The following is a 144,179-nucleotide window of genomic DNA, read 5'->3' as shown; positions in this document are numbered from 1 at the left end:
ACAGTAAAACGGACATAGGAATGGCTTACAGAATATATCTGTTCGCTTAAAAACCGGACGTGCCAACTCGACACGTGGGTGAAGTATAATGCGTTTGAACAGGCATTGCTTGAAAGTTACATATGCGTGTCTATGTTCACGAGAAACCCTCTGAAGAGAAACCTGCTGAAGTGACATCTATGTAACAGTCGCCTAATGTACGATGTTTGGTGAATAGTTCTTAAAACACACCCGTGCAGGTGCGCGATGGATTGGCACCGCTAGTGTAGGGGGACAATAAAGCAGTGTAATACGTTTCATGAAACATGTTGCAGCTGGTCACGATGGGTACGTGGTTAATGTGATTCCGACAGTGTAACTAAATCCTTAAAAAATATCGTCTATACAATGCGGCCATTGCTATTGTGTACCGGGGAATAGTTGTAAGAGCTAATAAGATCTACTGACTACACCCCAATGGCCTAAATGACCTAATATGCAGGCTTTTTTGGCGCAGTCATACTACTGCGAATCATGTTTTAACGAGTACAATACACTGTCTGTGCATAGATGCAATGTGATATATAGTATGTGTTACAGTAGAAACTGTCAGGCCACACCTGTAAATTGCGATGTGGGTAACATACGCTTCTGTTGTGAAGCGTGTTATGAGAAGCACTTGGAACGTAAAAAATATGTTATGAAGAAAGAATGTAATTCAATATGCGACACTTACTGGTCTTGTACTCAGTGTCGCCGGCTTCTCCCGCGCGACATTAGACCACCTGGAAAGCATAGTTGTAATGAGAAATATTGTACCACGTGTTTAGTGTATCATATGGGTGAACATAGGTGTTACATGAAGCCATTAGTGGTGAAAGAAAGCAAGAGTTTGTACATCTTCTGTAATTTTGAAACAACAGTAGAATCTGATGTACATGTGCCGAATTTCTGCGTGGATGCATTGACATGGATGACGTATACCAGACTTGTGTTAGATGTAAAGGGCATGAGGTTGTTTTTAGTGGTGCAAATACAGCCAATGATTTTGGTGAGTGACTGTTTAATGAGCGTCACTATGGCTTTACCGTGATCGCCCAGAACATGAAGGGTTTTGACGGGGTATTTCATGTTACGGTACCTAATATAACAGACTGTAAAACCTAATGCCATGTACAGCGGTGGCAGAATCATGTATATGCATATAGAACATCTTAAAATGAGAATCATTGACAGTCTGAATTTGATCTCCACACTCCTAGCTAACTTTCCGAAGACAGTCAACATTCCTGGGAAAAAAGGTGATTTCCCACACCTGTTAAATCTCGAGAAAAATCAATCTTATGTAGGTCCATTGCCAGACATGCATTACTACGACATTGACAATATGTCTAAAAGTGACCTAGTACAGTTCGTGAGCTGGCACAACGAACTTAAGCAAATTAATTACGTGTTTGATATCCAAAAAAGAAATGTTAAACTATTGCCGTTCTGGCGTGACCCCTGATTAAGGGTATCACCACCCCAGAGACCACTGCCATTAAAAAGCATTACTATTGCGGGTCTTTGCTTTGAGATTTTCAAAGCCCGCTTTCTAAAACCGGGGGAGGTGGCATAAGTAACCGCAGAGGGCATTGTTGAGAGAGACCAGTTCTCACGCCAGTCCATTCAATGGCTGGAATGGCTAATGCACAAGGATTGGCAGAATGGGGGATAGTTAGACATCCAGCATGCATTCCATACGAGTGAGCATTGGATAGGGAAAATCAAACTTGATGGCTACCATTCTAAAACTGATGCAGCCTATGAATTTTTGGATGTGTAGTGCATTCTTGTGTTCATTGTACGGATAAGGACGGCATGAGTGTGTATGATGAGACAATGGATGGCATTCGTAAGCTGGAAGAACTCAGTCTCATCTGTATCTACATTTGGGAACACGAGTTTAGAGTGGAAATGGAATCTAATGATGAGCTCGAGGAATTTGTAGCGTCTCTAGATGTGGTGAGTAGGTGAGATCCTAGAGATGCATTCTTCAGTGGTCGGACAAACTGTACAAAGTTATTTTATGAAGCAAAGGTCGACACGAGTGTTAATTACGTGGATTTTCACGTCACTGTCCGTATATTAACACATACGCTGAATATCATGTCGGCTATCCTACCATCATCACGCGTGACTTTGGTGATATACACAAGTATGTGGGTTTCATTAATTGCAAGGTTATCCCGTCGAGAAACCTCTACCACTCCGTTCTCGCCTACCGCAGCTATTGTTCCCCCTGTGTAAGACATGCTATGAGAATCTTATCCAGACTTGTAAACATACCGATGAACAACGTGCTATCACGGGTACGTGGGTGTCATTTGAAGTATAAAGGCCTAAGTATAAGGCCTTGCAGAAGGGCTACATGTTAGCCAATGTATATGCGGTTTATCACTTTTCTAGAAGTAATAAATATAACGGTAAGAATGGCACATACAGGGTTGTTCACCGGTTATATTAACACATTTTTGAAAATTAAGCAGGAATCATTGGGGTGGCCTGCATGGGTTAAATCAGAGGCGGATAAGCACGCTTATGTCGAGCGGTATGAGGCCCACGAATGCATAAGGCTGGTTAAAAACAAACTCCAGAAAAAATGTAGGCCTGAGATCAGTGGCGAAGCTAGCCTTGAAATCTCTATAGGGAAAACTTTGGACAGTGCAACAGTCTGAACCAAAACAGTTTTATTAGCACACCGGCAGAGTTTTACATGTATTAGCCGTTTGAAGTTACATAAAGTGCTGGAAAAGCTAAATTCTCGTTGCGCATATCATGATACCGATAGCCGATATGGTCTCGGGAGATTCCATCAAATTTTTTGATACCGGCGGACCTAAAAACTACAGGTACAAGGCTAGGCTGGGTGAGACAGTGACGAAGGTACGTTGTTTTACCCTCAATGCCTAAAACTCCAGAATGATCATTTTTGATACTGTATGCGACATGGTAAAGAATATGATGACGCAATGTCCTTGCGCTGAAACAGCTGTAGATTGGGAATTATATAGAAAGACAGTGTTTAATGAGTAGAAAATCACGCGTGACAAAACACGTGTCAGAATTCTTAACAAGCCTGAGAAAAAGGGCTATAGAATCCACTATGTTAAGTGCGTTTGACACAGTCCCAAACGGGTATTAAGTGCAAGGCAGCCCCCTCTTGTATGACATGGCTGACATATACATTTCGTGTGACTATTGTCATATACGTGATGTGCAGCCATGGGTTCGAAACCCAGAGTGATCATTTTTTACAGAACTAGCCATTGCGGTAATTAAGACACCATGATCTACATTGTATTTAGATGTATATGAATATTTATATATGAATATACTGATAAATCTATATATGTATATAGTGTTTATGGGTTATACTGCGTAAACGATATATTTTACTGTACACATATATATATATATATATATATATATATATATATATATATATATATATATATATATATATATATAATATCGAGTGATGGACACGAATAAAATACATAATTGACTGTTTAGAATCATCTGACTTTTTGAAACAAGGAGCTATGATCATAAATAGGCATTTAAGTGTTTACCAAACGACTATAAACTTAACTAGAAAGCCGATGTGGGATTTTAAACATGATATTTATTAACTGAAGTATACACAGACATATTCGTATAGCACCATTTACCACCCGATCGTCAGATCTGCTGAAATCTGTCTGGCGTTGTATTCAACGGATTTGAGTCACAGGGCTCTGACGGTAGGCTTTATGCGAGGTAATTCGTCCTTTACAAAACTAAATAGTACAGGGGAAGTGGTAAATGTTGTATTTATCGGCGAAGTAATCAAATATCTGAACGTCATTATCGTTACATTCTCCATCAGATTTAACTACCATGGTTTCCATGGGCTTTCTTCTAAGGGACTGTAAGATAAAGTAAACGCAGTACTGACCACACACTGTGGAGTGAGAGCCTTGTACACGTTTAACATTAAATACCCACGATCTGGTGTTGTCATTCATAAAATCGTGAAACTCATGGTGCATTGGGAAAATGCGTGTGACCCGCATGAACTGACGTCACGCGCATGCAGGTGCGCGGACTCAACGACACACTCCAATACGACACGTTTGCAACATTCTGTACTACCGTTCCTCACAATTCCTTTCTTCTGGTGAACATCAGGAAAGAAGGTGATGTGAGGTTAGCGTTCCTCCATACCATCAGTATGGCACATAAACCCCACCATAGTTTTCAAGCATTAGAATGAGTTTCAACACTCTCAAAAAAATCTGAAAAAAATGAAAGCATTTCAGTTTTCAGTTGTCTTTATGATGAGCCTTACTACCTATTTTAGCATTGTTTTACATTAAAATTGCCCCGTTTAAGACAAAAATCTTGCAACTATACAGTCGTCACATGTGAAAGTAAAAATATTTAGTCTAGACGACATATTATGATATATCGTAGTTTTGTATCGTGTATTGCAAATTAAATCAAAACTGAAAACATAAAATAAATGATATAGACACATATGATGTAGATATAAAACATCTGAATGTTAAGATACAGGTCGCTGCTGTGTATAAATAAAATGAAAAAAGGAAAAAAATGAACACTTATTACTATACGTGAAAAATAAAACAATTCAGTAATGAACAAGACCCTGTAGTGATTAGCAGGACAATTTGTTATTTAACAAGACAGTTTCGTTCATGACCAAAACACTTTTGTATTCAAGAAAAAAAAATATTTTATTCACACAAACTACCGAGAACGGTCTTGGGGAGAGAGTAATGCGGATATCCGAATAGCAGAATGAAAATCACCAAAGCCAATTCAATAATTGACCCGATTGTTAAAAAGTGTGTTAGCCACAAAACCGGGGTTCAGGCACTCAACAGTGGGTGAACTCTTTCCTGGGAGTGATTTTATTTTATTCAAAGCGGTGTTAAATTTAAACCAGGGTTTAACACATCGATGAAGATGAAAAACTGACTTAGGTTTCCCTTTCTTTTTTCATATCTCTCTCACCAATGCGGTCGCTGTGAGTTCAAGTCCAGCTCATGCTGGCTTCCTCTCCGGCCGTACGTGGGAAGGCCTTGCAGCAACCTGCGGATGGTCGTGGGTTTCCCCCGGGCTGTGCCCGATTTTCCCTCATCATCATGCTGGCCGCCGTCGTATAAGTGAAATATTCTGGAGTACGGAGTAAAACACCAATCAAATAAATAAATAAATAAATATTTTTTTCACATTTAACAAATGTAAACCAATTGGCTATTTCTGTATATAAATGCCACCGAATGTCTGCCAGTTAAATCAGTTTTATTACACCCACATGTTCTATTTTATCGACATATAACCTTTGCTACATACATGAACATAAGGTTTACGGTATAAAGAACATCAAAAGAAAAGCCCCTGCCGTGGTAATGTAGTTCAGCAACTGTTGTCATTTTCATTTTCCACCAAGAGCTTATTGTCCAAGGGCTAGTCCTTAAGCGTCTGAAGATTAACTCCCCAACTTGTGGCTGAACACGCCTGGGGCTAAACACACCAGCAGACTGGTCAAAGACTCAAGAAACTAACTTGTGGCTGCACACAGAATACACCCCTGAGGCTGAACACACCAACTTGTAGCTGAACACAGTCTAGACGCCTGCGGCTAAACACACCAGCAGACTGGTTAAACGCTAGAGGTCTAAGCCGAACACACCGACTTGTGGCTGAACACAGTCTAGACGCCTGCGGATAAACACACCTGCAAACTGGTCAAAAGCTAGAGGTCTAGGCCGAACACACCAACTTGTGGTTGAACACAGTCTAGACGTCTGCGGCTAAACACATCAGCTGGATGGTCAAAGGCTAGAGGTCCTGGCCAAAAACACCAACTTGTGGCTGAACAAAGTCTAGACCGCCTGCGGCTAAACACATCAGCTGGGTGGTCAAATACTCAAGAAACTAGCTTGTGGCTGAACACAGGGGGAGGTTGAACACACCAACTTGTGGCTGAACACAGTTTAGACGCCTGCGGCTAAACACACCAGTAGACTGGTCAAACGCTAGAAGTCTAGGCCGAACACACCAACTTGTGGCTGAACACAGTCTAGACGCCTGCGGCTAATGTTACGACTCAAACTGTCTGCATTATAAATAGATGGCTTGTTCGAAATACACGACAGTTTAGCCGCACAAAAAAGTAACCAAAACCAGCAGATTTTATTTTACAACAATTTATTAGCCTTAACAAGAACAGATAATAAGACTTTTGCAAATATTAAAGTACTTAAGTCTAACAAGGAAGGATAGCAATATCTATACAAATACTAAAGTACTTACGGTGTCAAGTCCAAACGGACGCATATATTACACAATATATACCACACAGACATAAATGCTCAGAGGCAAATTCACAAGAGGGAAAATCCACAGTATAACTGAGTGTATGACGAAATATACACAAAATTCCACAGACAGGGTCCGTGTACTAATAAACACTGTGTACACAAGAGCACGAATCAAATATACAAGCTCGGACTGAACAAGTGCTCGGTGGAGATGTAACAAAGCCAGAGGCTATAAAGACACCAAAATTCAGCACAAAAGGCCTACTAAAGTAATACACGGCGAAAGCACCCAAAACTCTCAATAATTCTCCGTTCTCTGTCTCCCTTTTTGACCTGCTTTCATAGGTGTCATTTAGGCTATTTGCTCTTACAACAAAGGGACGTGATAAAGCTAAAACTCTCTAGATAAGGTGTCTTTGCGCGTGCAGAAAGCTCGTGAGATGACATAAATGAAACCGGCGAGTCTATTTGCAGAGCAGTATGTGGCTATTGTTGAAACGTACTGGATAATTGATGAACATCAGGTGTTTCACTACCACATGTCGTGACAGCGTTACTCCTCATTCCATTTTCAGTAAAAGCAATGATATTCGCTGGGCTTAAACGCATACAAGTACTAAAGAAACAAAAAAAAAACCGCTTCCACTTTTGTTCACCCTAAAGTAACATTTAGACACTTTTCGCAAGATCATTATTTCTTAAATACAGGAATGTACTAGATATTCGACATTAACGACAATAAAACGTATTCGTGTCAAAAACAGATGGAAGGATGTGTTTGCAAGTAATAATACAAAGCTTTAAAAATTTGTTAAACCAACAAAACGAAATATCATAGAGTCAAAGCTAAAAGGATTCACGTTGACTGGCTTTGATGTGTTATACATTCCTTCAGTGGTAGACTATTTACTATTAAAAGTGGAAAGTGTGTGTGTGTAACAGCAGTTGTTGGAGGGGGTTGTCAGGGCCTCAGCCATTGAGGTCAGGGTCCAGGGTTACATTGACTCAAACTCAGAGCTTTCAGATTTGGGTGGGGTGAGGGTGTGAAGAGGAGCGAGGACAAAATCATAGACGTATAAAGACATGGGGAACGACAGCCTCAGTTAATCACATAGCGTAGGCTAGACGCCTGCGGCTGAAAACATCAGCTGACTGGTCAAACGCTATACGCCTGTGGCTGAACACACAAGCTGGCTGGTCAAAGGCTAAAAGTCAAGGTCTCAACACACCGTCTGTCTGATCAAAGGTTAGCCATATGATGTTCACACCAGGGAGAAGATATTTAGATTGCTTTTGTATTTTGTATCCAATTTATCAATGATACCTGTAGACTGGTACATTTGGTGTTTGTATATTGTTATTTTATAACTCAACTACAGTATATGTCCAGGACGGCATTGATAAAATAGGTCAAAGTGATATCAAATGTACGTTCAATAAATACTTGAAATTAAAGGGATTTTCCGCATCTCCTAATTCGCTCTGAAATTATATCAAACTCTGAAGGTATATAACAAGAACGTTTTCAGTCTGGGTAAATAAATCGTGTATGTAGACTCATGCAAGCTACAAGAATGGCATATGAAAGAAGTCGTGATATTCGAGAAATCTAATTGTGCAATGCAGGTCCTGTTTGTACCTGAACGCGACTTAGTTGTCAAAGTGCAAACCAACTCCCGTTTTCTTGCGTAAGTTACAAGGCAGCCATCGGTTAACACAAACAACGAGTCAATGCAATCTCATTGCTCTCATTGAGACGCGTGCTGTATGTGTTGATACAACTGATCTATTTGCTCTCCTAGTTTTCAAGGCAATCCCCCTATTTTCCCTCTCTGTTCGGTTGGACAGACAAAGCGTTCTTCCCACGAGGACAGCGCGATTATCTATTCTATATTTAAAGTAAACAGCAAATATTAGAATTTCGAAGTACAGTTTTTTATAGTTAAAAGCTGCTGGTATACAAGCAATTAAAGATCGTAAAACTGCGATATGACAGAAGTGAAGGCGATTAAATCATCACCTGTACATTTTGCCTTTATACAGTAATTTTATTTATTTGGTTTTTTTTTTATTGGTGTCTTACGCCGTACTCAAAAATATTTGTCTTATACGACGGAGGCCAGCATTATGGTAAATGGAAACCGGGCAGAGCCCGGGGGAAACCCACGACCATCGGCAGGTAGCTGACAGAACTTCCCACGTACGGCCGGAGAGGAAGCCAGTATGAGCTGGACTTGAACTCATAGCGACCGCATTGGTGAGAGACTGATGGGTCATTACGCTGCGCTAGTGCGCTATCCAACTGAGCCACAGAGGCTCCTTATTCATTTGACTTGTTTTGCTTTATTGGCGTTTCGCGCTGCACTCAGGAAAAGTTTCAGTTATACAACAGGGACCAGCGTTATGATCGGACAAATTCGAGCAGATCTCAGGCCATTTACCGAGCTCTGTTCCTCGGAGTTCCCCTTGAACAGTAGCCCCCCTCGTACAGTACTCCCCCTTGTACAGTAGTGCCACTAGTAGTATACAGAGTATAGGTTCTGGCGCCCGGCCCCCTCCCCTTGGGGCCATCCCCAAAACAAATAGAGGCCCCGAGCCCCTTCTTGGGTTCTATTAGACATACCAATTGCACCAGGTATGCTTCTACACCAAGCATGTATACAACATGCGAGAGGGTTACAATAATTGCCGGTGGCTTCTCATCGGCTACACGGAGCACTGTGGTAAGAGTTGTCTGGGGGAGTACTGCGGGGGCCACCTATACCGTCTGCGGCAGGGTCTTGGCACCCAGCCATGTATTAGCTGTGGTCGGGGCGTTAAAAACCGATTTCGGCTTTGCATGGCTTGCGGATATAATAATGTCCAGACGTGTGAAAGGCAGCGGAGACGCAAGGCTTTCTTGGACGAGTTCAAACGGCTGGTGGCTATCGAAATTTCCTATTAGAGAATCACTGTCAATATGTATAACGATAATGTTGGTATAACAGCGCGTACAATGAAACATCATCAAAAAGCACGAGCACTACGGGAGGAGTTTGAGACGCTCCTAGGTGTGCGGACATAATTGGGTCCAGACGCATGAAAGGAAGTGGAGGCGCAAGGCTTTCTTGGACGAGTTTAAACGGTTGGCGGCTATCGAAATTTACAATTAGAGAGTCGTGTGCATAGTTACATCGACTCGTACAATGACGCACCATCAAAAAGCGCGAGCACTACGGGAGGAGTTTGAGACGCTCCTAGGTGTGCGGCCCAAGTACCCACGGTCCCGCAATGCCTTGGAAGAATTGCAGGGGATCCTCGACAGGTATAAAACGGATGTGGGTGAGTGGAAGCGGCTGCAAGAGAGCAAGAACTCCCGAAGAAACGAGGAGTTGAAGCAAGACGTCAAGAACCTCCTCAGTAACGAGGAGTTGGATAAATTGCTAGCCGAAAAGAAACTAGAATTCATTAACACCGGCAGGGTTATAAGGAATCTCGTCCGGGTCTGGCAGATGTGCGCACCCGAAGGTGTTTGGACGGACGCAGTAGCCTTCTTAGAAGAAATTCGAGTCATTATTCGCCAGAAGCTGGAAGAAGAGATCCTGGCACTCAACGGGGTTAAGTTCCAACTAGGCCTCAGGGTTTAGCTGCGAAAGGCCCACGCCGATGGCAGTCAAGAGTATACCAGCCCAGTACTCCACAGCAAACAGGAGGCCCTCTTAGAGGTTGGTGACATTGACGGGGCTCTAGATAAGGCCTTCCCCACCATCCAGGAGGCGCTAGAAAAATGGACGCAGCGAGGGTCAGGGTAAGCTGTAAATGGCGTGCAAACACTCTGGCTTGACATTGCAAGGTATCAGCCGCTGAGAAGTGGGTCCTACATCACCCTACCTGCAGCCGTGAGTAACAAGAAAGCAGTCATCAACGTGAAGAACAAAGACGACGACTGCCTCCGATGGGCACTCCGGTCTGCCTTATTTCCAGCCGCCCGGGACCCTCACAGACCAACAAAGTATCCCACCAAGGATTGTCTTGACTTTTGGGGGGGGGGGGGGGGGCGACGCCCCCACACCCACCTCTCAGATCCCTAAAGTGGAGGAAAAGAACGACCTCGCCATCAACGTGTTCGGGTGGGACAAGGGCGTGATTGTGCACCGCCTCAGCAAGCAGTCCGGCGACACGCCCAGAATCAATCTGCTGCTGATTGAGAAGGCAGGCAAATTCCATTATACGTGGATAAAAAACCTTAATCGGCTCCTATACCAAGAAAGTTAGGCGCCAAATCGCAAACACTTCTGCGAGCGCTGTCTACACGGCTACAAAATGGAGGAACTGCTCGAGGCGCATAAGCCGGAATGCCGAGGGATTGGCCAGAGGGCGGTGAGGGTGGAAATGCCCCAGGAGGGGGAAAACAAGTTCTCTTTCCAGAACCACCACAAACAGCTACCGGCGCCGTTCATCATATATGCCGACTTCGAGGCTCTGACCAGAAAGGTTGAAGGCCCGCCGCCGTCACCTACAGAGAGCAGCACTCAAAAGACTCAGCACCACGAGTCCTGCAGTTACTGGTATGTTGTGGTGCGTTGTGACGGCCACACAAAACGCCCCGTGGAATACAGAGGCCCTAACGCGACGGAACACTTCCTCAGAGCTCTCCAACAGGAGGAGCGGGAAATCAAAAATGTTCTAGCCAACCCTATAGCCATGAGGATGACTCCCCATAACTGGCAGGCCCACAACAACACCACAGCCTATCACGTGTGTGAGAAGCCTCTAGGCGCCGATTCTGTGCGCGACCACTGCCATATCACAGGCAAGTACAGATGCGCGGCCCATAACGTATGCAACCTAAAGTTGCGGCTGGGTCTCTAGACAGCCATACCAGTAGTCTTCCACAACCTACGGGGCTACGACGGGCACCTCCTGATGCAAGCCATAAGTAAGGTGGAGGGCCGCATCTCCTGCATCCCCAACAACACGGAAAAGTAAATCTTCTCGCTGAGGCAGCTCCGCTTCATCGACATTGTTCAATTCTTACCGACTTCCCTTGACAATCTGGTAGAGGCCAACAAACCTGAGGCTTTCCACATCACAGCCCGGTATGAGCCCGACGAAGAAAAACGAAAGCTACTCCTGCGCAAGGGTGTCTACCCCTATGAGTATATGGACTCCTGGGAGCGCTTCGACGAGTCCAGCCTCCCACCCAAAGAGGCTTTCTACAGTAAGCTCAAAGTCGGAGGCATTAGCGATGAGGACTACATCCACGCTCAACAGGTATGGAAGGTATTTGACTGCACCAATCTGGGAGACTACACAGACCTGTTTGAGGCCTTCTGGAAGACTTGTTTACGGCAGTATGGATTGGACCCTGCTCACTACTTTACGAGCCCAGGTCTCTTCTGGGATGCGCTGTTCAAGAAGACCGGGGTAGAGCTGGAGCTGTTGACCGACTATGACCAACATCTCTTCATTGAGAAGGGGTTGCGGGGAAGAATCTCCATGCTAAGTAAGCGATACGCCAAATCCAATAATCCGCAGGTGGAGGGATACAACCCCGAAAGTCCAAACAGCTATATCCAATACCTAGAAGCCAATAATCAATATGGCTTTGCTATGAGTCAGTTTCTTCCGACGGGCTGCTTTCAGTGGGTAGATGACGCACAGCGTCTCGTTGAAACGATTGCTACCCATCCCCACCACAGTCCTTCTGGTTACATCCTCGAGGTCGACCTGGAGTATCCGGCCGACCTACATAACGCACATAACGGCTACCCAAGTAGTATACAGAGAATAGGTTCTGGGCCACCCTCCATTTGGCAAACGGAGGCCTGCAGCCCCTTCTCGTGAAAAGATATAATCATAGGGAAGGAGGGTTCTGGCACACCCTCCCCTTGGCAAATAGAGGTCCCCAGCCCCATCTGGAGTTGTATTAGACATACCCATCGCACCAGGTATACTCCAATAAATACAACAACATGCCAAAGGGTCGCAATAATTGCCAGTGGCTTCTCATCGGTCCCACGGAGCTCTGTGGTAAGAGTTGTCTGGGGGAGTACTGCGGGGTTCACCTAGCCCGTCTGCCAAAGAGTCCTGGCACCCAGCCATGTATTAGCTGTAGGCCGGGTGTTAAAAACCGATTTTCGCTTTGCGTGGCCTGCGGATATAATAATGTCCAGACGTGTGAAAGGCAGCGGAGGCGCAAGGCTTTCTTGGACGAGTTCAAACGGCTGGTGGCTATCGAAATTTCCTATTAGAGAATCACTGTCAATATGTATAACGATGATGTTGGTATAACAGCGCGTACAATGAAACATCATCAAAAAGCACGAGCACTACGGGAGGAGTTTGAGACGCTCCTAGGTGTGCGGCCCAAGTACCCACGGTCCCGCAATGCCTTGGAAGGATTGCAGCGGATCCTCGACAGGTATAGAACGGCTGTGGGTGAGTGGAAGCGGCTGCAAGACAGCAAGAACTCCCGAAGAAACGAGGAGTTGAAGCAAGACGTCAAGAACCCCCTCAGTAACGAGGTGTTGAAGCAAGACGTCAAGAACCTCCTCAGTAACGAGGAGTTGGATGAATTGCTAGCCGAAAAGAAACTAGAATTCATTAACATCGGCAGGGTTATAAGGAATCTCCTCCGTGTCTGGCAGATGAACGTGCCCGAAGGTGTTTGGACGGACGCAGTAGCCTTCGAGCCATTATTCGCCAGTAGTTAGAAGAAGAGATCCTGGCACTCAACGGGGTTAAGTTCCAACTAGGCCTCAGGGTTCAGTTGCGAAAGGGCAACGCCGATGGCAGTGAAGAGTATACCAGCCCAGTACTCCACAGCAAACAGGAGGCCCTCTTAGAGGTTGGTGACATTGACGGGGCTCTAGATAAGGCCTTCCCCACCATCCATGAGGTGCTGGAAAAAATGGACACAGCGATGGTCAGGGTGGGGTTGTCAATAGCGTGCAAACACTCTAGTTTAACATTGCAAGGTGTCAACCGCTGAGAGGTGGGTCCTACATCCCCCTACCTGCAGCTGTGAATAACAAGAAAGCAGTCATCAACGTGAAGAACAAAGACGACGACTGCCTCCAATGGGCACTCCGGTCTGCCTTATTTCCAGCCGCCCGGGGCCCTCACAGACCAACAAAGTATCCCACCAATGATGGTTATGACTTTGGGGGGATCGACGGCCCCACGCACAATTCTCAGATCCTAAAGTGGAGGAAAAGAACGACCTCGGTGTTCGGGTGGGACAAGGGTGTGATCGTGTATCGTCTCAGCAAGCAGCCCGGCGACACGCCCCGAAATAAATCTGCTGCTGATTGGGAAGGCAGGCAAATTCCATTATACGTGGATAAAAGATCTCAACCGTCTCCTGTTCCAAGAAATTAAGGCGCCAAATCGCAAACACTTCTGCGAGCGCTGTCTACATGGTTACAAAAGGGAGGACCTGCTCGAGGCGCATAAACCGGAATGCCGAGGGATTGACAAGACGGTGGTGAGGGTGGAAATGCCCCAGAGGGGGAAAATAAGTTAACATTTCAAACCACCACAAACAGCTACCGGTTCCGTTCATCATATATGCCGACTTCGAGGCTCTGACCAGAAGGTTGAAGGCCCGCCGCCGTCGCCTACAGATATGGAAGGACTGCACCAATCTGGGAGACTACACAGACCTGTTACTGCCGCCACAGACGTGCTCCTGATGGCTGATGTGTTTGAGGCCTTCTGGAAGGACTTGTTTATGGCAGTATGGATTGGACCCTGCTCACTACTTTACGAGCCCAGGTCTCTCGTAGGATGCGCTGTTCAAGAAGACCGGGGTAGAGCTGGAGCTGTTGACCGACTATGACCAACATCTCTTCATTGAGAAGGGGTTGCGAGGAGGAATCTCAATGCTAGGTAAGCGACACGCCAAAACCAATAATCCGCAGGTGGAGGGATACAACCCCGAAAGTCCAAACAGCTATATCCAATACCTAGAAGCCAATAATCTATATGGCTGGGCTATGAGTCAGTTTCTTCCAACGGGCGGCTTCCAGTGGGTAGATGACGCGCGGCGTCTCGTTGAAACGATTGCCACCCACCCCCACGGCAGTCCTCCCGGTTACATCCTCGAGGTCGACCTGGAGTATCCGGCCGGCCTACATAACGCACATAACAGCTACCCATTAGCCCCGGAGCCTCTGGTGGTCCAGAAGGAGTGGATGTCAGGCTATCAGCACGGCCTTCTCGGCAGGTCTACCGAGGTCGAAAAGCTGGTCCCCAACCTCCGTAACAAGGAACGGTACGTCCTGCACTACCCGAACCTACAGCTGTATCTATCTCTGGGAATGCGTCTGACAAAGGTTTATCGGGCCCTGAGATTCGCCCAGAGCCCTTGGATGGAAACCTATGTCAGGATGAACACTGAGCTCTGTAAAACGGCCGCGAGTAAATTTGAGAAGGACCTGTACAAGCTATTGAACAACTCGGTCTTCGGAAAAACTATGGAGAACCTTCGGAAGCGTGTGGACGTCAAGCTGGTACGCTCTGGAGAAGACGACAAGCTCCGACGCTTGATAGCCAGCCCGAGCTTCGCACGGGCTAACATATTTGATGATAACTTCGCAGCGATTCAGATGCACAAGACCCGTCTAGTCCTAAACCGACCTATCTACGTGGGCATGAGCATTCTAGATCTCTCAAAGCACCTGATGTACGACTTCTACTACAACCACATGAAGGCCCAGTACGGAGAGCGCTGCCAGCTCCTCTACACTGACACGGTTAGTCTGCTACTCGAGATTCAGACTGAGGATGTTTATAGGGACATAGCTGAGAATGCAACCCTGTACGACATCTCAGATTACCCACAAGACCACCCCCTGCACAGCGTAGCAAATATGAAGGTCTTGGGGAAATTGAAGGACGAGTGCGCGGGGCGGCAGATCGCCGAATACATTGGTCTGCGCTCCAAGATGTATTCCATTCTGGAGGCAGGTGGAGCTAACATTTAGAAGGCCAAGGGCATGAAAAAGGGAGTTGTGGAAAAGCGCATCCGCCATAAGCAGTACAAAGAGGCCCTCTTCGAGAAAAAGATCTTCCGAAACGGTATGGACGTGCTGCGATCAGAGCGCCACCATATCTACGGACATCACCTGAATAAGGTTTCACTGTCCCTTTTCGATAGTAAGCGCTGGATCGCCGAAGATGGTGTCGACACCTTGGCTTATGGCCATGCGGCTCCTCGATGGGACATTGAGGAACTACCGTAGAACCCCATCCGGGGGAAGCTGAGTATCGGGAGGCACTATAAGCAACTCCTCACGAACGAATCCCCTTCGCGGGCCAACCGACGTATCGTATAGATAGTACAGCACGGGTTCAATAGGCTTTGTGACGGAGCGCCCAAACCGATATATCTCTAGAGACCAGACAGGATCAGTCGCGCGACGGCGACCGCCCTCCAGCTCTCCAGCTCTCCAGGCTGATAGAGATAACGAACGCCAACACCCTCGGGGATCTTCCGCTCATTAAGTCCAACGGGACGACCTGGAACCGCCGAGGAAGGCCTATGAGGCACCCCTTTTGCCTTGATGGCGTCTTTCGGCTTTTTACCGATCAGTCTCGTTGTCTCGTTATTCAGAGCGGCCACAACAGAGGGCAGCCGAGCCACCCATTTAGTAGACCGATGTTCGGGGGGGGGAGGGGGGGGAGGCGCATCTCCTGGGCGTACTGATGTCCAAAGAGCCGCTCAGCCAGAGTACGGTTAAAACGCTCCACTATGCCTTGGTCTCGGTGGATATCCACGCGGCCTCGGCGGACTGTGACATCGTGTTTGGCCAGCAGGTGGCTCACTGCACCCATGAACTCGCGCCCAGGGTCAACTTGGAGAAGTTTCGGCCATTGAAGGAGTCCCCGCTTGATCAGGCGAGGAGAGATCGTGCCAGGCAAGGAGCTCGATGGTGACTCCGGCACAGTCAGTTCGGATTACTTGGTGAGTTTTGCGATTCCGTAACTTAAACCTCCAACCACACACATTCCCAGGATGACAAAGGTCATCTCGCGGTGTTTTTGATCTTCACTAGGCACATAGAAATCGGAGAGCTGTGGCTCTGAGCCCAGCAGTGCGTCGCGTGCGTCGCGTGTAAGAGTTTTGCCCGTGACCCTAGAATACTCGCGGATTGCAGCGTCGACATCCCGGAACGTATGGATAGCGTGTCCCTAGCGGCGGAGTTCATCGTTGATCCAGTCCAAGCGCTCAGTGTGCTTTTGTGCCCATTTTTCCTGGGCGGCTTGGAGCTGCTCTACAGCGCGATCATGGCGCCTCCTCTCTTCGTCAACACCGGAACTCCTCAGCATCGAAAACATATAGCTGCTCCCGCTGAAGGCCAAAGCGTTTACGAGGGCGCCGCCCAACATCATTGCGATGGAGGCCATTACTACTTTATTATATTGGGAGAAAGGAGCCCTTGCTTAATTAGCAGGTCCTTCGAAAACATGGAAAGGCCTACTTCTGCAATGACCATGCCGACGTCACGGGGTGTTAAGTCCAGCTTCGGGAGGGCTCCTTTCAGGAACATCTGACCGAGACGAGCGTACCCAGTAGCCAGGAGAGAGACCACAGCGGTGTGGTAGACCGCGTTGACTAGCACTTTTCCGTCACTGGGTGGAGTAGACATGCTGCTCTATATAGAAAGGATCGCGACGTATATTCAAATGGAGATTCTTTTCTTGCGGTGCTGCATGCGGCGTAATATCTCCACCTCGTGCTGTATAGCGGCTGCGCCACACGCGTAGCAACACTAGCACTGTATGGCTGCCAGCGCCTAATAACGCCTGGGGCGCCCTCCAGTCGGGTGCCTTCGTAGAATCCGGTTCCTTCGGCTGTTTCTTCGTAGAATCCGGCTGTTTCTTGGTGGAATCGCCAATCAAAGCAGCCTTTGCCTCGCGAAGCTCGTCCTTGAGCTTTTTAGCCTTGGCCTTTATCGCTGCAGCACCCGCTCTACCCGCAGCGACTTTTTGGGGATTCTTCGCAGGGCTGTCATTCGTAGGATCCACTGTCACCCTCTTCACTTCCTTCGGGCCTTCCGGATTCGTTGTACTCATGTTCCTCTGGATCATCATTTCTAGGACAGCAGTGGTGTTCAAATGAGCAGTGCTCAGTAGTGGTCAGCGACATGGTTAACGGTGCCAAGTACTTACCATAGCAGTAGTATAGCTAGCAGCTAGCACTGCTAAGCGCCTGTTCAACAAATGGGTCGATGGCGAGCTGTTCCATGAGCCTTGGTCGATTCTTGGGTGGGATTGGTGGGAGCCAGCTGGCCGCCCTTACATATGATCTCAAGAATATACCTCCGAGACCGTTAACCACCCGCGCACCGAGCTTTGCCTCGTACCGGGAGTGCAGCCTTTCAACGTCTTCGTCGCTCATGGCGTCGATCTCAGCGGCTGTTACGTCTTTTCCCAGATATCGCTTGACCTGCCCACCCACCGCAAGTGCCGCCAGCCTATCCCTGAGCTGCCGTGCATGTTGGCTGGGATCGGGCTGTTGGCTGGGCTGTTGGCTGGGGCCGGGCTCCTCCTCTGCGCCCAGAATCTCGTCTATAAGCTCGTCGGTATCCATTATTAATACGTAGGGGCGTCTACGTCTAATATATAATCTTAGATGTGGCGGGCGTGTCAGTCATTAGCAGGAGCTTAGAATGCGGATTGTTCTTAAGCTTCTGTCGAACCTCTGCCTTGTCGCTCTCGCCCTCGAAGATGTGGTTCTCCTCCAGGCATTTGTTGAGCTAGTGCTGATGTTTGCAGTAGAATAAAGCCACCCACCTTGTCTGCTCGCGAAAGTCTTTCAGGACGGCGTTGTATTTCTGAGTGAGGACCCAGACGGCTTGCTTTGCATGACGGCCCAAGAAAGCCATGAATGACAGCATTTTTTTGTTTCTTCTTCATCGCGTCCGACGCGCTACAATCATCGATGATGTATAGGGTGGGCTCCCCCTCGAACAATCTGTAGAAAGCTCTCAGGCAGTCGTTTAGCCGCTCGCCGGGGTCAAAACAATAGATTTTAGGGTCAGACAGTATCCATCGCCGCCGGTACGCCTCGTTATGCTTAACAGTGGGGCACAGGATCACAATGTGATGAAAGAAACCGAGGAAAGGGCCCTCAAGGAGGTCCAGCACAAAGACTGGTTTGCCGCAGTTTGTCTGCCCACAGATGATCGCGCAGTGGGCGTGATCAATAAAGCGCGCTAACGAATCTACCATTCTGGATGTGCAGCTTTGCGTCCATGATCACATAGTGATATACGTTCAACACCCCGGGAGCTTCTCTCTCTCTTGTCACCTGTATCGTAATCCCCTCGCTGGCGTTCAGAACGCGCCTCCCACTGGCATGCAGCTCGTCATCGTCGCTTGGCCGAAGGTCAAGCCAGAAGGCGTGCTTGGACGTCAAGAACTCTTCCAGGGAGACGTCTGCCAGGCCTAAGTCTTTTACGACCCTGTCCACCTCAGGGTCCCGCTTTCGTAGGGGTGAGCTGGCGAAGAACCTCTGGACCTCGTCCCATTGCTGGTACGCCCGCATGCCCTGGCTGTACAGCTGATTGGGGACAACTTCTATTGGGACTTCTACTTTGGTGATCTTCGGGTTGTAGAAGTATTTCGTCTTCCTCTCCCACGGGGTTCCTTTAGCCTCGAACAGCATGAAGATGCCCTTTATTGCTCTCGCGGGCGTGTTCAGGTTTATGTTCCAGAGAGTATCAGACTTGTCCTTCACAAACTTTCGGTGGCGGAGGACGCGATCATACAGAATGGAGACGCCCCCGGCAAACTGGGTGCGGACCTGTCTAGCGAGCTCCTCATCGGTGACCATATCGAACTCCAGGCTAATGTTGTAGATGGTGTAAGTCGCGTCGCCATCGCCTGTTTTCTGGATGACCCGACTGTAATCGTTGAACGTCAGCTCGTACTCCAGTCGGTCGGCCAAGGCACTCTGGTAGAATGGCATGTGGATATCTTGAAGCTCAAAGTCTAGCGGGATGTGGAACCGGTTGCCAAAGGCGCGAGCGATGGCATTTTCTCCAGCATCTTCTTTACTTGCGTCCTCCGCTTCGTCTCGAAGTTTAAGCATGTTTTCGCTGCCGATGCCTTGGTAGGCCGCATTCTGCAGTTCGTTTTGGTCAGCCATAAGTCGCCGTAGCAATGAAACACATCAGAGTCGTCGATGGACATTACTTCATTCCCGCTGATTCTGATCGTGGTTTTCTTGACTACTGCGCGTCCGAGCTTCCCGACCACTGTGGCGTTCGAGTCTCCTGAATTGATCGTGATCGAGAAGGCCAAGCGCACGGTACCAGGCGCAATGACGTCATTTGGGCCGAGGTTAAGGAAGCGGACCAAGAGTTGTTGATTCTGGTCGATCGTACTCGGGTTATTGGTGACGACCAAGGACTGCCGTACACCTTGTACCCTGAGAGACTTACGGAGTGTTCTGAAGGGGTTTAGCCTGCGTCCGTATGCATACATTGTGTATTGAAGGCATACCTTGTGTATTCAAGGTATACCTTGAATGTTCAATACGAGGATTATGGCAGACTTAAACTTTGGTAATCCGGCGTTCGACGACGCCCAAAAGGACTACAACAATGCCCATGACGACGACGTCGAACAGACCTCTCTCTTTACAGGTGACGTTGTTCCCAAGACACCAATATTGGGTACGATCTACGAAGACCAAAAACCAAGGGTAATACAGAACGCCGTGAAGTCTTATTTCAAAATCATGGCGAAGGATGATTGGTATCCTAACCTTACCCCACTCCGTTTAAACGAAGAAAATAAGTTTATGCTTGTCGATGAGCGTCTGAGACTTGTGAACTACCCAAAACTGGAACTCACCAACGAACAAACTGGCAAACCGCTAGCCCTCAAAACAATCGCCAAGAATGGAGGGAGAAGGGTTTTTAAGGATGCGGAGGGGATGGACTTTGTAGACTGGAAAGGAGAAGGCAGAATGAAAAACAGAAAACAGAAATCACTGCCTCCGGCAAAAGTCGCAGCCCTGGAGACAGCGAGTTCAGAACTCGATGCCGCGGCCGCTGATGTAGATACCATAAAGCTGAAGGATTTAAGCCAACCAGCGAAAAAGGCCGCTGATGCTGTCCACATAATGGAAACAAGCTTGACCGATAGTGAGGTCAAGAGGGCTCCTGAAGCGATAAACGACCCTCCTCATCCCATGCGTGAACTTCTGGGGCTTGACAAGGCACTGCACACCTCGAAAGGCGAACACGCGAATAACCTCGCCAAGCTGTCAAGTCTCGATAAGGACATCGCAAAACAAAAACAGAAGTTGGAGGAGGCCATTGATGAATTCCCCCAGGCGCCGGTTCGCAGACCGAATAAGGAATCTCGAGGACGAGAGGGTGGCCCGGCTGGAAGCAGCCTCTTTAACGGCCGAAGCCCTGCGCACGCAAATACACCGCATCAAGCAGACGATCGATCGCATCCTACACAAGGATACCACTCTGGCTGAGCGCGTCCGTACACTCTTCCGGGAGCAGGGAATAACCGTGGTCTCCATTCTCACGGCAATTGGGATGGCCATCTCGACACTGGGGCTAGTGATAAAGTTGGCGCTGGCTGGCGGGCCCGGCGGGGCATCCAGCCAGCGCCACCTCCATCCGACGGGCGTGGTCTAAAAGGATGGGTCAAAAAGCATCTCCAGTCCCTGGCGCGCGCTCTTGGCAAGCTGGCTGGGAAGGCTGCCGCTGCGATTCCGGGTATTATTGGCAGTATCGTGTCCTGGCTATTGAACCTTCTCGGGAAAGCGGCTGGGTGGCTGGCCGATAATGTCTGGGCTCTAGTCGTCGCAGTAGGTGGCCTAATGCTCGTGGCTGTTCGCAAGTATTTAACGCATAGTCAACAGCAGCAGTAAGCTGATACCAACCCCAGCGACGACGATGGCTGTCTTCTCCGCATCGTGATTCTTTTGCTTTGGAAATAGGGGTTCTTGTTTGCCTCCGGCGGCTGCAACATGCTGAACGCGCGCGGTGGGTGGTGGGACGCTTTCTTGTGGCTCAACGATCCCGTGGGAAGGTGCGCGCTTGTGCAAAGTGGGCGGCACTTTAGCGTTCACACCCTCATTGGCGCCTAGCTTCTGGTCCTCTGTGGCCACGACGATTTTGTTGTTGTAGTTCGCCACATGGCCGATCTGCAGAAGCATGTCGCTGGGGGCCATATATAGGCCTATGCCATACACAGTCTACAGCGCTCCCGGCATACCGTAGCACGTCCTGGTAGTTTTTGATAGCAGACGGAAGGTGGATTGGAGAGGAAATAGCGTATTCAACGTTCGCGGCAAACTGTTTTTGCGCGTCGAAGGCTGTGCCCGTGCCTAGAATACGCGCCCTTATTTGCGCTTAGGCGCCTAGAATAGCCCACACGTATGTCCGGATGGAATTGTTTAGGCGCTCTACGCCCGGCTGCGTGAATCCTTGGGATGTGTCGACAATGAACGACGCCCAAGCCTCCTCGGCGTCCTGCTCGATGTAGTCGACGTGGAGCGCTGTAGGCTTTCTAGAGAACGACATCCTGCTCGGATCGAAGGTCTCATCGCCAATGGGGCTGTAGCCCGTTCTCGTGACATAGTAATATGCCATTCCGAGGCCGTGATTCACCCCCCTGCGCCTCCAGTCTGTGTGCTTATCTACGCGGAACTCCCTACAAATCCTCTCATAGGCTCTCTTGTCGTAGGAGTTTTTGAATGTCGCCCACGGTCTGTCTTGCGGTAGGGGGCCTGGATCTCTTCCAAGATCCGCCTATCTTTGTAATACACATGGAACGTGTACAGGGCCCTTATTCGTTGGTCGGGGGAGAGAAGATAGTCTTTTGCAGAGACGCCACAGCCCGTGGTTGCGCACCAGACCGCGAAGTTCACTTGGTTCTGCCAGAATTGCATAGGATTGGTGTTCCAGACCCGAACAATGTCATTGCTGGTTATCTTTGGCAGCCGGTACTTGGCCAATACATCTGTGAACTGGACTGGTAAGGATTTCTTTTCATCGATGTAGATGTCAAATCGCGTGAGCTGCTCTGCGTGGGTTTGGATACTATGAAATGCCCCGGCCTTGTAAGTGGCCTCTCTATTGAACCTGTAAGCCTCGCTGTTCATCGTGGCTAAGATGTTCATCACATTGACTGACACTGTAAATGGGGCACAGCACACGCTGCCTCATGCCCTTAACAACCTCGACGGCCGCCTTAAAACCGCCCTTCGTGAGATAACATTCTACCCGGCCTGGGTGAATATCCCCTCCGGAGTGGGCTTCTTGCTTGAGGGCAAACGTGTTGAAGTGCCGTAGGGCTACTACAATGTCTGTACGCTGGACAAGGACATATTGAATGGGATTGAATGAAGTCACGGGCCGCTTAGTCCTTACCGTTCCTAGAAATACCTTCATAATACTCCAAGAGCGTGCCCCCATCTTAGGGTTATCCGACGGGATGACTCCCATAGGGGGGACTGTGGAGGGTGAAAAGCTGCTTAACTGGGTCTCACACAAAGAAGTCTTCGTGCATTTACATGAACTGAGCACCTCAGAAAACGTGAGAATAACCTCAGATTTCAGTGGCGGTTCCACACTACTTAAAGCCGTCGCCGTGATTGGTGAAGGAATAATCTGCGGGAAGACGGTTTCATTTCCCAACCCACAGTACTAAAGCTTGCGCGCCGGCTATATAACGCACTTGACGGTGGCACTTTTAGACAAAGACGGGAAGTATATTAATATAGGGTACCTCAGTGCTACCCTAGAAATACAATGAGTATGGTTGACGCAGCCGGTCCCAGGTCTGCGTGCCTGTCTTTAAGCAACTTGGCAGATGTGTCGGAGTTCGAACTTCAAGGCCAGGAAGGTAAAATCTACGCCTTCGAGTTTCAAAGTGGCAAGTACAACCGCAAAAATATTGCGGTGGGGCAAGCAGAATCTGCCACATTTGCTTCCCTTGAAGATGTCGCATCCTCTGTAGAGCAAGAGCGCAGGTCGCCGTCTGAGGTGATTGAAGAACAAAAACTCTCATTAATTCGCCTTGAAGACCGCTTTGTTCTTACCAGAGCTCGCGACCTCGATTGGTTTGTAGATGTGAAGGTGACCCCGATGACGGCCCAGACCACCGAGGCCCGGGTGAAAAAAGTTTTCAACTCCGGAACCTCTTTCGTGTCGTGGGTACCAACCAGCGACTGTCATATAGCTTTGGGTGGAGGAGGTTACTTCACACTAACTGCGGCGCCAGGTGTAGAGACCGTGCGTCTTAGCTCGCAATCCATATCTACAGCCATGCTACGAATAAACCGTGGATCTATACTTATCTTCAACATCATGCTTGGCGCGGCCTCTCAGCGCCGTTCCTCCATGATTACCGGGGTGAGATTAAAGTGGCCTGCAGAGCACGATGGAAAGGAGCTCAGACTTATGATTAAATTACCGGCCCAGGGCGACCCAGTCATCCGGAGCTCTCTCGAGGATATACGGGTCTTTGCAGGGGGCGTTGTCAATCTCAATGACATCTATTTAGAGTCCGGTATAAGACTTCGCAGCTTTCGTGTTAGTAGTCCCGATGACGATTTAGAGTTTACCGACGTTATTGATTCGTAGGACGGACAATATGGGACGACTGTACGCGGCGATCACGGATGAAAACCCCTTGCCGCCGGTGGGCGCGGCGCCGACGATTACGGATGACCATCCCTTGGCCCCGACCGCGCCGACGATTATGATTGAAAACCCCTTGGCCCCGACCGCGCCGCCGGAGAACGTGGCGCACGCCCATCGTCTGCAGTATATCAGCGAAATACAGAATCAGCTTGAATCTTAGCGAGAACTCCGTCGGTCCTTGTACAAAAAGTACCGGCGCGGTGTCTTAGCAGCCGAGGCCCTTGATTCGGCCATGCTCACTGCCGGTTTGGGACTAGGGGTTGCAGGCGTGGCACTACTCACAACAATAAATGCAGCCCCTGCTGTCTTGGCTATGGAAGCTGCGGCCCTGGCTTGCGGTGTCTTAAATATCGTCGGAAAATTCGTTAGCCGCCGACTTCACGCAAAGGCCAAGAAACATAACGATATACGGCTGTTGGCTGAGGCCAAACTTAACAGCATCCGCGCGCAGGTATCTACGGCACTATCTGATGGTGTTATTTCGGACGTAGAGTTCAAGCAAGTCGTTCAGGAGCTCAAGAACTACTGTCATCTGAAGCAGAAGATACGGGCTAAGTCTTGTAAGGCATTCAACGCCGTAGAGATCGATGAAAGCACGAAAAAAACAGCTTATAGATCGCGGCTTAAAAACGCTCTTTCCGAATGATGTTCTGGGGAGGTGCCCAGGGCAACCCGCATGCTATGTCTCGAGAGCCTCGGGGGCAGGGCATTAGCCAGGATCTGACAATAGGGCGTCCAGGGGGTTTGTGGGTCGCCGTAAATAAGCAGGGGGTCTGCCGCCGGAGACATTTTATCGCCACTGTATCATTGAAAATCAAGACCTTTTAATAGCTTTAATTGCCATTATATCACTGGAAATAATGTATTACTATTGGACCCCAGAAATTGACTGTTTTAGGGGCGCCCAATATATCACACTTATCCCACCAATGACTGACACTGAGTGCGAATCACTAAAAAGAGTACATAAATTTTATATTAAACTATGTAAGGTTACAATCTGTTATGCTTTGGACAACCAAGTGTGAAACAGGAGGTAGGAAAACAAATTGAACTGTAAAATACACAATTCAATACAGATGCAAGGAAAACAGTGGCAATTTGGCGCAGCAGTTCTGACAGTTCAAGTGTGAATGCTGTGAATCAGGAGGTAGAAATAAATAAACTGTGAACAATAAAATACACAAAAATACATATAAAAGGAAAACAATCAAAATGCATGGTAATTTGGCACAGCAGGTGCATGTCACTCACAGTTACACTACTTCACATGCAACGGAACCAAATCAGAATACAGTATACATAGCTGTTACAACTGAGACTGAGAACAGGGAAAATTATCACCACTGAATCTGTGACTGTCACTCACTAAAAAGAGTAGTGACACCATACGATTTGAGCAGCTAAGTCACAGTAGGTAGAAATAAACTTTGTAAAATACAAATACAAGAAACAATTTAAATACATGTACTATCAGTCACATATCTATGTCGAGAAATTAACTCTGGGCACAGTAATGCATGTCAAACATCATTTCTGTCATCTGAATACATATATGAATACACTTTGAAAACTTACATCTTAGAAAAATATTCACAATCTAGTATACATACATATAATGTTAATACACTTTGAAACAGTGTACTGGTCTGTGGGCTGGGACTCGCCGTAAAAAAATGTTTATTCAAAATTTTGCCCGTCAAAAATACCCCTTTTGGCTGGATTGCCCGTCGAGTTGGACGGGTGGACGGGTGTCTGGCTAGCCTGGTGCCCGGGGGTAAAAAAAATATCTGCCCAGTGTGGGGTTCGAACCCATGGTCCAAAAAAGCAAAAGGCCTGGTTTATAGCTCAGCCTGTTACCAATTAATCACCACCCTAACGGCGGGCTCCGGATTTTTTACGCTAGCGACCCACCGTTAGGGGGGTTAATTGGCGCTGACACATCCCACTACCTTTGGGCCATCTACAACACCCCTTGGTAAGTTCTCTGCCTCCGAAACTGTCGAAAGTTGCAGAGATTCCTTAGAAGTGCGTAGAGCCCGGCGCCATATGCAGGTAATGTATTCATATACTACATATACAGGAGACCAAATCCGGATTTGAGCTAGCATGCACGCCTTGGCTGGGGAGGCGCCTAAATGGGGGGGGGGGGGGGGGGTAATGGGGGAAGCAGGGATAGGGGGGTGGAAGCCTCTATTTGTTATGGGGAGGGCCCCAAGGGGAGGGTGTGCCAGAACCTATAGTGATATTGGTTGATACAAAATGGTAATATTGAGTTAATTAAGCGTGAATTAATTATGGAAAGGTTTGAGTTAGAAACAGAAGAAATAGAAAAAGAAAGAGATGAAAGGGAGTGCGAAGAAAGAGAGTTTGAGAAAAAAAAGTTGAAATTAGAAAAGGAAGGGACACAGAAACAGTTCGAGTTAGAACAAGAGTGGAATTTGTCAGAGGTAAAAAGAACGCTGTGTGTTAGCTATTACATGGCTCTGAAGTTAGATAATCCTTTTGAAGAGATAAGAGTGGTCGTTCTCTCGGGGTGGGGGGGATTTAACACAGTGTTTCTAATGAGGATAGGGTTTATTTAGGTGAACAGAAGGTCAATGACGTTAAGACCACAGCCAGTTGGCTGATGAATATGATTTAAATCATAAGAATGAATGAATGAATGATTATGGCTTAACGCCACATCGGCAATATTTCAGCCATATCGTGGCGAGAACAAGGTGAAAACGCGAGACGGTTAAGGTTTTCGATATGATAATATGAACACCAAAAGTAAAACAAAAAGTACAGACATGTTTAAAATCGTATAAAAGAAAAATAAGAGTTAAAACTCGAAAACCAGGGTTATAGTACATGTATAAATATATATGTATATAACTGTTTATCTATAGATATTTATGACAATTAAAATTTATATTTTTTGATATAGGCCAATGGCCTTCAAATAATTTATGACAACATCGCCAGCGATGCTGTCAAATAAATCATATATAGAGGTGACCGTGTAGAACCTTTGCCGAACATGAGCAAAGTCTACATAGTCAACCAAGATATGTCTGATGCCGTATTGAGCAGCACATCCAACACACTCGGGAGCACTGCTCCCATCTAAGATGAAATTGTGTGTCAGATGAGAATGCCCAATACACTTTGTTAAAACTACTTGGTCTCTGCGAGACATTTGACAAGTATTGGCAAAATGATAGGATGAATGGCATGCAGTTTATTAGGGATCTGCAAGTCCCATTCACCCTGCCAAAGGCGACGAATATATTTAAGAATATTAGACTTCACGTCAGTATAAGGGAATTTAACCCGAGATACAGGTTTATATAGGGCAACATTCGCTTCCCTGTCCACGACTGTGTTTCCATGGATACCAGTGTGACTTGGTATCCAACAGAATATAACATCTTTACCTCTTTTAATTAATTTTCGGTGTTTGGCTATTATCTCAAGTATCAATGGATTTTTATATTTATTATTCTGAATCGCCAAAAGGCAAGACAGCGAGTCGCTGCATATCACTGCCCTCTAGACATGCCCAGAGGAAACATATGATAAGGCCAGGAGTATAGCCCTGGCCTCTGCAGAAAAGATAGAAGTTTAAGGTGGCAGAGGAAGAGAAGTGACCCGCTGCTCTAAGACAGCGGCAGCCGCAACCCTGTCCCATCCTTTGACCCGTCAGTGTATATAAATTTATAATCCATATAATCAGCCTTGATTTCAGCAAAACCTTGCTGAATTATAAGAGGATTTGTATTGGATTTATTATATTTACGTAGATCAAATATTAGTTTAGTTTGTGGAAGAAGCCATGGAGGAGACTCTGGAAAAGACACCGGAGCTATATCCTCCAGCTTGATGTTAGCTCCCACAATATGGTCCCGTATGCGAAGACCGAACGAAGGGATCTTGTTAGGACATTTAATATATTTGTCTACATATAATGGATTGAAAACACAGTCGCAGGCAGGGTTTGTTGGATGAGCCTTAAGCTTACTAGCGTATTGAAGGCTAAGTTTTATACGTCGGTTATATAAAGAAGGCTCATTTGCCTCCACGTATAAACTTTCTACAGGTGAGGTTCTAAAAGCACCAAGGCTAAGCCTCAAACCTTCGTGATGGACAGGATCCGACATTTTAATGTACGACTTCCTAGCGGAACCGTAAATGATGAATCCAGAGTCCAATTTAGACCTCACCAGAGAACGATATAAATTAAGTAAAACTGATCGGTCAGCACCCCAGTCGGTGCCAGACACGACCTTAACTATATCAACAGCCTTTGTACATTTAGCTTTAAGCATTTAAATATGAGGTATAAAAGACAGTTTACTATCAAATATTATACCTAAAAATTTTGTTTCTCCAACAATTTTAACCTGTTCACCACAAAAATTAAGCTCAGGGTCAAGATGAAGTTTCCGTTTATTACAAAAATGTATACCGACGGTTTTAGACGTTGAAAATCTAAAACGGTTTTCAGTTGCCCATTTCTCGATCTTATTGAGACAAAGCTGCAACTGACGTTTGATATTATTCATATTCTTAGCTCGGTAGCATATAAGGAAATCATCCACGTATAAAGAACCCTCTGTGCCCGATGTTAATGTTTTTGCTAGGCTATTTATTTTTATGCTAAACAGAGTTGGTGATAGAATGCTGCCCTGGGGTACACCCATTTCCTGCTCATAAGAGTCAGAAAGAGTGGACCCCCACCCGTACTTTAAACTGAGGATCTGATAAAAATTCGGATATAAATATAGGTAAGCGACCTTTACGACCCATATTCGCGAGATCTTTTAAAATACCATATTTCCATGTGGTGTCGTAGGCCTTTTCAAGGTCAAAAAATATGGACACCACATGTTCGTTATTCATGAAGCCATTGCGAATAAAGGTTTCGAATCGAACAAGGTGATCCATAGTGGATCTACCTTGACGAAAACCACATTGAATATTAGAAAGTAACTTGTTGGTTTCAAGAAACCAAACAAGTCTATCATTAATCATCCGTTCCATGGTCTTACATACACAGCTGGTAAGAGCTATGGGACGGTAATTATTTGGATCAGTATGATCCTTACCCGGTTTAGGGACCGGGATAATACACGCCTCCCTCCATGACGGTGGAAAATTACCAGTTATCCAAATATCATTAAGCAAGTCCAAGAGAGTCTCCAGTGGCTCAGGTGGTAAATGGTTCAGAAACTTATAATATACGTTATCGGGACCACAGGCAGTATCGTGGGCCTTTTATAATGCAGTTTTAAGTTCCTCGATATTAAAAGGACAATTATAATCTTCTAAATTTTTAGAAGAAAAGGGCAATTTAGTTTTCTCCTTCTGGTTTTTAATATGTTGGAATTTTTTAGTATAGTTCTCAGAAGAAGATTTCTTGGAAATTGTCTCAGCTAATTTATTTGCTATATCGGATGGAGAGGTTAATATATTATCTCCACCTTTCAAATGCTGGACTTTGGCTTTATTATTTTTGCCCTTAAGTTTCTGAACCATGTTCCAGACCTTACGCATGGGTGTTTTTGACGTAATGCCCGAAACAAAGCTCTGCCAACAAGATCGTCTCCTGGACTTGAGTAATCGACGAGCCTTAGCTCTAAAATTGCGAACCTGGTTTAAGTTATTATCAGTAGGACAGTGATTAAATCTGCGTTCAGCCTTTTTACGGTCCTTTATGGCTTTACGACAGTCATTGTCGTACCAGGGTTTACTTTTGGATTTTGGATTTGTCGAGGTCTTAGGTATAGTTCTATCGGCAGCTCGTAATACAAGCTCGTTAAATTTTAACACAGGATCATCTGCTTCTTTGAGGATCTCTGGAGCGATATCAGCCTCACAGGACATCTCAAATGCGATCCAATCTGCTTTATCGAATTTCCACCTAGCTACACGTTCTAAAAAATTAGAAGTGATATGTTCTAGGATTATAGGAAAATGGTCACTACCACAAAGATCGTCATGCACCTTCCAAGAAAAATCAAGGAGAAGTGATGGATCTGTGATAGTGAGATCGATAGCAGAATAAGTGTCATTGCCCGGATGTAAATAGGTATTAGAACCATCATTGAAATAACACAGTTCATCCTTCGATAAGAAGTCTTCGACTATCTTGCCGTTATTATTTATGTTATTACTGCCCCATAGGGGGTTGTGGGAATTAAAATCTCCCATAAGTATAAAAGGTTTTGGCAACTGTTAAAATTCTGTTAAATTATGTAACTGCAAAGCTGACAAAGAAATGTTAGGAGGAATATAAACGGAACATAATGTGATTGTTTCAGACAACGAAACACGGACGGCCACAGCCTGAAGCTCTGTATCCAGAGAAACAGGGCTGTGGATAATGCTGTTATTTATGAATATTGAGGAGCCGCCTGCAGCTCGCTCTTTTTCATTTTAATAAGTACTATATAAAGAATAATTTTTAAGAGTTATTTTATCTTTGTCAGATGTCTTCAGGTGAGTTTCCTGAAGACAAAGGGCAATAGGATTTAGTAATTGAACTAGCTGTGTTATTTCAATAAAATTTATTTTAAGACCTCGACAATTCCACTGTATAATTTTATCATATATCGCCACTATGGAGGGAGACGTATAGGAGATTTATCTTTGTGTTTGGACCGCGGGCGACCCTTTCGTGGAGATCGGCTGTTAGATCTCCCTGGTGCGGATGGTGTATCCATCACCTCCGCATCTGAGGTTGAAGGACCAACGTCCTCCAACGATCCAAACTTATTAAAAGTCTGGACAGGGTCCCTAGTGGCCTTATAGGGACGCTCTGTTGGGCCACTAGGTTTATTAGATTTATTGTTATTATTTGGAGGGTTATTTTCGGACATATTTTTGTTTCTACGTTGATTAAGTTTGGGGTGATTGGGTCGATCAGTATTATTCGCTGGTTGTATTTGTTGAATTAAGGTAGTTTGGGTTGAGGAAGTATTGAAAGCAGGTCGAACAGTAGGTTCAACAGAAACAGGAGAAGGTTTCAGGTTTGCAATGGGCCAAGTCATTGATGTTTGAGTAGCAGGAGATGCTACTCGCTTGACCGCATTCGCAAATGAAGTCTGCAGTGAAGTATTAAGAGGCGAGACAAGTTTCCGGGCCTCCTGATGCGATATATTGTTTTTAGTTTTTATAGTGATTATTTCTTTTTCTTTTATGAAAAGTGGACAGTCCCTAGAGGAGGCCATGTGATCTCCACCGCAATTGCAACACTTAACTGTGTTGCTGCAGTCGAAACCCTCATGACCTTCACTGCCACATCGAAAACAAACAAGTTTATTTTTACATTGGCCCTTGCCATGACCAAATTTCTGGCACGTGAAACAACGTGTTGGGTTAGGGATGTATAAGTCTACACTAACCCTATACGGGCCAATGTAAATGTATGATGGAATAGAAGTAGAAATAAAAGTTAACAGGTATGTATTTAGTTTCAGGATATTACCGGATTTCTTCATAGTGAAGCGCTTTACTCTGGTAACACCCTGCGACTTCAGTTCAGTGCAGATTTCCTCTTCCGAAAGTTCCAAAATATCTTGATCCCGGTCACGAATTATTCCCTGACTGCTGTTCAGGGAATTGTGAGGGGATGTAAACACAGGTATGTCCGAAATTTTTTTCAACGACAGTAAATTGAAGGATTGTTGTTGGCGGAGACATTCAATGAGAATGTCTCCGGACCTTAGCTTTTTTCACATTTTTTAACGTTCCAGCGACTCCCTGGAGAGCCCTTTGCAACAGAAAGGGATGGATTTTGGAGGCCGGCTTCTGTTCATTCTTAGTTGAAAGAACAATAAAAGCCGGTCAGCTGTCCGACACATTACATTTATCAAGCAAGTCCGACAAAAACTCCAACTTCCTCTTTTTGTCGGTACTCGAAGTCATTCCAGCAGAAGCCCTAACAGATCTTTTGGATACGTTTTGCGACAAATTAAAAGAAGACATAATATATATCATAAAGATTCACCTCATGTGTTCCCCACCCACCACGGAGTGCCAACAAGGGCGATGCCTGGACCTGGGGATACCCAGCAGGACACACACCAAGGACTCCACATGAGGTATACTCGAATAGATGACCCTAATGAGCAAACCCCATTAGGTAAATAAGGTCACACAACAGACACATACTACTCGATTGACCCATGATCCACCGCCCTAAAACGTAGTCCCGCAAACGAAATTTCAGAAATAACATTTATTCTTTATTAAGTGGTGTTAAGGAGAAGTTCTAGGACAACGCTGAGGCAAGACATGACCAAGCCGATTGATCGGACCGGGCCCATCCGACCTCCCGTCTCTCTCCAAGTAAGGGCCAAAGTGACGTGTTGGGTGTGAGGATCTCGCAAGTCCAACCCGTCCTCAGCCACCAGGATCCCGTCCTCGTAGATTACGGGTCGCAACCCACGGCAAACAGGTCGCTCCCCGGTTGCCTCTCACACAACCGAGAAGATGTGAGCCTATTATATTCACTGGGCTCACACAGGAGAGCTCTAGGTTAGTCGTCTTTTACGACAAGCTTGCCTAGAGGGCTGAGGTCCTATTCTTATCACCCCGGAAACCCCACGGGGGTAAATCATAAGATTAGTGGATAAAAATGTCAGCCTAAATTTCAAAAGAAGTGGAATTCTGATAAGAAGGCTTCCGATTTTACTACTGACAAGGAGACCGGTGAGAAGCCTAAATCAACCATGGCTTTTTCTTCTGACAATAAGACCTTCCAGTCCAAAACTCAAGATGTAAATCCACCTTTTTGCAGTTATTGTAAAGTTTCAGAGCGCCTACTATCCACGTGCCTAGTCCTGAGGAGGAAAGAGGCAGTGAAAGTCACTAGTTTTTGTTAACTCTAGTTGTAACCCAGAGAGGCCACTGTTGGAGATAAGTAGTGTTGGTCCAATCGTTAAACCACAGGTTAAGGAGGTAGGGGATTCATGTCGAACAGTGTGGTTACTTGTAACGAGGTTACCTCCCCTCTTTCTATAGGTAAGGATACTGGGGCTAGTCAGTGTTTGATGTTGGCCGATGTGATTCCAGCACAATCTGATGAGGCCAGCGGTCATGTTTTGATCCAGGGTAATAATGTAAAGTTTACGTCTGTTCCATTACTGGAGGTTACCCTTACTTTTGATTTGGTTGCTGTAGCTGTTGTCAATTCTTAGCCTGTGTCGGGCCTCCGTGGCTCAGTTGGTTAGCGCGCTAGCACAGCGTAATGACCCATCAGTCTCTCACCAATGCGGTCGCTGTGAGTTCACGTCGAGCTCATGTTGGCTTTCTCTCCGGCCGTATGTGGGAAGATCTGTCAGCAACCTTCGGGTGCTCGTGGGTTTCCACCACAATGCTGACCTCCGTCGTATAAGTGACATATTCTTGAGTACGACGTAGAACACCAATCCAAATAAAATAAATAAACTTACCCTGTGAAATGTATTTACTTTTTGCTAGTAATGACTTAGCAGGGGGTAAAGTTAAGGTGTGTCCTCATGCCTGTAGTGTTTCGGTTTTGGACGGAAATACAGAAGACTTACAGGAGGAGTTTCCAGGTATATTTTCCTTTTCTGTGGTTACCAGGTCACAGAAAAGAGATTCGGAGAAAGAAGACAACTGTTCTTTTTGCACTGTGGATTCAGCTGGTAATCGTAACTTGGCCGAGACGTTCTTTCATGATATTGATGGTGCAGAGGAAGGTCTGAGGTTAGACAGACCAGTGTCCTCTCGATCTGATGTGGTCAAAGAACAACGGTCAGAGCCCAAATTAAGGGAAACAAAAAAACCTGCTTTATCCGTGGAGCGAATAGCTGATGTACCTGTTGGTTATTACATTGGTGATGGGCTGTTGAGCAGATAGTATAGATCCTATCATGTATCAGCTATTGGTGAATGGGCAATTTTTTAATGAAGTTGTCGTATCTCCAATTTATAGACAGGCAGTATTTAGGACGGGTCATGAGATTCCAATAGGTGGACATTTAGGCATTAAAAATACAGACAGCAAAATCACTCGCCAGTTTTATTGGCCTAAGATTCACAAGGGTGTGGTAAATTTCTGTAAGGCATGTCACGCCTGTCAGCTGGTAGGAAAGCCCCAATATAGTGTAAATTCTGCACCATTAATTCCAAATCTTGATATTGGTGAACTTTTTTAGCAAAGGTACTCATTGATTTAGTAGGTCCATTACCTACAATTAAGTCAGGATACGCTTTTTGACTATTATTCATACAGCTACTAGATTTCGGGAAGCTATCCAACTGAAAACAGATAGCTGCTCCTCAGAGAATTAATAGTCTCTTACAGTTTTCGCCAGGCATGGTTTACCTAAGGAAATACCATCTGACCAGGGCTCAACTTTTATGTCAGACTTATTTCAGGACGTTATGTGTCAGGTGGAGATTAAGCGGCTTAAATCAACAGTTTATCATAAATATGTGTCATAAAATATGTACCGGTTTGAAAACATGTTTGCGATCAAACCGTCCAGAATTTTTCTTCCGTTAGCATTTAAATATGAGCAACAGAGTTGTGGAGATCGCAGTCAGTTACTCAAGTCCACTTGAGAGCAGTCGTATTTACTGTGATTCACTGTGAAGGATTTTGCTGGGTTGGGAGACATCGACTATCACGCCACTTGACTTTCGTCACTTGTGTTCCATTTTCTGTGCAGGGCACTTTGTGAGCTTGTGTTTCGCAACTTGCTATATTAGGAGGCGTTAACTATCACACGTGAGTAACTTCAGACCGTAAGATTTATGTATTTATTTGATTGCTCTTTTACGCCGTACTCAAGAATATTTCACTTAAACGACTGCGGCCAGCATTATGGTGGGTGGAAACCGGGCACAGCCCGGGAAGGTGGGGGGGACGCACGACCATCCGCAGGTTGCTGGGAGACCAATTTTTCTGTCAATTTATATGATGTGGGAAATTTAAACTTGGATCATGATCTTATCTTCACACCAAGGTTGTATTTAATATATATATATATATATATATATATATATATATATATATGTGTGTGTGTGTGTGTGTGTGTGTGTGTGTGTGTGTGTGTGTAAAATGTACTAGAATTACTCCAGTGCCCTGGAATTACGACCCCATATGGTGCTTGCTGTCATGTCCGCCATTATCCCATGTGACAGTGTACATTTGTTTTTTCCACACTGGTTGAAGGTGAAAATCAGTTTACATAAGTCAACATGGTTTGTATTGTGGTTTGGGGCCATATATGGCGATGTATAGGCCTCCCGTTTCATAACTCATTCTTGTTTTTCTCACTATCATTTGCACCGATCATGTCGGTATTGTGGCATATAAATGGCTAATAAATGTCTTGAGGAAAAACCTGCCAGACTTCACCTTTGTCTGATCTCTGACATTGTGTGGGATGAATAACAGTGGTCTCCATCTTATCTGCAATGTGAAACTAACGACGACAGGTGTTTACATGCTACGTCCTTCACGAGTACGAACGGAAATTACCGAGAGCAAACCGGGTTTTGGGGTAGAGCCAGTAACACGTTCAAAAACACACACCTCACATTCATTTTGTATGACATCTAACTTCGCAGGAGCAGGACATTAAATTTCACTGTCCTTGCCAAAGGTCCCATAAAATGGTTGTGATAAGATGCCAAACACTGGTCGCTTATTTGTCTTCAAAATATCGACATATGTTTTATATTTCAACTGAATATAATTTAATTTTTCAGAAAATACTATAGTTGTTGAACAGTCATACACGCACGAAACGGCGTCATTTTGGACAGACACAAAACGCCTCCGAGTGTAGATGTACATCAGGATTTTGACAGTGTATTGTTTAGAACATTTCTAATATACATTGACAAATATATAATTGTTTATTCACTTCAAGTTGGATTACGATAATAGGTTATGAGAAACAGATGGCGGGGAACTATGCCACAAACAGGTACATTAACATTCGAACTCGAGACGTATTGCAAAGGTTCATAAAGTTTCCTACAGCCGAGTTTACATGCAGTACAGCTGTAGTCTCCTTATTAAGTACTAAAGCCGTAGTCTACTTATTAAGTACTAAACCGTCACAGCTGACTGAACCTTCCCGCCCTTGAGTCTTGGCTTACATTTGTTACCAAATGCAATTTGTGTAAAATTGTTCCAGTGGCTGAACACCGGCGTGCTACTATGGGGCTGGGTCTTTCTTCTGTGGGAACCCCCGTGTCGAGTTACGGAACCCAGTGTATACATCTAACCCACTGTGTAATGCTGTAGTATAAACGCCATGGAGCTGATTGCCTGACCTGAATAGTCAGTTGTACCTTGTAGCTTTGTGACAGGTTGCACTTGTTTGGAGTTTTGTTTTTTCTACCTGCATTTAAAAAAATCGTAGTTCGGAGCGGTCATTGTTGGACATGCTTAGTACCTCAGATAATCCGAACGGTAGAAGCTCCAATGATTCGTCTCTAGCAGTTGTACAACCCCTGTAATGGTTTGCCTGCCAGGACGTGAAAGCAAAAACCGGCAGGTCAAGTGACTTGGTGAAGACGAATGACAGGGGATTAAAAAGGAGGGTCCGGGTGTGTGTAGAAGTGCTTCCAGTGGGGGGCCTGGCGGTACGCTGTGTATATCGTGATGTTACTGGCATATAAGCATCGGACTATGACGACAGGCTCATCCTTCCCTCTTTGACGACGGCTATACTACGTGAACAAGTGGTAAACTTGTATCGACCTATATTACAAAAAATTAGTCAGAAAAAGTCGAGTCACGGGCCCAATTCCGGAGTCACGATTTTCTATGAATCATAAAGCAAAGCAGAACTACCATGATATGTATGAAAGGGGAAGAAACTGTTCCATTATCACAGCCTTTTGCAAAGACTTTCATTTCGCATCCCTGGTTATAACTGCATTTTAAAGAATTGAACAATTCTAACTTTCTGAGAGCAGTATGTGGTTCCGCGTGAGTTTGTCGCACCTGGTGTGGATTAGTCTGCTTATTGAAAGCACGCTGGGGATGTTAACCCTACCCGACACCTTCAAAGAAGGAAACACTGTAACAGGTAAGCTCAGTAAACTTATATATTTATATAACCTTTATAAAGATTCGTCTCAGAAATGAAAAGAAACAGTGATGGTAGTGTTTTAGAGAATAACTTTTGAAACGGTATGGCGTTAGACTTCAGCGGTATTGAATATTATCTTCCTTAGCGGTACTGAAGTAAAGTGAGGTTTTGATAGGCCGTACGTGGGAATGGTCTGCCAGTAACCTGCGGATGGTTGTGGGTTTCCAACGGGCTTTGCGCGGATTCCTCCCATTATAATGCTGGCCGTCGTCGTATAAGTGAAATATTCTTGAGTAAGGCGTAAAACACCAATCAAATAAATATATAAATTAAAAGGCAGGGCTGTCACCTTTGAGTATATTTGTAGCGAAGATAAAGGTACAGCTGTGTTGTATCATTACTTATAACCTACAGACCTAATGCCAACTTGTTTCCATACAGTTAAAACTGAAAACTACACTCTTGTAAGCAGACTTGCTGATCAAAACTGGCTAGTTTCCTTAGCAGGTGTATCGCACATCCGGAATGGCGTACAATCTGACAGCCACACTCTTGTTTCTACGTGATATGTTCGCCTTAATATAAACATGCTCGAGAACATACATTTCATGGCAATGAATTTGATCTTGGTACTTAGTTTCAAATAAATTACGGTAAGACATCTGAGCTATATTTAGCTCACGATGAGGACACAACTTTCTGGTGCGATCAAACTACTTATCCATGTTTCAAAAATAGCTGTAAAAAGGCGAAGTGTCATCGTTTATAAAATGCAGTAAAACATATCGTCTCCAAATCTCTTCAAAATGAACCTAAGAATGCTTGGGGTTTAACGTCGTGCTTAATGTTTCACTCATAGGACGAAGAGGATGAATATGAAATTACTTTAGAAGAGTCTTGCGTTAGATTTTATACCAAAGTCATTAATATGCCAAACCGACATAATAAAGTTTTACTTTTTTCTGTTTAAGTACTTAAAGCAAGACATTATTACAAACGTTTCGCATATTGGTTGAATAGCATGTCGGCAGTACCGATCCCTCAGTATCACAGCTTATTTGTAGCAATGTACCACACTGTACGGTAGAAAAAATTATATGGCTTTGCCTATCCCACCCAAAGGTTTATCTACGTTATATTATACGGCTGTGCTTATTCCACCCAAATGCTTATCTACGTTATACCATACGGCTGTGTTTATCCCACCCTAAGGTTTATCGACGTTATATTACATGGCTGTGCTTATCCCACCCAAACGTTTATATACGTTATATTATATGGCTGTGCTTATCCCACCCAAATGTTTATCTGTGTTATATCACACGGCTGTGCTTATCCCACCCAAACGTTTATCTACGTTATATTATACGGTACATTCCATTTACGTTACGTGTTCTGGATTATTTGTGAATTCATATCTCTGTTGTCACTATTTCGTCATTATCTTTTGGCTGTTATTCGAGATATCTTTCTTTATAAGATAAAAGGTATCACCTTTTGCTGGTGTCAGAACACACTGCGCGGAGGAGACAGAGGAAGTTGAATAAGACGCGTGGCGTCATTCACAGTGACAAATTCCTGCCTTCAGAAATACTGTCCGTGTTATCGAGATCCCACAAGCTATAGGTGTATCGATGCTGTGTAAAAAATAGTCTTAAGCGGTCGAAGTGACATGGGTAACAACAAAGATGACCCCTCCCATGTGTTTGTGGGGCAGTGAACAATGGCTAGCGGGGACAACGGAAGAATGACCATTGTCAGCTACAACACCGTTACTTACTGGGTAACGGACGGCATGTCTTAGTAAAGAGCTTTGTAAATATATAGATACAAAGAAGTCCAGGTGTTAATCAAAAAGCTGCCCATAGTTCCAGCCTGAGTGTATGATGTGACGTACGATATAAAAGTACAAAAGAAAGTTTCTCAGCTTTCTCATTGGAGCAAAAGCATGTTTTTAAAGTACAGCTTTCCTCAGACCCCGGCAGTCTGTCCTGAAATTAAGTAGCCTGCTGTGGTCATGGTCATGACATCAACAGTGATAACTATCAAAACAACTTTGTTGGGGCTAGAGCCCGACTTCAGGGCCCTGCGTTGGTCTGGTGTTTTCAGGATGTTTATATTTCCAAGCATTGACGGAAAATGTACATTTAGCAGAGTGATTAATAAGGAATATAAATATGTTACAAAAATAAAAACATTCATCTAACTTTTTCGGCGTTATCTGTCGTCATTTTCCTTTAAACCATGCTCTTCGTTTTGCGTAGCCCTACGCTCAACATACAGAGCGATGACATCCGTCTAAACCATTTTTTCACAATCCTATAATCACACACGTCTGAGAAATTCGTAGTCATTTTCTTTTGTCAGACAGGACCAGGATATGACACTGCAGATTTAACGTGTGAAACTCAAGACGACGGTGACGGAAGTCAGGACGCCGCTATAACACGCGCCTATGACACAACAGCAGATATTATCAACCAACCTCGTGTATCGTAAAACTGATCGCGCATTGTGGAGTATAAGCTCTTAGAAACCATGCGAATTTCGTAAATAAGCTGGATGGCCTAATTTGTATGTATATATACGCTTGGAGTTTTACATTTATTTGTAAGTACCTGTGGTACTTAGCAATTGTTTAGTCATGTGATTTGTTTAGTGTGTAAGAGTGTTCGATAGAGATCTAGGGCATTCTCCACACTGGTGTTTTTCTCCACTGAAATTTTCCGTTATGGACTCTTCTACATTAAATCAAAGTATCACATATGAATTTCATAAACAATAATAAGCGCTCTTTGAGGAAAACTGAATAATTGATATGAACAGAGAAAAAACATGGGGAACTGTTTACTTATAAAACTGTTCATTTGTAAAACAGTACTACCCATCTGTAAAACAGTACTACCCATTTGTAAAACAGTACTACCCATTTGTAAAATTCAAAGAACATTTTTCTGTCAACATAAAGTGTCCAGTTTTCTTTTCATAAGAGAAGCATTTGCTTCGTTCTGAAACAATGCCTAATAAACTGCTGATAAACTAGCCGAAGTGTGTATTTCTACCTAACCCGGATTAAGCTGTGTTGCTACTGATTGTGTAAGTTCTTTAAGCATTTTGACGTGAACACTTGCTTTAGATTCTAACGGAGGTAAATTGTCAATTTGTCGGATTTTACCGTTTACATCTGACCAATTGCCTGCCATCACACTGTCACCGCTGCTTAGTCTCCATTCTGTTGTGTGTTTCTTTGTAGTACTCCATTAAGTTGACACGGATCGAACAGTGCAATAGTAATTGATTCCCCTGATTGGTGCTTTACGATTGAAATAGAATATTTCAGTTATACCAGGGCGGCCAGCATTAAGGTGGGAGGAAACTATACAGATTCCGATAGAAACGCACAGCCATCCGTAGGCTGCTGCAAGACCTTCTCACGCATGACCCGCCTTCCCACGAAGAGGAAAACCGCATGTCTTTGAACTCACCGCGACTGTATTGGTGAGAGGCTTGCCTTTACGCATCGCGCCGCGCTGGCGTTCTTAGCACACGGCTATTGATGTGTGCGTGCGTTAATGTAAGTGTGTGTACACAACAGGCAAATTGAGAGCTTACGTAAGCTCACATTTCACTGCAATTATCTGTGCTTCTATGGGCTTTTCATGTCCCCTGATGTATTACAATGTCAAGTTTAATGTCATGGAGATTTTTTTTTTTTTTTTGCAGACTCAGATATATCTCATATATATTGGTCTTGACTGTTTTACATGTCATGGAGGCCTGTTGGCTTTATCATTATTTCACTTGCATAGCTATTGCGTTTTCGTTATACATCTGTAGCGGGGGCATCCTTGGCCGAGGTTGGTGGCGCTTTAGTACGGCGCGTTGACCAATGCGGACGCTGTGAGTTCAAATCCAGCTCATGCTGGCTTCCACTCCTTTCGTACGTGGGATTATGTGGCATCAACCTGCGGATGGTCGTGAGTTTTCCGCGGGCTCTGCTGCTGACCGCCGTTGCATAAGTGAAACATTATTGAGCGCGACATAAAGCAATTATCAAACAAATAGATACATACTCAACTAACAGGCTTGTCAAAGTGTCCGCATTCAACAACATGGGCGCTCACTGTCCGAATACAGCGCTGGCCAGATCGTCCCCTCTTCATAAAGAAAAGCACAAAAAAAACCCCCTAAATTCTTACACGTAACAGCCACCCAGCAATGGAGTGAACTGGTATATTTTCCCGACCCACAAGGGCTCGCGTTTCGAATCACCTATTAAAGTTACGCGTAGGTGATTCAAGATAAAGACTGTAATGCTCAGTGGTAAAAGAGTAGCTTAACCGACATGTTTAACTAAACAGCTATCTTGGTACTCTGTGCCTGTGAGAGTTCACCTCATGATGGCTTCACCTGATAAACCCAAGCAGGTAGCTAAATATAATCCTTGACGCAAGCCGCACATTGTTTCATGTTTGTGGTGATCCACATCTTAATTATAATCAGAGAATTTTTTCAGTCGACATTTCAACATTGGCATTTACCTGCCCAGCATGTTTTTTTCCAAACCTCTGAGAACTTTCCAATTTTCCATAATTGTTTTAGTTTTACACACCTTTTTATATATGCTTTTATTAAAGTAAAAGGTTTCTCAACTTGTGTGTTCTGTCTGCACGTCCCAATGCGTTTTATTGGCTGTTCCTTTAAAAGAACTAAAACCTCTAATCTGCATGCCGAATACGAGGGTGTAGCGAGTAAAGAAAATTGTTTTCTGGTAAAATATACCAAGAAAGACCCCTGCACCCCCCCCCCCCCCAAAAAAAAATGAGAATTACATTGTTGAGTCAAATTTTACTGAACATCGTGATTTTAGCATTTATGTGTATGGATCTCAGCTCGTATTTCTACAAAATCATCTTTAACATTTTTATTTCTTGTTGCACAGAACTTGTGTCGCTGAGAATTCTCGATGCACACAGCCAGGGCGACCGATTAAGACGCGACGTTACCAGCACCTTTCCTGATTACATATCATGTGAGCTGAGAGTTTCCGAAGAGCCAATCAAACTTGACCTACAGCGTAACAGAAATATTGACGTCACCAAGTCGGTGTATGTCATGCGCAATGGGGGGATATTGCTGGAGGCAATCAGCACACTGAAGGTAATATTCATTGAGGACAGCAAAATACATCCACTTTGTATTGGCGTTTGATGTCAAAAGTATGCATTTAGAACTGAAAATACGTGAACACCCGTCATGGACAGAGTCGATATTTTCCCAGTTCTGGATGGCAAGTCTCGGAATGGCTTCCACAAAGTTTGTGCATTAGTTACGGGAAATATGACGTACGAGTTTTTGTTACAGTGGTTCAGGTATCCTGGTGTCTGAGTTATCTACCTTTATGTATCACGTGTAGGAGATACGTATACTACAGATTACTCAGGATTCCCTCACCATTGCGATGGCTGTGAGTTCAAGTTCAGCTCGCGCTAGCTTCCACTCGGGCCGTACGTGTGAAAGTCTGACAAGCAGCCAGCGGCTGATTGTAGATTTCCCCCCTTTGCTTTGCCCGTTTTCCTCCCACCATAATGGTGGTCGCCGTCGTATTTGTGAAATATTTTTGAGTAAATCGCCAAACAAATATAGTTGACTTTTTCTCTACAGGATGTGGGGTACTTTCAAGATAGAGAGAACAAAGCCGCCTTCGCCGTTGTATGCGAACCTAGGAGGGACGGATCCTGTGCTTATCGTGTGGTAGGTGTCAGACATTTCGTGCAGCAAGGAGATAAATTAAACTTTCCCTTGAATGAAAACAAAAAACTTTCCAACCATGTCACTGTTTCATTCTACAATATTGTTTATCGATTTATTGTTTGATGTGATTGATTTATTAAATAAAAAATTAATACCTTGTATTATGTCAAGCATCCGGATTGCTCACAGTACTAGAGGCAGGTATGTTTGGGACAGAACCAATCCTAATGACTTTGGGTATGCAATTCAGTACGGATCATATAAAGAGCGGTTTTTTCGTGACACTTTTAGGTAGTAGGGGCGTAAAATCCACGAAAGACGAAATATCGAACGACTTCTTTGTGAGACCCTCAACTACTTTGGGCGTAAAATTATTGAAAAAGATATATTGAGCAACTTCCTCGTGAGACATTTAGCCAGTTTGGCGTGATAATCAAGAAAGGCGAAATATCGAGCGACTTATTTGTGGGATCATTAGCTTGTTCGTGCGTGAAATTCATGAAAGGTGAAATGTCAGCTGAGGTCAGATAGACTCGTTCTTGTGTTGAGAAGCGGGTTTCATATTTCGTGAAATGCACCTCCTGTTTGGCTATGAGAGGTTGGTAAGTCGTCGAGGTACCGGGTGAGGGAATTGACATAGACACGACATCTGTAGGTCTATTTTACTTCGCCACTTTGTCTTGTACTGAAAACGCTTACGTAGATAGGTGACATAAGACAGTATATTGCCTTGCAAAGACTGACGTAAAACTCTAGACTTACATTGTGTTTTTGTTCCCCATGGCCTTTTGCCGGGGAGTTGATGTCCACGTTGTACCATTTGAAGTTTTACGCTGTATATGTGTGTAGTGTTTGCAGATAATATTGCTGCTAGATGGCTTTTTTCTGCCGCGAGTACTTGCAGTTTTAACCTCGAGGCTTGTCGTAGATTTTTCGGTTCATACAGTAATACAGAACCCCGAGTTTGCTATGTTGGTCGCTACTAGTCGCCAGTTGTGAAACATGCTGCCATCTTGGTTTTTATTTCCATCTGCCATAGGAAGGCATCGTCGCAAAGGCAGGGGAAATACTTCTTGTTTATCCCAAGGAAGAAGAAGAAGAAGAAGAAGAACAACAACAAAATCAAGAGCAGAAATACAGAGAAGGAGAAACCCACTATGTGGCGGAAAAAATAAACCCAGCTGCAATAAACTTCGGCGATTATATCATTTTGGGTTGGTATACTAGTTCTGTCTCTTTATCAGCCCTGAGTGACAAAACAAATGTTTCTAGGTTCTGAATTTTGAGCGTTTTTTATACAAAGTATACACAGTTTCGCTTGTTTATTTTTGTTTATTTATTTATTTTATTGCTTTTTTACGCCGCACTCAAAAATATTTCACTTATACCTCAGCGGTCAGCATTATAATGATAAGAAACCAGGCTGAGCCCGGGGAGACCAACGACAATTCACAGGTCGCGGACAGACCAACATTATTCACCAGTCGATACCAAGAACTTCATGCCGTTTGTCAACGCCGCTCAACGCACGCTACATATGAAACAGTTTGCCAATCTATACAAGACTATAATCTTTCGTAGATGTACATATTACCGCCTTTTGGGTATAGAGGAGTATTACTTGCTTGTAGTTTGTGCCCGGATGTTGTGAAAACATACATTTAGATGATACAGGCAGATATTAAAACTTGTACAAAGTGCACATAGATTAAACTAACAAAGGCATACACGGACATGGTCAAAAAGGTCATCCATTTGCTTGCTTAATAGAAACAAATGTACACGGTGTCATATTGTGATAAAACCTTGGTTCACTTCATGTCTCTATAATGAAGAACGTGCACTTTGTTATGTAGCTAACCGTATGAATGAACGGTTGATTACGGCTTAACGTCACGTGAACATAATTCCAGCCATACCGTGGCGAAACCTCATTTAATCCTCGAGTAAGAACTCGGAAATCGAAAATTCTTTTAAAATATATAGTGTGGAAAATCTTATATACATATTTGTATATACTGAATAACTATATTTTATGTAACTGAACGATACGTTAATGCTGGTAAGCTGTAATAGTCGCATATAGCTGTAGACGGGCCACACAAAGAGTAAAACCTGAGCAGCGACGACAGTGCGATAGCTGGCAAATGGTCACATCTGTGAAACACTGTCTCCTGTCATTTTACCCCAGTTATGGTTTTATTCTAACTCTCCATATACATGCCTAAATAGTAGGAAATTACACAGTCACCATGGCTTAAACAAAATTATGTAAAAATGCAGTAATGTTAATTTTTTAACATAGGCAATTGGTTTTTTACTTACAAGATTGCAATACAAAGTTACATCTTATTTCAGACTCCATTCCCCGTAGTGTACCCGAAACCCTCAGACGCGTACGGCGACAGGCCACAAAAATCAACTACAACGTTGAGCTGATGATGGTCACTGATTCTTCTGTTTTCAGTTTGTAAGCTGTGTTTCTTTGGAAAGCTAACGAGACTATAACATATGGTTTTTAACCTAGGTTCGGTGTGGAAAGTTTCTCTGTTGCATATTTCAAGAATAAGCAAGCGTTAAACGATGTAGGCTCTTAAAAAGCGGATTTTTTTTTTCAAGTCTGTTGATACTGACATTATGTGTGTGTATGTGTCGTGAGCTGTATTATACGTAAGGAGACATGTTCAGAATAAAATTGAGAGATCAGTGGAATTACATCCAGTCCTGTTAACACATCGGTAACTTTATGCCAAACATGGAATCCTGTCTTTTCCAGCTGGTATGAAAGAACAGAAGCCTCCACCCCGACTGAGCGACGAACCTTGACCTTATCCAGGATTACACAGTACTACGCTTTCATCCTGAATGCAGTGAGTTTCTTGTCTTTCCTACATGCGCACCAGGGGTTTCCGTGGCTCAGTTGGTTAGCGCGCTAGCGCAGCGTAATGACCCAGGAGTCTCTCACCAATGCGGCCGTTGACTTCCAGTCCAGCTCATGCTGGCTTCCTCTCCGGCAATACGTGGGAAGGTCTGCCAGCAAGCTGCCGATGGTCGTGGGTTTCCCCAGGGCTCTGCCCGTTTTCCGTCCACCATAATGCTGGCCGCCGTCGTATAAGTGAAATATTCTTAAATACAGCGTAAAACACCAATCAAATAAATAAATAAATAAATAAATAAATAAATAAATATATGCGTACAGGTTGTCCAAAAACCTTGGAAACAACAGCAGAAAGCCAGTTAATTATTCAGTCATCGCCTTTGCTCCTCTATTGCTGCCTCCCAAAATGGAGATGTATTTGTACAACTGTAGTTCGATGAAAAAGCAAGACTGACCTACAAGTCAAGTTCATCAGACAAACAACTGCAAATTATGCGTAGAAATACTTTCAATTATTTTATCAGATGTTTTAAAGAGGGTTTTGCGAGCTATATTGACAGTATCTAGGAACTCTGACGTCACATCACCTTTTTTACCTAATGTTGACCAGAAGGCAGGAATTTTGGAGAACATTATTTCAGTAATTTTTTACTCACGTGTAAAAAGAGTTATTCCAGCATTTAGTGTCGAGATTACAGTCGGAAAAAAAATCCTCTGCCGTCAGAGTTCCTAAACTGTAATAGTATGGTCCATAGAGGCCACCATAGAATTCCAAAGTTTGTTATCCTTTGAATCTCTTCACAAAAAATGTAAGAAAAATAAAAGAAAGGATATTTTTGCAAAGATTTAAATGGTATATTAGGTGATGTTTACTTCGATTTAAGAGTTCCTTTCCCTTAAAGTCACGGTGTGACGGCGAAAACGAGGTTGATGTAACAGACGTATGTGCTTGTAGACGTGTATGTCCTAAAAAAAAACCTGTTAGATTTACAAGAAAACTATTACTGGTTATGTTACAATTCCCCCCGCCCACCATACACGCGGGAATAGAATGATAAGACACAATTTACGCAACCACATTATCTCTGTCCGATATCAGCGCAGTGGCTGTTGATGACTGACGAACATAAGGCGGGACACTGTTTACAGAGGACATACCTCTTACTATTGGGGTCACCTGGTTGAGTATCCCTCTGTCGGTGTCGTTTTGGCTCTTTGTCAGGAGTCTGTCTGCTGTCCTGATTCTTTTCACCGAGATCTTCCTGTTTCTTGAACTGCAAATATTATTTGCTTCTGGCGGTGTAAAATCTTATTGACGTGAATAGTTATCTTTCTTTCTTGATGGGCGTTTTACGCTGTAATGAAGAATATTTCACTTATACGACGACGGTTAGCATTATGGCGGGGGGAAACCGGGCAGAGCCCGGCGGAAACTCACCGCCATCTGCACGTTGCTGGTATACCACGTTGCAGGATGAGCTAGTCTTGAACTCACAGCGAGCGCATTTGTGAGACTTATCTGGATCATTGCGCCGCGATGGTCCACGGAGGCCCTTGAAATGAATAAAAAATTGGATCTGAACAAATGTCGCCCACGATAATGGAAAAGAAATGACGGCTCTCCAGATGCTACTTCTTTCTTTGAGCAGATCAAGCATTTGTTTTGTTTCAGATTGACTTGCGCTATAAGAACATAAACGAGACTGACCTGGCGTTGAACGTTCTGTACAGTGGCCTGCTGATTGTGGAGGTGAGCTTTGATATGAGCGATTGGGATTTTACACCTTTTAATGAGAACATTTGAAATGAAAAGTGTATGACCTATGTCAACTGTGTATTGATGATCATTTATACATCATACTGCTTTTCACAGTGTCCAAGGGCAGTTTGCAAGCGTAGCGCGGCATTCATGTAACGGTCGTTTTGCGTGATTTGAGCTTCCAACAATAATAATTCGCAGAGTTTTTTCCCAATCATTTAGGCATACGGAGGTTATAGTGGGGATTTTGGACCAAAAATCGACCAGTGTGGACCGAAAAAACATTTTGGTTACTTTTTCAGGCAGAAAAAAACGTAAATAAACACGTCTCATAAAATACCATCCTCGCCTGTACATGTTTTAGTATAAAAAATCGGCAATAAATATTCCTAAAATTTATTAATTTTAACTTTAGTATTATTTCATCAGCAGTATTAATAGTACAAGTACTAGTGTAATAATTACCAAATGGCGTTCTTCTAGGAAAACACAAAAAAATATGATTTGATTAGCGAATATGGATTTTTTTGTCAAAACTTTTCGGAAAAGTTGTGCCTCTTAAAGTAATTGTAGCATAACATAGCTAATGAATCCATACGTAAGACTTATCATGACAATGCGAATACAGATTTTTTTTTTTTAATTTGCAAAATATAGGAATAACCTTCACTGCTTGAATTCATTTCCGCTTAATTTTGTAGGATCCTGCTGTATCCAATTGGACAGCCGGAATATCGACAAATAACCCGGATGACGCCAGTCGACCATTGGTAGACGCGGATCAGGCGTTGACGTCATTCACAACATGGGTACAAGGTCGCACGGATTTGCCTCAATCAGACCACGTGATGCTTTTCACCGCGTGAGTCTTTAGGGTGGCCATTTGTCAACAGAACATGCTCGAATTTCAGAGCTTTCCTTTGAACTGTCAACGACGCAATCTTCCTATCTGAATAAATTTGGTGTAGGGGATTCGATCATTAACATTAATGTAACATAATGATTTGAAACGTGTTCCTTTGAGAGTCAGGTAAAATCGAAAACTCATGGAAAATGAACACCGTTTAATATTAAAGTACAATACCAACAACGCTTGACTGAGTTTCATTTGTTTCTAGATGCTTTTTTAGATATGTATAATCCTTGTCCGCTTTAGTCAGTTTTATTATAAACGATTAGTGAACTGATTTCTACACCGGAAGTGAGGCATGTGATGTATGTAGACGGTGTAACACCGTTATGATACTAACCTCAGCATACACTCGTGATGTGTCAAAGACAATCACATATTAAAACTGATTTAAATGGGCGGGGGTCATAGTTTTATGACAAAGGGTCTAGGAACAACTGAAACTTAATCAAATTTCGTTGGTCTTGGCTTTTAAACACTGAGCCAACATGTAATCAGAAGTTGCGGGGACTGATCATTAAACTTTGTCTGTGTACAAAATTTATACGTGGAAAGGTCTTCCAGCAGCCTGCGGACTGTCGTGTCTTTCCCCCGACTTCTGTGGGATGTTCTCCTACCCTAATGCTGTTCGACGTCGTATAAGTGAAATATTCTCGAGTACAGCGTAGAACGCCAATCAAATAAATAAATGCATAAATATGCAGAATTACCAATAGTACTCCCCGTTTGTTCTCATATCATGCTAGTTTGGAATATTCTGTCTTTTGTGAATATTGTAATCCATTAACAACGTAGCACTTTCTTTTTTCAGTTTTGACCTTTTTTATCAAGGAAGCACCGCAAATGCAGGTAACTTATATCCGTTTTTAACTTAAATATGTTTATTCCACCCAATAAATAGGTGTAGATATACATCCTTGGAGTTTTATGGCGTACTTAACAATATTTCAGTTATGTGACGACGAAGTAACAGTTTGTCCCCAGGGCGACAACTCCATGCAAAAAAAAAATGTACACTAAGATGTGAGCGAGAACCAACCCCATTTTCGTGTGCGTTGTTTACCATAGCCCATTTGACTTCACGCTATAGCTATATGCATAACTTGTGTGAATGACTACAAGCTTCTGTGTTATATACTTATTCAGTAATTTATTTGTTTGATGCTTTACTGCACACTCAAGAATATTTCACTGATACGACGGCGGCCAACATTATGTTGAAAGGAAACCCAACAGACACAGGAGGAAACATGTTGCTGGCAGACCTTCCCAAGTACACCTGGAGAGGGTGCCAGTGCAGACTGAACTTTAACTCACAGCGAACGCCTCGGTGAGAGGCTCCTGTTTGATCAGCTCTACATGTGCACATCGTTGTTACTCGTTTTTAATTATATTATAAAAAATTCTATATATTTGCTCCTCTTTGTTTTTCCTAGGTTTAGCTTTCGTAGGTGCCATATGTGGTCAGGCGAGCACATCGATTTCTGAGAACCGGTTTGATTTCAACGGTGCAACGGTAGCAGCTCATGAACTGGGTCACAGGTGAGTGGCTTTTGAAAGTGAGAAGAATTACACGTCACATATATATATATATATATATATATATATATATATATATATATATATATATATATATATATATATATGAACTTATGCTATTATTTAAGAATAGCCCAATGGCAATATCATCCTCATCTTTGCACATTTACTGATTTAAAATCGGCAATAAAGGTTGTATAATTTGCATTGTGGTGCACTTCACGTTTTTCACACTTCACTGCCATTTTAGCTCTGAAAATATTGCTGGCACAACTCTGATATTTTCTAAAAATCCAATAATATGGGCTATTATTGGTACATACAGAAAGCTTTATTTGGTTAGTACGTTTGAATTTTATAACGTTTTTAATGAACAAAACAAACGAGATGAAATGAAAACTCATATTGCTTACTCCGTCTTCCCTTAATGCGTTATGTTTTGTCCAACTTTAGCCTCGGAGCTGTTCACGACGGAGACAACAACGCGTGCCAGGCTACTGACAGCTTTATAATGGCACCTTCTTCCGGCCTGTCAACGGACGCGACTGCGCAGAACCCCTGGTATTTCTCTCCTTGTTCCGTTTCAGACTTCCGGAAGCAGATTGACAGCCTCGACAAGTATGTAAATATTGGATGTATTAATCTCCTATACTAGTCCTTATAAATTAATGATTTTGTGCTGGTCCCTTTGGATGTTTTATCTTTTAGTGTTACTAGAAATCCCATTAGTAAGTATTTATTATAATTCGGGGTTATTTCCTGAAGGGGAGCAAAGCATTTACGCATGCTGCGAAACAAGATAAATATTCAGCACATTTTCCATAATCTCTGTTTCTATACCGAGGGATTTCCACAGTTTTATAACTGATACAAGTTTAGTATATTGAGGTTATATAAGTATATTTGGCAGACCTTCCCAGGTACGAGCGTACAAGGAAGCCAGAACGATCGACGATTAGCGGCTCTCACACCAGCATGCTAACCAGATGCTGGATATTGATCTCAGCACCAACACAATAATTTAACAGTAACCAGTCTACTTTCAATGACCAAAATACTAAGAAAACGATCAAATTTGCATGTACGATCGGATCGACATGTTCCACTGGACACAAACTGTACGGGTGATAGTCATCGCTTGGAAATTGTCACCCGACGTAGAGGGTCAGATTTGATTTGATTTCGAGCTTTCTTAGATATCATATTTGCGGAGAAAGATTTAGAATAAACAAGACATCGAGGCGCGATTAATGTTTATGAAGTGACAAGAAGTTATTAGCAAAGAGAGCATTTCAATCTCTTTGCATACATTTATGTATTCCGGAAACAAGTTACATGTAATGATTTCTTGTCTGACTGATGCTAGATCGTCACTGTGGTGAAGTCATGATATGTTACATTACACCACGAAGATCATAAATACCTCTATCATAACTATGTCCACGGGATTACAGCTAACACTCAGCTCGACGAGAAATCCGTTATTTGTTACATAGAAAAAAAAAACAAAACAAAAAAACAAAAAACTCTGTTTCATATTATACGTATAGACAAAAAAGAAACCTTTTTGGTTAACTCCTTGTTCACACAATGAATATCTGTTTATTACCTTTTTCAGTGATGCGAACAACTGTCTGCTGGTCGAGAGCCCTTCTCTGGACCCAACGGCCTTGACCCCTCACCTTCAAGTCCCCCCTGGTCAACAGTACAGCATTGACACTCAGTGCGCCTATTACTTAGGAACCGGTTCTACGTTTTGCAGGGTGTGTGTTTTGCCTGTATTAGTAATCAAAATACCAATTTAAATTCTCAAATGTGATCAAAAATAGTTGCCTAACGTTTTTGACGGGCCACATGATACAGTTTCGAGTTATAAAGCCACTCACATAGTACAACAAACAGATTTCTTTTATTTATCAATTGCCTGAAAGAATTAATATTGTTCCTATATATATATATATATATATGAATTGTTCTATTTCTGCTCGCCAGAGCTTTTATAACGAGACGTCATACCCAGAAATATGTGGTGGCCTATTCTGTTCCATTCCGGGAACTAATGGGTGTAGGAAGACCGTGCCGGCTCGTGGGACGTCTTGTGGGCCGAATAAGGTAGGATAGTTTCCTTAAATTTCACTCCTCTTTTCAGCTTTTCGTGTCTAAATGTATAGAAATTATCCCGTCTCTTACTGTGAGTGTTTGTTTTTTTTTTGTCCGACGTTCCCTTAGCTGTCTTGATGTACATCATGGTTTATCCATTCCTGCCTTCAGATATCTATTAATTTTATTATTTGATTGGTGTTTTACGACGTACTCAAGGATATTTCTCCTATACGACGGCGGCCAACATTATGGTGGGGAAAATCCGGGCAAAGCCTGAGGGAAACCCAAACGATGCGCAGGTTGCTGACAGACCTCCCCACGTAAGGCCGGAGAGGAAGCCAGCATGTGCTGGACTTGAACTCCCAGCGACCGCATCCCTCATATAAGTAAACAGTTCAAGGGTGTGACGTTAATCTACAACGGATAAATAAATAAAAGCCTATAAATAAAAGTTAGAAAATGATGAAAATAAATCTTTTTTCCAGGTCTCTGGAGGACACTTACGAATATTTTCTTTAAGCCTGAGATTAAGATAAACATCTGTCCTAATCCCAGATTCACCCTACAATGCTCTGCTTTGCTTGAGCTGTACTGTGTCTGAGGTAAGACCTCACAGCGTCCTGCGAACGGTCGTCGGCTTCCCCCGGGCTGTGTCTGGTTTCCTCCCACCATAATGCTAGCTGTCGTCGTATAAGTGAAATACTCCTGGGTACGGCTTAAAACACCATTCAGATAAATAGCTAAATAATTTGTGTTCCACGGTCACATACGCGAGCAAATTTTGAGAACGGTGTCAAACTCTGTTCTCCGTCACCCGAGGCAATGAGTTCTTGCTGTCACAAGTAAAGAAAAGTAGTTTTTGTTTTGCCGCCAAAACGCACTATTTACTTATTTATTTATTTATTTATAATTTTTCGTTCCATGTGTGCCTGAGTCAGCATTCATTTTTATTTCAGTGGTGTGACAGTGGCGCATGCGTGTACAGTGCTGACGCCCCGGATGTACCAGGTATAACACAGGAGATAAAATAAAATTCGCTGATCAAGGTTTTATGATACTAGGTGGCCTTCGTCGCTCAGTTGGTTAACGCGCTAGCTCAGCGCGCTAGTTCAGCGTAATGGCTCAGGAGTCGCTCACCAATGTGAGTTCAAGTCCAGCTCGTGAGTTCTTCGCCGTCAAAACTGAGCTTATGGGGTTTAACATTATGAATTAAAAAGAGTGTCCTAACTTTTTTTCGTTGAAAGAATATGAATATTCAACAGAGCCATATGCAGAGCATGTAGTGTTACGTGTCACCGACTAGTTTATTTATTTATTTGATTGGTGTTTTACGCCGTACTCAAGAATATTTCACTTATATCATGGCGGCCAGCATTATGGTGGAAGGAAAGCGGACAGAGCCGGGGTAAACCCACGACCATCCACAGGTTGCTGGCAGACCTTCCCACTTACGGCCGGAGAGGAAACCTGCATGAGCTGGACTTGAACTCATAGCGGCCGCATTGGTGAGAGACTCCTGGGTCATTACGCTGCGCTAGCGAGCTAACCGACTGAGCCACGGAGGCCCCCGTGTCACCGACTAAAGGCAATTTTGGTATCGAAGATGACAGATTTTGCAGAGAGCTGAATAAATGCGACTGGCTATTAAAAGAAACAGACAAAAATTCATGAATACACCCATTACATGTCTCCGCACGATTTCATATCACCTGTCATTACCTGGTTTTTATGCATTAACACATCAGCCAAATGTGCTTATCATTTACTTGAAATATTCCTCAATTTTAGTTTTTAATTCTGAATTCATTGAAACGTCGACTACATTTCCAAGTGTGACATTCCTAATTTAGAAAAACGAGGAGTACACCTAATTTGAACTAGCTATACCAAATTCTCACAGTGGTGCATTTTAATCTTTAATTTTATGACTAAAGTTAATATTCTGCAATCAATATTTTGAGATTTTATTCATTAGACGTCCGATTCACGTGACTGCATGAGTAAGTGGTTGCATATTGAGCTGAAGGCATGTGTGACACCATGAGCATTTGGTAAGAGTAAAGCAAACATTTGTGTATTTGGACCGGAATGTGCGATTAATGTGAAGGCAGCATTGCTGTTCCATTCCTGTATTATGCGGGAAACGCTGGAAAACCAAATGACATTGGCAGCGCTGTTGTGCCTGGAGAGTGATAATTTATCCGGAGCTTGATGTGTTGGCTGAAGCTTGGTGTTTTAGCTGGAGCTTCGTGTTTTGGCCGAAGCGTGGAGTTCTGGCTGGAAATTGGTGTTTTGATTGGCGATTGGTGTTTTGGCTAGGGCGTGGGGTTTTAACAGGGGCTTGACGTTTTGGCTGGAGTTTGGTTTTTTGGTTGGAACTTGACGTTTTGGCTGCAGCTTGGTGTTTTGGCTGCGGCTGATGTTTTAACTGGAACTTTTTGTTTTGAAACTTTTTTTTAGCTTTAGCTTGGTGTTTTGCGTGGAGCTTGATGTTTTAGTTAGAACTTGATATTTTGGCTGGACCTTGATGTTTTGGCTGGAATTTGGTGTTTTGGCGGGAGCTTGGTGTTTTAGTTAGGGCTTGATGTTTTGTCTGGACCTTGATGCTTTGTCTGGAGCTTGGTGTTTTGGCTCATTGATGTTTTAGCCGCGTGGGCCGAGTGGCTGAATTCAACTGCTTTATGTGTCTTTCTTGAAGTTTAAAGTTGGTTTCTGGATATAAATTAAAAAAAAAAAGAAAAAAAAAAGAAAAGAAAAACGACACCGCACACGTGTACTGTGATTGGGTGGGATGTCGTATATAACAAGCATGTCATTCCAGTGAGGCAGCACCACAAAACGTCCACGTGGTTAGCAGAGTTCTGGCAAGGGGAAAACCGAAATAAAGTTAAAATGTGGATATAAAACCTTAACAAACAAACAAACAAACACGCTTTATAAATAGCACATTAATTTTATATCCAAAGCCTTTTGTCCGCTTGGAGAATATCCGGGAATCATCAGCGGGCTGAACTTGACATGCGCACAGATGATTCAGTCTCGAGGTGACGTTTGCTATCAAGAAAGTCATAACCAAAGGTGCTGCGAATCTTGTCCCACCATACAAACAGGCATCACCAGTAAGTATATAAATTTATTGTAAGAAATTTTTAATTCTGTTTAATTCCATAAAAAAAGAGTTCTTAATCTATCCGAGGGAAAATTCAGTTATCAATCCATTTAGAAAATTAAATTCATTCTATAGTATGTTTTCATACCAAAGGCTGTAATGAAAAAAAAAAACACAAAATGTCAGGTTGAGGCCCAGATTTAATAGAACGTCTCACGTGAGGGAGTCGGGGTGGGGTGGAAGGGGGCAGGGGGTTGGTATACTCCAGTTCTTTAAAAATGGTTTCTCCCCTTCATTTAGTAGAGGTTTTTTTTTTTTTTGTATGTGTTGATGGTGTTTCTTAGAATATCATTAATAATCTAAAAATATTGAGTACAAAATACAAGAGAAGATAACTCTTTCTGGGTGACAGGTACACTTCGAGGGTTTATGTACTCGTTGAGATTTTACCTCAGCTTTAGTCCGATCTCCACGGGGAATTGACATATGAACGACGATTTGTGAGATTTTTCTTTCCGACGGGTTCTAACATGTGTAAAACAACTTTACAACAATATGGCTTTCTATAAAGGCAAACGTTTTGCTCATCGTGTCCATCTGGAGTATACAGATGTGTTAGCGTGTTTTAGAAAACAAAAAAACATTTCATGCAATAATTTGTTTTCTGGTTCTCATTAACAGACTGTCAGTTTGGAGACAAGTCCCCAAGTTGCAGTGCTATAACACCTGGACAATGTTATTTTCCTGACAACGAGGAGCTTTGCTGCGGAACTTGCGCCGGATTCAAGAGAGTCCATCTTCCGGGTATTTATACACGTTACTGATTTGATTTATTTATTTATTTATTTCAATGATATTTTACGCCGTACTCAAGAACATTTCACTTACACGACGGCGGTTAGCTTTATTGTGGGAGGAAACCGTGCAAGTTGCTGACAGACCTTTCAATGTACGGCTTGAGAGAAAGCCAGCATGAGCTGGACTTGAACTCACAGCGACCGCATTGAGAGGCTCACGGTTCACTGCGCCGTGCTGGCGTGCTAACTCCTTCGGCCACGTTAATGATGTTCAGTTTGAGATAATGTTAGTGGCGTGTGGATACACATAAAACATAGCATCATTTTGATTCATGTGAGTGGATGAGGTGGATGAGGTGGAGAGTGCGTGTGTGCGTGTGTGCGTGTTTGTGTGCGTGTGTTGTCTGCATATTGCACCGAGATCGCAAAATAAATCAATGCCACACCGACCATTATCAGGCCTGTGAATACTGATGTCGTGTGGTCGAATTTAGCTGTCTCCATTTCTGTTTCGGTTTTATGTCAGGAAATTTGTAATGTGACTGATAATGGTTGGTGATATACTTCGCTTGCGTTCATCGGAAATCCAGATCTTTTTCTCCTGAGTGAAAACTTCTCACGCGCCGTTTTAAACACCAATCAAATGAATAAATAAAATTACATTTGACCATTGGCCAGCTGTCACACTGTCGTCGTTGTTGTGGCTTTCCTCTCTATGCTGTGACGTATTCACGGGTTAAGTGTGATCATTCCCCCGCTGTCACACTGTCGTCGCTGATGTGGCTTTACTCCCTATGTTTTAGGCGTATTTCACAGGCTACATTTGACCATTTGCCAGCTGTCATACTGTTGTCGCTGTTGTGGCTTTCCTCTCTATGCTGTGACGTATTCACGGGTTAAGTGTGACCATTTCCCCCGCTGTCACACTGTCGTCGCTGTTGTGGCTTTACTCCCTATGTTGTAGCCGTATTTCACAGGCTACGTTTGACCAATTGTCAGCTATCATATTGTCGTCGTTGTTGTGGCTTTCCTCTCTATGCTGTGACGTATTCACGGGTTAAGTGTGATCATTCCCCCGCTGTCACACTGTCGTCGCTGATGTGGCTTTACTCCCTATGTTTTAGGCGTATTTCACAGGCTACATTTGACCATTTGCCAGCTGTCATACTGTTGTCGCTGTTGTGGCTTTCCTCTCTATGATGTGACGTATTCACGGGTTACGTGTGACCATTTCCCCCGCTGTCACACTGTCGTCGCTGTTGTGGCTTTACTCCCTATGTTGTAGCCGTATTTCACAGGCTACATTTGACCATTTGCCAGCTGTCATACTGTTGTCGCTGTTGTGGCTTTCCTCTCTATGCTGTGACATATTCACGGGTTAAGTGTGATCATTTCCCCCGCTGTCACACTGTCGTCGCTGATGTGGCTTTACTCCCTATGTTGTAGCCGTATTTCACAGGCTACGTTTGACCATTTGCCAGCTGTCATACTGTCGTCGTTGTTGTGGCTTTCCTCTCTATGCTGTGACGTATTCACGTGTTAAGTGTGATCATTTGCCAGCTGTCATACTGTCGTCGCTGTTGTGACTTTACTCCCTATGTTGTAGCCGTATTTCACAGGCTACGTTTGACCATTGGCCAGCTGTCACACTGTCGTCGCTGTTGTGGCTTTCCTCTCTTTGCTGTGACGTATTCACGGGTTACCTGTGATCATTTCCCCGCTGTCACACTGTCGTCGCTGATGTGGCTTTACTCCCTATGTTGTAGCCGTATTTCACAGGCTATGTTTGAAATTTGCCAGCTGTCACACTGTCGTCGCTGTTCTGGCCTTAACCTCTATACTGTGGCTGCATTTAACGGGCTACGTTTGACCATTTGTCAACTATCATACTGTCGTTGCTGTTTTGGCTATACTAACCACACCGTACGTCTTTAATTGTATTATCACCATGTTATTACCCGGGAACATACACTGTGTCATGGTGATTAGGTACACCGGCTGACTATGTTGACAGTGGCGCAAGAAAATAAACTGAAGCAATTACTTTGAAATGATTGAAATAATAATAAATGAACAAATGACTGCAGTCTGACTGGTTCTCACTGTTCATCTTGGTAGCTGACTGTGAATACGGTGACAGAGCCTCGAACTGTGCTGGCATTACAGCAGCAAGCTGTTACAACAACCAAATTGCTAATCTGTGCTGCGAAACATGTTACAACTTCGTAACCAACATACCCGGTAAGTTTTTTTTGTCCACTAAACAAAGTAATATATGCGTTGTGCTATGCGTTGGTGTTAGTATTTAGAAAAATTTCTGATCTTATTTACCTTTTTGTGTACTTAACAGATAAAACAAAAACGTAGTGCGTCATCGCGTATTTTTTTGTATACATAACCGATAATAAAAAAATGTAGTGCGTCATAGTGTTTTTTTTGTATACTAAACCGATAAAAAACAAAACGCGTGTTTATCGTGTTTAACCCATCAAGCGACGACCGTGCCTACAACTACAAGTACAACTCCACCAGCGACGACCGTGCCTACAACTACAACTACAACAAGTACAACTCCACTAGCGACGACCGTGCCTACACCTACAACAAGTACAATTCCACCAGCGACGACCGTGCCTACAACTACAAGTACAACTCCACCAGCGACGACCGTGCCTACAACTGCAACTACAACAAGTACAACTCCACTAGCGACGACCGTGCCTACAACTACATCAAGTGCAACTCCACCGGCGACCACCATGCCTACAACTGCAACAAGTACAACTCCACCAGCTACGACCGTGCCAACAGCTACAACAAGTACAACTCCACCAGCGACGGCCGTGCCTACAACTACAACTACAACAAGTACAACTCCACTAGCGACGACCGTGCCTACAACTACAACAAGTGCAACTCCACCAGCGACCACCATGCCTACAACTGCAACAAGTACAACTCCACCAGCTACGACCGTGCCTGCAACTACAACAAGTACAACTCCACCAGCGACGGCCGTGCCTACAACTACATATACAACAAGTACAACTCCACTAGCGACGACCGTGCATACAACTACAACAAGAACAATTCCACCAGCGACGACCGTGCATACAACTACAACAAGAACAATTCCACCAGCGACGACCGTGCCTACAACTACAACAAGTGCAACTCAACCTGCGATGACAGTGCCTACAAGTACAACTGGCACAACTCCACCAGAGATGTCCGGGCCTACAACTTCAACAAGTACAACTGAACCAGTGACGACCTTGCTAACATCTACAACAAGTGCAACTCAACCTGCGACGACAGTGCCTGCAAGTACAACTGGCACAACTCCACCATCAGTAGCAGGTACAGATAAATCAGCCAGCACACCATCAACAATCAAGTCCATTGTACCAACAACAGCTACAAACTCCCGTTCGACTTCAACAGATGAAGAAACAACTACAATAGGAATTGCAACAACAACTGAACCACCGAGTACATCTACTGTGCATACAAGTAAACCACGTGAACCAGGTACAACGCAAACGATCCCTACAACCACATCGATAAAGCCAACTTCATACAGAGTACGTAACGACACAGTCACAGTTACCATGACAACAGACGAAGTCACCACTGGTATGAACATCACGGTCAACACGGGCGTGAACACAACTGATCCGGCGCCACCTACATCTGTGTGGGAAGGTAATATGCAAATAATATATTTCACTCGCTACAGTTGAGGATTATGCTGAAACAATGAAATTACCGATTAAAAGTGCATTTTGAGCATGCTATGTCATTTGCCCAGTAAATTCGTTAATGGTTAATGAGTTTAATTAATGCTTAAATATCGTGTGCCACTGTACACATAACGTACTTCTACCCTCTCTCAGGGGTCTGCTCTTCATAGTGGTCGTAACATTAGGCTAGTCGCAAATGCCAAGGAGGCGCTTACCGTCAGTGTGTGTGCGACGTCACGGTTAATAGGCAGGCGTAACGTTACGGCCAATTTGAAAACAGTGATCTGAGACTCACAAAGTGGTAGTGATTTGCGCCTGGCGTAATTTCCCTGACAAGATATTGCAGAAGCATATGCTATCCTAGTAACTATGTTTGATGGAACGTTATGAGTTATAAAATAGGCCCTTAAAGATGTTTGTACTACAGCTCTAAGCCCGTTGGTTTGACTCGTACCTTGACCATGTCGGTTTACTCCCCAGGTATAAACGTTATCGCAGTCATGCGAAGAAAAATGCTGTAGCATGGCGTGAGCAGACACTCATCAGTCAGTGGGTTAGTTCTCCGAACAAAACCACTCTTCACTTTGATCGTTTCTTCGCTTTGACGAAACCTTCTGATATATACCACACTCTATGGCTGTGATTGCATGCCTGACTTGAAAAAAATTCCTTCCGTAAAGGTTCTATTCAAGAGTAACTTGCCAAATAACCGGAACTTACAATACAACGGTGTGTTGACACCCTAAAACCCATTGCGCACTGGCAACATTTTTCATTAAAGGATTTTATGTTATCTGCAACAAAAATTCCTCAAACATTACCCCTGCACGAGTAACCACAACAGATAATCTTTATCCAATAACTTAATCCATTAATTTATCCAGTAATTTAATCGCGTTAAATTTTTGGCAAGAAAAATCCAGAAACAAATTAGTCAGGCACAGATTTCGCCCGTGTTGTGGCTATCTGAACCTTGTGAGATGGTTGCCGTGTACATAAACAATCATTTTCGACTAAATTTGAACTAATATGGCAGCATATTGGCGGTAACTTGACGGTGTTTAGTTGTGCGCCAATAAACAATATTCCAAATAAAATGACACCCTGATCTGAAAATCCTATTTCAGTAACAAATAATGTTCTTTAATCTGCGAAAACCGCGTTTACTTCTTTTTACATAGCATGTTTTTAGAGAGCTGGTGCGAACTTTGTTTGTATTTTGCTTTATTTTGTCTTCCCACAGAATGGGCTGGTATCCTAGCGGGGATGTCGGCAGGATTTGGGTTGCTCGTCCTAGCCCCGTCTCTTGTCTGTTGTCTATTGAAATGCCGAAGGCAACCTAAGGATCCAATGGATGAAACTTCGGTAATAATTAATGTCAAGCAATTAGGAACATGTTTATCCAGTAGGTATGTGTGGGAAGGTCTATCGCGGGTTTCCCCGGGCTCTGTCAGGTTTCCTTCCATCATAACGCTGGCCGTAGTTGTCAATATTCTTGAGTAAGGCGTAAAACACCAATCAAATAAATAAATAAATCAATCAAGACGGTCTAAAGAACTGAGGTTTACATTAGGGTATTGTCTTTGAACAGCGTGTCTTATGACCCGTACTGCTGTTTAGTATGGATCAGTCTTTTGGCTTGCGAATTTTTCAAGACTATAGCTAGGGCACTTGCGCACAGCACGTGCTTGCAGCGACTGTCAAGCCCTTAAAACCAATGAGGTCAAGTGTTCGAATCGAGATCCCGGTGTTTCGGATGCCGCTTTAAGTCAGAAATTCAGCCAGGTTTATGTACTGGACAGATGGCGACTGCTTCTTTCACCCATAAACCTGGCCGCTGTCACAGAGGCGAAAACCTCCTAAGCCTGGCGTTAAACGTCAGTTGACGCGAAATTGGTTTCCCAACTGTACATTTTAAATTAATGGGTTCTTTGTTTGAATATCTAATTGATTTATTTATTTTATTTAGTTGATTGGTGTTTTATGCCGTACTCAAGAATATTTAACTTATACGACGGCGGGCAGCATTATGATGGGAGGAAACCGGCCAGAGCCCGGGGGGAAACCCACGACCATCCGCAGTTTGATGACATACCTTCCCACTACGAATATCTCATTGAGGTTTGATGTCAGTTGCTGTATTATTTCGATCATATCACCATATTCACCCTCTGTTGGAGGCTTAAAACTGATACTTGATCTTAGGACGGAAATATTACCTGTTTTTTTTTCCTTAATATTTTTAAATGTCTTTTATTATCTTATGTTCTCTCTTTATCAAAGGAAACTGGATATGTTGAAATTACTCCTCTGGGTTCAGTGGCCGGATATACAGATCGTAACTGGCAGCCGGGGTATGTATGGACAGGCCAGCTTAACAGAGGCTACACCGAAAACGGAAGGCCTCAAAAAACACGGCAACAGAAAGAGAATGTGGCAAACCATAGCCTCGCTCGTGTCGGCACCGAAACAAAAAGTAGGACCACAGAGAAGGATGGTAAGAATCAGCACCATAGCGAGAAACACGGCTTCCAACATGGTTCCAAGGGCACAAGCTTGGGATTTCATCATGCTAATAGTGAGGCCGAGGGGTTTTTGAATAAGGCGTTCCTCAGCGACGACTCCGGCGTTTCCAGCGTTTCCGGCACCAACGGTAACGCCCGAATGAAGATGCATGAAGTGAACGAGAGGTTTTTTAAAAATTCAGGATTTTCTTACGGAATGTAATAACAGCGGTTTGCACGTCATATTGGGCTCCGATTTCGTGAGCATGTAATTGAACTGAGGTCGTTGATCCAGTAACAGTGCATATGTTTATGCACTCAGCTATCATGAATTCACGTGAAAGCCACCATATCTGGATAAAGATTTTCTAAATATTTGTTTGTTCAACCTTGGTGATCGCTGAAAAGAAAGACAAATAAAATGTATTGGACAAACGATATATTTTTGGCTGTGCAGTACACTGAGTTCTGATATCAGGCATTACTAAAATCCAATATCTTTTGGATATGTACCAATTTGAACAGGCGTAATCTGATGCCATGCATGCAATACAAAGGTTATGTGCTTCAGGCACACGCTGATGGACGCTATTATGTGCTGGGACACTGCTTGACATAGTGTCCATGTGACTTGTGGACGAACGTTTTCTATACCCTGATGTGGGAAAGGTCTGTTGACAATCTGCGGATGATCGTGGGTTTCCCCCGGGCTCTACCGGGTTTCGTCCGACCATATTACTGGCTGCCATCGTACAAGTGGAATATTTTAGAGTTCGGCGAAAACACACCAATCACACAAATCTATACCCTGAAATAGCATAGACTACATACTAAGTTTTTGACAAGAACTCCTATTCACGAGTGAGATGGACACACGAATGATTTGAACAGATTCTACTGTTTGAAGTCACCCCTTACCTAAAACATAGACATTGTTCACGATAGCTATGCCCGCAATCATTTATACATGGAGCATTGTAACTCGGAGATAATGTAAAAGTGCCTTCAAATTGTATTTATTTTATATCACATGTTTTTCTTTACTACTCTGGAACAATGAAATACCAAGGTTCAAGAAGACAAATATGAAATATATTTACTGTACATGTCAATCAAACCGGTGACAGGTGAATTATTTATCCATTGATTGAAATCCACGTAAATAAAGTTCTCTACACATATATCTATTTGCATATTTATTGAAATGAGATCGTTAGCACATGTGACAGTTTATTGAGACATACAAGTTATTTAATACGGCATTTTACAATAATTGCTGTGAAAATCCTTCTGGGCCCTGCTGTTCAAACCTGGTTTAAGACTATTTTTACCAGGTTTCACTTTAAGCCAAGTATAAAGTATTGTACCCAGCCTAAAAAGTATTTACTACAATATTAGATATGAATTAAGACTGCTGGTGTTATACTTTGACTTTGGAAAACTTCATTGACTGCTGAATTTGGCTAAAATTTAAATATTCTAAAGATAGCTTAGTCCCAGAATTAGCCTATACGTTTTCGAACAGCTGGGCCCCGAAGTGCACACTGTGTTCAGTCCAAAATGTTAGAGATTTCCCCGAGGGAATTACACCAAATTACTAACTGTGGTTGATTGCAACATAAAACGTGTTAGAAACATGCATTACATTAACACATGTCCCTCATGTTAGGCGACCGGGCTTTGTAACTGGGCCTACCATTTGGAGGAATCATGGAAAGTTCTTCCAACAACCTGCGTATGGTCGTGGTTCCCCCCTCGGCTCTGCCCGTTTTCCTCCCACCACCGTATGAGTGAAATGTTTTTGAGTTAAAAAAATTAAAACGGCATAAAATACTAACGAAATGAATAAATAAGTAAATAAATAATGCCATTTGCAAAGGAGCTTGTCACAGACTTACAACACATGAATTTTACATTTGTAATCAGTGTCACTAAAAACGTTTGATCCAAAGTCTAGATTTTGAATGTCTACACGATTCCACTTATTAAACAAAGAGGCAGCAAGAAATATGCTTACAAACACACCCCACCCCCCACCCCGAAAATTTAAATCTGCTGATGGCAAAACATTTTTTTTCTTTATTTATACTATGTGGACAATTTTAATTTATTGTGTCTGCTCAGACTATAATTATTCTCACTAAAATTGTGGAGAATTTTTTGAGAAATTGGCTCATCAGACATTTGTGAAACATTGGTAAACTTACGTTTTGCAAACTGAGACTGCAGTTACACAAAGCCTAGAAGTGGCTAGCCTGTTTATGAGGAGGTTGTAGGTTAAACTTTATATAAGCTCGCTATCAGGTAAAAATGCCATGTGACCCCAAAAAAATAAAAAAACAGCTTTGAATTTTGTTATTCTAAACATTTCGCCTGGCACAGTTTGACGTCCTGATTACAAATCCGGTCTCATTTATGTCCGTCAGTGCATACTTTTACCGCAAATTGCGATCAAATTGCGAAAAACTTGAATTTCCTCCATATTTGCAAGTTACGTGACACAGGTGTAATGCTGAAAATTGCTGAGTAAAAAGGCCTATAAAATTACTGTATAAAATACTGATAATCGTTTACCTGTGTTAAAAAAAACACACACACACAGGATTTTTCGCCCTTCAAAAATGTCCAAATGCCGATTCACTACCTTTTTTTTTGACACACACAAAGTACTGCTAGCTAGAAAGAAAGGACTTTTTTTAAATTCAGTCGTTTATACCGCAAAGCACGAAGGCACGAAGTTATGCAGATAGGGCGAAAATTCCGACTTGAACCCCGACATCAGCAGCTTTAGCAGCTGTATTATATTTTATTATATTTTGTATTATATTTTTAAATGCGAGTCTACGGTGCTTTCTATCAGGTCCGTCGTTGTCCGATGAGAAAAATGGCTACTCTTCCATATGCTTCGTCAGTATATATTTCTTTTTAGAGGGACTGAAAGTAATGATTGCATTAACGAAAATAGTTTCTATGGTGATTTGGGGCATGTACAGCCACATGTAGGTCTATCGATGGCAAACGCATTTATGCTATACTGTAATTATAATTGTGGCGATTTTGCTAGAGACAGTAATTAATTTCATATAATTGCATGGGAGGTTAGGGGTTAATTTTCTGCCTTGTCCATAACGTAGACACAGGTTTTTACCTGTAGAATGTAAATTTTTATGGGTTAGAGATATCCTTAAATTAAATTAGAATTTTTGTGGAATATTTTGAAATATATATATTTTTTTGTAACAATTAGAGACAGGATATTTTGTGGACTCATGAGAGCAAGTTGTTTTTGGCGCCTTAATATAACTTTTGAAGGACACAGTTTCCGTGGACCCCTGTCCATTTCCAACGTAAGAATTTTAATACTTGATGATTTAATTAGAACACCATATTTTACGTATAATACATTTGACATGTTGACGGAGTTTCTCTCCAAGCTTGGTGATCGGATATTGTTTGGCTAGGTTGCTGAACAACATTTTTTTTTTTAGCGACCTTAAGTTTGGCGAAACATCCGCCATTGTTAATATTTTGAAGTGACAATTTCGAGTAGAGTTTCCATTACTTTTGGACATATTCTTGCTGTAACAAACCACGTACGGCATCTTTCCAATTAAAAACAACATTAGTACTCACTGACTGTGGAATGATTTTGGCATAAAACGTCCTTTATACCAAGTTTAAGACACTAAATCATTTTGTGGTTGTTGTTGTTGCTTCGCCGCGCACGATCGTCGTTCACGGTGAACTGCCGCTAGACGAAGTTGTCTACTTTACGACATCCTTTAGTGTTAAACTCATATTGAAGAGTTTCAAAGGGGCATTAACTTGTATTTGCGAAAGTAAATAGTTTCACTCCACAGGCTCATCTCCTTTCTACCTACAAGTTATTGTTCATCTTTCCATTATTAAGAAAAAGAAAAAAATGTGCCATGACATTAGATACGCATGTACATGTATAGTATTTCTATACACAGATGTTGTTACTTTGGTATTAGCCAATCAGTGCTCTGAGTACCATCCTTGGTACTCGTGAATATTTATGAGCGTAGACTATAAATACTGGGCAAATTCCCACTTTTAGTCCCAGATGATCTCGGACCACCGTCGTGTTAACATCTAAATTTCCACCTAGTTAGCTTTCTAAGGCAGGTATTTTTACATGTATATAAGCAGTGTGAAGCGGTAGCTAGATAAGTTTGTCAGCACTGAAGTGGGATTTCAGCTTTAGAGCATACCTAGAGACAGTGGGACTGCTAGTTCCAAATTGTAACACAAGTGTTCCCAGGCTGTGGACTGACTTTCCCAGGCTGTGAGACTGATATCCCCAACCATGATTGAGACAGTATATCTCAATAGTTTTGTAGCTGGGATTTTCTGGACCAAAATTTTATAATTCCCAAGTATGAGCTGAAACATTTATACTGGGAGAATTTGTGCATAAGTGCCCCTGAGCAATAGTGGGACTGGGATTCCCAGTTTCGGCACAGTGAGACGCCGAGTCCCAGAATTTGGAACTCGTTTTCCCAAGTTATTACTGGACCAATTCTGGAACTGTTACTCCCAGAGAAGACCTGAAAGTATTATTTACTGATAATGTCCCCACACATGGCTGACATATTGTCTATATAACACCAGTAGGACATACCACTATCACAGCAGCACTAGGTTTAATACCTCCCTGAGATATCCCTAACACAGTTATCTGAACCATCTGAAGTACAGATGTTGTGCTTGTACACAGTACTGGCACTTTTACATATATATATATATATATATATATATATATATATATATATATATATATATATATATATATATATATATATATATATATATATATATATATATATATTAACATACTCCTGTCACTCTATTTTAATAAAACTGTTGCTGCTGTTTGTTGAACCTTAAAAATCGGATTTTTCTTGGTTATTCGCAGTTCAGAGCTAACTAGTGGTTTTCCCAAACATACTACTGAATGTCCCGGACTGACCAAGCGGACATTTAAAAGAATCCATAGTAGCGAACGTCTCCAGCAGTATACAGATATTGTTCCAGAGTTCGACACTGGGTGCTTCACGCTACCAATATTGTGCTTTCCCCTGTAGTAAATGGTGTGATTTGGAACTGGGATATCTGTATCGTTAAGAAGATATATATATATATATATATATATATATATATATATATATATATATATATATATATATATATAAACAAATCGCTACAATATTCATACGTACCATAGATGTACATTTGGATAATATGCTATATATCACTTTTCCAAAACGTAAGTTTCCCGCCCTTGATGAGCAGCTTTCGCGTGAGCAGGTACAGAGATCACACTTCCGGCAACCTATTCGCACGAAGATATGTGGCCACAGATCCCTATTAATGTACCATAAGCGACACTGTTAACGTTTAGCACTGTGGCTCAGCCACAAACATTTCGTGGCCAACAAGCTTTGGTGCATACCTGGCCCAGCTTGTGAAAAATAAGAAGCAAAAGAATCTTGACATAGGTTGACCGTGTTGATCTGGACCTTTCTATGCCGGCACCTGGGAGGGTGCTCAGCAACGCCAAGGGGACGTCACTAGTGTTGTCATCACTGCCTCTCGGTCGCTGTGAGTTCAAATCCAGCTCATGCTGGCTTCCTCTCCGGCCGTAAGTGGGAGGTCTGCCGGCAAACTGCGGATGGTCGTGGGTTTCCCCCGGGCTCTGCCCGGTTTCCTCCCACCATAATGCTGGCCGCCGTCGTATAGGTGAAATATTCTTGAGTACGGCGTAAAACACCAATCAAATAAATAAATAAATAAATAAATCATCACTACCTGTCTCCTTGTGTCCTCTCGCACAGAATTTTAAAACTTTCATCATTAAAACTCATACCTTCCCAAACCTTTTTGATATAAGCGTCAAGTCCGACATTCCTATACCATTCGTAGTCCTTAAAGGGCGTTCCAAGTCGATAATCGCAAGATCCATTTCCACAACAACGTTTAACACTAACTCCCGAAGACAAAGGTATGTAAGAAATTATACAAATAAGAAATAAAGCCGGTAACACACAAGAGAGAAGCGGTCATCAGTTTTCAATGATGCTGGGCAGACAATGAATATTCCAGGCATGAATTCCATATCAAAGTTCAAATTCGTAGTCCGTGAATGAGTTCCATGTCAAATAACAGCTAAACATGTATCTTAGTCGCGCTTTAATTGCAACTGTTCATAAAGGCATCATGCCGATGTAATTAGCATTGCTACCTTTACGGTCCCTAGCCCCAGGTTAAGCGGTATTAGATACAGTTTGAAAATGACGAGCGTTACAGACACCAACCGATCAGATTATGATTCAAAAGTAACGGACGATTACGTCTTTCCCGTTAATATGTAAAGATCTCATGCTACAAGAGGCGCCATCTATGATGTTACACATGACATACTAGATAGACGCTTACACTGGGCAACCAGCGCCATCGATGTTGTTAAATACCATGTACGTGATAGATATGTACATAGGGATAACAGCGCCGTCTATGTGGTTGATCACAATGCAGATCGCCAGAGATTCTGAACGCTCTGTCCATACCTGCCAACGAGAGTTTTATACTCATTGTAAAATTTGAGAAACTTAGAATGAAGGCGTTTGATGGAGTATCCTTGAGAAACTAGTTTTTGAACTAGCAACTTGTGACGCAGATTAAAGTCATCACAATTAACGCAAGATCTGACAAATGCTACAAGACGAGATATGTATAGGGCCTACACCATATGCAGGACCCTTCGGTATATTGCTATCTAAGTAAGGATTATTTACAATATCAAAATTGAAATTATCCCTTTTGTCGTAAAAGCGGCGTGAAAGGAGACCTTGTCCGTCTTTGTACAGATATAGATCCACATATGATGTACCATCAGGACTATCTGTTGTCTCCTTTAAATCCAATGAAGGCGGATAGATTTCCTTCACCGCTTCAGCAATATGGGTATTATTTAACGCTAGTAGATCATCAATGTACCGCTTGGTAAATGAAAAGGATCAAGCTTTAAAGATATTACTTTTAAGTAATTTCTGCATATAGTCGTATTCATGTGAAAACAAGTATAGGTCTGCCAAAAGAGGCGCACAATTGGTACCCATTGGAATACGTATGCACTGTTTATAAATAGTATTTCCGAATTTCACATAGATGTTATTAATGAGATATTCAAGTAATTCAATAAATAATGTAATATCCCATGAGTGGTAACCTTTATAAAGAGTAGAACTAAAGAAAGCCTTATTGCTTCTGACATTAATTTAACGGTGGCCTGTTTTAGTGAATACCGAGACAATTAACGACGATATTCTTTCAATAAGATCTCTGTGAGGAATCGTAGTATAGAGAGTAGAGAAATCCCATGTGGATACGTCTTTGTACGGTATATGCATATGAGCATCGAGTTCTTCTGTAAGACGTTTGGAGTTGTTAAGAATCCACATGCAGTTAACACCTGAATTTTTTGTTATGGCACAACAATACTTATTCCAAAATGACTTTACTTCCTGTAACTCTCTCGTAAGTAGGGTTGACAAGAGTTTGGTGGTACAGCTTCTTGAACCTGCAATAAATCAAGCCTTGTATGGGGATTTGTGCATTTTAGGAATCCAGTAAAGTTGTGGTATTTCTGTCTGACGGGTAGGTATATTTATGCGTCTTTCTTTAAGAAAGGTTTTGTGTTTGTTAAATAGTTCCTGGAGAGTACATGTAGTAGCAGAGTACGTGGATGTCGTTGTAGATGCACATAGCTCTTGAAAAAGAATTTGATAATAATAATTCTTGCAAATAAAGATGACATTATTAGGAGCCTTGTCTGCTACAGTGATGACAAATTTACTATGAAGGTCAGCGAGTGTTTCTTGCACAGTGGGATCCTTCAGAACCTGTTTAACTTTAGGTAGAGCACCAATGTCTAGGCGGTGTATAGTTAAACTAACTTTCTTTTTGACAATCTCAAGCCAATCGTTAAGTACCGAAGAATCCACTTTCTCCCGTTTTGACCATTTTTTAACATACTCCTCAAGTGCCGAGATGATATATTTTTGTTTGATCGAATGTTGACATTACTCTTTTCTCTATATTTAGGACCCCTCACAAAGAGATACCTTAGATCATGATTCTTAATAATATTAAGGTCACCAGTCAGGACATGTTTACATTTGTCGTAGGTAAAAACTGAGGATTCACAACCACAGTTATAGCCGCCAGAAGTATACTTCGCCAAATCGAACTCCTTGATGGCCTGGGAATAATTGAAAATTTTGGAAGCGATAGGTTTTGTATACTCATAGGATTTGCAAGGTGGCTCTTGGATATTAAAATAATTAGGCACAGCACTACGAACATCAGGTTCATTAAAGATGCGTGGTAGGTTAATTAAATCAAGGCCACTGTTTAAATACTTTATCTTCAGAAAGAGTCGATCGTGTTGAGTTTCAGTTGTAGTTACAGGGCGATACAATCGAAAATACGATATGTCTTGACACAGATGTACAAGGTGAGGCGGAACATTAAAATTGTGTATGTTATTGGATACGTCTTGAACGACCTGTTTTAGCAAGTTCAATGGCAGTGCATACAATACTGTGCGTAGAGCATGCATGCTATTGGTGTCATACGACAATCCTACTAAATAGCCAACTGCAACGTGTTTGTGAATCATGTTTCTGTTGAACTTCCTCCTACCATGACTGCGAGGTCTACGTTTATGGTATTTGAATAAATTTGTTACGATGGAGTCATGTGGTTGGCTAGATGTTACATTGCCGATTCCCATAACGTTATCATTCAACCCATATGGGAAGACTGAACCAATCTCTAGCATCCAGAAAAGCTCACGATACCAAGCATGCACCTGTACACCAAAAACTGGAAGCAAAAAAAAAAAGACTTTACACCCTAAAATGCACAGAATTACATCCCGAAAAAAGGAAGTTGTAATGGGGGTCTGTGTCCATGCCAATTAAAACGCAGCCATGCTGCTGTTGCATTCGCACTAATTACGCCCAAAAAAAAAAGCATCGAGGGAGCTGAAGTAACAATGCACATGTCTTTTTTAAGATGAAAGGAGGCCAAAAATTTGAATACAGAGATCTTGTCTGATAAGACTCTGCACGAATGTGTGGGCAAAACTTCCAGAGTTGCAGAGGTCACATAAATATCAGGTTCATTAAAATTCGAAAACGAGACATATGACCTATCTGTTGTACAACCCAGTTTAAGTGTAGTGTTAATAGCTGTAGATCTATTTATTAAGTAGAAAGCCGTCACAACTGAATGAACTTCTACGCCTTTCAGTGTTGGCTTACATTTATCACAAAACGCACTTGTTAAAGTTTGTTCTGGAGGCTGAACACATGCTTCCTATACGGCTGAGTCTGTATCTCTTTTTGTGAACCCACGTGTCTACTTACAGAGTACAGTCTGTAGATTGGGTTACAAACGTAATAAAGTTAAAAGATGTACCTGCAGGTCCATATGTACTTTTAGGGCTTGAAACGGAAAGGCGCGAGTGAAGAAGTGTTTCCTGTGAAGATCCGGCGGTACAAGTGCATGTGTCAGCATCAGACTAACGCGACTGGTTTTTGTTACGACACAACCGCCGCTAAAAACCGGTAAGCTTATGACGACCTATATTACAAGAGTTCAGGTGAGCACAACATACACGCGAACAAATGACTCGGTTTGAAATGTATGAAAGAATACCAGCAGAATTGCGGTGAGTAAAACCTCTGAAGGCGTTGGATTTCATGAGTGTTGATTGGTATGCGGTTACTATGTCAACCGCGGAAATGTGAGTCGGAATATATCATTATGTCTCTATCTGTTTATCCACCAAAAATTAAAACTACACGTGGAAAACAATTCTAGTTATAGCCTATACACGAAATCATATGTATTGGATAAGATACTGTCCTCTTTTTATGCAGCCACTGACAGAAGATTTCAGCCGCACATACCTGAATACAACTGTATTTCAACGAATTGAACAATTCTAACCATTTAAGTTGGAAAATGTGGCTCGGCATGAGTTTGTTGTGCCTGGCGTGGATTAGTCTGCTTATTGATAGGACCCTGGGGATATTAACCCTACCCGACACCTTCAAAGAAGGAAACACTGTAACAGGTAAGCTTAGTTAAGTTATCCACTTATATAACCTTAACTAAGTTTCGTTTTAAAAAAGAGAATCAACGATGGTAGCAGGCCTATTCTAGAGGCTGGGTTTGCAGTAGAACAAGCTTGTGAATGATGGTAGCGCATGTCAGCTTCGTTAATTGCAGTGAACCGGAAGGAGTTTTCAGTGAATCCATAGGCAGGGCAAAATGGTGTGATTGAGTCTCTAAGGGGCTAACATCAGTTGCGTTTGTTGTTGTTGCTAAAAGATAGGCCACGGCGAAAGAATAGAGAGAATAGCTCTGTGTAAATGATACGCGCGTACCCCTGTAATGGGGTGGCTAAGGTGAGCTCATATTTCACTGCAATTCCCAGTCCTTTCCAGGCATGTGTCTCTTGATGTATAACTAGGTCATCTTGCATGGCATATCGTTCATCTACATGCATGTTTTTTTTTTGTTTTTTTTTTTTAAGACGCAGATATATCCCATACAATTCGGCTAAGATCTTATAAGATACATATCATGCTGACCCGTTTATTTACACTGGATTTAAAACGTTGTTTTCAACTTTGATAGTTTTCCTTGTGAAAGAGTTCGCATTCACCAAACAGAACCAGAACATTTCATCCTCATCAAGTCAAAAAGTTAGGAGATTTTTTTTTTAAGTTTTACAGACCACAGTCACCCAAGTTAGGAACTGAGCCAGAAGACTTCCCGATCGACAAACGCTCACAAACCTAATGTCCGATCTGGATTACGTGCAGGCGGATCGCGAGAAGCCACATCTCTCTCATTGGTATATTAGTAAAGAAGCAGCAGAAACTCTGTAGCATGTCCATGTATATTGTAGCCGAACTGCGACAAGATGGGGCAATATTTTGTTCAGGCCGGTATTCTGCACATGCGTCTTATGCGTAATGCATGAAAAACAACCTCACATATTTCAGAAATATATCTACGCACAAAATGACGCCAATGGAGCTGCACCTGTTGCCCGAGTAGAGTGATGCGCCCCTGGTTACTTTTCAAGTGCATACATAGAATGCTCTTCAAGCTCTACTTACCACATCGTGTGAAAGCGCAACAATGTCACTGTTATTGAGCTGCTCTCTTAGCCCTGGGCTTAAATATATCACGCTATTGCGTAAAAGGGGCGTCTTCTTTGCTCGCGGCACACGTGACCTGGGTGATATTGTGGCTGTACATGTACAATATACGTGCAAATGCACGTATATTCAGCCACCAATTATGTTTTGTCTTTATACATGTCTGTCTGTCTGTCTGCCTGGCTTTATATGCATGTCTGTTTATTTCTCTGCCTGCCTGTCTATCTGCTGTCTGTCTGTCGGACTGTATGCTGACTGTTTGTCCATTACATCTTGATCCGAATCAAAGAATTCTTGAAACGATTCTTCAACATTACTATCTGTTTGTCCGACAGAGTTCTGCCAGTACATTTTATATTCAAAAATATACACAATAGGCAATGTACTATCCTTCGTCAGCTTGCTACGTCGCCTTTTGATAATACAAGATAAAGTAGCAAAGCGAAATAGACCTAATGGCATCATGTCTATTTCAGTTCCAATGCACATACATATACCCCATCCAATCTAATTATGAATTGCACTCTTGAAATAGCTAAAGGTCTTACGAAAAAAAGTTGCTAGATATTTAACGTTGGACGTAGCTCGGTCTCAAGGAGAAGTTGCTCCATATTTTGTTTTTCGTGTCATACCCGAAATTCAAATATATTGTATTGGAATAAAAACTTTAGCCTTTCTCGGCTTTTCATCTCTGTATTCCGTGTGTACGTTCGAAGGTAGGGTTTTTATTAGCTGGTCCTCGATTAAAACTACACGTTCGAATCTGCACGCCGAATACGCAGATGTAGAAAGTAGAGAACGGCTCGCTGTTTTCCTTCTACTCTTTCTTCACATAAGAACACTTCTACTCTTATACCTAAAATTTAACGGTCAGTACATCCGCTGTTGGTGTAATACTTAACATCAAAGAGAGACGTTGTCCATCGCCATTTACGTCTCCCCCGTTTCCCCAGACCCAAAGCAGAGAAAAGGCAAAAGCAAGCAACACACTCAGAAAGACAACAAATGGTTAAACAAAGTTATTTTAATTAGTTTTATAACACTATGCCTCTTAGCGTTTTGTGCATGTATGCCTACGTACACTTACATTTCTATGTAATCACCTATAACAAATTTATGTTTTATTTCTTCAGAATTTGGATCCCTTAGAATTCTCGACTCACACAACCATGACGAGCGATTTAGGCGTGACGTCATCAGCAACTTTCCTGATTACATATCATGTGAGCTGTACGTTGCCGGAGCGCCAATCAAACTTGACTTGCAGCGTAACAGAAATATTGACGTCACCAAGTCGGTGTTTGTCATGCGCAATGGGGGAATAGTAAAGGAGGCAATCAGCGCGCTAAAGGTTAATATAGATAGACATCATTATACGTTTACTTTGCATTGACCTTTGAGTTCTAGTGTATGTGTGTCGGCACGCAAGTACATGTAGGCCTACATATATCATGGAACCTAGGGTGGACAGTGTCGTTTTTTCTCTCATTCTGCATGGCATCTTAAAGAATCCCTTTCACAAAATTTACGAAACTACGTCAATAAGGCATACAAGAAAAACCGAACTAGGCACTAATGTTTAGATGATCTATCGTTATATATACACATTTAATCTTATAATTATGGATAATACAATTTGACATTTTCTCTGCAGGATGTGGGGTACTTCAAGATAGAGAGAACGAAGCCGCCTTAGCCGTTGTATGCGAACCTAGGAGGGACAGATCTTGTGCTTATCTTGTGGTAAGCCCCAGGAATGCATGCCTTAAGGAAATGAATTTAAACTTGTTTTAAATTTAAAAAAAATCTTTTTTATGAACCTACGTGTCGAGTTACAGACCACAAATAATCTGTACATATAATCCTCTCCAACGGTGTAAAACACCAAATCAAATAGTTCAGTCTACATTGCTTTGACTTATCAACTTAGTGATTTACTGATTTCTTTATTGAATAGAAAATAATATCTTCTACACGTATTCTGCATGTTACGCGGATTTTCCAACGCTGTGTTACAGGTACTTGTGTTAATGACAGAACAAGTCCTAATGACGTTATTTAAACCATTGTCAGTCCAAGCGACTTCTTTCCAATCCTTTACTTACTTTACACGTGAAATACGCGAAAGGCGAACTATAGAGTGATTTCTTCGCGAGATCTTTAGCTACTTCAGACGTAAAATACACGCAAGGCGAAACATCCGGGCATGACATCAACGAAAAAACGAACTATGGAGGAACTTCTCATTGAGATCTAGCTACTTCCAACGCGAAATATCTGGCAACGTTTTTCGTAAGACCTTTAACTACTTCAAGCGTGCAATTCATAATTAGATTGAATGGGGTAAATATACGTGCATTGGAACTGAAATACACATGATGCCAGTAGTTCTATTTCGGTTTGCTACTTTGTCTTGTATTATAAAGAGGTGGCGGAGCGAGCTGACGAAGGATAGTATATTGCACCCCCCCCCCCCCCACACACACACACACACACACCAGTGTTACATTTACAGTCTGTTTTTGTTTCCGATGATCTTTGTCTGGAATGAATGTTCAGGTTGTACCAGTTGTGAAGAACGTGAACATGTTTGATTGATACACTTTATTAGGACTTATATTACTGTACTGGACAATTGCTTTCTGTGGTCGCTGAAATTTTTATGAATGTAGTAAATAGCTCTTAATGAGTATGTTACAGTACTAATTTCATTACTAGTGCCGTTGTAAATTCTTTAGTTCATAATACAATTAATGGACCCCACGGTATTTATTTGTGTTGCTTCTAGTCACCGTGATGAAAGATGCTGCGAGCTGATAGTGGTAGTTTGTACTTCCTCTCACAGGAAGGTGTCGTGGCTAAGGCAGGGGATATGCTTTTCATATATCCCATGGAAGAACAACAACAACATCGCCACGTGCAGGGAAACAGAGAAGACGAACGGGGAAATAGAGAAGACGAAAGGCCATATGTGGTGGAGAAGATAAACCCAACTGCAATAAACTTCAGCGATTACATTGTTTCGGGTGGGTATACTAATTATACCTGTCATTTGTCAGATCTTCTTGACAAGAGGAACGTTTAAACATATTTTTTTATTCAGTACAAATTATTTCTGCATAGCGTTGCGATACGTCAGCAGCTGACCCCAATACAGACAGTTTCCTCTATTTATTTGTTTGATTTTTTTTTCTACGCCGCACACACGTATATTTCATTTATACGACAGGTGCAAACATTACGTTAAAAGGAAACAGGGCTGAGTTCAGGGGAAACCCACGTTTGCACAAAATGCACATTTTGCAGCTTGATAGAATAAAGCAGAATTTATTGCCTAAAGTTTTTGTCCATGAATGACTAAAAAGGCAAATCATAGATTAAACATACAAAGGCGTAGGTAAATGTATACAATACATTTCAAAGTATCAATTTGCATGTTTAACTCAAGTAAACATGGAGTCTGGAGATAAATTAAATGTGCATGGTATCAAAGTATATGATAAAACATTGATCCTGTAAAGGAGAAGGTTTAATCTACTGATTTCGGGGAATATGGGATTTTCCAGATTTTCATTTTATTATGTTACAAATACAAGCAGAGCTTAATTAAACATACTAAGCAATAGCACAATCCTCGCTATGAGACTTGGCTGTTCAGTTCTGACTTGAACTCCCGAATGAGGTGCAGTTTAATACGAACACGTTTTGCATTATCCTCAGAAACTAATTTTAAAACAGGGCAATATTGGGGATCTACTCATATTGTCATGGGCACATGCGCAAATGTGTTTACTGACAATGTCGTAAGGAATCAGTGTTGATTTTATTGTCGAAGGTCCCTGCTTCTGCTGTGTATCTCTGGTTTTAGCTTTATAATATTTTTGACATCCATCAAAGACTAGGACGTAAGTGAAATCCTTGGACAGTTCACACATATATTTTATTAAGGGCTTTTCAACATATCTGAACTGAAATTTGTTCTCAACTTTTACAAGATCACAACATTTATATCGTTTATCATGGCATTTGCTGACAGAAAAAGACTCCGTAGTGTTCGAAATGAATAGCCTTGTTTAATAGTTGTTTGATTGTCTGTTTGCTTTTAGCAATTTTGTTCCCTCAAATGCAGTACGAAATCTTTCCTTTGGCTGGACGAGAACTTGGTTGGCTTGGATAGTGGGATATACGATGTCATTTTCGGGGTTTTTTTTATTTATTTATTTGATTGGTGTTTTACGCCGTACTCAAGAATATTTCATTTATACGACGGCGACCAGCATTATGGTGGGAGGAAACCGGGCAGAGCCGGTGGGAAACCAACGACCATCCGCAGGTTGCTGACAGACATTCTCACGTATGGCCGGAGAGGAAGGCAGCATGCGCTGGACTTGAACTCACAGCGACCGTTTTGGTGAGAAGTCTCTAGGTAATTACGCTGCAGTAGTGCGCAAACCAGCTGGGCCACAGAGTCCTCCAATTTTGGAGTTAAATGTAGATATAAAGGCTAGGGGGTGGGGGTCAGATGAATAGGCCAAGGGTGTTCGTGTAGCTCAAGAGTGCGTGCCTTATCAATGTCTCCATCACTAAGTTGTACAGGATAGCCCTGATATTCTTTAGTCTCATAAATATATATATATGGCTGTACAACTTGAGAAATGCTACGTCATATTTCAGACTCCATTTCCCGTGGTATCCCCGAAAGCTTCAGACGTGTCCGAAGAGGGACAAAGAAAATGAGCTATGACGTTGAGTTGATGATGGTCACTGATTCTTCTGTGTACAGATTGTGAGTTAACTTAAGACAGACAATCCAACTGACACATGCAATTGTTAACCTCAAAGTGCGACGCGGAAAGTTGAAAGTCCACAAAAATAGAGCAGTTGAACATTGCGAGAAAATACAATTCTTAAGCAATGTTGAGTCTCATAAGGCTGAGTTTTTGACAAAAAAAAGTTTAATATTGGTATCCGTGAGATTTACGATTTTTTCATAAACAAGAAATTGCTCCATTGACCTTGGCCACAGGCTTAACACAGTTGTAATTATAACTTTACACTGTTGGAAATCTGACAAACGACTAACTTATGCTTCTCTACTCTTTATTGCCTTTTACCCAAGTAACTCGACCCTAGTTATCTCCCCTTTTCTAACAACACGGGGTCCAGTACTGGTTACGTCCATAGCTCAACTTGCCACTGTGTAACAGGCTGGGGTTTTCTGAGGGCAGTGGCTCTGAATTCAAAGGTTTAATCTGCTAGTGAGAGCGCGATCCCTTGAGAATTCTCCCTTCTGAATCCAGGCTGTGGCATAAATATAACCTATGCTCGCAGAATGCGACTTATTTGCGCAGCGAGGGAATCCCTTCTGGGTCTGACGCCGGTGACACAAACCATGACGCCATGTAATCCAGGCAGTTTGGGCAGGTTGGAAGTAATTTCGAAATGAGAGTCTTCCCGTGTCCTCCAGTAGCTGATACAGCCATGTTATCCACAAACACATTTACTTTTTTTTTGATTGGTCTTTTACGCAGTTCTCAAGAATATTTCACTTAAACGACGGTGGCCAGTATTATGGTGGGTGGAAACCGGGCAGAGCCCGGGGGAAACCCACGACCATAAGCAGGTTGCTAGCAGACCTTCCCACTTACGGCCGGAGAGAAAGCCAGTATGAGCTGGACTTGAACTCACAACGACCGCATTGGTGAGAGGCTCCTTGGTCATTACGCTGCGCTAGCGCGCTAACCGACTGAGCCACGGAGGCCCCACAAACACATTTAAACAATTCACCTGTTCGGGTTAATGGAGATTAAATTATACGTCTCTTACTTTGTTTATGCACCACAGGCTGGTTTTTTGCTTTATGGACAAATGATAGATAACAAATGGACAAATCTGATAACGATGATACCGATAGCTGAACGGCCATATCATTGTGGGGTTCCCCAAAACCTTAATTCATACATAGCCGACATGTGTGAGAAAAACTTCCTCGGAAGCACTGGTGACATTTGAATCGGGTCAAAGGTCGTGACTGTTTACCTTTTTATTGTAGAAAGAAATATCAGAACTTATTACCAGGAGACAATAGGTAAAGGACTTTTATTTCCAATATTAGTCATCTGAGGATTATTTTTTATCTTGTAGGAATAAAGGCCCCATATATATATATATATATATATATATATATATATATATATATATATATATATATATATATATATATATATATATATATATATATATATATATATTCCTACAATATGAACATTTGCTATTTACTTACTTGATTGGTGTTGTGCGCCGCACTCAAGAATATTTCATTTATACTACGGCGGTCAGCATTATTGCAGGAGGAAACCGGGCAGAGACCCACGACCATCCGCAGGTTGCTGATAAGATCTTCCCACTTACAGCCGGAGATGAAGCCAGCATGAGCTGGACTTGAACTCACGGCGATCGCATTGGTGGGATGCTACAACATGAAAAAAATGTGTGTATCTATAGATTATTATCCACGTACGAATGTTCCCCCCGGGGCTGTGCCCGGTTTCCATCCACAATAATGCAGGCCGCCGCCGTATAAGTAAAATATTCTGCGTAAAACACCAATCAAATGAATAAATAAATAAACGTACAAATGTAGGTTTAGAATGAAATAGAAGAATAACGATACTGCATTAGGCTGTGCTGGCGCAAGGTAAACTTATATTTGACTTCAGTTCCTTCTTTTTCCAGCTGGTATGAAAGAACAACAGGCTCCAACCCGGCTGAGCGAAGAACATTAACGTTGTCCAAGATTACACAGTACTATGCCTTCGTGTTGAATGCAGTGAGTTTTTGTCTTTCCTATATCCGCAGAGATTCTACAACAAGGAAGCGTGTTGATTATCTAATTGTTGCCTGTTCTCCACCATCTCTGCTTGCCAAAATGGAGAGGTAGACCATTATACAACTGTAGTTCGATAAGAACGCAAGGCAGAATAACAACTATATGGTCATCTGGAGGCAATGGCACAAGATGGATGAGACGAGTTCAAGGTGTGACAACGAACAGCGGGGCTAAATGTGAAAAGCATTTGCGTTTTAGTACTTTTAAATGTGTCTGTCTTAAATGAGTACTTCCTCCTTGGAGCAGATGAAGCATTTGTTCTGTTTCAGATTGACCTGCGCTATAAGAACATAAACGAGACTGACCTGGCGTTGAACGTCCTGTACAGTGGTCTGCTGATTGTTGAGGTGAGCTTTCATATGAGTGATAGAGTTTTATACATTTTCCTCAGAAAAGGTGAAATAAAAAGTTGATGACCTATAAAACCTGTGCCGTGGATCAGTTGGTTAGCGCGCTAGCACAGCGTAATGACCCAGGAGTCTCACCAATGCGGTCGCTGTGAGTTCAAGTCCATCTCATGCTGGCTTCCTCTCCGGCAGTACGTGGGGAGGTCTGCAGCATCCTGCGGATGGCTCTGCCCGGTTTCCTCCCACCATAATGCTGGCCGCCGTCGTATAAGTGAAATATTCTTAAGTACGGCGTAAAACACCAATCAAATAAATAAATCAATATAAAACCTGTGTGTTGATGTTCATTGATACACTAGACTGGCTTTTATGTGTAACAGTCGTGTTGTGTGACTTCAGCTTCGAACTTTAACACTGTGCAAATGTCTCAAAGCATCTAGACTGAAAGAGGCTCTACTAAAGATCTTTGCAAAAAAATTAATGAACGCATATACGACCAAGCATTTAAAAGAATATAATTCCTATATTGTTTAAGCTGATCGCATGATAGCATTTTGTAACTTTATAATCAGTTTATCACTGCGTATAAAAAGTACAGGTGCGGGTTTGATACTTACTGAAAGAAAATTCACAAAAAGATCACAAAAGTCCTCTGTACAATGACTGCAACCAATGAACGCATTAATCATGCAGATTACGACATTGTCTTTTTTAGTAGTAGTTGTGTATTGCAAAAAAAAAATCAGGAATAATATTCACTGCCTGATTTCATTTCCTTTTTTAATTTTTTCTTTAGGATCCCAGTGTATCTAACTGGACGGACGGGATAGCGAAAAATAACACGGATGACGGTAAATTTCCACTGGTAGACGCGGATCTGGCGTTGACGTCATTCACAACATGGGTACAAGGCCGAACGGATTTGCCTCAATCAGACCACGTGATGCTCTTCACTGCGTGAGTCTTTACGGTAGCCATTTGTCAACAGAACATGTTCGAATCTAAGAGCTTTCATGTGAACTGTCAATGACGCAATTTGATCATTACCATTAATATAACGTAATGATTTGAAAACGTGTATTTTGAGAGTCAAAGCTGACAACTCAGAGAAACTGAGCACTATCTAACATTAAAGAACAAGCCCACCAATTCTTGACAACGTTTCAGTAGTTTCTAAATGCTATATTAAAAATATGTAACACGCACCCACTTTAATCAGTTTTAGTATAAAATGATTTCTAAAACGGACACGGCCCTTTGTGGCTCATGAAGACTGTGCAACAACAACGTCATACCCGTGTATTAGCATTCACGGATGAAGCAGAGGCAATGGCTTAAGACTGGTTTAAGTCATATTTTTATGACAGGAGATCTACCAACAACTGAAACTTTATGGTCTTGACCTTTAAGGGCTAAGTCAGAATGTAATGAGATAGCGCTGGGACTGACATTGCTGAAACATGTCCTCCCATGAGCGGATTGCTTGCTACAAATCTTGCAAGTTCTGCACATTTTCAATCATTCTGTCATTTCTGTATATTGCAATAAAATACACTTTAAATAGAACAATTATGTATTTTTTTCACTCACAGCTATGACATTTTCTATGACAGAAAGACTAAAAATGCAGGTAAACTGTTTAAACTTTTGATTTAACAATATTTATTTTACGAAGTAAATATATGTATTTACATGTAGGCATGTATTTGCGTTTGCGTTCGCGTGCGTGTGTGTATGTTTGCATGCTTGTTGTTTTTCGCCGTACTTAGCAATTTTTGAATCATATGATATGATCGAACATGTAACTCCATATACATCAATGTGATCAACATCTAAGTGTCTTCTGATGTCCATGAAGTCATGTCTTCTATATGTATATAGACTCATCTTTTGCTATCGACAACAGATATTCTGTCATGAAACATGATTTGAACAGAACATACCTTGCGCCTTTCCAGTATCACTGAAAACTGTTGGCGACTTTTTCTTGGCTTGATTCCGTCCTAATTTCCTATTTTATATACTTTCTTAGTTCTTTGCTGGTTTGTGTTATTCGTCGTTTTGGGGAATCGGCCTTGCGATTATTGTCCTGGAACGTCCTTATTGGTGGACGGCTGATATACGAAAGACTGTTTCGAGGCAAAGATTCTGTGCGCTTGCTTGTCACAGTCTGTCTGTTTTTTTTTCCCATAGCTGTGGTGATGACTTGTGTCAACGAATACAAGCCCCTGTGTCCTTTCACATCACTTTTCCCAGTTTTATTTAGTCTGATGATCAGTCATTTTGAACGGAAATTCCGCAAGACTATGGAGCCTGCGGACGGTCGTGGGTTTCCCCTGTGCTCTGCCCAGTTTCCATCTAAAATGATTCTGGCCGTCGTCGCACAAGTGATATTTTGTTAAAAAAAAAAAACACGAATGAAATAAAATGCATCAAAAATAAACCCTATATATTTGATCCCCTTTATTTTGCTTAGGTTTAGCCTTCCTTGGCGCAATTTGTGGCGAGAATAGCACGTCGATTATTGAGAACTGGTTTAACTTTAACGGTGCAACGGTAGCAGCCCATGAACTGGGTCACAGGTGAGTTGATTTTGAAAACTGGACGGATATCAACACGTGACAGATCGCTGCATAAAGGCTTGACATAAGAGTTCACTTTTCATCTTTGGATGCCAGGTTCATTGTATTATATATTGTCCAGGTTATGATGACCTCCTCTCTGGTCGTGGGTGGGAATGTCTACTAGCAGCCTGCAGATGGTGGTGGGTTTCCCTCGGGCTCTGTCCAGTTTGCTCTCACTATCATTAGCCGCCATTGTGTCAGCTAATTCATATCGGTTTTCTCCATACAAGCTGGTTTCTCTTGACACACTGGTTTACTCAAAACACGCCAGGTTTCTCCAAAATCGCCGGATTCTTCTGACTCATCAGTTTTCTCTTGACACACCGGTTTCTCCCAACATGCCGGTTTCCTCTTGACACGCTGCTTTACTCCAAAGGTGCCAGTTTTCTCCTAGCACGCCACTTTTCTCCTGACACACCAGTTTCCTCCTGGCACGCCACTTTTCTCTTGACATTCCGATTTCCCCTGACACTCCGGTTCTGTCCTGACACGCAGATTTTCCCTTGAGACACCGGTTTTTTTATTTCTGACACAATGATTTTCCCCTGACAACCGGGTGTTTTCCTAAAATCTCGGTTTTGTTTCCTAACACGCCGGTTTCCCCATTCACACCGGTTTTCTCCACTCCTTACAGCAATGTCACGCCCCGCTACTCTGTGTGCGTTACTTGTTTATTTGCTCCATTTACTCTAAAATTGTCCGAAAAAAAAAACAGATGTATGTATCTTGGCAACATGAGATATGAATCTCTTAACATTGGGGTTATGTCTGATCATGCTTTTAGCCTCGGGGCTGTTCACGATGGAGACCAAAACCCATGCCAGGCTAATGACAGCTTTATAATGGCAGCCGATTCCGGTCAGTCAACGGACGCGACTGCGCAGAATCCTTGGTATTTCTCTCCTTGTTCCGTTTCAGACTTCCGGAAGCAGATTAAAACTCTCGACATGTATGTAAATACTGAATTTATTATTCTCCTTTATAAGCCATTCTAAATGAAAATGTATGATGTTCATTTATATGTTTTCATATGATAGTGTTACTGGAAATCCTATTTGCAGATAGACAGCACGTGACTATTGTCGCTTGCTCTATAGAATCAGCTTTGCATTAAAAAAAAAATGAATTTCAAAATTTATCAGATATCAAATTTGTACGGAAATATGGAGAATATTAAACAAAACAAGATTTCTTGTGAGACACAAACTGTTTGTGAAAAGACAAAATGTTGGCAGCAACGAAAGCACCCTGAAAATGTATGTCTGAAATCGAAAAAGTCCAGGTTATAAATTATGGTTGGCCGGTGGTGTTTTGTGGCTTTTGTATCCCATGGGTGCAAATATGACGCAAACTTTTCCTCAGATCTACTGGTAACGATTAATTTTAAAACCTTAAATGGTGGAGCATTTATATTTCATTATGCGACTAAGAGCTCTAAAACAACATAGTCTGAACAGCTTTTGCAAAACATAAATGCATTTTAGACAGATATACAGAAACAGTCATATGTCTTAACGGGTCAAAGGCTAACATGGTTAAGTGTCACATTAGATTTTTTTTTCTTTTTTAATACTATTGTTTATTTGCTGAAATGCTGGCTTAAATAAAGAGAGTCTTTACAGAAATGTACATGTAAATACACCACAAATCATTCACTCCCCTGTTATGGAAGACTCCTCATTCCTTTTGCTCTGTCACCAAACGATACAATATGGATCCACCTATTTATTTCCCCTAAAGTCACTCTTCCATATATACATTGTGGTTTTGGCAGTGTGCTGTGGTAAGGCGTGGCCTCAGCAAATAGCCTCAGACCCATATGAATTGTCCATAGGCGGCTGTAACTCAGCCCCAAACACCTTGCGTTACCAAAGCGTTTGCCAATAGAACGTAAGGGTCGTTGGAAGGGTCATTGAACACTACAATATTTCCAAACTTACTCCTATTTGTTTGCTAAAATTATTTTTAAATGGATAAGATGATCACTATTGTAGAATTTTATGTTGAGCTCTATAGGTCACGTTGTTATTTGTTCATAATATAAAATCGAGCTATGCGACATTTTCGGTCAGTTCGTATGACGTTTACAAGTGAAATGCATATTCACGTGTAAAGTGATAGTATAATGGATTTGTGATGTTATAAGCGTCTGAGATAGCGCAGAACGTTCTGTTAGGATGTTTTCATAATGACGTACTGTCTGCTGCCTCATTCAGCGAAGCCAATAACTGTCTACTGACCCAAAGCCCTGATCTGGACCCCACGGCCTTAACCCCACTCCTGCAAATCCCTCCGGGTCAGAAGTACGGTGTTGACACACAGTGTGCGTATTTCTTAGGAAATGGTTCTACGTTCTGCAGGGTGAGTATTTTAACTGAGTTATTTTCCAAAACACCACTTTAACGTCTTATGGTTTCTATTTTATTACTGAATTGAAACAGGAATTTCAAATATCAGTAGTTTGACGTGTTTAAAATCTGGCAAGGAGAGAGCAAATGGTGCATGGTTTGGCGGAATATCAAAGTCATTCGATGTAATCTTAACTGCATAGGTGAAGGTCACATGAAGGTCAGTGGTTGACATGTGAGAGTTGATGTGCTTGGCATAACAACATGCCAGCTGATCATGTTCCATATTAAATATATGACGCCGTGTGTTCCGATATTTGTGTTTCATTCAACTTCCAGTTTAAAATAATGGAGACTATACATAAGGTAAATAAAGTTAATGAACTACATGTATCCAAGTAAACCAAAAAAAAAAGTACAAAGTTCGCTAAAATCAGGAATAATTGAAATAGAGATAAGAAAAGCTCGCTAAAACCATTGACTATCGAAGTGGACAAAATCGCATAAAGCAATTAGCAATTAACTTCCACGAAATTTTATTACGAATATTTACAGGTACAGGTTACCAAATTCATAAATAAAATACACTCAAGAATACAGCAATGTTTTCACCGTGCATCCGGTGTTAATATATTCATGTAATTGGTGTTTTACGTCGTGCTGCAGAATATTTCACTGATGCGAAGTCGGCCAACATTATGTAGGAATGAAACAGGGCATACCTGGAGGAAGCTCATGATATCCACACCTTGGTGATAAACCTCCTCACCTACCGTGGGAAAGAAAGCCAGAATGGGTTGACAGCCACCGCATTGGACGAAGGCTTCTGATTCGTTGTGCCGTGGTGGAGCGCTAGTAACCTTGGCGCTCATTTCGACATTTAGATCTAACACCACAATATAGACATGGTGAAACCTAACTGTAACATTTATCTAATTGACCATTTTTTATATATGCTTACATCTTTTACATGTACAAGCCTGGCTTAAATCTGGTTGTGTACATCTATGTACACGTTGTATCTTAATTTGGGGGGCCTCCGTGGCTCAGTTGGCTAGCGCAGCGTAATGACCCAAGAGTCTTTCACCAATACGGTCACTGTGAGTTCAAGTCCAGCTCATGTTGGCTTCCTCTCCTGCCGTACGCGGGAAGGTCTGTTAGCAACCTGCGGATGGTCACGGGTTTCCCTAGGGCTCCACCATAATGCTGGCCGCTGTCGTATAAGTGAAATATTCTTGAGAACGGCGTAAAACACCAACCAAATAAATAAATGAAAAATAAATATCCTAATCTGACCTAGATCGACTTGATTAGCCCAAGAGGGTGTAGCGTGGGGTAAGGACAGTCCGTTAGCTACACTGCGACACGGAGAAATGTAAACATGTTGGAAAGCGAGATGGAGGAGTGTCCCATACATTTGTATACCGGGCAATCAGGGGTTCTTCTGAGTTATAAAGTTTTATAACAGATATATTTGTATGTATAAACTACTTTCTTTCATATTTATTCTCCATCGTGAAAGAATAAATGTTTCTGTGTCTACACAACAGAGCCTTTACAGCGAGGCCTCGTACCCGGAGTTATGTGGGGGTATGTTCTGTTCCATTCCGGGAACAGATAGGTGTGGGAAGACAGTACCGGCTCGGGGCACGTCGTGTGGCCCGAATAAGGTAGGGTTGTTCTCTTTATTTGCTTCCAGTGTCCCAGAAACACACTGAAATAATCCATCCTTTATTGGGAGTGTGTTTTTGTTTCCAACACAATGTTACTTTAGCTGTTCACACGCTTGTTAAACAACTCGTGCCTTTCACGGGTATAGCGTGCTATAAGTACACCACAGATGGGGAAGTTTCTAACTAGCTTGCCAAAGGTTCGTGGTTTATTCTTCCACCGTAGAAACTTACTGCCGCCATATAAGTGAACAGGTCATGGATGTGACGTTAATCTACAATAAATAAATAAATAGAGAAATAAATCAAGAAACTTAAGAAAACGATAAAAATGAATAAGTACGTCATAGTACCTATCCTTAGATGCCTTACACCTGAGCTCCTGTCCCTGGGACAATGCCATCTGTATGTCCCAATGTTGTCCTCGGTCTCGACCTATTAAAGGTAAAGAAAACATTGCCGTGAAATATATGTCAGATGAAAGTCCATGAAAAAAACTTTCCACAAAAATAGCTGGATTTATTTTTTTGCATTTTTGTTTAATACAAAACAAAACACATTTTGGAACTTTGAGAAAGGTGGATGCCTTATCTAACAAGTGACTTCACGTCAGAATTTTATCACGTAACACACATACATAGCTTTTAATTGCATGTTCATGTAGATCTATGAAAGCACTCGTCAAATTGATTTTGAAGCGAACTATATCAAGGGATAGATATGAATGCGACGTCCCCGATACCCTCTGAGTGACAACAAACCACAGTGGACCGCCTTCTCCATAGAATGTGGCAATATGCTTTCTCCATAGGGTGTGGCATTATGCTTTCTACATAGGATATGCTATTATGTTTTCTCCGAAGGGTGTGCCCGTATGATTTCTCCATAGGGTTTCTCATACATCCTGATCACATCTATCGCAGTCACATAAGGGACAAAAAAAGAGAGCTGCCTAAAACACCAACTTAGTAAATAAACGAAGTTCCGCTATTTTTTTTCTACTCTTTGTGTACATGAGTCGATATTCATTGTTATTTCAGTGGTGTGAGAGTGGCGCATGCGTGTACAGTGCTGAAGCCCCGGATGTACAAGGTAAGCGACTGTTAAATTCCATGAAATAATGCTGAAATGCACATCTAACACTCTAACAAACAAACAAACATGGTTTATAGTTTGCACATTCATTTTACATTGAAAGCGTCCTGTCCGTTTGGGGAATATACGGGTATCATCGGAGAAGTGGACATGACATGCGCGGAGGTGATTCAGTTTCTCCGTGTCGCCTGCTACCGCGAAGATTTCAGCCAAAGGTGCTGTGAGTCCTGTCCTTCTATACAATCCGGTATCCCCAGTAAGTATATAAATTTATTTTAGGAAATTGCTAATACTGATGATTTTTCAAATAAAAAGTTTCAGTTTTAATTCGTACAAGGAAGAATTTAAATAATAATCCAATGAGAAAAATGCCGTAGTCATGTAAAAATGTTTTCGTACCAAGAGGATTGTGGGATGTATTCAATTTCATTTTCCGTTTTTCGTGAAAAGAACGAAACGTTATTGTTGATTGTCAGTGATAATGCTAAATCTTTGCTTTACCACCCAGATTGTCAATACGGCGACTGGGCTGAAGACTGCTCCATTAGTGATTGTGCTAACCCTGATAGTTTAGAAGTGTGTTGCAAGACCTGCTATGAAGCAAATGCAACACAACCAACCACAACTGCGAACGTTCCTTCGAGAACAACCGCACCAAAAACAACGGAAGCCATTCCGTCAACAGCGATCAAAACTCCACCAACTACAATTACCGTGTCGAAATCTCCAACAACTGTTCTCTCAACAACAACCTATAATCCAACAGCCACGACAGCAGCGCCTACAGCTACAGCAAGTATAACTCGATCAGCTACAACTATGTCCACAGCAACAGAAAGTGCAACTCAACCAGCGACAACTGTACCTTCAACCACAACAACCGACGAAGTGAACCCAGATACATTTCCTTGGGGAGGTAATATATTATATTTTACTAGCTACAGTCTGAGATTATACCTAAACAAACGCTTCAGTTAAATTAATGCATTCATTTCAGGTATTGTCATTTGTTGCAAGTTTTAAACCTTCTTTATGCCAGTACACAAAAGCTCACTTATGGGGAAAGGTGCGTTACTGTACACAGACTATTCGTGCCCTCATTTACAAAGCGGTCTCGAACTGACAAAATATGGTGAAGGCATATATTAGCATGGCTGATGCGGTTGAGGCCTCTTGAGGGTAGCTTTGTAAAATAGGCCCCTGGGCGCAAATTCATCAAACAACTTAAGACTTAAGTCATAAATTGCATATGCTTAAAATCATTTTAGAAGAAAGAACTCAAATTATGGTTCACACATCGCTCCACTGTAAAATAAATCAATAAAGAAATTATAAACTTATAGAGGGAATCGTTTTAATTGTGGCTGTGTTTGAATTGAGTTTTAAGACATTTGATAAATATGGGCCCTAGTCGCAGAATCAGAAAGCTCGTAGACCTAAGACTTCAATAGGAACGTAAGTTCTCATTTTTCTCAGGAAGGTGTAATCCAGCACTCTGTATTAACATAAAAATTCCTGAAATTCGTCACAATTTTAGACTAGTTAACTGTTTTAAAATTGTGACTACGGCTTAAGTTCAAGACAGATTCGAGGTCATTGGGTTGGATACATTTCTACAAGCGGGTTTAAGTCAGCTGGTGTGTCAATTCCAACCCCCCCCCCCCCCCCCGTTTTCCCCACTCCCAGCCCCAGCAGTTATGTGCTTTTCAAAATACTGATGTATGACATCAAAAACTAAATCAACTAATGATTTAATGCCGATTTAAGAAGAATAACATTTCACTTAGAGCCTTTGTTCGCTTTGTGAAAAGCTACTGGTTAGGATTGCTTTGTATGATTGAGACCTAATGCGTAGCTTAAACAAAAGTGTGGCTCCATAAAGGTCCTATATTAAAGGGCGACGTGGCAAATGTCAGCAGGTCCAGTTTTACAAAGCGATGTACGACACTTTTTATGGCACATTTGTCGTACGATATGTTTTGTATGTCACTAAGACATCTTTGTGAGACTAGGCTCAGAGTTCATAGTATGGCATGGACAGCCTAAAGCCCGTCGCACACTGATGTAGCATTTGTTGCTGAAAATTGGATTCCACAATGTCTGCAGCAAAAAAAATTCTCTACATTTACTCCTGTGCGAGTAGCCACAACAACAATTCCTCAGAGGAAAAACTGCGTCTAAAGGTTCATCTTGCTCGGTAGCAAAAAAAAAACAAAAACAAAAAAATAAAAACTAGTAAGCCAGATTTCGCCGTCTACTTGCAATCCAAATCTCCATAAGATGTTTGCCGTACACACCAACCAATCGGCATCGATTATAGTGTTGTGTGATTGTAGACACAATGACGGCTGGAGCGAGCTTTTTTGCCGTCACATGACGTTGAACGTGTCTTATTACCGTATTCAGTTTTTGAAATGTTAAAACAAAAACTGATCACAAATGTTTGCCGTGCACCAGTGAACGATATTTGAAAATCTTGTGTCGAAAAAGAAATGTTGGGCTTTACACTACAAAACCCCACGTGCATGTTTTAACATAGCCAGTGTTCCCGGCGTTAGGCTGATATTCGTTGTTTTTTTTCTCTACAGAATGGGCTGGTATCATAGCCGGAATGTTGGTGTTGCTCGTCTTAGCCCCAGCTCTTGCTTGTTGTCTGGTGAAATGCCGAAGGCAACCTAAGGATCCAATGGATACGATTTCGGTCAGGCTTAAAATTAATCAGATGCTCTCAGAATCAAATGTTCACCATTTTGTAAACTTAATTTCGTTAGCTCACGATGTAAGCAAGATGTGTATCACATGTACACAATTGAAAAATGATGCACGCTACACGTCATCAACGTTCCTGTAAAAATTTGACACAAAAATGTGTGCCCGTGGTACACATCTTGTGTACACAATTGCGTTTAGGGAATACATTAGCTCAACGTTTCCAGCCTACTCAAGCCGGTTTAAAGGTGTGGAAAAAACAAACACATTCATTAACTCGTATTACCATGCAGTATTTGGGAAGAACGTATTTGCGATACGAAAACAGTCATAGATAGCTTTGCTCTGTCTTATTTAGGCAGGCAATGTTCCCACTTAGGATCCTCTGGATTTACATTCATAGCATTGTCACACAAATGCTTACCGGAAAAACAAGAGAAAATAAACAGGAAAGAGGAACGTAAACTGATTGAAACATAAAATGTCCGTAAAAAAACACTTCGCATAAAGACTATGGTATTCCTCTGCGAGAGGATTTGAACTCGCAACTCCAGATTCCAAATTCAGCGTACAACCACTTGGGTTAGCTGCTGAGTTTTCCGTTAGCTAATGGTAGTATAAGCACCCGAATGCTGCAACCGTTACACCTCCTCTCAATGAAGGCATCCCCAATCCCAATTCACACGCACGTTCACAAGCTCAGTGCCCCACGCTCTCAAGCCCAGTGCCCCACGTTTACAAGTGCAGTGCCCCACGCTCCCCAGGCCCACACGCTTCTTGAGACCTGTTTGGTCATGGTACGAGTGTATTACTTAAAAGATTTACTATGAGGGTTTGTTCACATGGTTCAAGCGCATTACAAATGGAAATAACTCCGGTCGCACTCCCCCCGACCCCCCCGACCCCCACCACGAAAAAAAATTGGGATACTGCACTGTTTACCTTGCTGCATTTCAGCGGAGTCCACCATATCGTCGCAGTTGCTACATGTATGACGTAACTCGTTCGTGGTGTGCACTCTTCAGTCAAGACGATACCAATAGTATACATAAACCCACTGGGATAGTATTAAGTGACAGCCAGTCCACGTAAAGGTGTACTGTGCTATGTCAGTATTAAACACGAACCCACTGGGGTATTAGGGAGTAAGAGTGAGTCCTTCTGGAGGTGTACCGTGATTTGTCAGTATTACAAGTGAACCCACTGGGATATTGAAGAGTGACAGTGAGTCCTTGTGGAGGTGTACTGTGCTGTGTCAGTATTGAACATAAACCCACTGGGGTATTAGAGGGTGACAGTGAGTCCTTGTGGAGGTGTACTGTGATATGTCAGTACTAAACATAAACCCACTGGGGTATTAGGGAGTAACAGTGAGTCCTTCTGGAGGTGTACCGTGATTTGTCAGTATTACAAGTGAACCCACTGGGATATTAAAGAGTGACAGTGAGTCCTTGTGGAGGTGTACTGTGCTGTGTCAGTATTGAACATAAACCCACTGGGGTATTAGAGGGTGACAGTGAGTCCTTGTGGAGGTGTACTGTGCTCTGTCAATATTAAACATGAACCCACTGGGGTATTAGGGAGTGACAGTGAGTCCTTGTGGAGGTGTACTGTGCTGTGTCAGTATTGAACATAAACCCACTGGGGTATTAGGGAGTGACGGTGAGTCCTTCTGGAGGTGTACCGTGATTTGTCAGTATTACAAGTGAACCCACTGGGATATTAAAGAGTGACAGTGAGTCCTTGTGGAGGTGTACTGTGCTCTGTCAATATTAAACATGAACCCACTGGGGTATTAGGGAGTGACGGTGAGTCCTTGTGGAGGTGTACTGTGATATGTCAATATTAAACATGAACCCACTGGGGTATTAGGGAGTGACAGTGAGTTCTTGCGGAGGTGTACTGTGATATGTCAGTACTAAACATGAACCCACTGGGGTATTAGGGAGTGACGGTGAGTCCTTGTGGAGGAGGGTGACGGTGAGTCCTTGTGGAGGTGGACTGTGATATGTCAGTACTAAACATGAACCCGCTGGGGTATTAGGGAGTGACAGTGAGTCCTTGTGGGGGTGTAATTTGCTGTGCCAGTGATGAACATGAACCCGCTGGGGTATTAGGGATTGACAGTGAGACCTTGTGGAGGTGTAATTTGCTATGCCAGTATTGAACATGATACCACTGGGGTATTAGGGATTGACAGTGAGACCTTGTGGAGGTGTAATTTGCTATGCCAGTATTGAACATGAACCCGCTGGGGTATTAGGGATTGACAGTGAGACCTTGTGGAGGTGTAATTTGCTATGCCAGTATTGAACATGATACCACTGGGGTATTAGGGATTGACAGTGAGACCTTGTGGAGGCATACTGTGACATGTCAGTACTAAACATGAACCCACTGGGGTATTAGGAATGAGTGACAGTGACAAGATGTAGAGGTGCACTCTGTTAAGTAAGAAATGTGATATAATGTGAAACTATGCAATGGTGTAACGCAGACTGAGCACGCTGAAAGTCGCAAGTACATTTGTTCTTATTGAATGTACATTTTACAATGCATGCAGTCAACAACTGTGGTTTCTTGTGACAAAGGTCACTTTTCGTACCGGAGAACACAAGAAAAGATGACGTCATACGTGAAGCCACTGCAATGGTACAGCTACTGCATTACAACTGACGCACATAAAGCCTCATTGATGACACCATCGCGAATTGCTGAATACGCTGTATATCCATCGAGGAAAAGAGAAAAAAAAGATATAAAGTAAATAAACTATTATCCCGGGTTGTATATGGCCCAGGTCTTCTCATATCAACGACTTTAAAAATGTTTCTTGTTGCTGCCTCGCTTGTCCCTCAGCACTGAGAGGTTAGAGCAGGGATACATGACTAGTAGGCCCGGTGTTAGTATGATTATTGTGACTGGGTGGATTGTCGTGTCTGGTGTCAGATGCATAATACTTCAGTGGCGGCAGCACTTCAGCTGCATGGACTCGAGAAGACACATTATGGGGCTGTGTATGTACAACGAATGACTCTTCGTAGCCATATGAGAGCAAAACTTGTACAATACGATGTAAAACCCGCAGGATACATACATACATATTACACTCGCATTTATAACCCACATTAAGGCGGCCTTGAATCACCCAGGCTTACATTAGGATATTACCTACCTGTGACGTCTGCATTCGGTGTGACCGTGTGTTCACTTAGCTTTGAAAAGCATGATTTATCACTACGCTGATTGCATTGTGTATTGAACATTGTACCCTGATTCATGCTAAATGCGCTTTGCTTTGCATTTTTAACTGGATATTCACCTGAGATATTTAGCTGGGGTCCGGTTTTTAGCTTACGAAGGTCTGGGGCCATAGCGATGGTGCATGAGCTAGAGGATTATAGCGCTGGTCAGCGGCGACTCTCAGACCCCTGACTATTGGGGTCGAGTGTTCGAATCCATCTCCCGCTGTTTCGGCTGCCGCGAAGGGGGTTGGCAAAGGTCGGTTGCTATTTTTACCCATAAACCTCTCTCAAGTAAAAAAACCTCCTGGGAGTTGCGTTAAACACCAACTGCTGTGAACTTGTTTTCCCAAATGTACATTTAAATGAATGTTTTGCATATCTGATTGAGGTTAGACATTAATGTGCCCTCTCTGTAGGAGACTTATAACTGACGGAAATATCACTCCTTGACGTGCATTACACATGCATGTAAATGTTACTGTTTATGCGGGAAATATGTAACATTACCTGATTTGTTTTTATTTTATATGTTGCTTTTTTAATTGTCTTTTGTTTTCTTTATTTTTTCAACAAAGAACAAAGGAGATGTTGAAATTACTAAGTTTAATCGCCCGCCCGTATATATGAATCGCACTCATCAGCCGGGGTACGGATGGACCGGAAACCAAACATCACAACAAACCCAACCGGACGAAGGGAATGAGGCAGAACATGGATTTGCACCTGCTAACAAGAAAACAAAAAGTATCACTACTGAGAAAGATGGCGAGACCAGTTGGATTGTGAATAACGCCTTCCTCGGCGACGACTAGCATACTTCTGCCGTCTACTGAACCCCCTGAGTGAGGGTGAAGAGGGGGTGGGGTGGGGGTTGGGGGTGGGTGAGGTAACAGTATACAAGAATGTTTTTCCTTTTTTAAAATTTCGGATGTTCTTACGATTTGTAATAGCAGTCGTCTACCTGTCACGTTGGCCTCAAATTTTCTGATGGTGTAATGAAATTGATACCATTACCTACCACTATGAGTATGGATCATCATCGATTAACATAAAAGAGAACCATCTTGCATGTGGAAATATTGATCTTTTTTAACAAAATCTTCGCCTGGACAATGTCGACGATCGCTGAATAGAGAATTAGAATGCAATACCTTCAGTACAGTAGAATGTCCGCACGTTTTTAATACATGGGACTGCACTCAATTACCAGTTATCAGGGTATGAAATGCACAACCTTTGCTCTGCGTTGCATGCCTGTACATAAGGCGTATGTACACCTATAGAACACCCCGCTATAAAGCGAGATGCACATATGGATGATTTAGACTTATAATTCCTTTCATTAGTTGAATGCTTATGGTTTAACGTCACATTGGCAATATTTCAGCCATATCATGGCGAGAACATTGTTACAACAGAAGGCAGTGAATGGCTTTCGGTATGATGAGGACATTCAATGTAAAATAAAACAGAGAAACATTTTAAAGATCCGCCAAGAAAACCAAGCCTCAGTTAAAGCTTAAAAACCATGATATATAATATACACTCATAAACAACATATACATATATGCTGTCCTCTATTAGTAGAAACATAGACATTGTTGAAACGAATATCCCTGCTAATCCCTTGCAAATTATGTAAAAATATGTCTCGAATGCATGAAATGATATTTTTTACATAATTTGTATTTCTTAACAAAGTTAAAAGAAGATTTATACGAAAAATATGTCAATCAAACCGATGCTAGGTGAATTATTTATCGTCATTAAACTCCGTTAAAATAAATAATTGTACACATGTACGTATTTGCATATTTATTGAAATGAGATCGTTACCACGTGTGATAGCTTATGGATACATCGCACGGCATTTGATAACAACTGTTTCGAAAATTTTTCTGGAAGGTCGATAATGTTCAATCCGAGGTTTTAGGCAATTCCTGGATAGAATTTTAGAACAGCACTGCAGTTAACTGAAACTATGAAAAGGAAGAAGAATTCCGCGGTGCATTGACCCAGAAGCCTATCCAACGCGGTCGCTGTGAGTTTAAGTTCTGGTCATGCTTGCATTCATTCCGGTCTTACATGATCTGCCAGCATCCTGCAAATGGCATTCTGCTTCCCCGAGCCCTCTTTTCTCCCACCGTAATGCTGTCCACCGTCGTATAAGTGAACAGTTCTCGGGTGCGATGTAAAATACCAATAAAAAAAAATAAATAAATAAACAATCGTTTACAACATAGCTCAAAGGGAGGTAAGTCGAAGGTATGGGCAAAGTTGTGCCCCTTAGACATGTTAATATTCAGATTTGAAGCAATTTTCACACTGACGGCGGCCAGCATTATGGTGGAATGAAACTGGGCTCTTGGGGAAATCTACAACTATCCAAATGTGACAGGCTGACTGTGCCGTGTATGGCTGGAGAGGGAAAACAGAAGCAAAAACAGACTCATTACCGTGACCCCAGATGCCTATGTTTTGTTCAAGATTTCTGTACAAAATTTGCTGGTCCTGGCAACGATGTATGTGGCATGAAGAAAGTGGAACACGCGCGCATGCGCTGTATGAAGTAAGCACCATCAGTCGGGTTGTTATGGATACCCCACTGCAGATTCCACATACGTTTTACTTTAGGCCAAAAAAATACCTATAAATCCAATTCAGTTTCTTAGAATGAATCCAAGTAAATTGTGCATTTAACTCCTGTTTTTAGGAATACAGGCATATGATGGTAAGTGTACAAAAGTAAGCCATCACGGACGGAGCAAAAACAAATTGATAGAAAAAGTTCAAACTCCTGTGAATTCAACTTTTCAACATCCTACCATGAATGACGTTTGTCCGATTTTGTGGCTGAACTCTTCATTTATACATGGAACCATTACATGAAGTATGGAATATTCATGAAGGCATTACGTATGACGTCCCCCTTCATTGTTGCCTGACGCAGGAATGTATTTGTATACTACATGTACATGGCGTTATATCGCCAGTCTCAAACTGAAACATTATACATGTAAAACAAGTGTTTCCTCTTCCACGTCATGGAGTTTTTTTTATCGAAAAGATAAAAAGTGATTTACACCCTTCGCTTGAAGTTTGATCCCAGCGTTTCCACCTTATATCCTTCACTTGCAGTCTAATCACAGCCTTACTGCCCCATGTTCTTATCTTGCAGTCTAATGACAGTCTTACCGCCTCATATCCTCGGCTTGCAGTCTAATCACAGTCTTACCGCCCCATATTCTTTGTTTGTAGTCTTACCACAGTCTTAGGGCCTGGCATCCTTCGCTCGCAGTCTAATCGCAGCTTTACCGCCTCACATTTTTCACTTGCAATCTGAAATTGTCCAGTACTGATTCAGATCTGGTGAAGATTTAACTTTTCCGGAGTCGTTGTCTAGTGCCACGCACAATGCCTCCCACACGGGCTTGCTATCGATATACTGCTGGCGGTATGACGTCTTGTACACCCTACGCCACTCATGGTATTTCATGTATTCAGATTTATTCCTGGACAAAAAGAGTAGATACTTTCCCAGTTCCTCATGACTCTCGAAATCGTCCACGTGTATAAAACTATTTGGCGGAGTTATGGCTTCGTAGTCTGCTTTGGGCGCGCCCATAACCACTGGAACTGCGCCAGTTGCGAAACCGTGACTAAAAGATTTTTCTGATATATACTCACGGCAGTTGCTGTTTTCGAAAGCCAAATAAAATAAATAATCTTTCACCTGAGGACAGGTATGCATCAAGTAAAGATTAAGTCCTTTGCATGGTCTGTGAAAACACCTACCGAAGCCATCCACAGGAACTGAAGTGTTGAGTTTTTTAATATACCGGTACCTACTATTATGTACACTTTGACAGTTCGAAATCACGGCCGCTACGAGTCGAGACCGGTTAGCAAGTGAGCTGTGGATTGAGCCCGGTTTCTCCCGAAGCCTTGTCCAGCCGTATGGAATGTACACATCCGATGTTCTTCTGTAGGTCATTGTCCAATTGAACACATTTGGTATTGACTCGAAGCTAAAGTTATGTCTGTTATGATGACGGTGGTACGGAGATTCATCCATAAGCCAAACCCAGCGCTGTGAGGGCAGGCGGGTCCGTGGGTACGACTCAAGGGTGTACTGTCTCCGGTGAGTAATCACAACAGCTTTGCTTTGGTTAAAAAAGGACCTGTCACGAGTCACAAGACAATTGCCCGTACGAACATCTGTGTGATTGGTGGGATGATAGCCTGTCCAGTCCAAGATTATAATAGTCTTTGAAGAAGATGGCTTTTGTCCATAATATTCCCGTTCCTGTACTTTTCCTGCTTCACGTCTCTCCGCTACTGATGCTGGTTTTGAGACCCGCCCGTGCCCAACTGACGCTTGTTTTGAGACCCACCCGTGCGCTACTGCTGCTGGTTTTGAGACCCATCCGTGCTCCACTCCTAATTGTTCTAAGGGCACTGGCACAACGTCCGTGTGTTGTTGATGTGTCCTCACCTTTGAATAATCATACCAGAAAAGCAAACTCCCCACTCCAAAGACGCTGACTATCACGAAGCTGGCAAAAAAAAAAAAAAAATTAAAAACAACGGACGAAGATAATGACTTTAGAATGACACGTCGAGTATTTCATAAAATTGAAGATGTCATGTGTATTGGATCACACCATCGCTAACTGCGCTAAATCCGCGTATTAACTCGTGGAATTCGACAAGTGGAATGCAAATAAGAGTACAAGGGAGGATCTGTCGGCAAGCTGCGGATTATCTTGGATTTCCATTGGGCTTTGCACCGTTTCCTCTCACCATACTGCTGGCCGTCATTGTACAAGTGAAATATTCTTGAGTACGGCGTAAAACAACAATCAAATAAAGAAATATATAAATAAATAAACATTACAATTTTCCTGACCAAGAGTATAGTGTTGCTCTGCGTTTGGCACTGACTTGGTCACACCCATTTATGATCATTTTAAGGAGAGGTCGCCTGTTGTGTAAGCGGTCAATGTCCCGGCGAAAGTCATTGGCTAGTTATTTATAGAACCCCTGTGCAAAGCTTTGTCATGTAACACACACGAATGACAGTGTGCCGTGTCTTACATTAAACTACCTGTCTTGGTACAATGTAATTGTAAACTGATAACAGTACTGCCGTACATGTACATTTGTTTTGAATCTCCTATGGAGCCTTCAACGTTTACTCACCAGACATGGACCGAAAATCGAGGATGGTGGAACAAGGTGACCCTGAAAGTGGATTGAAGCAAGCAAAAGTAGAGTGTTAAGTGAACTATGGGTACTTTAAAGTGATGAGTATGTTGTACCGATATCACATCACGCCGCTTATACCGCGCTACGGCCCGACAAAGCCTTCTTCATTTAAGCAACGACCGCTTTGGTTACCTAATTGTTACAGTGTCCGCCTCTAATTCTGGAGAAACTATGGTGGGGTCATAACAAAGACTTTAAAAATGGCACTTGTTTTTGTCTCGCTAGTCGCTCAGCACTGATAGATTAGAACAGAGAAACATGGTTGGTTGGCCCTGTGCCAGTATTATGTGTCTGGGTGGGGTATCATATCGCATAACTTCGGCTTCAATTTTGACAGCACTTTGGCGAACATACTCCCAATGACCCATCGTCGTCGTATGACGGCAAAATGGTTAAGCACCCCAAGCTTTTATTCAGTCATTTAATCAAGCTAGCCATGTCCAACATCATCTAGCTTGTTATCCGCATTTTCTCTGTAAAACCCAGCCAGGTTCCACTTAGTACTGGCAGATAGACACCTTAGTTACTGACACTGACAGAAGTTCTAAACAAAATAGCATTGGTAAGTGGCTATGGAAAAGGAACAACACGGGCTACATTGGATATTCCACCTCTTATGCTATCAGCGGTATTGCCTCACGGAACAGTGACATTCCGCTGTCTGTTCGTGTCGATTAAAGAACATCACTGCTTACTACTGTTCTCAAATGTTGTGTCAATGAATAAATTGAATCCGAACCTACATGCATTTGCGTCTATATCAAAGAAATACACATCTATAAGGAACCATCAATGACTGGTTGAGAATCCCGTACTCGGGCGCAATGCCATTGGTTTTCAAAAAAGTACACGTTCATATGCACTGTAAAGCAAGGACAATAACGACCTCTGCCTGGTGTGTCGGAGCGGTAGATCCAGGGTCAATTCTGTGTCGGGTCAGACCTAAGACCTAAAAAGAGGAAATTGTAACTTCCTTCCTTGAAGTTCAGCATGAACGGGATAGTGCAACGACTCGTTGACTCGTATCAGTATAATGGTGGGACCGCTTAATTGCCTTTGGTAAGTCATCGCATTTTCGCTGTGAGATCATGTCCACCCCATTCTGGCTTCCTCTCAAGCCGTGAGTGGGAAGACCTGTCAGCAATCTGCGAATGGTCGTGGGTTTGCAAAGGGGCCTGCTGGATTTTCTCCCACCGCCGTCGTATAAGTGAAATATCCTTAAGTACGGCTGTAAACTAAAATCAAATAAATAAGTCAAATAAATCATCTCTGTGAAGCAGCACTAGGTAAACGAGCGGTGGAAATCCGCCCTGCAACAACGAGGCATGCTACATGCACTATCATGACTCTTTCGTGGTGTTATGTGCACGACTGCCGTCAGCTCCTAAATGTAGCTTGCCACTGTTTACATATGCTGAGTTCAGAGCGTGCTGTCTGCCTCTGCCTTAGAATGTTCCAGAATACCCTCTGTTCGGGGCCTGTTTGGAGTTTTCTTATTCTAGAAAATTCCACCAGTCTATAGAAGACCTATGAAAGCAGGTCAAAGAGGAGAAAGGAGAATTATTGAGAATGTTGGATGCTTTCGCTGTGTATTACTTTAGTAGGCCTTTTGTGCTGAATTTTGGTGTCTTTATAGCCTCTGGCTTTGTTATATCATATCTCCACCGAGCACTTGTTCAGTCTGAACTTGTGTATTTAATTTGTGCTCTTGTGTACACACTGCTTATTAGTACACGGACCCTGTCTGTGGAATTTTGTGTATATTTCGTCATACACTCAGTTATACTGTGGATTTTCCCTCATATTTGTGCATTTATGCCTGTATGGTTTTTCGCATTGTGGAATATATGCGTCCATTTGGACTTGACACCGTTGTACATGTAAGTACTTTAGTATTTGTATAGATACTGCTATCCTTTCTTGTTAAACTTAAGTTCTTTAGAATTTGTAAAAGTCTTGTTATCTGTTCTTGTTAAACCTAATAAATTGTTGTAAAATAAAATCTGCTGGTTTTGGTTACTTTTTTTGTGCGGCTAAACTGTCGTGTGTTTCGAACAAGCCATCTCTTTATAATGCAGACAGTTTGGGTCGTAACAAATTGGGGGCTTGTCCGGGAAGTGACTTTGAATTGGAATTGAAAGGATTTTGTGTAAGTTGTGTCATTTTTCTAATCTTTGACTTTGTAGCAAATCTTGCCAGCAGATTTTATTCATCATGTCGGATTTTAAGCCCGACGAGTTTATGGAAGCGCCAGATCAGGACATTTTTGATGTGTTAAATAAGAATGATTTGTACGCTTTAAGCAAGTACCTGAATCCTAATATCAAAAGATCCTTACGCAAGAAAGATATGCAGTTTAGTAATGTTAAATGCTTTGTAGAATTACAGGAGTTTGATGAAAGTCCATTAGATGCGTACAGGCCTGAGGGCGAAGATTCCACTGTAATAAGGCTGAAGGAGTAAGAACTGAAAGAAAAAGAAAATGAAAAAGAAAGACTGTTTAAAGGAAAGTGAAAATGAAAAAGAAAGATTGTTTAAGGAAAGTAAAAATGAAAAAGAAAGATTGTTTAGGGAAAATTTGTGCCACAATTTCGTGAGACTGATGTAGATAAATATTTTCTACAGTTTGAGAAGATTGCTCAAAATTTAGAGTGGCCTAAAAAGTTTATGACTACCCTTTTATAGAGTGTGTTAACTGGCAAAGCTATGGATATATACACAGAGTTATCAACAGAACAGGCTGCAGGTTATGACTTTGTGAAAGATGTTATCTTAAAACAGATATGAGCTTGTGCCAGAGGCCTATCGGCAGAAATTTAGAAATTTTGAGAAAAGAGATCAGACTTACATTGAATTTGCTAGGCAGAAGGAACAATTGTTTGAGCGGTGGTGTTATGCTAAAAGTGTAGATAAAGATTCAGAACTTTCATTGAGGACAAAGGCTGATACACTAGAAGCAGCAGCCACTATGGCCGATACTTACACGGCTACACATAAGGTCTCATTTCAGAAAAAGCCGTCTACATTTAGAAAGCCTCAACCCTTTTCGAGGGGTTCATTTAACTCAAATTCAGGCCAACCGAAACAGACTCAAAATTTTGACAAATCAGGTGAGCAAAGAAGCCCTGTTAATTCGAACACTATTCAACGAAGGTCCGACCATACATTTACTGATAGACAGTTTAGCAGGGTTACATGTAGTTATTGTAGGAAGCCAGTCCATGGCATATCAAATTGTTATGCTTTAAAGAGAAGGCAAGAACAGGAGGGTGGCTCCAAGCCTATTGGTTAGTGTGTTAATTTAATTTAATTTAATTCTTTATTTGTTTACTGAGGATATCCCACAACCCATGGGTCACTAGGGGGTCTCCTCAAACTTATATACATCATACATTTATATAATCAAAACTTGATAGTGAAGAATAAAATATTTACAATATTTACAATACACATAGGCATCCAATACTGCACACACTCATATACTTCATTAAGTACCGATTATATAACAGATTTAAGAATGGGTTTCAGTCTTAGCACTTTGTACCTTAAAAGGAGCTTGTTTGAACTACTTGGTGAGTACGATGGATAAATCTTCGAGTATCTTGAATGAATTTGTGCACAGAACAGAATATGGTTTTATTGTCTTCAAGAGATAGGTCATTTGATCCAAAAAGTAATATGTTTTGAGCAATGCGGAAGGAAAATAGATAAGTGAGCATTTGGAGAAATCGTTTTAGTAAACCTGTCGAACATGTGCTTCCTTTGAGTGGCATATGCGGGACATTCAATAAGAAAATGATGAGAATTTTCACATTTGTAATTACATTTATGACAAGACTGGTCATCTGAAAGGCCATTGGTAAATAAGTCTGCGTGAAGAGCGCTCAGTCCCATCCGCATCCTACAATGCAGTATCGAGGAAAATGTTACAAAAGAATCGTACAGTACGGAAATAGTAATGCTGTCAACAAAACTAGGTTTAAGATAGGATTTAAGCTTTTCTAGAGAGTCGTGACGAAAGTGGAGAGGTATTGAATTCCAATCCTTAATTGTTTGGGGAATAAATGACGACATGTACAACTGGATACGACCTTTGGGAAGACGGATGTTGTGCTTATTTCGTAGATTGTATGTACTGACGACAGCTTCATTTCCGCATGGTAGTAATTTTTTCAAATAAGGAGGCGATAGCCCATTTATAATTTTATGGAAAAGAAGAATTCTGTGGGATCTACGTCTCACATAAAGCGGTTCCCATCTTAGTTCATTTAATAATTTACTATACGGTGTCCGACGTAGGCCCCCAGAACAGAGAAGAGCAGCTCTTCGCTGAATTGTTTCAAGTTTTTGAGACAACACTATACCGCAATTGTCAAACAGGATGTCACCATATTCGATGGTAGATCTTATTTGACTGAAGTATAGAGTTTTCAAACATTTTCGGGTAAGGCATTTCTTACATCGGTTGAGAATACTCAGTTTTTTGTTACATTTATTAACTAAATTTCTAATGTGTTCGTCCCATTTCCCATTGTGTTGTAAAAAGATCCCAAGGTGTTTGTGGGACTGAACGCTCTTCACCTCCGTGCCATTAAGATACAGTTTGGGATAGGAAGGATTTCCCTTTAATGATACAAGTAAATAAACTGTCTTAAGAGCATTGAATGTGACACACCATTGATTTGCCCACGATGCTAACTTGCTAAGATCACGATTCAGTCTAGTTTCTGAGACTGGTAAATCTTTAATTTCTTCTAACCAGGATGTGTCGTCAGCAAATATATTTATGTCACATTCAATATTAGTATTTATATCATTTATGAAGATAAGAAACAACAAAGGACCAAGTACAGAGCCCTGGGGAACTCCTGAGTACGTAGGATTCGAGCTAGATTCATTACCGTTGATGCAAAAAGAAGATTGATCGATCAGATAAGTAATCATTTATCCACGCCAGTAACATTCCTCCAATACCCATCTGCCTCAACTTAAATAGTAAACCTGTGTGCCAAACCTTGTCAAAGGCTTTGCTCACATCCAAGAATACCAAACACATATCATTACCGTTGTCTAAACCTTTATAAATATTATGGACGATTTTAGTTAGTTGACAGATAGTTGAATCACCACTTTTGAATCCTGCATTGTGAGGAATAAGAATATTGTTTATCGTAAGATATTGATATGAATGTTTAAAGACGACTTTTTCAAATACTTTGGATATCGATGGTTGAAGACATACTGGTCTGTAGTTAGAAATACAATGTCGATCACCTTTTTTAAATACTGGGCAAACGCGGCACCTTTTCCACGCGGACGGAAAGACGCCGTTTTGTAATGAAGAGTTAAATAGTTTAGTAAGCGAGGGTACTATACTTCCTGCTGCACTCTGCAACATAAAATTACTGATCCCATCCGGACCTGATGCCTTCTTTGTATTTAACGAACTGAGACACTGACCGACTTCCTTTTCAGTTATTTGTATACTGTTTAAACGAGTTGTAGTAACGAAGGAGAAGTCCGGCAAGTCGGGGACAGGAGATGGAAGGTCAGAATGTGATGCAAAGAATGCACAGAAAGCATTGGCCTTATCAATATCACTGGACACATTTTTACCATTTACAAGTAGTGGTGGTATTGGAGGTTTTGCTTTAGAACCCAACAGTGATTTCATTGAAGACCAGTAAGTCTTGGTATCTAGATTTGGGTCAGATAGTTTGGTTTTTAGACGTGTAGCATAGCGACGAATAGCCTCTCTTTTGGCTGTGTTGGCCTCCCTTCTGGCTATATAGAAGCGAAATTTATCTTTTTCATTTTTAGACCTTTTATACCTTTTAAAGCATCTATTTCGAATTCGTAACTTATATCGCACATCATTGGTCATCCAGGGCTTGTCGCGAAGTCTCACGGTAATTTCTTTATTTGGGATAGCTTCCTTACAGCATGACAGAAAAAGATTTGACCATGCATACACTTTGTCATTTATATCAGTGAAAACGTCACATATATCCCAGGGTGAGACAGACAGTAAGTTACGTAGACGGTCTATATCAGCACATTTAAGGTCCCATACATGTCTTTTAAAAGATTTAGGTTTATCATTGCACAGAACATCCAGTTTACAATAGATCGTGCAGTGGTCAAGATTAGCCATGGGACAAGCCACTCCGTAATCTATTACATATCTCATATTGTCAGTGATTATTAGATCTAATAAATAAGCACTATCTTCCGTATATCTTGTCGGCTCATTCAGTATTTGAAATAAATTTTTTCCAGCCGAAAGGTCGAGAAGTTTCATTTTTAATTCACTCTTATCATGGTATTTATTCCAGTCAGTTCAGCGATCGTTAAAATCACCAAATATTAGTAAAGCGTGTGGGTTTTCTGATATAACAGAAGTGAGAGTAGAATCAAAGTTATCAATAAAAAGATCCCGTGATTCCGTTGATTGGTTAGGAGGGCGGTAACATACAGCAACTAATACACTTCTATTGAACAATTCAATTGTAATCCATAGCATTTCATTTTCATTTTCAAGATCTAATCTGCGTGTGATATTCAATGATGACTTACAATAAATGGCAACACCCCCACCATGCCTATCTCTGTCTTTCCTTATAATGTAGTACCCTTCTATATTAACTCTTTCATCTGGTATGGCAGAACTAAGCCAAGTTTCTGTTACACAAATAATATCGTAATCATGTTCATTTACAAGTACGGTTGAGACTTCGTCTAACTTAGAATATGATGACATTTGATCATCAGACTGAGCCAGAAGGCTCCTAGAATTAAAATGACAACATCTTAAGTTATGCGAGCTTGGTGGTCCCGGATTTTTATGTATATCTCCGCATCGCAGCAGTAATGCGATATTGACAATTAAAACGTAATTCAAGTTGTTTAACATACAAAGAATACCTATAATAACACAAAATAGTAAAGAGTCAGTAGCATTACAAATCACTGTTAATTCATTCAGCAAGTTTATAAGTTTGATTAGGTTGTACCCTACTTTTACAGCACACAAAGTTATACCAAGTCCCGATTGCCACACGATATTGACTTAGGTAATCCATGACGTAACAACATTTAAGAAAGAAAGAAGCACATGTTCTAGCCTGGTTACCATCGTACTCACTTGATAACAGCTCGAATTTTTGTTTATTACGCATGTAGTTATCGGTAAGATCACGTGTAACATAGTCCAGTACATACAAGTAAGAATTTCAAAATAAATCACAAAAAATATGAGGTGTAAAGGTGCGTACATAGTACGTCCTCAGAAGCACCAGTCCCAGACAGAAGCGTATAGGCAGAGGTGGGTTACTGGCACAATAAAGTATCATGAGGAAGTTATTAACAATGAGAGTTTGTTTACAAATATTATCACTAAGGTGAGTATTTTCAACTCATATATTGAGAATTGGGATTTGCTTAAAGGAGACAACTATTAATCAGAAATGAGGGCCAATCTTCCGTATAGTTTTGAATGGTAATTATTTATCTACTTATCGGATAAACAACGATTTGGGCTCACTGGAAGGATACTGAAAAATGGTCAAGACAATACAAATAGATTGTACGTTTTGTTAACCGTGACTTTTCACTTTTGGTACCCTGTAGCTTGGTACACAGACATAATGACGTCATTTTCCCGTCTACTCCATATATTTATTGTTCCCTAATATTTGTAGTTTAATTTGGAATTTATCCGGTAATTCAACTGGAATATTTAATGTGTCATGGCCAAACGCATATATACATTTATATATTCTTAACTATCAGATAATTTTTTTTAATTTTTCGGGCTTACTTATGCAGATATATGGATATATGTATGTATACATGTACATTTACACGGCCATTTACACATGTCCAAGACCAATTCGTTGTGAGTACAATATTATTGATCAAGTCAAGTGTTTTAGAGAGAGACATTGAGCAGCAGTTTGTGTTGGAGTAGCGTACATATTATCTGCTATTACGTAAGTTACGGCAGCAGACCGCACTTTTGTGTTAGTAGACACGCATGTACAGTCAGAGTTACTATACAGAAAGCACATCGGTCGGCTGTCTTTAATGATTAAAGTATGAACACTCCTGTATCCTGCACGGGAAAAGTGATTTGTCCGGGTTGATTAAATGTTCTCGAGATCCCATTCAGAAGCCACCTGCACCTTCACACCCCCGTCTTGGGAACAATAGAACACATTTCCGTCGTGTGTCCAGGCTGAGAAAATCACACCTTCTCTCTTCTTTTGAAGTAATCTTTTAAAGAGCTTATACCTAGTTTTCGTGAGATCTTCATTTATATGCACCCCTGTGTAACCATTGGCGCTCTTCAGTAATGGACGTGCTCTAATCAGTTCAGATCTGGTTCGGTACGAAACAAACCTAACGATTATCTGGGACTGGTTTTTTCCAATAAAATGTGATCGTGAGATATCTTTTTTACACATTTCAATATTAAGATGAATTGCAAGTCGGCACACCGCATCATCAGTCGTTTCACCTGATTGAGGTGAAAGGCCAGAAATCCGCAGACACTCTCGTCTACTATATTGTTCGGCTTTGTCTAAAAGGGACTGGAATTCATCCTTTTGTCGCATATTTTCTTCTGAGCTTTTTCTGAGTAGGGAATTGACGATTGCCAGTTCAGATTTTAGATCTGATATTTCAGCCTTACATTCACAAATTGTCTTATCCCTGTCAGCAATTTCTAGTTGTAGACTGTCAACTTTACGTGCAAGGGTTGTTATGTCATTCTTACTCGACGCTACTAGCTCAATTAGTGGTTTTATAGCCGTTTCTACAGCATTCAGGATTAGGCAATTTAGATGTTTGCTGACTTGAGGTGTCAATAAGCTCTCGGTAAGAAAGTTAGTGTCAGTTCCAGCCTTGAAGTTTGTTACCTCGTATAACTCGGTTTCGTCCTCACCTCGATCAGCACAAATTAGGGACTGAATGTCACTGTGTTACTGCTAAACAGTCTGATAGTGTGAACAATGATGGAAGCATTTGATTATGTTAAGATTCCACCAGTAGATTGTACACAGAATTCACACGATAATGTTATGAAGGTTTTTGAGCCATTTATTTGTGACGGTAAAGTCTCACTTAAAAGTGACATGTCTTGTGATACAAACATCAGGGTATTGAGAGATACTGGAGCTTCTCAGTCTTTATTGTTACAAGATGTTTTGCCATTTTCTGATGAGTCATATTCTGGATCAAATGTATTAATCAAAGGTGTAAGCTCTGCTGAATTTGAATCTGTGCCTCTTGACAAAGCTTACTTGTCATCAGATACTATTTCGGGCCCTGTTACTGTCGGCATTAGGCCTACTTTGCCTTTTAAAGAAATTCATCTACTACATGGTAATGATCTTGCTGGTGACAAAGTAATGGTTAATCCTATTGTAACTGATAAACCTTGTTTAAATCAAACTGTTGATCCTGTTGAGAAAGAAATTCCAGATTTATATCCCTCGTGTGCTGTAACGAGGTCTGTGTCAAACAAACTTTCTGATAACGGCAAAAACACGGTAATGGACTTACAAGACTCACGGAAGGTCTGCTTTTCGAAGCGGGCCTCTTTGGTCTGGTCATGTCTGTTACGTGAACAACTGCCGTTAGCTTCTAAATTTAGCTTGCCACTGTTTACATATGCTGAGTTACTTACAAGATACATTTCTTACACAAATGTTTACTCAAGGCGACTGCATTGATAATGATGAATTAGACCATTGTACACCTAGTGATATATCACATGTTTCTAATCATCAGCTTGTAACAGAACAGCATAAAGACCCAGAAATTCCATGATTGTTTGACAGAGCTCTCGATGATTGTGTTATTTCATCTGAACCTGTGCGTTATTATGTCAAGTCTGATACACTTATGCGTAAATGGAGACCACCTGATGTATCCGTTGATGATGACTGGGCTGTTAAACATCAGATTGTTGTGCCCAACGCATACCGAACTGAAATTTTACGTATGGCACATGAAATGCCCTTAGCAGGTCACTTGGGTGTTAAGACGACCTACTACAGGATACTAAACCACTTCTTTTGGCCAGGATTAAATGGAGATGTAACCCAGTTTTGTAAATCATGTCATACATGTCAGGTAGTGAGTAAGCCTAATCAGACTATTCCTAAGGCATCATTAGAGCCTGTACCAGCTTTTCAAGAGCCATTCAGCAGAATATTGATTGATTGTGTAGACCCTCTACCTAAGACGAAGTCTGGGAATATGTGTACAGCATCCAGATTTCCCGAAGCTGTTCCTTTAAGGAATATAAACACCAAGTCTGTTGTCAAAGCTTTAACAAAGTTTTTTACTCTGTTTGGTTTACCCAAATTCATACAGTCTGATCAAGGTTCAAACTTTATGTCTGGTATTTTTCAGCAAGTTATGTACCAGTTAGGCATTAAACAATGCAAGTCTTCTGACTACCACCCAGAAAGTCAAGATGCAATTGAAAGATTTCACCAAACATTAAAGAACATGATTAAGACTTATTGTTATGATACAGAGAAAGACTGGGATGAAGGTATTCCATTTCTTATGTTTGCTGTTCGAGAGTCAGTACAAGAATAATTTGGTTTCAGTCCATTTGATTTAGTACTTGGACATACTGTTAGAGGACCATTGCTAATTTACAAGGAACAGTTTCTCAATGATGACACAAGTAATGTAAATCTTTTGGATTATGTATCTGATTTTCGTGCCTAGCTTGTCAGAGCATGTGAATTGGCTAAAGCCAATCTTGAATGTACTCAGAAGAATATGAAACGTAGATATGATGAGAAATCTGTTGTTCGGTCATTTCAACCTGGTCAGAAAGTTTTTGTATTGTTACCTGTACCAGGTAAATGCCTTGATGTCAGATATTTTGGTCCATATGTTGTTGACAAAAGGCTGAGTGAGCTTAACTATGTTGTTAAAACACCTGATCGGCGCAAATCAAGTCAGTTATGTCACATTAACATGTTGAAACCCTATGTAAACAGAAGTGACACTGACAACACTGGTGTATATTCTGTTAATGTTGTTGCTGCTGACACTGACCACATTTCCTGTAATACAGATGAGATTGGCGAACAGTTTGTTGACTCCAAGCTCAATTCTTTAAAGCTTCAGAATTCAGATGTCTTAAAACAACTTGATTCTAAACTGCAACATCTGGAACCCATTCAGCAACAGCAACTGTCTGAACTTGTTTATGAGTTTTCACATTTGTTTCCGGATGTACCATCAAGAACTGATGACATTTTTCACGATGTTAATGTTGGTGATGCCTCACCTATTAAACAGCACCCTTACAGGTTAAACCCAGTGAAGGCTAAGTATCTCTCTAATGAGATTAAGTACCTGTTAGACAATGACTTGATTGAGCCTAGTCACAGTAACTGGAGTTCACCATGTATTTTGGTACCCAAGCCTGATGGTACATATAGAATGTGTACGGATTACAGGAAAGTCAACGCTGTCACTAAATCAGACAATTATCCAGTACCTCATATTGATGACTGTATCGACGCTGTTGGTCAGGCGAAACATGTATCAAAGTTCGATCTGTTAAAAGGGTTTTGGCAGGTTCCTCTTACCCCTAAGGCTTGTGAAGTTTTAGCCTTTGCTACGCCCAATGGACTCTTTCAATACAAGGTAATGCCATTTGGAATGAGGAATAGCCCAGCTACGTATCAACGCCTGATGAATGAGGTCACTTCCGGTTTGGACAAGTGTCGTGTCTACATAGACGACGCCATTATCTTCACCGACACTTGGGAACAGCACACATTTCCAGAATACGCCAGTTGTTTGAGAGACTTAGTCAGGCTAAATTTACCGTCAATCTTGTAAAAAGTGAATTTTGTTGTGCCACTGTCACATATTTGGGTCTAGTTGTCGGTCAAGGTCAAGTTTAAAAGTTCGCCTGTGTTGCCAGCACCTAATTTTGAGAAAACTTTTAAGTTAGCAGTTGATGCAAGTGGTGTTGCGGTAGGTGCTGTTTTGCTTCAGGAAGACAATCTTGGTGTTGATCATCCGGTTTGTTTCTTTTACGGTAAACTTAACAAGTTTCAGAGAAGTTATTCAACTGATGAAAAAGAATGTTTGTCGGTTATTTTAGCTCTGCAACATTTTGAAGTTTATGTAACAGCTTCGAGACAACCTGTGATTGTAAATACTGATCACAATCCACTTGTGTTTCTACAAAAAGTTAAAGGAAAGAATCAGAGATTGTTACGGTGGAGTTTATTGTTGCAGGAATACAATCTTGAAATCAAACATGTTAAGGGAAAAGATAATGTTATTGCAGATTGCTTGTTTCGTGTATAAGCTGTGTATAAAATGTTTAATTGCATGTGGTTTTACAATGTTCTATATATTATTGTTTAACATACATTGTAAGTAAAAAAAAGTTAGAAAAACTGTTTTTCTTGAAGGGTGGGTGTGTTATGTGCACGACTGCCGTCAGCTTCTAAATTTAGCTTGCCACTTTTTACATATGCTGAGTTCAGAGCGTGCTGTCTGCCTCTGCCTTAGAATGTTCCAGAATACCCTCAGTTCGGGGCCTGTTTGTTTACAACAAGTGTTCAGGAGTTTTCTTATTCTGGAAAATTCCACCAGTCGATGCAAGACCTATGAAAGCAGGTCAAGAGGAGAAAGGAAAATTATTGAGAGTTTTGAATGCTTTCCCTGTCTATTACTTTAGTAGGCCTTTTGTGCTGAATTTTGGTGTCTTTATAGCCTCTGGCTTTGTTATATCATATCTCCACCGAGCACTTGTTCAGTCTGAACTTGTATATTTAATTTGTGCTCTTGTGTACACAGTGCTTATTAGTACACGGACCCTGTCTGTGGAGTTTTGTGTATATTTCGTCATACACTCAGTTATACTGTGGATTTTCCCTCTTATTTGTGCATTTAAGCCCGTATGGTTTTTCGCATTGTGGAATATATGCGTCCATTTGGACTTGACACCGTTGTACATGTAAGTACTTTAGTATTTGTATAGATACTGCTATCCTTTCTTGTTAAACTTAAGTACTTTAGTATTTGTAAAAGTCTTGTTATCTGTTCTTGTTAAACCTAATAAATTGTTGTAAAATAAAATCTGCTGGTTTTGGTTACTTTTTTTGTGCGGCTAAACTGTCGTGTGTTTCGAACAAGCCATCTCTTTATAATGCAGACAGTTTGGGTCGTAACACGTGGTCATATAGCTGTTAACTACGACGTTAATCCCCAGGCACCCAAACTCCCACACTACCTGATGCGCAAACTTGACATCGGGTCGCCAAAATGTAAAAGCACAGGTATTTGAACTCTATCACTGGAAAACTGGTATATCCTCCTAAACACGTCACTTCTCAGAGACACATGCTCCTATACACGTCACTTCTCAGAGACACATGCTCCTATACACGTCACTTCTCAGAGACACATGCTCCTATACACGTCACTTCTCAGAGACACATGCTCCTATACACGTCACTTCTCAGAGACACATGCTCCTATACACGTCACTTCTCAGAGACACATGCTCCTATACACGTCACTTCTCAGAGACACATGCTCCATCAGCTTTTAACAGATATCGTTGATTATGTGTGAAGCCTGTGAATTTTATACAAGTATTGTTTTCTTCATATTGTACAGAGACTGTCTGCTTGGATAGAAATTAGTAGCAACTAATGGGTGAAGCGCATCTTCGATTTTTGTTTTATGTGTTTGATTGGTGAATATTTCACCTATACGACGGCGGCAAGCATTATGGTGGGAGGAAACCGGGAAGTTCTCGGTGCAACCCACCATCTGGCACACCTTACCACATGTGGGCGGAGAGGAAGACAGCATGAGCTGGACTTGAACTCACGCCGTTAATGAAACGCTCCTGGGTCATTCTGCCGTGCTGGTGTGAAATTCACCTCAGCCACAGAGGCCCATTCATCCTAGTTACAAACTTGTGTGTAGTCAGTGTAAAAATCACGGAGGATACTTTCATTATTATTGTTTTACTCTGAAAAGGTTGATATGATCTTAATGCTAAAGCATGGAACATGTTAACTGACCTTCGGGGAAAAATATATTTTGATTTTAATATATTTTCGAAGGTTGTATTTAATAGCAATAAAGTTCAGACGCTCTTGGACGTGTCTCACGTCTCATTAAGTAGAAAGGCTTAAGCTAAGTCCATATTAAATTAACTTGATATGGTCGGTCCTATCAAAACGCAGCCACTACCCTTTTCTTAAAGTGATGCCAAGTATTTCTCGCTGAAAAAAGTACCTATCTTATGGGCATAAAAAAGGCCGTACTTTGATGCCGCATTGCTCCATGATCCATTGTTCAAACCCTTTCGAGCTTTAGACACTCAGTCGCATGATTTTGTTAATACACTGACCAATTTCAATGTCATAGCTTGAGTAGTCTGTGCACCAAGATAAAATTAAACATATCCTGAAAAACGCACGTTCAGGTGAACGCATTGCATCATCTGCCAGATGTCACGGGTAGAGCGCACGCTGCACCTGTGTGACAGGCGTCAATCAAGTGTCGTCTGGAAAAGTTGTCTGGCTCTAGTGTCAGAGAAACCCTTCTGCCAGATAGGCCAGATGGTTTTCTCTGCGACGGACAAGGAGTTGATCAACTTTTCAAATAAAAGAAAGTAGAACATCATTTTGAAATGCCCGGAACATGCGTTTTTCATTCTTTTTTTTATTTTTGTCCCATGAACAGAAATCTGAAATGATGAAATTGAAATTTTGCCTGTATTCTTAGGACATAATGTCGTTTGAGTGTGTAAATATTTAGAAGCCTGACGTAAGAGGGTTTTGGAGACATTGAGTGTCAAAGTACAGCCTACTTTTTTATGCCCACCCAATATATATATATATATATATATATATATATATATATATATATATATATATATATATATATATATATATATATATATATATATATATACTTTGATTTTTTTTCTTTCATTTCCAGCCAACATGCCCCATCCAATGGCAATCCACTGAGAAAAGTTCTCGCTAACGTGAAAGACCTGCGCAGGTTTCAAAAAAGTCGGGTCAGGAATAATATTTTATCAACTGCATAAAACGACTTTGCCATTTTACTTGTTTTATACGCACTGTTTCAATTACAAAAAAAAATCAATCTGACGGTAAAGAAAGTGTTGGAGATCTTACAGGCAAGAAAACACCAACATGAAGCGCATGTATACACGTTTACAGTATTAGATAAAACACCATTGAACAATGCCCAAGAAAATAATTCAACTGACTGTTTTTAGAATGCATGGATATTTCTATATGTACATATATACATGTCCTTTGAATGATGACATCTAGCAGACATTGTGTGTCAAATGAGAAAAACCTGTCCTGACGTCATTGGTCTCAGTATGGTCAGAAAAGGTCACCGAAGAATCCAAAGGTTCAAAGGCATTTTGCCAGGGTTGAAAAGCTCTAACAAAATAAATCAAGCTATTTTTAAGTGTGTGTTTAATTGTTTTTCATCTGAAAATTACTTCACCTTAGTGTCTACTGCCACCAAAGATCGCCTGGATAACACCATAATATTGCAATTATTTCCTATCTATTTATGGCCACAGGTATTTTTTGTAATTTATTTTTTTTATAATTAACATTAGAGCAAGTGAATGCTGGTGTCTTTTGACTGTTGTATCAGAATGGGATTGGCAGGCCAATACATGTAAGACTGTATTTTCTCCTCTCCACAACTTTAATTTATAGTTATCACGATGATTTGTGAGGACCATTTTTTTAAAAATTAAATGCCAGTGTTGAAGTAAGAATTACTTTTTTTAACTGGCCACTGTTTTATTGACATAAAAAAAAAATGATCAGTACTGAAATAGGAATGCTGAGAAGTTGTTAAATAAAAATATACCATTCTTGAATCAAGTTTCACCTTCGGGTAGAATAAGAGTTTTCTTTAACAAAGATATTAATATTGATAAAGTTTTATTTCATTGTATAGTAAAGTTGAGTGACTCTGCCATATATCAATTACTAAAGATATTACATAAAATATATCCAAGCGTTGACAACGGAAATGACATGTGTATGGTCTTTCTTGATGTGGGTAAAGCATTTGATGAAGTTTGGCATAAAGGTCTTCTGTTTAAGTTGGAGCAATTTGGTTTTGGAGATCCATTACTTTCTTGGCTGAATGACTATCTGACTGATAAAAAAATCAAGGTCTGTATTAATGGTACTGAATCAGATGTCAAAGGTATTTCCTGTGGGCTACCTCAGGGTTCTGTACTAGGTCCATTACTTTACTTAATATTTAAAAATGATATTATTACAAACAATTAAATTGATATTAACATTTTTGCTGACGACACGTCACTATTGGAAAAGATCAATAATTTGAGTGACTCAGAGTAAATCGAGATCTTGATCGTTTGTCAAAATGGGCAAGTCAATGGGTTGTTAACTTTAACGCTCTTAAAACTGTTTACTTGCTTATGTCTTTAAAATGTAACCAATGTCATTCTAATTTGTATTTAAACGGTGTGAATAAAGAGAGCGCTCGGTCCCACAAACACCTCGGCGTCATTCTGCAATATAATGGTAAGTGGAACGAACACATTCGAGCTGTAGTAAAGAAATCAAACAGGACATTAAGCATTTTCTACAGAGCAAAGAAAACTCTCACTAGAAAATGTCTCGTCACTCTCTTCCAAAGCCTAGTAAGGTCGTCATTCGAATATGGCAATGTTCTGTAAAATAACTGTAACCTTAATTTAGCAACCTCGCTTGAAGCTATCCTAAGACGCGTGGCATTTCTCTGTACTGGAGGATTACGCCAAACATCATACAATAGTTTATTAAATGAACTCAAATGGGAATCTTTACATAAGCGACGTCGATACCATGGAAGTTTACTCTTCGGTAAAATTGTAAATGGACTTTCTCCGCCTTATCTAAAAACAATATTAGATAACAGAAATATCACAGACACAAACACATACAACCTTCGAAACAGGGACAATGTTCGACTTTTTAAAGCTCGCATTCAAATATTTTCCTCCTCTTTCTTCCCTAAAACTGTCAAAGATTGGAAACTTTTACCGTCTCATATCTGCAATGCCTCAGTTGGAATAATAAAGCAATTTCTGTTTTTCAAGAAAAATAAAGAACTCACTGAACTGTACAACATGTTCGATTCATACCACTCTGTTCTTCAATACCGAATGAGAACGGGACTTAGCGCCCTGAATGCCGATCTTTTTAAGTACAATTTAAGCAATGTTCGCGCGTGCCCCAATTGTAATCATTTATGTGAAAATGTACTTCATTATATCTTTGAATACCCCAATTATGCTACTCAAAGAAAGCATATGCTGGAACAAATTGTATCAATAATATCTCCAGGCGTAAACTACACATTATTTATTCATTCGTGTTCAAAATATATTTGTTATATAGCATTATTTGGATCCGATGAAATTAAACCTGATGCAAACAAAATTGTCTTAAAAATGTGCATAAATTTATTGCAGAATCAAAGATATTTTAAATCGATGGGTAGCATTGAAATTTCTTCATACATTAAATGAAAATGATAAATATTATTTCAGTAAGTAGTCATAGTGTCCTTGCATTATGACCTCATTTTATTACATATGGTATGATTCATTCTGTTGTAGTGTAAATACTTTTGTTGTTGCATACATTACACACATATGTGTACAGTTTATTCGGTCTATTATCTTTCTGTATCCTTTCTTTTTATTTATGTTTGTAACCAATTCCTTGTTTTATCCTGTACATATGTTATATGTTGTCGAGAAGACCCCCGAGTGGTGACTGGGGTTTGGGGAATCCTCGTTAAACAAATAAAGCATTACATTACATTACATTTTTTTATGTCAACTGGTCAACTTATTTAATAAAAAAAAGAAAACAAACCATTGATCTAAGGTGGTTTTGGATTCAAAATTTGTATACATTTCAAACATTTTTTCTGCAAACCCAAAGTATAATCTCAGTACTTGAACTTTATTCAATGGGTCTACAGTCCGAGTGAAATCCCTAACTGTATTTATATCAAGGCCAGTATTTATCAATATCTTAGGATTTAAGTTCAAAATTTAGACTCAGCTACAAACAAAATATTTCACTCTAGAAAATTAAAACTTTGTTTTAATGAATTATTTACTGCAGAGCAATATACTTAACGTAATTTGAGCTCTTTCACGTACAAAGTTTAGATACAAGTTATGCCCGAAGACTGTACAGGCCCATAGCTCCTCAATATAAATCTGCAAGTATCTTCAGACATTTTTAATGTCCATCTGATCAATTCAAAACCACATCAAAGAAATGTTTCCAAAGGTAATCATAAATTCTTTTTAAAACACCTTATATAGTCTGCACCAAGTACAGCACGTGTTGTTTTTGTACAGTTTTATCTCTTTTAATGAGCAAAACTATTTCTGTAACTTTAACTCCGCCATTTTGTTCTCCTCATTATTTGAGTGTGACCTATATTTTATGAGAAGAAACGAATATCGCCACATTGGTATGCAGCTCAGCGTGTGCACATATAAATACTTCAGTCTTACTTAAAGTTGACAGTGGTGTGTGTATGCGTAGGAAGGCTATCACAAATCCAGAGTATCACGTTTATCCAGGTATAATTCCATTCGTCGACAAGGGATGGGGCTCAGTTGACCTTTTTGACCTCTCCAATATATAGGACATTTATAGCGGCCATTAAAACTTCACCAAATAGCAATGAAATAACCTCTATACAATAAATATACACACTCCACATATTCTATAGACATGCCCATTAATAACTGGCTATACCAGTGTATTTCAACTATTTTCCACAACTTCAACTAAAACTCTTCACAGTGTCACGGCTTCCAGACTGTTTTCACACACATTTTTCAGCTTCAACTTGAGTCAGTATAACTCGGTGTCATCATATTTTGAAGCCTAAAGAAGTCCATATAAAGCGAATGGTTGGTGGTATCTTTTAGATCAACAATCCTGTAACTGCTGCCGGTTTGATATTGTATAAATCAAGAAGAATTCAAATTTTTGCTAGCAAATGTAATATCTGGCCACAATATGGCTGAAATATTGCCAAGGTGGGGTTAAGCCATAATCATATTCCATATATAATATACATATAGCTATAACTACAAAATGGTTTAACCGTAAGAAGCCCTAGATCATCGCATGGTGTTATCTATGCCTATTATGAGCTCATTAGCCTATGGTGTTCTTTCCAGCAAGAAAGCCCTTCCATCTATTTAGTTAATACATTGATTTTTTCATCAAAATCAATACTCTTGAAATCATTAATAGGCATCTGACAATTAAGCTGGGGCAATATTCTTACTATGAAAGTGGTTTGACAACAGCTGCTAAAATTTCTACTCAAATACAAGATGCTCAGTTCGAGGGTATATTGGATAAGTTAGGAAGTTTGGACTTCCGTGATTTTTGGTTAAAATGTTTAGTTTAGTAAAATGATGTTGAAAAAGATTCTTTCGGCATTAGCCCACAGGCAAGTGAGTTTGCTGATGTCACTACTGTTGTCACTGAAGCGGTGACAAGTGTCGAAACCATGGGGAAAATGTGATTTGGTTAGCTCTGCCTGTATGTGGACAATCCCTGCAGATGTCCGTTCAATGTCATATGCATTAGTCTCAGAACACACAGAGTGGGCACGGTAATGTTAGTGCATATTCCTAACAGCGCACGCGTCGTTCTCTGGCATTCGTTTTACAGCACTGCCACCAATATCAAATTTCGTACAGAGATCTTGAACAGCGCCAAAGTCACTACATGGCGTCACGGTGAACAACCAGGGAATGATGTCAGGAATGTCGTTTCAAATAATGTACGTTCTTCGAAAACATGCGTTCTATTAATCTAATGCATTCATCATTCATACCAACGTGAGATCTGTGACTTTTCTATTGGTCTGTTCCTTTGCTGTTACCAAAAGCTAAGTTTACATAATATTTGATCTATGGATTTTTAATACTGCGGTCGGTCGGTTAACTGAGATCGAAGTGAACTGTGTGGAGTGGAAATTGAGGTCCGAAATATGAAGAAAAACAAAACGACTATAGTTGTTGTAATTGCCCTTACTTGACTGTTCCTATGAAAGAGTTCTGAAACCCAATTTTTTACAGGTTATAGCATTGCAAGCAGAATACTTTCGCCAGAGCATTTTCAACCAGCCATTGATGGTCACTCATAAGCGTGAGTTTCCTCGTTTTAAACCAAATACATGTGGGTTTGGATCCAGTTCATTCCTTTATATGACAGGAGGAAACAGCAATAAGCAGTGTTTTGAAGCTTGTTGATGTACTAATTTTGGTCATGACTATTTTACCTAAATAGGACCGTCACTTGTCACTTTAGTCACTTCCCAAGCCGTACTGTTTTGAATTTCTATCAACGTCAGTAAACAGCGTCTCTGTCGATCTTTGTAAAGTGCAGCCTGATCTGGCCGTGAATCGTGCATATTTATGAGGGAAAGGTTAGGGATTTGAAGAGATAATATGGCTTAGTAAATCAAGGTAGATATTGCTGGTCATCGCTAGATTACATGGCTTCGGAGATCGACAGCTTACATGACGCTGGATATCGTTGGCTTACATCAGGCTGTAAATCGTTACCTTACAGGAAGCAGGATATGGTTAGCTTACATTGTCCTGGATATCGTTAGCCTACATGCCGTCCGATATCGCTAGCTTAGATGGAGTCCGATATCGTTACGTTACATGCCGCCGGCCATCGTTAGCTTACATCCTGTTTACTCTTTTAAGGTGTGACCCAACACAGAATTTATCCTGGATCCCGAAGCGGTATTGTGGGGTGAAAAGGGGCAACAAATATTACTGAGTATAAATAAATAAATAAATAAATAAATAAATAAATAAATAAATAAATAAATAAAAAAAATAAATACTTACATGGCAGTCTTTTGGAGAGCTTCGTATATCCCTGTAAGGCAGCATACAGAATGAAGTAAGTAACTTGGAAGTTAGGGTCTGAGATCTGGGTCAGGAACCAGGTGACAAAATCTGTTCGGTGTTTCACCACGGCACAAAAATGGGTGTGGCTATTGAACTTTACAGTTATATTACCACCGTGATTGTAGCACTTCACACAAATCATGCACCTCTATTCATACATACATTTTATGCCTTTCAGAATTATGCAGGGTCATCTCCGATCAACGTTGCCTAGCAGAAATATGCGATTTTCCGTCGAGACATAATACTGTTTAAATCATTGGTCTTTTCTTAAGAGGCCACAGCTATTGTTAATATAAAAAGGCCCCAGTTACAGAGCCTAGTGGCGTATTAGTACACTGACTTTCTGAACGCCACGCACAGGTACATTGTGTTGCAGTGGAGATTGTTTGTCTTCTACACTGGTGTCCTAAATAACTGATTACCTGAATGGATGGTTGGAGTTCAACGATAAGTTGGCAGTATTTTAGCCTGAATATCGTCGCAATCCCTGTTTGGCGTACCTCAAAGTGCACCAAGCTAATCACAGTACCGGATGGCAATGTCTTATGTGTAGCTCTTAGAGCGCAAGTGCATTCACTCTTCTCACTGCGCATGCGGTGCCCTGGACGTTCGAGAGAAAGAGTAAACAATTTCAGGCGTGTTATTATTATTAATTGCGTTATTATAACTCATCTTTGTCTAGAACTACGGTAAAGATGGATGGCCGACTTAAACTTTCCGCGAGGACTTGCAGTTAAGCTCACGCTCAGCTTTTCCATTGCTTAAACTATACGTGCTACTTGACACGTCTAGAATTACAAATTCTTGTACTACGCCCCAAAAGTAATTTGTAAATTTTAACAGGAAATCTGTTGTCAGAGTGACGCTAAAATGTATTCTGTCATTTCATTAGATTGTGTTGTTAAATATAACACACATATTCTATTAATTGAACATACAGATTCTATTAGACTAATAGGATATTATATTTAATATGACAAATGACGGAATACATTCTAACATTTACTCAGATAACAGGATTTCGGTTGAAATTAACAGATTATTATTATTATTATTATTATTTTTAGTTAATATTCCCATTTCTGCCTGAATCTTGCTTTGGTTTTCTAATTAGTACTGAACGAAGGATGTTCTAGCGGTAAGCTTATTCAGCTCATTTCAAAGGTTCGGGAGGTTTTATCACTCTTCCATTTTGACACTGATTTCCTGATGATGTAACATAACTTTATTACTCATAATAAGGTTAAATGTCAGAATTTTCTTTAATTTCCGTTAACTTATTTCACTAAGTTAGATCTCAGTTTTGTTATTCTTTAATATTTCACGCATGTTTTACTTGTAATGATTATAGTGAACAAAAGGCAATCTTACTTATATGTACAGCAACCTACTTATACTCAAGGTTTCTTCTACGATAGTGACCAGATTTATGGTTGGAGTAAAACCAATGCAATAAAATAACTAAGAAACAGCGTTTTTTTTTTAAAACTGTTAGACAATATAAAAGCCGACACGAGAAACGTCGGCAGATAAGAGATATGTCACAGAAATCTTGAGTCATTGATGCCCCTTGTTTGGAATAGGGGATTTTGCCGACTATCGTAAAGCCGTCCTTACAAGGTCCGTTTGATCGTATGTCGGCTAATGGGTATTTATCAACTACCACAAAGATTTCTTCTCTCGGTAATATGCGATTGTCTTCCCCATGCTTTCGAAGATTACCACTATAAATTACAAAAAAGAAAACAACATTTTCTTTGCAATCAAATGGACGTCCGACATGCATTGTCCAAGCCTTAAGCTGTTTTTTGTCGCGGGAGAAAAGTATTTCGTGAGGCGAGTATGACTAATATCACAAATAGATGAGTATAGAGGACAAGGTGCAATGATCTATCAGACTAATATCATTTTCCAACAAATGAAACTGACTAACTAATTCGGCTTATCTTAGTCATGAACGTTAGTTGAATCAATTGAGATGAAGTTTAAATTTGAATAAATTATATTAAAATTGAATAAATTATATTGCTGCGTATAAATAACAGTAAAAGACGATAATACATCCTATATTTATTTTTTTTATTTATTTATTTATTTTTTTGTCGCTTTTAGTAAACAAAGGCGACTTCCTCTCAGGCCTTAGGTAGGAAGATTTGGCGGCCACCTATATATGGCCGGAGGTTTTCCCTGGGCTCTGCATTATTTCCTACCACCATAATGTTGGCCGCCGTCGCATAAGTAAAATATTCTTGAGTACGGTGTAAAACACCAATCAAATAAGTAAGCAAACAAATAAAAATAAAAACATATATCCATATTGTTCTCCTACCAACAGGGCCAATAAACTTATCTACAAGACACGTATGCTAACACTTTCAAATCCTAATTTTTGATGGCCTATCCAAACCCAGACGTGGGTAGGATTTTTTGAATAAAATTAAAAATATTAGACAAAGTACTTTAGACCTTTCTTTAAGCAACGGCATAAACAAATCCGCCAGTCCATTTGCCTAGTTGACCGGACAAGGCTAGTCAGTACGCTTTTTTGTGAAACGGGACTGGCTTTTTTTAGACTGACCTAGTCAAGTGAGTAAGGCTAGCCACTTTTGTAAAACCGGGTCCGTGTAAATAGATACAAGCGATCTCACACAGTAGAAAGCAGTCCGTCAATACAATGCCGGTGTCAGAAGATAGGGCTGTACCGTAAACTTCCGTAATAAAATGTCGCAACAAAGTATAATCAGATTTGAATGCCACCGATTTACAAGCTGGTTTTGTCCAAGACGACTGTTAAAACAAAGATAGACTGGTTTCATACGGTATGGGGTGAAAGTGACTGAGATAAATGTGGGGCCATGGACATAGTTAATAATAATGGTGGGACGAAACCGGGGCCGAACCCGGTGGAAATCCTTAACCATCCGCAGGTTACTGCATGACCTACCGACGTGTCGCCGGTGAGGCAGCCCGATAGGCAGCTAACAAGAGCTTGGTTTGAACTCACAGCGACCGCAATGACGACAGGCTCCTGAACACAAATTGGAATTCTGTTGACACATCACTAAGTATATTTTCTATGCAAAATTGATTTCTGATATTACACATTATACCAGACGTATGGTGGGCTCTGGTTGACTTACTCATCTGAGGCATTAGTCATGAATGTGGCTCACAAAACTCTTCGTTTGTGAGGTCTCCTGTCCACAACCAGTTTCCGATGATGGTTTTACACGTGTGTGGTTTCTGGCGAAATGCTCTGTCTTCTCCCCACAATCTGCTTATGGAGTTTAAGGGAAATGAGATAAAGTACTTTAACACACTATTCCTTACAACCGCATGGAAGTTTAACATATCATGTTAAGAGCTTGTGGTGTTTTGAGTCAATGCAAAACGACAATTTTGATAGTGAATACGACGTCTTTAATGCGATCTGAATATAGGTGACAAGTGAAAAGAAACAGATTTTTAGAAGGTATAGTGCTATCTATATCTAAACTGAGGTTTCTGATTGTAAGTGTCACAGCTATAATATCAAGAAAGGGGGATAACTCATTAGGGAGAAATGTTAACCAGTTGTGTAAATCTACAATGGTACATGAATGTATGTGTGCTTGAGGTATTGCGTCGTGCTTAACAATTTTTCAGTCTTATGGCAAGAAGGAGTCATTAGGTGTGTGTACATGTACTTTGATTTCTTGTGGGAAGGCCAGGTCCATGCCTCCAACGTGCTGCCGCCACTGACATGTCATGCCGGAAAAAAAAAAAGAAATGACACCCCACCCAGTCACAATATACTGAAACAGGGCCAGTCAGTGATATTTCATTGGTCTAACCTCTGAGTGTTACACGCCAACTAAGGCAGCAACATGTAGAACTTTAAAGCCATTGGTATTACCCTACCCAAGTTTGATGCCAGGTCTCGAGACTTTCGGGCGAATGTGTTAACCACAATAGCCTCCGACGCTGTCAAATCCACGGGTAGACAGAGTGACGACAAGCAGCTAGGTAAGCATACCAATATATACAAACTAGACTAATTCATTTGATATACTTGATTGGCTTTTTACGCTGTACTCAAAAATATTTCACTTGAATTGAACAACTGGTGCCTGAGACATGTTTCGCACACAAATGAAATCTTTATATGAAGGTACCGTACTGCAAACAAGAAGTCTTTTTGTGTGCTGAGAAGAAATACTCTCTTCTCAGCATACACAAATGAACAAATGACACCGCGGAGAAACCGCAGTTTTACTATAGAGCTTAGCATTTATTTAAAATAACTGTAACCAATTCCTAACTCTGTAGTAAAACGTGACATTTTAAAACGCAGGAGACAAGCGAGGAAAGAAAAATCCTCCGTAAAACGTATACGTTTTATTACCTGGATACCTTATTAGCTTTCATCTTCGTATGAATCTAATTCTTATGGGGAAAACATACACTTATTTAGAATGAGGTTACTTTTGTAACTAAGGAGATACAGGTATCACTATCAGAGAGTAACGACAAAAAACAACTGGCTTGTTTAACTCTCAGATCAGTGATAGACCTTCCACAAGATCAAACAAAGAACTACGAAGACGCTTAAATAAGTTCAAAACATATACTTGAACCAATTTAGACAAATGACACAACTGAAAATAATAAAGAAAACAATACAAATAATTACAAAAATATATTTATTTATTTATTTATTTATTTGATTGGTGTTTTACGCCGTACTCAAGAATATTTCACTTATACGACGGCGGCCAGCATTATGGTGGGAGGAAACCCGGTGGAAACCCGCGACCATCCGCAGGTTGCCGGCAGACCTTACCACATTCGGCCGGAGAGGTAGCCAGCATGAGCTGGACTTGAACTCACAGCGACCGCATTGGTGAGAGGCTCCCGGGTCATTACGCTCCGCTAGCGCGCTAACCACCTGAGCCACGGAGTCCCCACACAGAAATATTTAGTCTCTTACTAATGACAGTGTCCAAATCCGGATGGAGTAATCCGGTTTTCAAATACCTGTCAGTTCACTTTTAGAGATGGTTTTCGTAACAAGGACTCCTTTGGTTGAACTGCCTGGGTTTAACCCCAGATCTCTCCACTTCATTCCAAGAAAAAGACACCACATCGGTCGTCATTTCACAAGGCTATCCATTAAATGGTTAAAAACAGTCTTGACTACTGTGTTAAGCAAGAATTAAACAAATATATCAGTTTATATATTTTATCTGTGTGTAACTAATTACTCAAGAATATTTCACTTATACGACGGCGGTGGGAAGAAACCAGGCAGAGCCAGGGAGAAACCCGCGACCATCCACAGGTTGCTGATATTACTTCCTCGGAAAGGAAGCCAACATCAAATGGACTCGAACACAGTTTTAATATTTTATTCATGAATAGAGCAGTCGGATTTTTCGGTGGTGAATACTTCTTCTCGGAGTATTTATTCATTTATTTAATCGGTGTTTTACGCCGTACTCAGGAATATTTAACTTATACGACGGCCGCCAGCATTTTGGTGGTAGGAAACCGGGGCTGTATTCGAGCCGCTGACCTTATTTGCTAGGGGTGGGGGTGGGGGTAGGAGGTGATTGAGTGGTAGGGTTAATAACAATTTACTCTAAATGAACGAGCGGGATTGTTATATGCCTTTACCTATACGGGTTTAGAAAATGTCACACAGTTCGCACTTAATTAGAGGCATGAGTTCATCAGGCTGCTGATTAGAGTAAGGAGGAAATTGTGTCCGAAATGTTAACTGAATTGACCCACAGTTTAGAAATGTCGTCCACATTATCTAAGCTGTTGAATCATATAGCTATTAACTGGCACTCAAATAGGCATCAGACGAATCTCATATAAATATCACATGTGACCAATCGAATTCAGGGTTCGAACCTGAGACCTCTGGAGTGTGTACACATACTGTGTCTGGGCGAGTACGTGCCGTCAAAGTGCTGACACCAGACATCACACCTCGTGAAGTCAATCATTTAGACAGTGGCTTATAATCAGCTGTCTGCAAAATCAGTAATACTCGCCCCAAAATTGCCTTCAGTCAGTCGCACCTAACAATAGAAGCTCTGCACATCTTTGTGCTGTAAGCTCATATTCTAGCAAAGAAAAAATAAAATTAGAACATTTTTTTTTATTAACCTCAATGTTAAACTGCATAAACACAATTTCGACGGCAAGAACTCATTACCTCGGCTGACGCCATAATTATTCAAACACAAGTGACATGCCTGGGAATCGACTATCAACTATAATGTAAACCCTGTATCTGCATCACACAGCCATTTTTGAAGTTGTCTACACGTTTTGGTATGATATAACCTTTAAAAATGCATTAAGATTCATATTGTGTAGAATATGGTCTGACGGCCGAATGATTTTAGAGTTACATGTCGGGACACTCTGTTATAAAACACAATGCGTTACTGTGTGCAGTTTGTTCTAACCTATTGTTAATGCAGTCATTGTAAACGAGTTATTCCCCACACTCTTTGTCCAGCATGTCACTTGTTTCTGAATACTTGACGTAATCCGAGGCTTAAGGAGTTTAACATTATAAACAAAAAAAAAAGTGTTTTAACTTTATTTTCTTTGCAAGAATATGGACGTTCAACATATCCATTAGTAGAGCTTGTCTTGTTACGTGTAAATAACTAAAGGCAATTTTGGTAGCGAGTAGGGCCGATTTTACAGGGTAGCTGGACTCAGGCGACTGGTTAAAAGGCGACTGTTTAGAAGAAAACAAACAGACCATTGTCCAGCTTCTCTACTTTAACCTTTCAGTGTCGTAACACTGGGCAGCAGTAAGTACCGTTGTTTAAAGTATTTGGTATGGCCCTACCCGGGTTTGACCTTGGGTATCTCGACGTCTAGGCGACTTCTAACCGTAAAGCCACTGATGTTCAACATTAACACAAAATACGACGGTAGCCAGCATTATGGTGACATTAATTGGACATTCATTGGTGAGGAAAGCAGAGCGAGTTTGGGCACTTCATCTTCGATCCGCATTCTTCAAACTAAAGGAATAGTGTGTCTTCTTAGTGATAACACGGAGTATTATATTGGTGCGAATTGTTCTGCATCCAAACAGAAAACTTTCATGTTCCAAAAATCAGCTACGGGCCCCGACAACTCAGTTGGTACAGCATCTGTTTTGAGGGGCGGTAGATCCGATACAGGGTAAATCCTGGGTCGAGTCACGCCTAAGAGCTTAAAGGATGAAGTTGTAACTTGAAGTTCACTATTAAGTCATCATGAAAAATTATTAACTACGACGTTTAGGCCCTAAGCACTCACTAACTCACTCACTCCAAAAATTAGTCCCCAGGTGATCGGGTTAGCAGAGGATTTGGGTGCCGTATTTCCATTAGTGAATAGGTAGCAAGAACACATTTTGATATGGATTGTATGGGTATATGGCTAGGACCTGACAATGGGCGAATGGACAGGGTATCAGTTTACGACAAGTGCGAATTTACTGGAAATATAACAACATCGAGAATGAAGCCATTATTTCTATACTAAGCATGTTAACGATACCAATCATTACCCACCCAGGATTCTTTGCACAGACAGTGCGGGTTTTTACCTAACACACGAACTGACACTATTCGAATTGATATTTTTTGTAACCCGAGTACAGAGTTCTCTTGTCAGCTCATACGAAAGAGTAAGTGCAAAAAAGGACACAGAGGGCGCTTTAGTTCACCATACCCCTGAAGGGCTAACAGTTTTTGTCCACTCTTGTTGCACTCTGTTTTAACCCCAGAGAAATGGGGAGTAAAAATCTCTTTCGATCTCGTGATAAATCTCGTTTTTGTGCGGGGTGTACACCAGAACGGTGATTGGAATGCAACCATAGTGTCGAGATACATGACCGAGTGTACAAGGTTAGAGGCAGCACCCGCTGTGTCTTTGGGTGCTGTATTTTCATTAGTAGGTGATATACAGAGACATTTTTCTTGCGCTGCAGTTTACTCAGACATGGACTCAGCGATCATTTTTTGGGTTAAAAATAATCCTGTCCACTCTAATGAGACCTTTATTATACAATATGGAGCTGGTAGGGAGTATCAGGCATTATGATGAGCCTGGTTGAATGCATGCAACAAACCCATGCATAATATAATATATTACATTGCTTTTTTCATTACGCCGTACTCAAGAATATTTCACTAATGCAACGACGGTCAGCACTATGGTAGGAGGAATCCTGGGAGAGCCCCCGGAGAAACCTACGACGATTCGCAGGCTGCTGATCACGGATGATCGGAGAAGAAGCCAGCATGAGCTGTGATGTATTGAAAGAAAAGATAGCAAATGGTTTAATCTTTGCTACTTTGGAAGATATTTATAAACAGACGACCACGGTAATTTTGATTTGATGTATTTCTGTACATTAACGCTAAATCCGGAATTCCTACGAAGCCATAGAAGGCATCATGTCAGAGAAACCGGATATATCATCTCTCGTCAGTCGCACCTAGCGTCATATGGCTAAAAGGCAAAACAGGGTTCGGCTGACATCAGTGGAAATAGATGAGTGCTCGGGAAATGGAGAAAGCTGGCCACTCGGTGGATAAAACTGAGAAAAAGGTGGTGCTTTCGATTTCCTCCACGTATTCGGTTTTGCTTACCTTGAATTACGATATCAATGTAAATGCAAGATCACAAAAATAAAAAGGCTATTTTTTTGGCTGTTTGGTCTTTGTGTGTGATACTTTATCGGCGGATGTATCCATATAGTTCAGTGATACTTTACCCACCGCGCTGGCCAATCACTCATAAGGAAGTTTAAATTTTTTATAATAAATGTTATCAATTTTGCACTTATACTTCATCGACGGATATTATCATATTCCAATTTGACTATAACAAAGTTACTGTTTATAAAGTCGGTCTATTGTTGTCACGTGTCAAAGCCACTGTGTAAAAAGTCTGTCAGATGTTATCCCCTATCAAAGTAACTGTGTAGAAAATCAATCCGATTTGGTCAAGTGTCACATTCAATGTGTATAAAGTAAGTGCAATGTTGCCATGTGTCAAAGTTACTGTGCAAACGGTCAGACAGATGACGCGTATCAAAGTTACTAATTAGAAAGTCAATCTAATGTTGTCACGTGTCAAAGTTTCTGCGCAAACAATCATATAGATGCCACGTGTCAACGTTACTGCATACACAGTTTGTCAGACATTGTCTCGTGTCAAACTTACTGTGTAGAACTTCAGGCAGATGTTTGTTATGTATCAAAGATATTCAGCAGAAACTCAGTCAGATGATGTCACTGTGTAGAAGGTCAGTCAAATGTTGTCATGCATATGTTTGTCATTCAGGAGGAAAGTCAGTCAAATGCTGTCACGTATCATATGACTGTGTGGAAATCCTCCCGACAGCAAAAAGCTCTTTACAATCGTTAAGGCCACATTGGATGGCTTACACGGAATTTCATTGGAAGCACTTGGGGCTGGGCTCCAGAATAAAGTTATATGTAATGTTTGTAATTCATATGGCACAAATGCCTGCATTTCTATATTAAAATACATACGTGACATTTGCTAAATAAGAGTTATAATTATAGTGATTTACCTTTCCACGACAGTTCGGCTATAATCTAAACATATTATGGCGGTATTACAGGGTCATTGCCGGGGAAATTGCTGCCTCCACGAACTTGCACATACGACCGAGATAACTAAGTAATTGTCCAGACCTCTACTTATACGCACTAGTATCCAAAAAGTGTCCCACAACTACACTGTCCTGAGGAATAGACTCACTTCAGACACAATGGAGGGTAAATACGCTATAACCCTGACGCTATTTTTGGCGGCAGTAGCACTTGGTAAGGGGCTTTTTTTAAATTAACGTCTTCATCATTTCTGTACGCCGTTTTGCTGAACATTTTTAGACATTTTATACTAATTTTTGAGGATTGAAAGGTAATTTTTCTCTTTTTTATTCAGCGAAGGTGGAATTAGATTCACTGTCAATGTAAAGATGAGTCATACATGCACGGCTAGAATAAAATAAATAATAATAAAAAAAAACACATTGAGAGAAGTATTCAATAATTCATTAATACTGTGATTTTCTATTGACAGTTGCCGCACGTGATGTGAGACAGAAGAGATCGATGCTCTTCCCGGGTTTGTCCAGTCATGAGTGAGTGCATTGTTTATATTCAAAGCGAGGGCGGGTCGTGGTAAAGTTGGTTGAATTCAAATCCAGCGTAGAGGATGCATGAAAAGTCTCAAGCAATATGTCGGATCTTGTGCTCCACACAGTTTCGCATCAGCGTGTTGGAGCTGCGCCCTGCCATCCGAAAGTTAAACTTCAGATACACTTAGGTGCTTTTGCATTAATTCTTTGCATCATTTGCTGTGCATGGATTTGTATCAGTTAAATGATGATGCGTTTTCTACTCAGCACAGCTTTGTATTAGTTGAATGGAGGTGGGTCTTCTACTCAGCAATCATTTGCATCAGTTTAATGGTGATGAGTTTTCGACTTAGCACAGTTTTGCATGCAGTTGAATAGTGATGCGTTTTCTACTCAGCACAGTTTTGTATAAATTGAATGATAATGGGTCTTCTACTCAGCACTCATTTGCATCAGTTTAATGGTGATGAGTTTTCGACTTAGCACAGTTTTGCAAGCAGTTGAATAGTGATGCGTTTTCTACTCAGCACAGTTTTGTATAAATTGAATGATAATGGGTCTTCTACTCAGCACAGTTTTGTATCAGTTGAATGATGATGGGTCTTCTACTCAGCACAGATTTGCCTCAGTTGAATGGTGATGAGTTTTCTTCTCAGCACAGTTTTACATTAGTTAAATGGTGATGCGTTTTCTACTCAGCTGTCGATTGCTGTTGATTCCTGAATATCACAGTTTTAAATGGGTCCGTATTGTAGCAGTTAGTTGGGTGTTCTCGGGGTAGGGTAGGTGGTGTTGACTTCTATGTTTCGTGCAGGTTTGCATTTGTTCGTTAGTCTTGTATTCATACATGAAACGTTTTATGTCACTTGGTCCCTTCTGAGTTCTTTGTAGCGCACCGATTTGCGTCAACTAGCTAATGTTGATTTTTCAGAAGGGGGACTTTACTACATCTCTAGTAGATTGATTTTGTTGCGTCTGACAGCCGGCGCAGTATTGTATACTTTCAGTCGTGTTAACTCCTTTCCTTAGCCCAATTTCCATTCTATATGGGCACCGTCGTTTTTATGGAGGTTAACTATTTCAGACAACAACAGTGGGGGGGGGGGGGGGATCGATATATATGGACTTGTTTGATTGGCATCTGACACTATACATGCACTCCGGAATGTTTTGTTAATAACGTCTATGAAGAGAGACGAGTGCACCACAGTGCAGCCATTACCCCATACTTCTTATAGCGCACGCGTCGATCTCCACCTTTCAGTTCACCACCAGTAAAGTTTGTCCAGAAATCTTCAACAGCATTGAGGTCATTCGGGTCACAGTGGTGAGGACGGAAGTGATGTCAGAAAACACAAACAATCCATCTCTACCTTTGTCCGGAACAATACTTTATACACATGCCTTTTCTTTCCATAAAATGTGTACAACATTGTCCTAAGCAAAACCCAGAACAATTTTATTGATGAAAGCAGAATGAGTAGTTCCACGCAAGGACACCAGTGATAAGCCTAAGTCTAAACAAGCCTGCGTGTGCCTCACCGGCTCCACAGAGACAAAGCCTGCCGAGAGTACTGCCGAGAGGATTAGAACATTAACTGGACTTGAACTCACAGCGACGGTATTGGCGGCAATGAATCATTGTCTTGCGCTGTCAAGTTGCGCGGCCAAAAGGGCGTTCCTCTGCTATGGTTTACTTCACAAACTTGTACCCTCCGGCCGTCCCTGAGTGTACAAATACGAGGGTTAGTATTAACATGGTTCTATTGATTTTGTGGATTATAGGGAGAAGAGAGAGGATATCAACACAGCCGAAAGCGACAAGGACATGAATGAGTGAGTTCAGTTTTATGCATGCAGATCCCAAGGCAGGGAGGTTGATTTGTTTTGACAAGTCTTACATTCCATCAAATACAACTGTACCACCGTATACATGGAAGCAAGTAAAGCAAAATTTGGCATTCCTTTGTAACGCAGGTAAGTAACTTCATGAGAAAAACAAACAAGTGGCCAGGTGAGCACTATCAAGACACGAATATCCCATAGATCAAGACACGTGAATGGAATGAGCAGACAGTTGACGTTAGAATCAACACAAAATAACGAATCCCTCAGATGTGGGCTGACTTAAATTGTGTAGCAAAGCATGGCTCGATAACAGTTATTCCCAGGGAAAATTGGTGAGATCAATTTTAAAAAAACTTTTACTTTAACTTGGCATACACAACACCGATGTACACTGATGCATTGTACACTGATGAACTGTTCGCCGACTAATAGTACAACGATGCGCTCTATCCCGATGAACTGTACACCAATGAATTGTACTCCAATGACATGAGCGAATTGTACACTGGTGAATTGTACTCCGACCAATTGCACGCTTATGAACTGTACACCGATTAATTGTACACCCAGGAGCCGTGTGCCGATGAACTGTAGACTGGGTAATTGCACACGGGTGAATTGTGAGATCTGTACCAACGAGAGGAACCTGGCATACTGAGTATTTTTTTTATTTATTTATTTGATTGCTGTTTACGCCGTACTCAAGAATATTTCACTTATACGACGGCGGCCAGCATTATGGTGGGTGGATACCGGGCACAGCCCGGGGGAAACCCACGACCATCCGCAGTTACCATCCTTCCCACTTACGGCCGGAGAGGAAGCCAGCAGGAGCTGGACTTGAACTCACAGCGACCGCATTGGTGAGAGGCTCCTGGGGCATTACGCTGCGCTAGCGCGCTAACCGACTGAGCCACGGAGGCCCCTTCACATACTGAGTATTAAATCTGAGATTAAAATACAGAAAATATATTTATTTATTTCTTTTATTGGTGTTTTACGCCTTACTCAAGAATATTTCACTCATTCGACGGTGGCCAGCATTATGGTGGGTGTAAACCGGGCAGTGCCCGGGGGAAACCCACGACCTTCCGCAGGTTGCTGTCAGACCCTGCAAAATTTAAACATGCGCATAGACACTATTGCTAGTGTACTAAATTCGTATCACAAGTCTAGCTGGACACCTCTTGTTTTCGGTTTTGGCGACCCAGTTTTAAAAATGGTTTATTTCCCCGGTTATAATGGAGATGGGATTACTTTGCAAAATTTTCTACCGTTTCTATTGCTATATTTAAAACTTTATAAATATTAGCATTGCTTCCACAGATTTTTAGTGAATTCAAAGTGGTTAAAGACGTACAGTATAGATAATAAAACCTGATCTGCGACGACAGTGTGACAGTTGGCAAATGGTCACAAGTAACTGGTGAAATCTGGCCTATTATCAATTTTAATCAATTTACCTTACCTTCAGTGGCGGGTGCGAGCTTTGTAACCCACTGTGATACAGATTTTTTTCTACAATTTCGAAAAGCAAGATATAGAGGGAAAAAAGAAGCAGAAAAAATAATCATCATATAGCCTATATTCGCGCCCACAGAAAAGGGCATTACTGACTCTGTTAACGTTAGGCTACGTAAATCAGTGAGGTTTTCAAGATCTATCCTTAATGACTCTGCCATGGCTTCTTCCTACCATGACGCTAGCCGCTGTTGTATAAGTGAAATATTCTTGAGTACGACTCAAAACACCAAATAAATAAATAAATAAATAATAGATAAATAAAAAAATAGATGACCAGATTGAGGCATTGCAATATGCATTGCACCTACTTCATTAAAACTTAAGTTGTTTCTATTTTACAGGAGAGAATCTCAGGAAAGTGCCATGCAAATGAAGGAGTTCATGCTGGAAAGACGTGGAATATTTGACTGCCGCGAGATGTTCCAGAAATGCAGCATATTTAAGCACTGTTGTGGCGATCTGAGATGTAACCGGAAAAATTTTCTCAGTGGAGGAATCTGTTTAAAATACTTGTAAACAAAGGGCAGATCTACCAGGCAATAGTGGAGTGATAAATGCCACTAACGCTTTACGAAAGTCCTGAGCAGAAATATTAGGTTCCGATATCACAATTTGCTGATTATGTGCTTAAAATCACTTTAAGCTAACCTCCTGGTTGCATACCATTAGTCTCGTGATTCAAATTTCGTAAACTGATGTTAGATTATTTAATTAATTTACCAACTGTTTTATCTCTATTGACAATGTTAAATTAGCGAGTATTTTTATTTCCCAACTGGCCAATCTGTTGATATGAAAACTTACAAGCCTGAAGAATAAAGAACGAACGTGTACAATGCCGTAGTACATATAACTCTGTGTGACATGTTACTCTATATATAGTAACACATGGCCAATGACACGCTTGTAGCATTATAACTCAGATCAGAATGTCGCAGTTTCTACCCAACAGTGTAATGCAGTAAAGGTTGTAGTGGATTAAACGCTTGCACAGGAGGATATCTAGAGGGTGAAACTAAAGTGTGCGAAAGAATATCCAGAGGGTGAAGTTATAGAGTGAAGAATTTACACAGAATGAAACTTATGTTCCGTTGTCAAGTGTATAAGGAAAGTATGTATTTCTGTATCCTTGGGGTTTCACGTGGTAGTTAACAAATGTTCAGTCATATGACAGCGAGAAGTCAGTCGGTGTGTGCACACACACCGTGTCTGCTTGTTGCAGGGTGAGTCCATGCCCCCAAAGTGCTGTAGCCCCTAAAGTATCATGCCGAAGACACCGGACATGAAACTCACCAATTCACATTCTACTGACACCAGGCCAACCAGCCTTGTTTTCTTCCTCTAACCTCACAGCGCTGAACGGCAAGGCAGGCAGCAGCAAGTGCATGTATCATTTTAAAACCTTTGTTATGACCCGACACGGGTTTAATCTCATGGTCTCCCGATTTTGAAGCGGACACCCTAAGCAGTAGGTTACGGAAGCGGTCAGGGTGAAAGCATGTGGTTAACACTGAGCATTCCGTTGTCCTCAATCCGGTGTCCTCAATCCGGTGTCCTCTGTTACGACCCAAACTGCCTGTATTATAAAGAAATGACTAGTTCGAAATACACGACAGTTTAGCCGCACAAAAAAGTAACCAAAACCAGCAGTTTTTTTTTTACAACAATTTATTAGGCTTAACAAGGACATATAACAAGACTTATACAAATACTACAGTACATACAATTAACAAGAAAGGATAACAGTATCTATACAAATACTAAAGTACTTACATGTACAACGGTGTCAAGTTCAAACGGATGCATATATTCCACAATATATACCACACAGGCATAAATGCTCAGAGGCAAATTCACAAGAGGGAAAATCCACAGTATAACTGAGTGTATGACGAAATATACACAAAATTCCACAGACAGGGTCCGTCTACTAATAAGCGCTGTGTACACAAGAGCACAAATTAAACATACAAGTTCAGGCTAAACAAATGCTTGGTGGAGATAGAATATAACAAAGCCAGAGGCTATAAAGACACCAAAATTCAGCACAAAAGGCCTACTAAATTAATACACAGCTAAATCATCCAAAACTCTCAATAATTCTCCGTTCTCTCCCTTTGACCTGCTTTCATGGGACTTATATAGCCTGGTGGAATTGTCTAGAATAAGAAAATTCCTGAACACGTGATGTAAACAAACAGACATCGAACTGAGCGTATTCTGGAACATTCTAAGGCAGAGGCAGACAGCAGGCCCTGATCTCAGCATATGTAACATTCTAAGGCAGTGGCAGACAGCAGGCCCTGAACTCAGCATATGTAAACAGTGGGAAGATAAATTTAGAAGCTGACGGCAGTTGTGCACATAACACCTCAATACAGTGTCCTCAATCCGGTGTCCTCAATACAGTGTCCTCAATCCGGTACCCTCAATAAATAAACCTGATCTTCGTTGTTCAAGCGAAACATTATATTTAGTGCATAGTTAAAAAAGATCATTAGTCAATAAGTAGCAGCCAAACATACATCACTTCAGTGGCGGAAAGGCGTAGCATCCCATGCGCAGGCTGGGGGCATTAAATCAAGTCCTTCTATTGTTTTATTTATTGCTTGGGACAAGCAATAAACTGAGCGTATTGGTGTCAAAATATTGAAAAAAGAACACTGTTATAGCAGCCGGTTTCGAAATCAAGTACCCTTTGACTGAACTGAACCCTTTGCCTCTGTTGACGTCAAAAACCATTGGTATGCCTGATATTGGGCAAATCTCAATGTGGTTTTGCAACACCATGTCCTTGAACTGGTATCGACTATTCTGTAAAACCTCTCTCTGACACTGCCGTATTTGAAATTGTTTACACGTTTTAGTATTACACAAACTTTTTAAGGCAATATGTTTTTAGAATTCTTAATAGGAATTTCTGTGGTGCAAACAATGTACTCTGTTCGCTGAGACAGTAGTGTAGGCTGTGTTAGTGCGTCCATGGAGTTTGTTTTAACTGTTTATTGGTGCGCCCATTGTGAAAAAATTACTGCGGTCAAAATTATGGTGGGGGCAAACTGGCTAAAACAATGTTTGCTGATGAAGACGAACAGCAATGTCTACACAGACATAGTGGTTTGACGATGTATCTCCTTGGTCGGAAATAAGGTGTTTAAACCTAACGGCTCAATAATCTTGGAATACTGATTCTTACTTTTTCATTTATTTGTTCGGTGTTTTACGCCGTGGTCAAGAATATTTCGCTTGTACGAATTGTGCTGTAATGAAAACCGGGAAGAGCCTAATTGCGTGTTAGCAGCATAACTTTATTTTGAATTCACAAGAATCTAAATGGTGGGAGATTCCCGAGGAACTAAGATCCGATATCACGCCAAGCACTCAGCCAAGACTACAAAATTCCCTGATAAATCAGACGAGCAATACACAAGCGCCTAATTCCTACAGCCAGAAAGCTTATCTGAGAAGCAAACATTAAGAAATGATGCCAAAAGCATATGACAGAGTGTCAAAATTTATCTGCAAATATAGTTCTTAATATTTTCTTCGATTTTTTTCTCCAGACAATAGAGTATGTGAAAATATTTTGGCATGGCGGGAATTTAGGACCAGATTTTGGTATTTTTTTTCGTTGCATAATACAGCTCTAAACAAATATGTGATGCATGTCTAATATATCTATTTGAATGTAAATGTGTTGTTTACATAAAAAAGAAAACATGTGCCTTTCATTTGAATTATGACCATATTTTTGGATATATTGGAATATACATATGAACATAATCCAGGTTGAGCTCATTTTTTGGTATTATTAGTCATGTTTTGCTTCATCAATGATATCAATATTACACAAAGACTATATACATAGTCTCAAATCATAGTCCCAAATACCCACCATATAAAATTAGTTTCCAGTGTCTGTTTTTCGCTATAAGGAAAATACACCAAAAAATATTGAAAAGCACAATTATGACAATAATTTTTCCCACTCTTCCATCTAAACTTTCTGATTTTTTTATGTTTTCTCCACGTTTACGGCCTGGGTGCACAGAACGTGAGATAAAGTACAGTCAGAAAGTCACAAATACAGCGAAACACGCTAGATGCGGGTATACGATTAATCCAGGGCCATCATGGGCAAAAAAGTGTAATAACAAGCGCTCGACGTCACTTACAGGGCTGATTAAATGGTCTTCTATCCATGCATTTACAGGAACTGTTAGAATAAAACCCCGACTGATGTAAATTGACAAGATGTCGTATTTCACAGGTTGTGCGTGACCATTTGCCAGCTATCACAAGTTGTAGCTGCTCCGTTCTTACTCTGTGTTGTACATCTTCAATTGTATTCCACTTATACGACACTTAATCCTATACATCAAACCTGGGGTAGTTTGGCAGTAAATTCTCGAATGTGGCTGTTGGTATCTCCAGTACCAATCATCTTTTCCACACGTGACGTCATTTAGGTTGTACTTAATTGTCAAAACTACAACCCCTACCAGATTCTTTTTGTCGGGAAGCTGTGTGAATAACTCCAGGGAATATTCTTCAGTACGGCGTAAAATACCAATCAAACAAATAAATAAATATAACTCAAGGGAGATAATCTCCTGGTAAAAGCCTTACATGTAGCGTGTTAGTGTATACATTAGCAGCATTTTATACGAGTGCTAACCCGTGACATTTCGGGCATGGCGCCTTAATAGGCATTTAAGTGATTGTTTTCATCATATTTAAAACGAAACAACCAGTTCGTGGATACACAGCATATCATGGGACAAGTTTTGACACTTGCTCTAAAACACAAGCATGTAAGCATTAGGTGTCCCAGCCCAGTAAAATAACTGGCAACTAACTGGATAATTGCCAGATTACCGGATGACATTTTCTTTAAAATGTGCCCTCAACACGTAGCCCTGTGTGTGTAAGGAAAGTATTTTAAGCAGCCTGCCTAATTAGATGGTTAAATCGCCATAGCCCATTCTGTTTACAGTGTTTACTAAGGGAAGTTTATATATAATAGCAGATGTTCCTAAACTCATGTCCAAGAATGGGATACCCATACGGAAAATTGATGTCAGCGTAAGGATATTCATAAATAAAGAGTTTGCCTCCATGACCGAATCCACAGGGTGAAATTTATGTATACAGGGGGATAATCAATGGCCAATATTAAAATGTAGGGGTGAGTTTTCATGAGATAGAACTTATATCTACAGGAGGGTATATACGATTATGTTCAGGTATCTTTTTTTTTATTAATTCAATTACTTATTTATCATTTTCTGTCATCGGAGTTTTTCACGCCATACTCAGGAATATTTCACTTATACAACAGGGGTCAGCATTATGGTGTGACGAAGCCCATCTTTGGGGAAACCCACGATCATCCACGAGCTGCGGGAAGACATTCATGCCTACGGCCGGTGAGGAATCCAGCATGAGTTGATCTTGAGAGCGTATTCAAAGCCAGCTTATTACAATACTGGATTGACGTAATAAATTGTACGGGGGAATATTCATGTGACATAAGTTTGTGTCTCTGAGACAATTTTCCCTGGTCGAAGCCAAAGTGTGCGAAGGATAGTTATATGGTGAAGCTAAAGTGTGTGAAAGGGTATCCAGAGGGTGAATCTAAAGTTTGCGGAAGGATTTTCCAGAGGATGAAGCTAAAGTTTGCAGAGGGATATCCAATGGGTGAAGCTATAATGTGCGGAAGGATATCCACAAGTTGAAACTAAAGTATCCGGGAGGATATCAAGAGGGTGAAGTTATAGAGTAAAGAATTTAAACAGAATGAAACTTAAACATTGCATTTGCATTTGAGAGAAAACGCTCCCTGTGTCACAAACATTTCAAAGTAATGGCGGTAATCACGTTTGTGTGGTAAAGCCGTTCAAGTCTTCATAATCAATTCAAGAGGCGCTCCGTTCATGAAATCGTTCTTTATTGAGGCCTAGCCTGTTAGCACACAGAATTTACTTAATCGAGATCTCTTCCTGACATCATGTTGCTGAGTCGTCAAATTTACAGCGAGAGAATCGACATGGAATGTCTAATGATTCAAAGCTGTTTTGTTAGTTTTGCGTGTATATATGTAGACCGTCCTGATGTTTAATTGCCATAGTCTATCACACAAACACCTCCCTCGAAGATGTGATCACGGTTGCATACCCAATCACCACAGCAGTGTTTAAAGGCGTGGCATTCCTCCATAAACCAGGCGCAGTCAAATATCCCACGCTTGCTCATCATGGCTTTTCGGAAGTTCGCCGCCATCTCTCGCATCTGTCGTCTGTAAAACAAAAAAAGGAATATATATTATTTACGTGTCAGGTATTTCATTCACAACTAATCCAGATTATTGAAAATTTTATTTACTTATGTATTTGGTTATTTATCTGATTGATGTTTTATGCCCTACTCGAGAATATTTCACTTGTACAACGGCAGGCAGTATTATGGAGGGAGCAAACGGAACAGAGACCGAAGCGAGGGATTTTGCTTAGTTAATTGTTTTTAACGCCTTGCTCTAGAACTTTTCACTAATACGGTGATAGCCTTGCTTCTGACAGTAAAGGAACCAGAATACCTGGGAAAAACCACGTATATTTGGCAACTTCCTGACGAATATTCTTACATGTTAGATACATACATGTACGTGCACGCCGTATTGTTGGAAGTCGAGTCATCGCCCGCATGTTGCCGTTCAAAAAGGTAGAAAAAATGAATCACTCTGGTGTTATACTGAAGTGCTGGTGAATTAGCGTTCTATTTTACTTTCTTCTGCTGTTGCCCCCGTGCCTCAATTGGTTACCGCGCTAGCGCAAAATAATGACCCAGAGTGTGTGATTGAGTGCTTGGGGTTTAACGTCGTACTCAATTTTTCAGTAATATGACGACGAAGGAATCCTTAGGGTGCATGTACGTGTAATGTGCCTCCTTGTTGCATGACGGATTTCCACCGCACTTTTATTTAGTGCTGCTTCACTGAGACAACTTACCGAAGGCAAGTAAGCCGCCCGGCCATTATACTGATACGGGTCAACCAGTCGTTGCAAAATCTCCTTCATGCTGAACGTCAAGCGAGGAAGTTACAACTTTCTCTTTTAAAGTCTTAGGTGTGACTCGATCAAGGATTGATCCTAGATCTACCCGTCCCAAAAGGGACGCTCTACCAACTGTGCCATCCGGGCCGGTAATAATGATCCAGAGGCTTCTCGCCAATGCTGTCGCTGTGAGTTCTAGTCTAGCCCACACCAGCAATAGTGCTTATGTGCATGTTAACATTTTCTGTATTTTAATCTCAGATTAAATACTCAGTATGGTTGTTCTAGTTGTTACAGATCTCGCATTTCTTCGGTGTAGCCTACAGTTCATCGGTACACGGCTCATGGGTGTACAATTAGTCGGTGTGCAACTCATCAGTGTGCAATTAGTCAATATACATTTCATCAGTGTGCAATTCGTCCATGTCATTGGTGTAAAATCCAGTGATGTACAGTTCATTGGTATACAGCTTATCGGTGTACAGTTCATCGGTGTACAATTCATCAGTGTGCATCGGCGTTGTGTATGCCAACTTAAAAAAAAGGTTGTGAGGGATTCGTTATTTTGTGTTGATTCTAACGTCAACTGTCTGCTCATTCCATTCACGTGTCTTGATCTATGGGATATTTGTGTCTTGATAGTGCTCACCTGGCCACTTGTTTGTTTTGCTCATGAAGTTACTTACCTGCGTTACAAAGGATTACCAAATTTTGCTTTACTTACTTCCATGTATACGGTGGTACAGTTGTATTTGATGGAATGTAAGACTTGTCAAAACAAATCAACTTCCCTGTCTTGGGATTTGCATACATAAAACTGAACTCACTCGTCCACGTCCTTGTCACTTTCGGCTGTGTTAATATCCTCTCTCTTCTCCCTATAATCCACAAAATCAATAGAACCATGTTAGTACTAACCCTCGTATTTGAACAGTCAGGGGCGGCCGGAGGGCACAAGTCTGTGGAGGGAAGCATAGTAGAGAAATCGCCCTTGTGGTCGCGCAACTTGACTGCGCAAGACAATGGTTAATTGCCATCCACCAATACCGTTGTTGTGAGTCCAAGTCCAACTAGTGCTCTAATCCTCACGGCAGTACGTGGGAAGGTCCGGCAGCAATCTGCTAATGGTCCAGGGTGGTCTCAATAATGCTAGTAGCCGTCGTTTAGGTGAAATATTCTTGTGTATGGCGAAAAGCACATACGAAAATAATAGAATTGGCAGCGGAACGAGATCCGTTCCTCCTGCCGGGAGTCGATACGCCCTTCATCAGTCAATTGTACGCTCAACACCAAGTCTCGAAGGTTCGCTCTCGACTTGAAGTCAGCCATGGTGTTTTTCAGGGAAAGGCATACACCTTACAGCGCATGCATCGCTGTCCACCATTCGCTTTACATGACTACCACCACAAGACAAGCTTTGTCTTTGTGGAGCCTGTGAGACACACTCAGGCTTGTTTAGACTTAGGCTCATCACCGGTGTCCTTGCGCGGAACTGTATATTCTGCGTTCATCAATACAATTGTTCTGGGTTTTGGTTAGAACAATGTTGTACACACTTTAAATATAGAAAATGCATGTGTATAAAGTATTGTTGCAGACAAAGGTTGAGATGGATTGTTTGTGTTTTCTGACATCACATCCTACCTCGGCACTGTGACCGCAGTGACATCGATGCTGTTGAAGATTTCTGGACAAAATTTACTGGTGGTAAATCGAAAGGTAGAGATCGACGCGTGCGCTGTATGGAGAATGGGTTAATGGCTGCTATGAGGTGCATTAATCTCTTCTCCTAGACATTACTGACAAAGGTCTTCAGAGTGAATGTATAATGTCAGATGCCAATCAAACAAGTCCGTATATATCGATATTGCCCACTGATTAAACAGCTTAATGACGACGGTGCTCATAGAGTGTGGAAATTGGACTAAGGAAAGGAGTTAACACGACTAAAAGTGCACAATACTGCGTCGGCGGTCGGGCGTAACAAGATCAATCTACTAGTGAAGTAGTAAAGCCCCCCCCCTCCCCCCATACACACCCGCCTTCTGAAAAATCAACATTGACCACCTCATGGAAATCGGTGCGCAGCACAGAACTCAGAACGAACCAAGTGACATAAAACGTTTTATGTATGAATACGAGACTAATGAACGAATGCAAACCTGCACGAAACATAGAAGTTAACACCACCTAACACCCGACCTCGAAAACACCGAAGTAACTGCTACACCACGCACCCACTTATAACTGATATTCAGGAGTCAACACTACCAGACAGCTGAGAAAAGAACGCACCACTATTCCACTAATAAAAAACTGATCCACAACCGATCCACAAAACAACGCAAAACATAGGACGCAACACAAACCTACTAATCCAAAACTCTTCAGATTATAAAAGGTAATACTAGCCAAATGACTCAAACCTACGAGCAGTAAAGGACGCCGCACAAACAAATCGATGCAAAGCTGTACGAGAAATGACGCGACACCACATAACTGACATCTGGCTGTGCTGAAAACAGGACGCAATGGCAAACAACTAATGCAAAACTATGCAGGAGACAGGACGCAACATAAACCAACTGATGGACAATTTTGTAAACCGCAAGACGCAAAACTAACCCAATGACCCAAAACTACGAGGAGCACATGGCGCAAGACTAATCAACTGATACAAACCTGTGCGGAGCACAATACGGAATACTAACCAAATGAAGGAAAACCACAAGACGCAATACTAACCAAATGACCCAAAACACTAACCAAAACTGTACAAAGCACCAAAACTACATTCAGTACAGGACACAAAAAAGTAACAAAAACAATGCGACAACAATACAACAATACTAATTTTTGTATAAAAT

General features: G+C 41.4%; 4 protein-coding genes across 9 annotated transcripts; all 4 read left to right on the top strand.

Moving 5' to 3' along the window:
- The first annotated feature begins 43,945 nt into the window (after positions 1 to 43,945).
- On the top strand, positions 43,946 to 63,419 carry LOC135463947 (mucin-2-like). Of its 3 annotated transcripts, none has more exons than XM_064741411.1 (17): positions 43,946 to 44,057; positions 45,202 to 45,313; positions 45,620 to 45,713; positions 47,394 to 47,471; positions 48,182 to 48,342; positions 49,202 to 49,239; positions 49,827 to 49,932; positions 50,383 to 50,547; positions 51,548 to 51,692; positions 51,922 to 52,041; positions 52,989 to 53,040; positions 54,999 to 55,151; positions 55,823 to 55,945; positions 58,057 to 58,179; positions 58,432 to 59,643; positions 60,925 to 61,046; positions 61,965 to 63,419. In XM_064741411.1, exons 2-17 carry the CDS (start codon positions 45,282 to 45,284, stop codon positions 62,406 to 62,408), a joined length of 3,168 nt encoding a protein of 1,055 aa, XP_064597481.1. In that variant the 5' UTR covers positions 43,946 to 44,057; positions 45,202 to 45,281; the 3' UTR covers positions 62,409 to 63,419. The 3 variants fall into 3 exon arrangements, with proteins under 3 accessions (XP_064597481.1, XP_064597480.1, XP_064597483.1); XM_064741410.1 differs by having other exon boundaries at positions 61,959 to 63,419; XM_064741413.1 differs by lacking the exons at positions 43,946 to 44,057; positions 45,202 to 45,313; positions 45,620 to 45,713; positions 47,394 to 47,471; positions 49,202 to 49,239 and having other exon boundaries at positions 48,210 to 48,342; positions 61,959 to 63,419.
- Positions 63,420 to 72,227: 8,808 nt separating this feature from the next.
- LOC135463948 (uncharacterized) lies at positions 72,228 to 81,627 on the top strand. Of its 4 annotated transcripts, none has more exons than XM_064741416.1 (7): positions 72,228 to 72,353; positions 74,583 to 74,800; positions 75,104 to 75,192; positions 76,295 to 76,475; positions 78,124 to 78,235; positions 80,185 to 80,685; positions 81,482 to 81,627. In XM_064741416.1, exons 4-6 carry the CDS (start codon positions 76,322 to 76,324, stop codon positions 80,387 to 80,389), a joined length of 471 nt encoding a protein of 156 aa, XP_064597486.1. In that variant the 5' UTR covers positions 72,228 to 72,353; positions 74,583 to 74,800; positions 75,104 to 75,192; positions 76,295 to 76,321; the 3' UTR covers positions 80,390 to 80,685; positions 81,482 to 81,627. The 4 variants fall into 4 exon arrangements, with proteins under 4 accessions (XP_064597486.1, XP_064597484.1, XP_064597487.1 ...); XM_064741414.1 differs by having other exon boundaries at positions 76,238 to 76,475; XM_064741417.1 differs by having other exon boundaries at positions 72,234 to 72,353.
- A 1,538-nt stretch (positions 81,628 to 83,165) lies between these two features.
- Positions 83,166 to 95,211, top strand: LOC135463914 (uncharacterized). Its single transcript, XM_064741377.1, has 9 exons — positions 83,166 to 83,267; positions 84,094 to 84,258; positions 85,526 to 85,670; positions 87,208 to 87,327; positions 88,368 to 88,419; positions 88,526 to 88,678; positions 88,931 to 89,338; positions 91,011 to 91,123; positions 94,952 to 95,211. Exons 2-9 carry the CDS (start codon positions 84,152 to 84,154, stop codon positions 95,186 to 95,188), a joined length of 1,335 nt encoding a protein of 444 aa, XP_064597447.1. The 5' UTR covers positions 83,166 to 83,267; positions 84,094 to 84,151; the 3' UTR covers positions 95,189 to 95,211.
- A 35,234-nt stretch (positions 95,212 to 130,445) lies between these two features.
- Positions 130,446 to 135,113, top strand: LOC135464165 (uncharacterized). The gene is made up of 4 exons (XM_064741664.1): positions 130,446 to 130,571; positions 130,831 to 130,891; positions 132,674 to 132,724; positions 134,602 to 135,113. The coding sequence occupies exons 1-4, from the start codon at positions 130,517 to 130,519 to the stop codon at positions 134,774 to 134,776; spliced, it is 342 nt and encodes a 113-aa protein (XP_064597734.1). The 5' UTR covers positions 130,446 to 130,516; the 3' UTR covers positions 134,777 to 135,113.
- Positions 135,114 to 144,179: the final 9,066 nt, after the last annotated feature.

Source organism: Liolophura sinensis, chromosome 3 (assembly GCF_032854445.1).
Source record: "Liolophura sinensis isolate JHLJ2023 chromosome 3, CUHK_Ljap_v2, whole genome shotgun sequence".
Classification (NCBI taxonomy): domain Eukaryota; kingdom Metazoa; phylum Mollusca; class Polyplacophora; order Chitonida; family Chitonidae; genus Liolophura; species Liolophura sinensis.
Note: the sequence above shows the minus strand (reverse complement) of the source record. Positions and strands in the feature narration are given on the sequence as shown.

Coding starts and splice junctions, on each gene's coding strand:
- LOC135463947 (XM_064741410.1), top strand. CDS start 45,282: ATGATGGTCACTGATTCTTCTGTTTTCAGTTT. Junction 55,946..58,056: donor CAAGAGAGTCCATCTTCCGG/GTATTTATACAC, acceptor TCATCTTGGTAG/CTGACTGTGAATACGGTGAC. Junction 59,644..60,924: donor ACCTACATCTGTGTGGGAAG/GTAATATGCAAA, acceptor GTCTTCCCACAG/AATGGGCTGGTATCCTAGCG.
- LOC135463948 (XM_064741414.1), top strand. CDS start 76,253: ATGCTGCGAGCTGATAGTGGTAGTTTGTACTTCCTCTCACAGGAAGGT. Junction 76,476..78,123: donor CAGCGATTACATTGTTTCGG/GTGGGTATACTA, acceptor GTCATATTTCAG/ACTCCATTTCCCGTGGTATC. Junction 78,236..80,184: donor GATTCTTCTGTGTACAGATT/GTGAGTTAACTT, acceptor TTCTTTTTCCAG/CTGGTATGAAAGAACAACAG.
- LOC135463914 (XM_064741377.1), top strand. CDS start 84,152: ATGGCAGCCGATTCCGGTCAGTCAACGGACGCGACTGCGCAGAATCCT. Junction 89,339..91,010: donor AGATACATTTCCTTGGGGAG/GTAATATATTAT, acceptor TTTTCTCTACAG/AATGGGCTGGTATCATAGCC. Junction 91,124..94,951: donor ATCCAATGGATACGATTTCG/GTCAGGCTTAAA, acceptor TTTTCAACAAAG/AACAAAGGAGATGTTGAAAT.
- LOC135464165 (XM_064741664.1), top strand. CDS start 130,517: ATGGAGGGTAAATACGCTATAACCCTGACGCTATTTTTGGCGGCAGTA. Junction 130,892..132,673: donor CCGGGTTTGTCCAGTCATGA/GTGAGTGCATTG, acceptor TGTGGATTATAG/GGAGAAGAGAGAGGATATCA. Junction 132,725..134,601: donor AGCGACAAGGACATGAATGA/GTGAGTTCAGTT, acceptor TCTATTTTACAG/GAGAGAATCTCAGGAAAGTG.